Below are 144,179 nucleotides of genomic sequence, written 5' to 3'. Positions count from 1 at the left end.
GTCTTAAAATCTCTTTTTATAATGTTTCGATAAAGGAAAACGTGCCATTAACCCACAATTTGTGAATTCTCACTCATTCGTCATAACTAGTGAGCGGATTTACATTAATTGATTACACTATACAACAAAATCAAGTTTTTTCCAAAATTTCAAGGTCCTACCAATAAATTTTGATAGAGGAGATAAAAAAAAAGATACGTGTATTGGCGTTTTGAAAGTTTACATCTGAATTTCATTTGAGGGGGGGTTAAAATGTCCCAACTCTGGCACATTCTTATTGTTAATCGGCATAAGAAACCATGTGATCCTTAAATTTTTGGTATAAAATGTGTTCAGCAAATTTGTGTAAAATTTTGCGGGAAACATTTTTGTAGAATATGTTAACTCTCTAAATCCTCAAGGCAGGGGTCTTTTTTGTCATTCTTTTAAAAAAAAGAGCAAAAAAACACCACTAAAACAGGGATTTAAGGGGTTAAAATGATCCCCAAAAATATCCGTGAAATTTTACTATAAGTCCCCGAATACACCAAAACTTAAAATTCAACCAGAAAGTCAGAAATAAGACACAACAAAAGAAAATAAATTGGAAATATATGCCAAAATATGCATCAAAAAAATCAAAATATGACCTTATAATTCAAGAAAATATCAACTTATATTTAATAATAATAATAAACTATTAATGTCCAGAAACTCAATAGACTTCATAGTCAGACCAGCAGTTATGAATCTTTAAATTGTACTAACATTTAAATAGTTAAAGTTTTAAAATTATATTCTGAGAAAACGATGGATATGCTAATTAAAATATCATTAGATTAAAAGTTGTTTAACGCCGCAATCTTTAAACTTTTTTGACGCAACATTTTTTGAAATTATAATTTTCAATTACTGATAGGGAAATGACGAAGAGTTACTGCCAGTTTCTCGATGTCGGCAATATTTGATAAAAAATTCTACAAAATACTTTTTGTTGAGTCAATAAATTTTTAATATGAAAAAACTCAAAAATCTAAAATCCTTAATAACTGTTTTATTAATGTGCTGTTTTTCTATAGCGAACGAGTACTATGAGTGGAAATTTAACATGTGTTTTGTTATTGTAACAAAAACAAAATACATGTAAAACGTCCACTCAAAGCACTCGTTCGCTATAGAAAAACAGCACATAATCGTTTAATCGAAAAAGGATCGCGATTTGTGATCACTCATTTTTCTGGCCAAAAATCGATTTTTCAAATGAAAAAACTCAAAAATCTAAAATCCTTAATAACTTTGTAATGAAAAGGTGATCGATCCGTGGACACTCATATCTCTTACCAAATATCGAAGTTTCATATGAAGAACTTCAAAAATATAAAATCATTAGTAACTATGAGAATAAGCGTTTAATCAAAAAAATGGATCGCGATCTGTGATCACTCATATTTTGGACAAAAATCTATTTTTTATGTGAAAATACTGAAATCCTTAATATCTGTGCAAATAAGCGTTTAATCGAAAAAGGAACTCGATCTGTGATCACTCATATTTGTGGCCAAAAATAAATTTTTCATATGAATAAACTCAAAAATCTAAAACCCTTAAAACTTTATAAATAAGCGTTTAATCGAGAAAAGGATATAGATCTGTTATCACTCATATTTCTGACCAAAAAACGATTTTTCATATGAAAACTCAGATAAAATCCTTAGTAACTTTGTGGCTCGATATATAATCACTCATATTTCTCACCAAAAATCAATTTGGTATATGAAAAACTTAAAAATCTAAATTCCTTTAATCCGTTTAATCGACAAAAATGAATATGTTTATTAAAAATTGGGATAAGATGCATATAAATGTATTTAAAAGTAAAATATAACAAAATATGCATTAACAATCAAATATGCTAAAATATATCCTAACAAATCGATGTCATTTTACAGCAAAATGTGTGATTCAGATAGGTAATTATTAGATAGAAGCTAGACGAGTTAAGAAATTGAATACCCTACCATTAACACAACATAAATTATCATATTATTATTTGATTTACGGCCATTCTCACAATGTACGATTAAAAGTTAACGTGAACTTTAACCGCAAGTTAGGCTAATTTGAATTTCACAATGTACGATTAATTCTTAATTGACACTATTTAACAACAAAGTTGCTGTTAAATATAACCGAACAAATTTCGCCGGTTAGCATCTTAATTGTAAGAAATATAATAAAAGAACATGAAAAAACATTTATATTTTTGTAATATTTATAATTTTTAAAAGTGTAAAGCGAAGAAAAGTAAATTTTGCATGGGGTGATCCATATACCACCCGGATATTGCACTTACAAACCAAACAACAAATGTGCACTTTTGCTTGTTGGTTTTCAGTAATTGTTGTTCAGTTTGTTCTGTAAATTTTACAGTTAGGTACCTTAATATTTTTGAGTTTTATACGTTTTTTTTATTATACCACTAAGAAAACACAAACTATTAATTTTTATGCCGTCTTTTAGACAATTTTTTATATTTCAATCTTTCATTACACTATTTTTCGTAAACAAATGTATGCATTATTGCCATACTTTCTACTGAATGCTTTGGTTAAGTAATCAAATGATGGTGAAAAGTAAATCGGTAACCGTTGGTTAAATGGTCCCCGTTAAACAAACCGACAGTTAGTTAATTTTCCGGTTAAAATGAAATAATCGTACATTGTGAAAATGGCCGTTAGCTATATTAAAGATAACTAAATCGTTACCGCTGCATTCTAACCGTTTCGGTTAGGTGGTTGAACTTGAATAATTAAACACAGAGATTGGCAACGCCAACACAATTTAGCAAATCCAACAACCTCTTTTAAACAGTTTTGGTCGTACATTCACAACCAGATGTCGCACATTGGATAACTAATAGGGTATTCAATCGATTAACCGTTAATCGGTTAACCGATTAATTTTGGACTGTTAACTGTTCGAATAATTCGAAATTGCCGATTTTCAAATAAATAAACCGATTAATTGGTGTTGATTAACCGATTAACCGAAATTCCTTTTTTTTCCTTTAAACAATTTTTTTTATTTATTTTTCCGTTTCAATTCTAATATAAATTTCAAATTAAAATTAGATATTTTTGAACATCCAATAAACATGATTAGTGAGTATGTATAACAACTGACATATTTAATTTACATGCATTTGAAACTTTGTATTTACATGTATAGACGAAACTTTTTTTTGAAATGAGTCCTTTATCATAACTAAACGAAACTATTAAATTAATCAAAATCTAAAACAATCCAAAAAGTAATATTCTTTATCATGCTTTTGATTTCTCCAACATACAATCAGCGAGAGAGTTTTTTTCCAAGAAAATTTTTATTAAATCTAAAGAAAAATTCGCTTAAATTATATTCTTTTTATAAACGATTATTTCAGAAAATCTCACTAAAACCCTAAAAAACTCACACATCGCTCATTTGCTGCAACAACGTCATAATGCAAAAAAGTCGTTTCGAGAAAAACGTCTTTGAATATTTTATGACATTTTACTATTTCTTAAATAAATTTTCAACAAATCATGGGATTTCAGAAATATAAATAGTAGATGTTAATATCTTTCTAATCAAAAATGATCTCAAATACCTTATTTGCTGTTTCTTATGTTTTTGTACACAAAATTCGTTGTTGTATTTTCAGCTTAAAATGAAAATAGAAATTATTCGGTTAATCGAATAATTTTAAATTAACCGATTATTAACCGAATAAATCTAAACCTTGATTAATTATTTGCTCGATTAACCGATTAAACCAGAAACCCGATTAATTGAATACCCTAATAACTAATAAAAAGTATGAATATTAAAATGCATTTACAACAAAAAGAAAACAAGTTGTTTTTGAAAAAAAAAAAACAGAGACCGAAAATAACGGGTTCACTTTCATTTCAATGGTAAATTCTCATTCGCAGCCATTTAAAAATAATTTTTTGTGATATATCACTGAGAGAGTGATTTATTCGAGAATATTTTAGGTTTGGGGCTGAGAGAAACAGAAAAGAAACAAACACAAATAATCTGGATGAGTGATTTATAATTTATTTTTTTCGTAAAGCTTGTGACCTTTATTTGCGAACATGAAAAATAAATCGCAAAAATGCATTTGATGCAAATCAACGCTTAAATATATAAAATTTATCAAAAGATTAATAACAATTTAAATAAAAATTCTCATTTCTGTTACTCAGACTTCATACTTATCATATTATTTCCATAATTTGTTAAACATTACTAATATTATGTACGTAAATAAAAGAGAAAGTAACAGTTATTAAGAACAAGAACAAATGAATTGTTTATCTCACACCAAACCATTAAAAAACAACAAAAACGAATAAAGTCATACCAAACCATTTAAATAAAAAGCATTTTATAACTGTTATTTTCAGTGATTTATTTTTATCATAAAAATATAAATCACAATTTGGGTTTTTTTTCGATCTCTGAAAAAAAAAAACACTTTTTATTTTGTATATCCTTCTACATGGTGAAGTCATTCTGTTTGTAATTTCTACATTTTTCATTTGCGACCCTACAAAGTATATATGTATATTCTGAATCGTTATAGATAGCGGAGTCGATATAGCCATTTCTCTCTGACCGTCTGGATGTTGAAATCAACTTTCCGTAGCCCCCAAATCTTACATTCATGATTCATACATCAATATATCCGCTAAAGAGGTTGGGTTGCTATTTACAATCGCCCACAAATGGCTGAGATACTACAATTAAGTTAATTTGGAAAAATATATTTATTTTGTTGTGATTTTTAGAAAAATAAACTAAACAATTATTTTGTTTTGCACTCGGTTCTTATCAGTTTTATACTTTAATACTTTTTCCGTCTATAAATCTGTTATTTTATAAATCTATAGATTGTGTTTTCTTTATAAATTGTTAAACTAGTCCCAGATAGTAGTCAGTAGTGCACAGTAGAGAGCTTATTAAACTTTAAGTCTGTTTTGATACTTAAAATGAATAAAATAATTTGTCGAATTCTTTGCTGCGCTTTTACCAATAAAGCGCAGCAAATTTTTATTTCAACTTCCTTTTATTCGCCAGGCTACTTCTGCTGAAAGACCCAGCTAGTATCCCGAAAATACCAAGCAGATAGCAAAAAAATTCTATGATGACAATCAATTAGAACCAGGCTTTGAAAAAATGTTACTAAATAATCAGTTGACTGATGATCCAAAAGTACACGAATTTTTTTTGTGCAAGGCCAAGGGTGTAAATATTTACAGCGATGACATGGGACTAAATGTAGATCGATTGGTTTATGGTTTTTATAGATCAAATAGCAATTTGGATAGTAAAAAACCATTGGTGCAGGATTGTGTTGACAATTACAAAGATGTAGGCCCAGCAGCTGAAATGTTTTTAAAGTGTTTGTATGTATTCTGAAAAAGGAAAATATGATGAATAAGATTGAGAGTAATCAAAATAAAGCATAATTTATTGTTTAATTTAAAATACAACAATATTCAGCTAAAATATTTAATAAAAAAAACAAGAAAATAATAATTAAGTTTTTAATTTCTCTGTTGAAAAATCGATAATTTATTCCAATCCAAACATAGGTCATAAATATATTTTTTTACTAAAAAATTCAAAACTGTTTTTTGTTTGTATTTATTGTATTTTTCTCAAAATTTTTAAAAACCATTAAATATTACAACGTGTCAAGGGACTAAATGTAGATCGGTGGACCAAAACCAAATTTATTTTTTAAAGCATTTATTACATTACAAATAAAAACAAGTAAGAAAGTATGGTCGGTCAAGCCCGACCATATAATACCCTACACTTAAGTAAAAGAGAAAAAAAAATTTTCTTTTAAAATTTCAATAATTTATATTTTTGAGTAATTTTCGGAATTGGGGTTATATGGGGACCAATTATGGACCGATCACCATAAAATTAGGTCGTGTGATTTATGTCTATATTAAAGTTGACTATGTTGAATTTTGTGTGTTTACCAACATTTTTAAGCGATTTATGCACGTTAAAGTGATTTTCAGAAGCGGGTCTATATGGGAGCTATGACTAATTATGGACCGATCGTAACAAAATTTGGTGACATGAATTTTGTATATATAAAACTCTTTTGGAGCGAAATTTGTGTATATACATATATAAATTAAACATTTATGACCGATAAAGTCCAATTTCGGGAGGACATTTGTATGGGGGCTAGGCTTGGTCCTTGAGCCGAAAAACTAATATGTACCAAATTTCATCAAAATATCTTCAAAATTGCGACCTGTACTCTGCGCACAAGGTTTACATGGACAGCCAGCCAGCCAGCCGACCAGGCGGACGGACGGACATCGTTTAATCGAGTAAGTGATTCTAAGTCGATCGGTATACTTTAAGGTGGGTGTTAGACTAATATTTTTGGGCGTTACAAACATCTGCACAAACGCATAATACCCTCCCCACTATGGTGGTGTAGGGTATAATTAACAAATTTCAGATGTTATTAAAGCTCTAGATTTAACCACAGTTTAAAACAGATTTTATTAAGCAACATAAATTGTAATCGCCGGTTGCCCCGCTTGACGTAAAAAAGTGTAAAATTCATGCACAGTGTAATTGTAGTTAAACAAATATTTATTTAGTTTTGCACTTTGTTTTAGCGTTATTACGCCCGTGATTTCTTATCAGTTATTCAACGTTATAGTTGTTACCTCTATGAATCTGTTGTTTTATAAATCTATAGATTTTGTTTCCTCTATAAATTTTTAAACTACTCCCAGATAATGTTAAAAGTTTAAAGTCGGATTTAAACGTTGATAAGCTCTCTAATTATTTGCTTGTCCTTAACAGTAAATTAAGCTATATTCATAAAATACTCCATTTTACAATATTTCCAATTCAGTGCTGCAGAACCCAGTTGGTATCTGGAAAATATTTATGCGATAGTAAACAAATTTAAGCAGGGAATTCATTATAGTCCGTAGGCTGCCTACGGATTTGGTGATTGAAAGAAAGTGGCAACCGAATTTGTTGCCAATCAAATGATTCGGTTGCACACATGGAATTTTTCGGTTCAATCAACAGAAAAGTTAGTTAGGTTGAAGCAACCAAACTTTTGTAACCACAATTGTAAAATTCGGTCACTAAGGCTGAATTATTCGGTTGGCTACAAATCCGGTTGCAAGTAAGAATCTGTTTTCTCTGTGTAGCTTATATATCTATATGCCAAGCGTTTAAATATCGATTGAAGTATAGTTTTTATACCCAGAATCAAAAAAGGAGGTATTATGATTTTGTCATTTCGTTTGTATCACATCAATGTATTTGTCGTATATTAAGGTGGGTCGATTTAAAAATCGCCCAAGTGACAAAGAAAATCGTATTCTAGGGATCAAAATAAGAAACTTTGCCCAAGGAACCATACCTCTAAAATGAATTCTGATATTCCTTATTTTGACCCAAAGGTCAAGTTTTCAACATTTTTACCCACCATTTTCCAGTTCTTTGATAACAGCGGATCCAAATATTTTACGATTTTCTCAATTTTTCCTTTATTGGACTAACAACAAATGCATGTGTCAAATAGAAAAAGAATTGTTTAAAAATAATCACTAAGTTCAAAGTTATATACATTTGAATCTAAAAAAAATTTTAAAAATCGATTTTCTGCTAATTTTTTGGGAAAAAAGTACCATTTTTCTTTTTAAGTTATCTCAAAAAATTTCTAAGAAGATTTATAAAGAATTTATACTTTTTGAAAAGATTTTACATCAAATATTTTAAATAAAAATAAAATTGATAATTTTTGATACCGAGGGGACCAGGTCCATCCAGAAACGCCTATTTTTTATGTAAAATTCAGCTTTAGGGCAAAAATTCTCAAATCGCATAGCCGATATCAAAATATAGTAACCGATTTTAGATGCCCCAATATCTTCTTAATTATTTTTTAATGGGTTCTGATAACCCCGACCCTGGTATGGATGTTATAGCTAAAACATTAAAAAATCGTATTTTTGGGATTTTTCAAAACATTTTTGGGAATTGCGGGTTACCTGATAAAAAATTTCCAAAAATAGTTTTTACATACATATATTCCCTAGTGTATATATTCTGGGCCCTCATAAACATTTCCATAAATACTCGTTGTTGATAAGGTTTGTTTGGTATTGAAAATTGGCAATGTCAGTCCATGATTTCACCTAGCGCCTTGTAATATTGTGGTCCATATATAACGTAATTTGGCAATCATACAATCCAATCATAATATGATGCTGGTTTGAATAAAAAAGTTATTTTGAGGAAATATATATTTTTCGGCCTAATCCGAAAAATAATACTCCGTCGGACTCCATTATTTTTTAATGATCTATAATATAACTAAAGAATTGAGGCTTCTTAATTAAATGCACAATCACAATTTCTACTTTTAAATACCAATTTAATAGTACGTACTTTCTCACAATCAGGTGCCATCAAGATTGATTTCGAGAGAAATAATTTAATTTGTTCTGAATTTTTATAAAATAAACAAAATGTTTTGTTTTTGCATTTTGCTTTATCATTTATTACGCCTTTGATTTCTTATCAGTTTTTCATCGTTACAGTTTTTTCCATTATAAATGTCTTATTTCATAAATCTATAGATTTTGTTTCCCCTATAAATTGTTAAACTATTTCCAAATAGTGCTCAGTACACAGTAGGGAGCTAATCAAACTTTGAGTTAGATTTGATACTTAAAATGAATCAAATAATTATTTTTCTTCTTTGTTGGGCTTTAACGGTAAATTAAACTAAAAAAAATAATAGAAAACACTTTTATTTAAACTTGTTTCCATATGCCAGGCTACTTCTGCTGAAAGACCCAGCTGGTATCCCGACAATACCGATGAGATATTAAAAAACTGCTATGAAGAAAATCAATTGAAACCCGGCACTGAGAAAGATTTAACAAATACTAAATTGATTAATGATCCAAAAGTTCATGCAGTTTTCCTGTGCAAGGCCAAGGGTATAAACATTTACAGCGAAGACACTGGACTAAATATAGATCGTTTGATTTCTAGTCTTTATATATCAACTAGCGATTTTGATTCTAAAAGATCGTTGGCACAGGATTGTGTTGATAAGTACAAAGAATTAGCCTCAGCTGGAGAAATGATTTTTAATGTGATCAAATGCATTGTGGAAAACGATGATGAGAGGATGAAACATATTACTACTACTCAACATTAAGTGTAGTTTATAGTTTAATTTAAAACAAAACAATACAATACATGTACATACAATTTTAATAAAAAACATAAAAATACAAATTTTATAAAGTTTTTAATCTGTCTTTTCAATCGTTAATTTCAAAGAGAATTTCGAAAAAAGTGGAAATAAATATGTAAGTCGAGTTTAAGTTTTGGATTTGGACCTTACGAGTGGGCCACGAGATATTTGCATTTTAATATTAAAACTAAATTTTTTAGACCTATCCTATTCTGGTTTTTTACTAAGATTTTAAATTTTTTTAAAATTTAGTTTAACAAATTTGAGATATATCCCATTTGACAATCAATGGCTAAATAAAATTAAGAAACTATTTTTGATTGGATATTTATTTAAACTTTCAATTTATTGGAAAACATTGCTAAGAATTTGAAATGAAATTGCTGCAGCCTTTAAATTTTCTTCTCCCAAACCCGATATCTACAAACACAAGAGACTTGCGCAACTAACTTGCATAATGTGAAAGGCGTCTGAATGTCCAGAAAATAATTTTTCTAATATTTTGGGTTTTTTTTCATAAGAAAGCTTAGCCTTGAAGAGATTTTTGATCGTTTAGTAGGATAAGAGTGTAATATCAATGTTTTGTAACTCAAGCATACAATTTTGTAATTGTATTAATCAGAGAATAGGTCTAGCTTAACAATTTATAGAGGGAGAAATTCAATAGATTTATTGAAAAAACTGATTTATAAAGGCGAAATCAACAGATAACGTGACTAAGAGGAAAAACACTGATAAGAATTAACAGACGTCATGAAAATATAATTAAAATTAATTAATTTATTTCGTCGTTGAAGCAACAAAATTGAATGTAAATTTTACAAAATAAACATTTTTCACCAAATGAAAGCTAAATAGATCGTCAATTTATTACAAAACGATTAACATAATATATTTCCTATGGTAAGGATTATGAAAACATTAATACACTTGAATTAATGTTCAGACCTATTCTTAAATAACATGAGAATTCGATATACACAACCATAATTTTAAAATTTATATTAGCAAAATATTAGTTCGCAATTCTACCCATGAAATACAAAAATTAAACAACTGAAAGTAAGTCTTGTTTCAATCATTATTTAACAACAAAACAAACTAAAAAAATTTTATCGCGGGAATTCCCAAAATTTCGGGTAAAACTGGAAAAAAATTTTTTTTTTTTGGAGTCCAGTCAACTGTAATAAAAAAGCTCCCTTAATTATGCAGTACAAATTTAGATATTTTATTTGCAAATAAATAAGAACAGGCAGATGTATGTGGGTTGGAGAAACTTCAAGAACTAACATTAGTAAATGCTACCGGGCGAAGCCGGGGCGGCCAACTAGTATAAAATATATTTCGTCGGTTTAATAAAGAATTTTCAAAGATTTGTTATTAATTTTAATTATTAAAATTTTATTACATTTCCTAAACAAATAACACTTTAGAGGTACATATGTACATAATATGTTAAAACAAAAATTATTAAATAATCGTATTATTTCATTCACATACTCATATAATAATATAATAAAAATAACAGCACTTAATTAAGAGAACTAGCCGTATTTTTTAATATGTTCCTCTTCCTTATCCATAATACAGGTGATCACTTTAAAAATCATTTCTCCATCAAAGGCTATTTCCCTGTTTCTTTCAAAACAATCCTGTACCAAACGCTTTTTACTATTTACTTTGCTTTCTGATTGATAAAAACTATAGGCCAAACGATCTAAATTTAGGCCTGTGTCCTCACTGTAAACATTAGTAGCTTTAGCCATGCACAGCACAAATTCGTGTACTATGGGATTATCAATTGGTCCATTTTTAATTTTCATATCCTGCTGGATGCTGTTTGGTAATTGAGTTTCTTCAATACATTTGTCTTGTATCTCAATGATATTTTCGGGATACCAACTTGGTGTTTTTGCAAAAGCAGTCTGTCGTAAGTAAAGATGTTAAGATTAGGGAAATAAGTAATTTAGTTTAACTTACTGTGAATGTCCAGCAAAGAATTAGACAAATTATTTTCTTCATTGTAAATATCAAGTCTGATTTAATGTTCTTCTATGTACTGATCACTTGTTGGGCCCGTCTAAACAATTTATAGTGGCAGAAAAGCATTAGATTTATTATAAAAAAAGTTGACTTGGTAAACAAAGTGACTAAGTGGAAAAACTATAACAATTAATTACTGATAAGTAATTTCAATCATTATGAAAATACAATTAATATAAATAATTCATTTAGAATGGAAGATCCAACGTGTACAAATAAAATATTTGTTTATTTGCTTACCAAGCTCAAAAAAGTTTATTTTTTAAAAAAATATTTTTGTTTCATGTTTTTCAATATTGAGAAACTCTTTATTAGTTGCCCAAATTTTATATATGAACAATTCCACGAGAATGACAATCACGACTGAAAAAACAAAAAACTTTTTTTCAAGATGATTTGAATAGGAGAAAACACTAAACACTTAACTTATCTAAACCAAAAAAAAAATTAGTTCGGAATAAATGCGGATCAAATGGTTACTAATATTTGCAATCCTATTACAATTTTGATACAAATTTTAGTTTTAGAAACTCAATGAATATGTAATATGTCATAAAATCTTCATTTATTAACAAAACTGAATGAAAATTTCAAGGTTTTTTTAATTTGTAATTCTAAATAACAATGTGTAAAAATGTGTGAAGCGAAAATCCCAAAAATGATATTTTTACAATTTTGCCCAAAGGCTCCACATTTCCTTCGGGGCTGGGAAAATACTTTGGTGATAAATAGGGAAAATATCAAGGTTTTCAAAGCTGTTTTCTGATCTCAGCTTTGGGCTTTTATAACATGTGATAAAAAATAGGTCAATTTCCGAAGGGCGTAAGGCCGCCATATTCGAAAAATAGAACACAATTTTTATCCCAAAATGTTCTCCGTAAAGATACCTTACAGAAAAACATAAAATTGTTATATGTTCTTAAAGAATTTTTTTTTTTACTAAAAAAAGAGTTAAGTCAACCTTTACGCCGAAAACAGCAAAAGTTCTACTATTTTTTGATTTTTTAAATTAAAATATTTTTGGATTCATAATTGCTATTGCTCTGAAATATCATTGTATATCATTGGTAATTTAGTTGTCTAACTAATAAAAAAAATTCGACTCCATTCGGTCCAAAAGTACTCCCTATATTTTTAAACATGCGTACTAAGGTATGTAAATTTTAAAATTTAAATTTTGAAATGTCGAGTGCTTTCCAAAAATATAAAAATCTTTGAAATTGGATGGGAAAGAAAAAAATGGCATGTTTTTAAATATTTTACATGTCGAGGGTATCCTATTTTGGGCCTTTTGTATGGCCCATTTTAATAACTTAAAATCGAATACTCCTTAGCTACGCCCACGTCAAATTTTATTCCGATCGGACCAGCCGTTTAGAAATGCCAGATTTATTTCCAAAAAATTTCATATCTAAATATATTCAAAACATAAACTCGACTGTACCTCTTACATATTTATTTCAACTTTTTATCGAAATTCTCTTTGAAATTAACGATTGAAAATACAGATTAAAAACTTTATAAAATTTGTATTTTTATGTTTTTTATTAAACTTTTTTGTAAAGTATTGTTTTTTTTTTTAATTAAACTATAAACTACATTTAATTTTTTTTCAAAAACAAAATACAGGCAAATCCCGAATCTCACTTTAACGAAAATCCGATTTAACGCACGGTCAAATTCGTAACATTGGCCACCTTATATAACGAACATTTCAAAAATTGTATGCTCGATATAACGAATGATGAGAAAAAACAAACGATCAAATTTTTAACATTGACAACCTTATATAGCGAATATTTCGAAAATTTTATGCTCAATATAACGAACAGAAATTATAAAAAACAAAACTAGTAAAGAATGTAAAAATAAGAAAATAAGTTGTTACAGTACCATTTTCAATGGTTACTTTCTTTAATAATAGCTGCTGTCATTTTATCTATAGTGGTTGTTTTCAGAATATCGAATGAAAGATTTCGTTCTCATTCTAAGCGGAAGAAAGCTGATGAATGAAATTCTTCTACGGTTTCCCATATTTAATTCACGTGAATTATAGCCTGTTTCACAATATCGAATGAAAGATTTCGTTCTCATTCTGAGCGGAAGAAAGCTGAAAAAACTAAAAATTTAAATGAATGAATGAAATATGGAATAACAAAATTCTCAACATGTATTTTGACGAAAATAAAAACAAACATTTTATGGTGACTAAGTTTTTCCTGTAAATTATCTTTACACAAATTAAGTGGAATCTGGAATCTTCAATATTTTTTTTTTTCAAATGTTTGTCCCTGAATTAAATTTTCTAAAGGTTGAATCATTTTCAGAATCGAAATCCCTTACAATGAAAGCTTTATTAATCGTGGATAATGCACCAAGCCATCCGCCAGAAGAACAATTAGTAAAAACTACTAAAGATATACAAATTTGGATATTCATGCCTCCTAATGTCACACCGCTCATCCAACCAAGGGATCAAAACGACATACGTTTAGTTAAATTCCAAAATAGAAAAAGTTGTCCAAAATTAAAAAAAAGAAAAAAAAAACATCTCGATATAACGAATTTTTCAATTTAACGAATGGGCCTGACAACATATCGTTCGTTATACCGGGATTTGCCTGTACAAGTAAAATTTCTACATTTATGTATATCATTTTATTGGCCTGAAAATATTAAAGAAGTTATTTTGGGTTCTTGGTTATTTGTATTTAATTGTTAAAAGCTTATAGAAAATCAAGTATATAGATATACAAAAATAAATACCACCTTAGAGGTATTTACTTACATATGTTACAATAAAAATTATTAAATACTCGTATCATTTCATTCACATACTCTTATAATGTAATAAAAATAACTGCAATTAATTGCGAGAACTGGCCATCTTTTTCATCCTTTCATCTTCCTTAGCAATAATACAGGTAATCACTTTGAAAATCATTTCTCCATCAGAGGCTGCTTCCCTGTTTGTGTCAACACAATCTTGTACCGAAAGCTTTCTACCATTTAATGTGCTTCTTGATCCATAAAAACTATAGGCCAAACGATCTACATTTAGGCCCGTATCATCACTGTAAACATTAGTACCTTTAGCCATGCACAGCAAATATTTGTGTACTATGGGATTATCAATCGGTCCATTTTTCATTTTCATAACCTGCTGGATGCTGTATGGTAATTTAGTATCTTCAATACATTTTTCTCGTATCACATGCATATTTTCAGGATGCCAACTTGGTGTTTTTGCAAAAGCAGTCTGGCAAATGTAAAAATGTTATAAGATTAAGGAAATACGTATTTCAATAATTTAATTTAACTTACTGTGAATGTCAAGCAAAGTATTAGACAAATTATTTTCTTCATTGTAAATATCAGGTCTGATTTAAGGTTCTCTTGTGTACTGATCACTTGTTGGGCCCCGTTTAACAATTTATAGTGGAAGAAAGAAAAGTTGATTAAGTTGATTTGGTAAACAAAGTGACTTAGTGGAAAAACTTTAATGATTAATTACTGATAAGAAATTTCAGGCATTATGAAAATACAATTCCATTCATTTAGAATGGAAAATCCAACGTGTACAAATAAAATAGCGGTATTCACAATGTAGAGTACTTGGCCTAATAAAAAACCAGAAAAGCTATTTATTGACAAACATTTCCATTTCTAATGTATTTAACACCTCAGCTCCATTTATCTTTAATAGTTCCCGAGATACCGAATTATTACTACAATTTAACCTACATTTTTTCGCTTCTTCTTTTGCTTCTAAGTTCTTTACCGCATTGTGATCTGGATCTTTCTGAACTTTATATGACTTCAAGCCAGCATTAGGTTACGAGCTGCTTTTCTGATAGAAGTGTTTGGTGCCCTTCGAAAGAGTTTTTATTTTCGCTGTCCAATTTGACCCAAATAACAGTTGAAAATTACACCCAGAGAAAAAACAACTTAAAATCAATAAAACCCATATTGAATCAATAAGAAACATTAACGAAAGTCTATTAATGTTCACATTTTTTATTTCAATATGGAAGAATATTAATTTAAAGTTGCCATATTTTAACAATTTTAATATGGAAACAATATAGAAATAACATTGAATTAATGTTGAATTCTTATAGAACTATATTGTCGTCATATTAAAACAATGTGGAAAAGTAATTGAAATTATATTTTTATTTTAGAAATAAAATTGAAACAATATTGAATTATGAATGAAACAATTTAAAAATAAGGTTATTCAGCATTAATTTAATATAGAAACATTATGGTTAAACAAATTTTTAATTCATGCAAGTATTTATTCACATTTCAAGAAAATATTCAATATTTATACAAAGTTTTGTCGAAGTATATAAAAACCCTTTTAGCTCTCCATCAGAATGTTCCACTATAAGATGAAATGTTTGAACGGTTAGTCCAAAGGAATAGTATTTTGTAAAAAGTTCTTCAATTTTGTTCTCGTAATCGTTAATGCATAATAAACATACTGCGAAACTTTCCTGTGCATCTGCAATCTTAGCTTTTTTTTAGCATTTTCCGGAAGGGTTTTGAATTTAGTTGAACATGGCAGAACTCATTGAGCAAAGTTGCAATTATAAAATCTTCAGCATCTGAAAAAATAACTACACAGTAAAGTTTATGTCTAGATTTTATTTGAGGGGGAATCAATTTGACCACTTTTCTCATGGTTAATCGTATAAAATTTGTAAAGTCAAGATTTTGAAATTTAAACCTCCCAATAAAAAAAGCCAGACGTAAACTTTAAAATCATCGATACATGTATATTTCTTTTTATTATCTTCTACTAGATTTTTTTATAAAATCCTTGTTATGTCTTTTTTTTGCGTGGTTTTAGCAATTCGGTAAAGTACCTTGCAATAGTCGTTTCGAAGTTCAGTTTCGTTGGAGTTTTGATTTTTTTCCTTAAAATTGTGCCATTTAGAATACAGCATTTGCTCTTTATTTGGATATAACTATTTAAAGTCTTGCTTTATCTAATATAGAAAGCGATTTTAGTAAAATCATAAATTTAAAAAAATTAACTTACCACTAAATTAAATTTCAGCGACATTTTTATCAAAAGCGTCCACAACACACAAAATTTCACAAACTAATAAAGAGAGAATCAACTGATATGGTTTACATATTGGTTTAAAGTGTTGTCATATAGATTTTAAAATGTTTCTTATTAATTCAATGCTTTTCAATTTAAGTTTGAACTTATTTAAAAAATTAATAAAATAAAAACTTAAAATAATATGTTGATTCAATGTATTCCACGAAATAAATAGAAACTACATTAATTCAAAGTATAAAATTATTGATTTAATGTATTTTAATATTATATTGAAAATTATTGAATTAATATGACGCGTTCTTATTTTTAAGTTGCAGTTTTTCCCTGAGTGTAAAAATCTGACATATTTTTAAAAACTAACGTGAAAAAATATTAATTTGTTGTATAAGTTTTGAATGGAGTATAGTGTATAAGTTTTTTCTGACTCAATCTTTATTGCTATATGAAGTTTATTTCTGTTGAATTTTATAGTAGATACCACAATTTTAAAGAGATTTATGTTCGTTAAAGTGATTCCCGGAAGCGGAATTTATATGGGAGATATTACTAGTTCTGTAACGATCATCATAGAATTAATTGACATTACTTCCGTATATATAAAACTTGGGCAACTAATAATGATTGTTGTGGACTCCTAAAAAAACGTTTTTCAATAATGAAAAACATCAAGCTAATAAATAAACAAATATTTTATTTGTACAATTTGGATTTTCCATTCTAAATTATTTATTTTAATTGTATTTTTATAATGCCTGAAATTTCTTATCAGTAATTAATCACTATAGTTTTTACACTTTGTTTACCAAATCAACTCAGTTTTTCCTTGTATACATTTCTTTTATTTATTTTTTTTATAATAAATCTAATGCTTTTCTGCCACTATAAATTGTTAAGCGGGACCCCACAAGTGATCAGTATACAGAAGAACATTAAATCAGACTTGATATTTACAATGATGAAAATAATTTGTCTAATTCTTTGCTGGACATTTACAGTAAGTTAAATTAAATTACTTATTTCCCTAATCTTAACTGCTTTACTTCTGACAGACTGCTTTTGCAAAACCACCAAGTTGGTATCCCGAAAATATCTATGAGATAAGAGACAAATGTGTGGAAGAAACTCAATTACCAAACAGCTTGGATGTGAAAAATGGACCGATTGATAATCCCATAGTACACAAATATGCACTGTGCATGGCTAAAGGTACTAATGTTTACAATGAGGACACGGGCCTAAATATTGATCGTTTGGCCTATAGTTTTTATCGATCAAAAAGCATGTTAAATAGTAAAAAGCTTTTGGTGCAGGATTGTGTTGACAAAAACAAGGAAGCTTCCTCTGATGGAGAAATGATTTCTAAAGTGATAACCTGCATTATTGATAAGGAAAATGAAAAGGATGACTAGTTCTAGTAATTAAGTGCAGTTATTTTTATTATATTATACGAGTATGTCAATGAAATTTATTGTAGTTTTTATATATACATAGTTAGTAGCTTTTATTAACCATATAAGGCCCCTAAGGGCTCGGTTATATAAATGAAGAATTAATAAAAAAAAATAATACGATTATTTATGTGCTTTTTTTTTATAATACACACTTATAATAAATCTTAAAATTATGGTTGTGTATATTGAATTAATAGAAACAAATTTATAATAATTCGGTTAAATCAACTTGTATAAGAATAGTCTGAACCGTACTAAGTACAATTGCAATAATGATCGTTTGTAATAAATACAATAAAATGTTAGTTCAGTTTATTAATTTTTATACCCTACTCCACCATAGTGGGGACGATCGACTTAGAATCACTTTCTGAGTCGATTAAACGATGTCCGTCCGTCTGGTTGGCTGGCTGTCCATGTAAACAGAGTACAGGTCGCAATTTTGAAGATATTTCGATCAAATTTGGTACATATTATTTTTTCGGCCCAAGCACCAAGCCTATTGAAACTGGCTGAAATCGGTCCATTATTTCACCTAGCCCCCATACAAATGTCCTTCCGAAATTAGACTTTATCGGTCATAAATGTTTAATTTATAAATGTGTCTCCATAAATTCCGCTCCAAATAAGTTTTATATATACAAAATTCATGTCACCAAATTTTGTTACGATCGGTCCATAATTAGTCATAGTTCCGATATAGACCCGCTTCCGAAAATCACTTTAACGTGCATAAATCGCTTAAAAATGTTGGTATACTCACAAAATTCAACATAGTAAATACGACCTAATTTCATGGTGATCGGTCCATAATTTGTCATAGCTCCAATATAAGGCCCACTTCCGAAAATCACTCAGAAATATAAATTATTGAAATTTTAAAACAAAAATTTGTATGCTCTTTTACTTAGTGTAGGGTATTATATGGTCGGGCTTGACCGACCATAATTTCTGACTTGTTTATAATTGGAACCGTATTTTAACCAATATTTTCTCTGTACAATATTACATATTTGAGAACAGTAAATGTACGATCAATAGCTTTCCTTTGGTCAAAATTTAAAATTCAATTTTTTGTTGCTTCAACGACGAAATAAATTAGTTTCTTTTAATTGTATTTTCATGACGTCTGTTTATTCTTATCAGTAGTTTTTTCTCTTAGTCACGTTATCTATTGATTTTTTCCCTCTATAAATCTGTTTTTTTTTTCAATAAATCTATTAAACTTCTCCCTCTATAAATTGTTAAGCTAGACCCAATCACTGATCAGTACCCGACAAGAGCTTAGCAAACTTTAAGTTACATTTGATACTTGCAATGAATAAAATAATTTTTCTACTACTTTGCTGGACATTCACAGTAAGTTAAATGCAATTATTAAATTACTTATTCTTTTAACCTTAACATCTTTACTTTTGCCAGACTACTTTTGCCGAAATACCAAGTTGGTATCCCGAAAATATTGAGGAGATAGCAAAAAAATGTGTTGAAGAAACTCAATTACCATACAGCATTCAGCAAGATTTGAAAAGGGCTCCGGTGGATAATCCCAAAGCACATAAATTTATGCTGTGCTTGGTGAAAAGTACTAATGTTTACAGTGAGGAGAATGGCTTAAATGTAGATCGCTTGACCTATAGTTATTATCGATCACAAAGCAAAATCAATAGTAGAAAACCTTTGGTACAAGATTGTGCTGACAAAAACCGGGAAGTAGCATCAGATGCAGAAATGATTTTTAAAGTGATAAACTGCATTTTTGATAAGGAAGATGAAATGAGGAAGATAACAGATAAGAAGTCCTCATAATTAAGTGCAGTTACTTTTTATATTATTTGTGAATAAAATAACACGATTAGTTGATAAATGTAGTTTTAATATAACTCTAAGGTGGTCTTTATATACATATTCGGGTTTTAATAACTTTTTAACAATGACATCCAAACAAAATTAAATTAATTACATATATGTATAAGATAGTACTTGAAATTGTAAAAAGTAAAACAAAAATATAAATTTTAATAAAAATAAATTATTTATTCGAAAGATCAACAATACATGTTATTAACATTTGAAAACAAGTAAGAAAGTATGGTCGGTCAAGCCCGTCCTATGACTAATTATGGACCGATCGTAACAAAATTTTGTATATATAAAACTTATTTGGAGAGCAATATGTGGAGATACATTTATAAATTAAACATTTATGACCGATAAAGTCCAATTTCGAAAGGACATTGAAATAATGGACCGATTTAAGCCAGTTTCAATAGGCTTGGTCCTTGGGCCGATCAAATTTGATCGAAATATCTTCAAAATTGCGACCTGTACTCTGCGCACAATGTTTACATGGACAGCCAGCCAGCCAACAAGACGGACGGACATCATTTAATCGACTCAGAAAGTGATTCAAAGTCGATCGGTATACTTTAAGGTGGGTGCTAGAATAATATTTTTGGACGTTACAAACATCTGCACAAACTCATAAAACCCTCCCCACTATGGTGGTGTAGGGTATAATGATTTTGGTCATATGGCCACCGCGTCTCTTCTTGACGAAGCGCATTCCGTAGTTAACGAATATCACGAACAACGTTAGCCTACAACAAGACGTCAATTGTTGCTACATAAACCATCAATTTATTGCCATCAAAATTTGGCGATAATTTGATTTCGAGAAATCGACCTGTTAATTGGCCTCCAAGGTCGTGCGATTTGGCACCTCTGACAAAAGTAAAGAACTTAAGGTTAAAGAAATAAATAATTTAATTACACAGTCCAACATCATTTTTGGAACAGAATATCGACCCTATAATTCTTAAAGGGCATGTTGATTAGATAATTTTTGTAGAATAAACTTATAGTCCAGCTGGTCTGAATTTTTTTTACCGTGGGTCAAAGTTTTAATTTTTTGATCGAAGGGAGCATTATACTAACTGAAAAAAATATTGTTAGTTAATGTCTGAGAGAATTCTTATTATCAGAGTTATATTGTGGAATTTTATGAGGATCATTTTTGTGGAAGATCTTAACCCTATATCGCCTCTCTCTAGATGTCAATTTGAGCATTTTTTTTCAAGAAAATCAGAAAAGTGCTTTCAATAAGGACATTTAAGGATTAAAATATTCTACGAAAAATTTCAGTGGGGGTCACCAAAGATATGAAAGTTTTATAAAGCTCTTTACGCTTAATTAGCAAAATTACACGCCACTTCGGGACTTACATTTTTTAAAGATTTCATAAAAAATCCATTTATGATCCGCATGAGCTGAAATTTCAGCTCTCCTTAAGGAGATCTACAAAAAACTTGAATACACATATATGTAAGTTATATCTTTTAATTCAAGAGTTATTTAGGTTTATTTATTTATTTTTAATTTTGCTCAATCTATTTTTAGTTTTTTAGATATGTCGTCTATATTTGCAATAAAATTTCGATTACAATAAAAACAACAACAGTAAAAAGCACACACAGTTGGAACATGTAAAAATGACCGTAATTTTTACGTTTTTTTTCCAAAACACATTTTGCATGGAATATATAAAAAACGTAAAATTTTTTCAAAAGGGAACAAGGTTTGTGGAGCTATTGAAGAATAGATATAACTTTTTAGTATAAGTACTTGGTATTGGTGAAAACCTTATGACTTGTAGATTTTCTGTTTAGTGAAATGAACTAATTTTATGAATTTTTCGAACGTCTTTTACTTTAGAAACATTTATATTTCAAAAATGACTGCGAAGATTAAAAACATGTCAAGCCTTACTTAAAGGTAATTTTGTTGCAGAATTTCGTTTTTTTCAGTCTGTTCAATAAACTAAACTGTTGTTTAGTTACGCGAATATATGTTGTGCAACATCTTCCACTTTCGAAATAACGATATATCTCGAAAATACGAGCTAACCTAAAAAACGATTACCACCACTGAATTCAGCATACCCGAATTAGTTTAACACCCTGGGTGCCCCGCTTGACAGTTTTTTCAACTTAAAAAATAAGAATTCAGTAAAGAAAACTAATTTTAAAAATAATAAACTTTTTTTAAGCTGGTTAAGAAAACAAACAAACAAACAAATATTTTATTTGTACACGTTGAATTTTCCAGTCTAAATGAATTATTTTTATTAATTTTATTTTCATAATAACTGAAACATAGAATAAATGCATAGAACGGAAGGACAGAGTAAAAAAATTACTCTCTTTTCACACATACGGGTGATACAAAAGCAAAATACATGCAATACATTTTCATGAATTAGGTTTTTGGCTCTCAGTTACCTATCTACTAGTTGTTGTCTATGGCCTGAAATTTCTTATCAGTAATTAAATGTTATAGTTTTTCCATTAACTCACTTTGTTTACCAATTCAACTAAGTTTTTTTTATAATAAATCTAATGCTTTCCAGCCACTATAAATTGTTAAACGGTACCCAACAAGTGATCAGTATACAGAAGAACCTCAAATCAGACTTGATATTTACAATGATGAAAATAATTTGTCTAATTCTTTGCTGGACATTCACAGTAAGTTAAATTAAATTATTAAATTATGTAATTACTTATTTCTTTAATCTTAACTTATTTACTTCTGCCAGACTGCTTTGGCAAAAACACCTAGTTGGTATCCCGAAAATATCCAAGAGATAAGAGATAAATGTATTGAAGAAACTCAATTACCATATAGCATCCAGCAGGATATGAAGAATGGACCGGTTGATAATCCCATAGTACACAAAGTTTTGCTGTGCATGACTAAAGGTACTAATGTATACAGTGAGGACACAGGCCTAAATGTAGATCGTTTGGCCTATAGTTTTTATGGAGCAAAAAGCAAACTAAACTGTAGAAAGCGTTTGGTACAAGATTGTGTTGACAACAACAAGAAAGTAGCCTCTGATGGAGAAATGATTTTTAAAGTGATCACATGTATTATTGCTAAGGAAGATGAAAGGATGAAAAAGATGGCCAGTTCTCGTAATTAAGTGCAGTTATTTTTATTATATTGTATTATACGAGTTAAAATTGTCACACCAATAAAAAAATAAAAATTGTTCATAATTTAGTTTAATTGCTCAGTAACTACTTTAACCCAGATATGCCGACTGCTTGAGCTTGATCATTTTAAAAGTACTTTTATATTATTGTGGAAGGAAATGAGAAATAAAAAACCGTGCAATTATAGTTTTTTAAATATTTTTTGAAAAAGTGATCGTCTTTTATATAGGACATTGGATTCACAACAACAAAACTAAAGCGCAATAATGAAATATTCATGCATATAACAATCAAGATAATCTTCATAAATATAAATTCCCAAAAAAAATATAGTATTTATTCACTTGTAAATGATCAAAATTTTACTTTCCGTACAAACGTTATATGTCCATAATGACTGACTGACTGAGTTATTTTTTTTGCAAAAAATGTAAATAAAATTTGTTTTGTGGTGTCTTAGCTATATTATTGTCATATATATTAAAACGGTATCACCAAGTTTGAATTAGCTGTTGGCCAAAAACTGATGACACCTTTTTTTGAGGGCCCACTGATTTTCAGAAAATTGGTGACCAAAATCGCCAAACTAATGGTGTTTTCTTTTCTGGCATAAATGCTGCATTTATTCTGCCTTTTACCTTTCTTTGTGTTCATTTCTGAAAAAATTTAGTTTGGTCGTGTTCTTTTCTAATAATGTTACCCTAAAACCCTGAAGATATGCTACATGTTTCACCCTCAATTTTATCAAAGGGTTAGAAATGCACCACTTTTTTTGTAAGCAAAAATTATAGTTTTTTAATATTTAGTAGCTACATAAAAGAAAATTGCATAAATGGTAATGATTTTGTTCTATTGTGATCGTTAAAAATGCAACACATTATGAGGGTATGGGTAACATTTAATAATTGGTACACAATATATAGGCAACATTTTGTGTCAGAAAAGAAAACACCATAAGTATAGGGTTTAACTACCCTTTGGTAGTAGAGTTTATTAAAGAGACGAAATATATTTTATTCACAACTTTGGTGACTCCAACTGAAATTTTCCGTCAACAATTTTCATAGAATATTTAAATCCTTAAATGTCCTCTTTGAAATGGACTTTTTTTGGTTTTCTCGCAAAAAATGTCAAATTGACCCCTAAAGAGAGGAGCTAGAGCGTTAAGATCTTCCACAAAAATTATCCCCATACAATTCCACAATATTACAATAAGAATTCTATCACACATTAACTTACAACTTTTTTTAGTTTGACCCAAGGTAAAAAAAATCAGACCATCTGGACTATAAGTTTATTCTACAAAAATTATCTACTCAACATGGCTTTTCAGAAGTATATGGTCGCTATTCTGTTCCAATCAAAAAGTCTTAATTTGTTGGACAGTGGAATTATTGTGAACTCCTGAAACAAAAAAAATTAATAAAAAAAAATTAAATTTTTGGTGCTTGTTACGAATATATACATATAAACGTTGGATTTTCCATTCTAAATGAATTATTTATTTTCATTGTATTTCTTGAATTAATCGTTGTATTTTTACCAATTAGTCACTTTGTTTAACAATTAAACTCAGATTTTCTCTTTAAAAATTTCTTTAAATTTTTTTATAATAAATTCAGGACTTTTCCGTTTCTATAAATTGTTAAACGGAACACAACAAGCGATCAGTATAGATCAGAAGATCATTAAATCAGACTTGATATTTACAATGAAGGAAATAATTTGTTTAATTATTTGCTGTACATTTACAGTAAGTTAAACTAAATTATTAAATTAATTACATATTTCTTTAATCTTAACTTATTTACTTCTGCCAGACTGCTTTAGCAAAAACACCAAGTTGGTATACCGAAAATGTCCATGAGATAAGAGATAAATGTATTGAAGAAACTCAATTACCATACATCATCCAACAGGATATGAAGAATAAACCGGTTGATAATCCCATAGTACACAAATTTGTGTTGTGCATGGCTAAAGGAGCTAATGTTTACAGTGAGGACACGGGCCTAAATATTGATCGTTTGGCCTATAGTTTTTATCATTCAAATAGCAAACTAAATAGTAACAAGAGTTTGATACAGGATTGTGTTGAGAGAAACAAGGAAGCAGTCACTGATGGAGAAATGATTTTTAAAGTGATAAGCTGTGTTTTTTATAAGGAAAAGGAAATCAGGGACCGAATTACCGCAATGGATATCGACTAAAACTGATTGTAATTTTCTTATTTGAGATTACAGCATTCGAGCAAGAAATTTAGTACATTTTATTATAATTTCGATATCGAAATAATTTCTCGATACGATAGATCACGAATGCATAACCAAGGACCCAAAATAATTATTTTTAACTTTTTCAGGCCAATAAAAGTTGGTATTTTTACTGGAAAAATAAAAATCGCACAATTATTATTATTAGTAAATTAAACCTACATACAAAAGTTGTTCATAATCATTATTTGTTTAATTGTTCTATTATTACTTTAAATATAATAGCAAAAATAAAAATCGTATTAATTTGTTGTTGTAATCAATTTTTAATAATTTAAATTAATAACCAATATTTGAAAATTCTGTATTAAACATTAATATTCAAAAAAGAAAAACATAAAACAAAAATAATTTGGTAAATAATAAACGTATTTGTGTTTCTTAAAAAAATAAACAAACAAATATTTTAATTCTACACGTTGGATTTTCCATTCTAAATTAATTATTTTATTTGATTGCATTTTCATAATGCCTGAAATTTCTTATCAGTAATTAATCGCATTACTTTTCCACTTAGTCACTTTGTTTACCAAATCAACTTAGCTTTTCACTCTATAATTTTTTAAAAATTTTTATTTTATAATAATTCTATAAATTGTTAAACGGGACCCAACAAGTGATCAGTACACAGAAGAACATTCAATCAGACTTGATATTTACAATGAACAAAATAATTTGTCTAATTCTTTGCTGGACATTCGCAGTAAGTTAAATTAATTTATTTAATTACGTATTTCCTTAATCTTATAACATTTTTACATTTGCCAGACTGCTTTTGCAAAAACACCAAGTTGGCATCCTGAAAATATGCATGTGATACGAGAAAAATGTATGGAAGATACTCAATTACCATACAGCATCCAGCAGGATATGAAAATGAAAAATGGACCGATTGATAATCCCATAGTACACAAATTTTTGCTGTGCATGGCTAAAGGTACTAATGTTTACAGTGAGGACACGGGCCTAAATGCAGATCGTTTGGCCTATAGTTTTTATGGATCAAGAAGCACATTAAATGGTAGAAAGCTTTCGGTACAGGATTGTGTTGACAAAAACAGGGAAGTAGCATCAGATGCAAAAATGATTTTTAATGTGATCACCTGTATTATTGCTAAGGAAGATGGAAAGATGAAAAAGATGGCCAGTTCTCATAATTAATTGCAGTTATATGTATTATATTATACGAGCATGTGAATAAAATAATACGATTATTTATGTGCAGTTTTTATAATACAAACAAGTACTTTGAGTGGAAGTTTTACTTGTATTTTCTTTTTGAATAAAACAACTACTAAAAAGTTTAATAAAAAACATAAAAATATGAAATTTTATTAAGTTTTTAATCTGTCTTTTTCAACGGGAATATATAAGATACATTTTTTGGAGAAACTTGAAGAACTAACATTAGTTAACCGAGGCGGTTATCTAGTTATAAATAAAATTAAAAAAAATTTGTTTTTTACTTTTAATTTATTGGAAAATATTGCTAAACTATTTCAAATGAAATATGCAGCAGCCTTTACACGTTATACAGTTTAGCTAAAATTTTCATCATTTGGTTTTTAGATGATGGAGACTTCGGAAGAACCGAAAATCGAAATAGTCCAATATAAGGGCCACCCTAGTGCACATCCAAATGTTTTAAAATTTCAATATTAATCCTTTTTAATGACGTCTGTCCGTCTAAACAAACTAAAAATCGCCAATTTGAATATAAATTAACGAATGAATTATTTAAGCCAAATTTCATACAAATGTCCTTTTGACACGGGAATTTTTTCGGCCATAAATGGCTAAAATATATAGGTATTTACACAAAATCGGCACAATTAAATTTCATGGCAAGTAAATGGACGATCAATTTAACTTTCATTTGGTAGAAATTGTCTATTTTAAAAAATTTCAACTTCAAATTTTAGTTGGTGCAACGACGAAATAAATAAATTTCTTTTAATTATATTTTCATGACGTCTGTTAATTCTTATCAGTTTTCCTCTTTGTCACGTTATCTATTGATTTTTTTTCGTTTATAAATCAGTTTTTTCAAACAAATCTATTGAATTTACAATATAAATTATTAAGCTAGACCCATTCTCTGATCAGAACACAACAAAAGCTTAGCAAACTTTAAGTTACACTTGATACTTACAATGACATTCACAGTAAGTTAAATAAAATTTTAAAATTACTTATTTCTTTAACCTTAACTTTACTTTTGCCAGACTACTATTGGCCAAGTTGTTAGCGCATTTAGATAATTTGAGTTTTTATATAAAAAATCGAATTTTTATCGGAAATATGAGTGATCACAGATCGAGCTCTTTTTCTTGATTAAACGCTTATTGGCCAAGTTATTAGCGAATTTAGATATTTTGAGTTTTTATATAAAAAATCGATTTTTGGTCAGAAATATGAGTGATCACAGATCGAGGTCCTTTTCTTGATTAAACGCTTATTGGACTAGTTATTGGCGAATTTAGATATTTTGAGTTTTTATATAAAAAATCGATTTTTGATCAGAAATATGCGTGATCACAGATCGAGCTCTTTTTATTGATTAAACGCTGATTGGCCAAGTTATTAGCGAATTTAGATATTTTGAGTTTTTGAGTTTTTATATAAAAAATCGATTTTTGGTCAGAAATATGAGTGATCACTGATCGAGGTCCTTTTCTTGATTCAACGCTTATTGGCCAAGTTATTGGCGAATTTAGATATTGAGTTTTTATATAAAAAATCGATTTTTGATCAGAAATATGAGTGATCACATTTCGAGGTCCTTTTCTTGATTAAACGCTTATTGGCCAAGTTATTAGCGAATTTAGATATTTTAAGTTTTTATATAAAAAAAAAAAAAAAATTTGGTCAGCAATATGAGTGATCACAGATCGAGCTCTTTTTCATGATTCAACGCTTATTGGCCAAGTTATTGGCGAATTTAGATATTGAGTTTTTATATAAAAAATCGACTTTTGATCAGAAATATGAGTGATCACAGATCGAGCTCTTTTTATTGATTAAACGCTTATTGGCCAAGTTATTAGCGAATTTAGATATTTTGAGTTTTTAAATAAAAAATCGATTTTTGGTCAGAAATATGAGTGATCACAGATCGAGCTCTTTTTCTTGATTCAACGCTTATTGGCCAAGTTATTAGCGAATTTAGATATTTTGAGTTTTTATATAAAAAATCGATTTTTGGTCAGAAATATGAGTGATCACATTTCGAGGTCCTTTTCTTGATTAAACTCTTATTGGCCAAGTTATTATCGATTTAAGCTATTGTTAGTTTTTATATAAGTAATCGAATTTTGGTCTGAAATATGATTGATCACAGACCTATGTATTTTGCAGATGTATTTAATAAGTGGGCGCATTAGTGGACGTGGACAATTTTTAATTATGTAAAAACTTTAAAAAAATAATTAGTTAAATCGGTTCAGGCATCTGCGGTATTAGCATGGTCAATTTTTCTTTCAGTAAAAATAAAAAAATTGTCAAATCGATGTAGCCGTTTTCCAGTTTTAATTAAATCGAAAAAAGTGGGCGTGGTCAATTTTTCATTCCGTAAAAACCTAAGTTGGGCTATGACGAACATATTAAAAAAAAAATGTGTCTAAATCGGTCCGGCCGTTCTCTACTGATGCAATTACCAACTAACGACATTTGATTTTTATTTATATAGATATTTAAATATTTGATTTTCTATAAGTTTTTAACAATTATATACAAATAATTATATAACAAAAGTTGGTTTTTTGCTTAAAAAATAAAAATTGCACAATAATTATTATCAATAAATTAAACTTAAAGTTTTTCTTAAAACTTATAATGATTAAATCCTTGCAAATAATAAAACATATATAATTGTACTTCTCAAGCTATAAAAATATGATTCGCAAAAAAGTAGTTAGTTTGTTTTGTTGTTAAATAATGATTCAACAACTTTCAGTTGTTTAATTTTTGTAATCCTCGTATGTATAACGAGGACTCATCTTCTTCTTTTCCGCTTCCCTTTTCTCTTCCGTATCCATAATGCAGGCAATCACTTTACAAATCATTTCTCCATCTGAGGCTACATTCTTGTTTTTCTCAACACAATCTAGTACCAAAGACTTGTCACCATTAACTACGTTTTTTGCTCGATAATAACCGTAGGCAAAACGATCTACATTTAGGCCCGTGTCTTCATTGTAAAGATTTAAAGCTTTGACCTTGCAAAGGAGATATGCTTGTATTTCCAGATTATCAGTCTGCCGATCTTTTGTATATACCAGCATTCTGTGTGCTACTTTTGATTCTTCCACACATTTTGCGTCTATCTCTTCAAGATTTTCGGGAAACCAACTTGGTGTTTCGGCAAAAGTAGTCTGGCAGATAGAAAACAATTAAGTTAAATGATAATAGGTACTAATTTATGTTCTTTAACTTACTGTGAATGACCAGCAAAGTATTAGAAAAATTATTTTATTCATTTTAAGTATCAAGTGTTGGACTTAAAGCTCTTATTGTGTACTGTCCACTAGCTGGTTCTAACTTGAGTGATGAAATATATGCTATATGCTTTAGGTATATACACATATTCTGTTCTTAGTTCATTAAGAATACAATAGACGCGTCTGTTCACTAGTTACTGATAATGCAGAATGTGTGCGGTTTACATACACGCACAGAAATACATATTTGAGGTCCAAATGCCAGCTAATATTGATAACAGATATATCGAATGGGAAAACGCCTAATATATAGGCTAGGCACTTCGGCTATTGTCATAACAATCACGTCATTATATTGCTGAACTACGTATAGTAAGAAATACAATTAAGTTCCAAGACCCATTCCGATCTAACGCTTATTGCCAGCAGTTAAGTTGTTAATTACAAAAATTAACAATAGGATTTTTTTATTTTATTTAGAAAATTTTAAATTAATAAATCTCTATGTTAGAGTCAACGGAGACCTATACTATTATATAACAATAGATTCGTATTGACGTGCTTTTTCAGAATCTTTGGTGATATTAAAAAAATTATCTCAACTCCACAGTTAACAGTTATGTCTCCTGTTTTTAAACCTGCATTGCCTTTAAATTTTCTTACCAAATAGTCCAAGTACTGATCTAACCTGCTTTCTCGCCCCAAGGAACGATTTCACCCCTCATACAAATGTCCTTCCGAAATAGGGCTTTATCCATCATAAATGATTAATTTAAGTTTAATTATTGTGAACTCCTAAAAAAGAATTCAATAAAGAAAAACATGAAACAAAAATAATTTTGAAATAAGAAAATTAACAAACTAACTTTTTATGTATATTCCTTTCTAAATTAATTATTTCTGAATGCCTGAAATTTCTTATCAGTAATTATTAATCGTTATAGTTTTTCCACTTAGTCACTTTGTTTACCAAATCAATTCAGTTTTTCCCTCTAAAAATGCTATTCTGTCACTATAAATTGTTAAACGGCATCAAGCAAGTGATCAGTACACAAAAGAACATTCAATCAGACTTGATATTTACAATGAAGAAAATAATTTGTCTAATTCTTTGCTGGGCATTCACAGTAAGTTAAATTAATTTATTTAATTTCGTATTTCCTTAATCTTAACATTTTTACTTTTGCCAGACTGCTTTTGCAAAAACACCTAGTTGGTATCCCGAAAATATCCAAGAGATAAGAGATAAATGTATTGAAGAAACTCAATTACCATACAGCATCCAGCAAGATATGAGAAATGGACCGATTGATAAACCCATAATACGCGAAGTTTTTCTCTGCATGGCTAAAGGTACTGAAGTTTACAGTGAGGACACTGGACTAAATGTAGATCGTTTGACATATAGTTTTTATGGAGAAAAAAGCAAACTAAATTGTAGAAAACGTTTGGTACAAGATTGTGTTGACAATAACAAAGAAGCAGCCTCTGATGGAGAAATGATTTTCAAAGTGATTACCTGTATTATTGCTAAGGAAGATGAAAAGATGAAAAAGATGGCCAGTTCTCTTCATTAAGTGCAGTTATTTTTATTTTATATTTATATATGTATTTGATTTTCTATAATGACTTTGACTTTAAATATGTATATCAAAAGTAAAAATCGTATGTATTAATTTTTTTTTAATTTTATTATATTATTGGGTGTATAAGTTAAAAATTAAGAATTTTTTTAATTGTTTAGCTTTTATTTTGAAACATTTGTACAATAGTTGTGTTCGCGTACTTGATAATTTATAATAATTTGTACAAATTATCACTTCAGTTTGGATATGCTGTTCCAAACTGAAGCATATCTCAGAGAGGGTGTTCTGTAGCGATCGAAACAAATAATAGTCGGACGGGGCATGATCTAGACTATAAAACGTGTGAGGCAAAGCTTCCAAGTCACTTCATTCTTAATACTTTTTAACAGGTAGGGCAACATGTTGTCAAGTTTGCCACCAAGGCGAAACAAAAAAAGTAGATCAGCTGTAAAATAAATTCGCCTTGTTAAAGTCAATAAAAACGATATTGAATCAATAATAAAACGTTAACGAAAATCTAGTAATGTTGCATTTTTTTATATCAATAAGGAACAATATCAATTTAAATTATTGATTTATCGTATTTCAATATGATTTTTATATGGTTTTTCTATTATCATGAACATTATTGAATTAATATGACGCGTCATGATATCCAATGTTACGAGTTCATATTTGAATATAGTTTGACAAGTAAATGGACGAAAAATTTAGCTTTCATTTGGTTTTTGTTGGTGCAACGACGAAATAAATTAATTTCTTTTAATTATATTTTCATGACGTCTGTTGATTCTTATCAGTAGTTTTTCCTTTTTGTCACGTTATCTATTGATTTTTATAAATCAGTTTTTTCAACAAATCTATTGAATTTACAATATAAATTGTTAAGCTAGACCCAGTCTCTGATCAGAACACAACAAGAGCTTAGTAAACTTTAAGTCACACTTGATACTTACAATGAATAAAATAATTTTTCTACTACTTTGCTGGGCTCCGGTTGATAATCCTAAAGCACATGAATTTATGCTGTGCTATTCGAAAAGTATTAATGTTTACAGTGAGGAGAAGGGCCTAAATGTAGATCGTTTGACCTATAGTTATTATTCATCAAAAAGCATTTTAAATATTTTTAGGTAAAATAAATTAAATTGTTTTAAAATTTATTTTTAATTTTTTTTAAATAAATTAATTGAATAAAATTTATGATTTATTATAGGTCCAACTTACTATGGCCTTATATCCCAGTAAAATTTTTTTGTATTTTTGGAAGCTAAAACAGGTCATAAGCGCTATTGATACGCATACTAAGAAGTCTTACCAAGCAAGCAACAAATAAGCGAATACTATCGAAAGCATGTTTGTATTAATGTAAGCTAAAACAAATAAAAAGCTTACTGATATCCCTTATAGAGAAGCAGGTTGTAAGTGAAATATTTAAATAATTAATGGACTTACTCCTGTCGCTTGCAAGAAAGCAGGTTGTATTGCAGAGTAATGCTTCCAAGTGGGAAATCGCCATATAAAAATCATGGCTTCTGTAAGCAGGTTTGTAAGGGGTAATATAGCATATCTCCCTTACAAACCTACTTAAATGTAAGTTCCGATTTTTGCTTTATATCATTAGCAGGGCAACCAAAAATATGCTCTAAAAAAAGTGTTTTATGCGCATAAAATATGCACTTAAAAAATAAAAATATGCTATTAAAATATAAAAAATATGCACTTAAAAATAGTTGGTTAGTGTTTGAGATCAAAATTTCATTAAAAACATATATATGAAGTAAATAAAATATTGAGCTCATAAATTAAAATTGGTTATTATAGGATTAAATTTCGATTTTAGTGAATTTGGCACTACATGAAAACAGTTTGATTCAATTCATTTTATTATATTCAGCAATAAATTACTATGTGTTTACTTAAGTTTTAAAATTTTTAAACTAAATCTTTGTTTTAGATTTCCGAGTTTCTTAGACAATCTTAATCAATTGATTTGTCTCATCTTTTAAACTGCCTAATACTTCAAATTTTTTTTTGGTAATTAGTGGCATAATATTTTACTTTCTCAATCCATGTGTCCCAATGTTTAAAGGATCCCTACTGAGGATGTACCCAATCAATTTCTCGAAATGTTTCTATTCTATATGAAGCTTTAAAAACTTTTTTACCATTGAAATAATGTTTCAAAAACTCTATGAATAGCCTGTGTCATTTTATGGTAAAAATTGCAATGGATTTTGGAGCATTCATCATGTATCTAGATTAATATTTGAATACGGCTTCTAAAATTTAAATAGAATTATAAAATAGCCTTACAATAGTGGAATGACTGCAATTAAAAAAATATAAAAAAACTTTTTATTCAAGTTTTATCATTGGGACTCAAAATTCCCATGTTTCTTCCTTTCTTATCCACGTATATTGTTTTTTAATGATTTCTTAATAACTTTTTTTTACAAGTTATGTAAATACATATATCAATGGGTTTTGAACGCGAAATTTTCGATGGATCTTAATATTCTGAACATTTGTTGAATACTTATTTAATTTCACATTAGTGGTAAACTATTAATGCCCAACCATAACTGTCTCAAGCTGCCTTAAATTCCTTCTTTTAAATGTATCCAAAAATTTGTTATGAAGTTGCCCATAATAACATACAATTTTGGAATTTTCTTTTAATTTTTTACGTATTTTTACTATTTGTTAAATTTTAATATTTGTGTGTGTATATTTTTAATTTAATTGAAATATATGGAAACTAAGCACCCTTAAGTCAACGAAAATTCTATGAAGATAAGTCGATTATGGGTACTCTATTTTTGTATTTCAGTAGCTTAGACCAATTTTCATTGGACCTCAACAAAATAGTAAAATATAGAAATGAAAAATTACAATACAAACAATAAAATTATATCAGGATAAAAATAAAAGAAAATATGCAACAAAAATATGCAGTTATGAGTTAAATATGCAAAAATATGCCATAAAACGCAAAATATGCTAAAATATGCAGAAAAGAGCAAAATATGCAAAAATATGCACTAACAAATCGATGCAAAAATTCTTAAAATTGTCTGAAACGGATATAAAACTAACTCATATGTTTATACGACGCACAGCAAAAAATATGATATTGCATATTTTTGGTTGCCCTGATCATTAGATATCCATATTGTCCATATTAATGACATAGTTGTCGAGGTTGTCCTTGCGCAACTAAATTGCCTAGTGTGAAAGGAATCCTAGCAACCGCACCGGCTCTATATCGAATATATTGATGTATGAATCAAGTATGTAAGTTATTTGGGGGCTATATCTATCGCAAATGAAAAATGTAGAAATTACAAACGGAATGACAAACTTATATATAGCTTTGCCACTCATGGTGAAGCGTATAGTAAATATGTTGAATTAGAACGAGTTGCATTGTTTTGCTCGCATAAAATAAGCATTTTTAAGCTAGTTTGGATATAGTGACTTATATAAGTTAAATATAATTGTAGAAAATAACAACCAAAATAACATATTAATAGGATGCAGTTTTAAGCCTAGAGGCAGGCTCGCAACTGTATCTAAAAATATGATTCTCACAAAAGTAGTTAGTAGTTAAATAAGTAGATTTAACAAATTACTTTGAAAAATACCTTACAGGAAGATTCTTTTCCACCATTTTCAGTGGCTTAAATTTTGTATTTCATGGGTAGAAATTGGGAATGAAATTGATTTGTAATATTTTGCTAAAAAATCAATTTAAGCAAACTTTAGTTGATTTTATTGGGAATAAAATATGAATCCTATAATAAATCTTAAATAATACTTTTTTCGAAAAAAATTGCGAAAAACTACTTTTTTTAAGTTTGAATGCACTCAACTTTTGACTCCGTATAGGTTTTGAAACAATTCTTTCTTATGATTATTAAGAAATTTGTTGTTAATTAAAAAAATATATTTCAAGAAAATCGGGAAAGAATTGGAAAAAATAAAATTTTACTTTTCAAATGCGAATAACTCGTAAACTATAAAAAATAATATGTGGCTAAAGCAATGTTTTTTGTAGATCTCGTCTAGTAGATTCCATACATCATCATTTTTAATTTTTGATATACCCGAGGCTCGACCAACCCCTCCCCTAGTGCTATAAGCCAAATTCAAAACTTAAACATCTATAGCCATTTAAATTTTATTAAAATCGGGCTATTTAATTTCCTCTTTTTTTCTCCCACTGTGCGGCCTTGGAACTTAATTTTATTGCTTACTATACGTAGTTCAGCAACATAATGTCATGTTTGTTATGACAATAGCATATTAGGCGTTCTCCCATTAGATACACTTGTTATCAATATTAGCTCGAATTACATCTGCGTGTTTTAAGCTGGCATTTGAACCTCAACTATAAATATGTATGTATGAATATGTAAACCACACACATATTCCATTATCAGTAATCAAATAGACTAAGAACAGAATATATGTATACATATATACTTAAAACATTACCCAGAGCTGATTTAATCACTCAAGTTAGAACCAGCTAGTGGACAGTACACAATAAGAGCTTTAAGTCACACACTTGATACTTACAATGAATAAATTAATTTTTCTAATACTCTGCTGGACATTCACAGTAAGTTAAATTATATAAATTAGTACCTATTATCGTTTAACCTTAATTGTTTTCCATTTGCCAGACTGCTTTTGCCGAAACACCAAGTTGGTTTCCCGAAAATGTTGTAGAGATAAACAACAAATGTGCTAAAGAAACACAAGTATCATACAGCATGCTGATAAATATAAGAGAACGGCCGAATGATATTCACAAAGTGCAAGCATTTCTCCTGTGCAAGCTCAAAGGTGTAAATGCTTACAATGAAGACACGGGCCTAAATGTAGATCGTTTTGCCTACATTTATTATCGATCAACCAGCATACTAAATAGTAAAATACCATTGGTACAAGATTGTGTTGACAAAAACAAGGAAGCAGCCTCAGGTGGAGAAATGATTTATAATGTGATTATCTGCTTAATAGATCAGGCAGAGGGAAAGTCTACGTAATTTAGTGCAGTTATTTTGTTTACATTAATTGTGACTTAATCATTTTTGTTTTAAAAGTCTACATTATACATATTTGTGTTTCTATTGGTTTTTAACAATGATATCCCAATAACCTCCTACATACATATTGTCACCTGTAATGCAAATGGACGTAACTACAAAAACATTTTGATGGATTATGGTTCTTTTTATCAAACTAATGCCAATTTTTAGACCCAATGACAACTTTATTAAAGAAATTGTTTAAAAAAAATTATTGATTTTATAACTTTTTTTGCTTCTCCTTTAAATAAAAATAAAAGTCCGTTTGTATTTAAGGCGACGATATATATTTACTTGTCTTTTAAAGCAATCAAAAAAAGGCAAATCCCGGTACGAACGATATGTTGTCAGGCCCATTCGTTAAGTTGAAAAATTCGTTATATCGAGATGTTTTTTTTTTTAATTTTGGGCAACCTTTTCAGTATTGGAATTTAACTAAACATATGGCGTTTTGATCCCCAGGTTGATGGGCTGTGTGACATTATGAGGAATGAATATCGTCCAAATTTGTATATCTTTAGTAGTTTTTACTAATTGCTCTTCTGGAGGCTTGTTTGGTGCATTATCCACGATAAAAAAAGCCTTCATTGTAAGGGATTTCGATTCTGAAAATGATTCCACCTGTAAAAAATTTTAAAGATTCCAGATTCCATTTAATTTGTGTGAACATAATTTATAGGAAACACTTAGGCACGATGAAATGTTCCTTTTTATTTTCTTCAAAATGTTGAGAATTTTGTTATTCCATATTTCATTCATATATCTAAATTTTTTTTCTTTTTCTTTCAATGAAATTCTTCTACGGTTTCCCATATTCAATTCACGTGAACTCTTGCCACAATATCGAATGAAAGATTTCTTTCGCATTCTAAGCGAAAGAATGCTGATTTTGGATTCCCTAAATTCATGTTTATGTGAACGAATTAGTTTTCTTTCGCTTAGAATGCGAACGATATCTTCCATTCGATATTGTGAAACAAGCAATTAAAACCACTATAGAAAAAATTACAGCAACTATTGTTAAAGAGAGTAAAAATTGAAAACGGTAATGTAACGACGTTTTTTTTCTTATTTTTACCTTTTTTAATACTTTTGTTTTTTATACTTTCTGTTCTTTATATTGAGCGTACAATTTTCGAAATGTTCGCTATATAAGGATATCAATGTTAAAAATTTGTCGTTTGTTTGATTTTGTTTGTTTTTTCTCACCATTCGTTATATCGAGCATACAATTTTTGAAACATTCGTTATATAAGGTAGTCAATGCTACGAATTTGACCGTGCGTTTAATCGGATTTTCGTTAAAGTGAGATTCATTATACCAAGTTTTGCCTGTATTATATTTATATTTTTTTTTAATCTTAGACATGTAAAGAAATAAGACTTTGTGCCTATGGAGACAGGTCCGAATTCAGTTTAGTTTTAATCTACTGAATTGTGAATCTTTATATGTACGACGGACTACCTTTTGTAAATTATTTGATAGTCCAAAATCATTTAGGAAGTAATTTTTCCATATCGAGGGCCTATATTCAAAACTTTCTATCTTAAAAAAATAGAGGGTTTCAGGAGAGCTAAAAAACTGTTTTTTCGCGTTGTACTTGAGTTATCATATAATTGGTTTTTAAAATTTTTCATTATTGGGGACTTTATGAGAGATACAGGGTTTGTCTTCACAAAATATTCAATGTATGGTAATTTTTTAAATAAATAATTATTTTTTTAAAAAAAAAAATAAAATTATTTTGATACATTTATGCCAGCCAGTTTTTAAGGTGATTTATTAATGATTTCTGGGATATAGACACCGCGCATCCTGGACGTAAATTTTTGGCCACTTTTTCGAGTACTGCTGACCGTATGTCACGAATAACTCGAGCAATTTTGAAATCAAAATTTGGCGATAACTGGATTTCGAGATATTTACCTGTCAATTGGCTTCCAAAGTCATAACAAAAAAATTAACAATAAACAAAACAAGAAGAAATTATTCCAAACAAATATTTGTATAGATAGAGGGTTTTGCATGCGGAAAAAATTAATTGTCTAAGATAGAGAAATAACAAAAATGCAAATAAAACAGCAACAAAAAAATATGTTTGTTATGAAATTCACACCATAGATGAGGGCTGTTTCTGAACATTTTACCATCAAAAAGTCATTTTCATTAAAAAATCAAAGATAGAGGCTTTTGAATATAGTCCCTCGATATGTTACTCTGTTTTAAATGCAAACAAACTTGTTGTCAAGTTCTCGTTATCCGATTGACCTCAAATTGCAGCAGTTAACTTTAGCTACTAATGAACAAAATAACCCATCCAAAGCAAATCTATTTTTGAAGAACATATCTAATTTACAATTCTGTGTTCATCCGTTTTCTCCCCTAAAAGGTTAGAATGTTTATTTTTGTATCTGTATTGGTTTATAATATATTAATATATCGCTTCTTAATGGATATATGCGGAAGTTTCATGACTAAATGAAAACTGTTTTTCTTAGGTGATTCCAAAAATGTCCAACATTTAAAATCAAAATAATCTGAAGTAATTTCTTTCCTATTTCAGCAACTTGTATTACAAACATTGCTATAACTTTAAAGAGAAAACTTATTAACATTTTATTCGTTAATGAAACTATAAAATTAATTAATGAAATACAATTTTTAAATTTATTGTTTAAAATAGAAATTATTATACCAAATAGACCAAAGCACAATTGTACCAACTTTGACATCCCTGACTCATACCAAACCAATCTAAAAATCGTTACCGATTCGAATTGGCTTGGCCAAAGTTGAGAATGCAGAAATATAAAGCTTGGCAACGTCAACTGAATATAGCAAATTCAACAACCTTTTATTCAGTCATTAGTTTATAATTTCACAACTAGATGTCGCCTTATGAAAATGATTTGGAAAAACTTTACGGATTAATTTCTTTTATAACATTGGAACCATAATTGGATTAATAAGGCTTTAAGATGGTCGAACAAAAAAAATTAAAAATTTCACATGGGAAATTTTGTTTGTTTTTAGATTGTTGATTGATGTTGGTGCAACGACGAAATTAATTTATTTGTGGAAATACCATTCTAAATTATTTTTTTTTTAATTATATTTTCAAAACGCCTGTAATTTCTTATCAGTAAGTAATTAATAATTATAGTTTTTCCGTTATCTACTAATTTTTTCACTTTATAAATTTTCCTATAAATTGTTAAACTAGAACCAGCTATTGGTCAGTACTCAATAAGATCTTACAATGAATAAATTAATTTTTCTAATTCTTTGCTGGACATTCACAGTAAGTTAAACTACATAAATTAGTATTATTATATAACCTTAATTGTTTTCCATTTGCCAGACTGCATTTGCCGAAACACCCAGTTGGTATCCCGAAAATGTTGAAGAGATAAACGAAAAATGTGTTGAACAAACACAATTATCATACAACATGCAGCAAGATATAAGAGATCTGCCAATTGATAGTCAAAAAGGATATGCATTTGTCCTGTGCAAGGCCAAAGGTCTAAATGTTTATAATGAAGACACTGGCCTAAATGTAGATCGTTTGACCTATATTTTTTATGAATCAAAAAGCAAACTAAATTGCAGAAAGCGTATGGTACAAGATTGTGTTGACAAAAACAAGGATGCAGCCTCTGATGGGGAAATGATTTTTAAAGTGATTACCTGCATTATTGACAAGGAAGAGGAAAAATGGAAGATGATGATGAGTCTTCATAATTAAATGCAGTTATTCAATAACTGCAACATTCATACATATGTACTATATACTTGTACTTTTGAAGCAATAAATATAAATATAATTAGCTAAAATGTTCTTAATTTCAGTTATAAAATCACCAAAGATTTGAGGCCTCGGTGTCATTTTGATTTACTCTCTGAGGCAATGTTGTAGCCCTTGTCATAAAGAATAAAAATTGTGAACATATTAAATCAAAAAAACTTCATCTTCAAGATCGATATTCGGCCGTGTCGAATCTTAAATACCCTCCACCTAAATATGATGATATAACAACTGAAATAATATAACAATTGTTAATAAGACTATTTTACGCAGATCGAATTCAGCAATTTATAATTGAAATTCCTATTAGAACGTATGAAATTTAACAATTTATATACTTAATAAGTTAATACGTTTGGATCAACATTTTTCCTTTTTAACCTCAAGTGAAGATTCTTCACTGAAGAAACAGGTTATAAAAAAGGGTATACAAATATATTTAGACAAATTTCAAGATATTGGGTTGTGGGACTTATATGAGAGATATGACCTATGAGTCGATTGTCATAAAATGACCTATGAGTCGATTGTCATAAAATTACCTATGAGTCGATTGTCATAAAATATTTTAACGTGATTGTTTTGTATTTATATGGGAGCTGTTGCCAAATATGGACCGATATTCACAAAATTCAGTAGTATGATTTTAAAAATTACTGATCTGTGTACTATTTTGGTTCAATATATGGAACTTATGACCTATTATGGGCCTAAGTACTTGAGTGCTATTTTTGTACAATTTCATATAAACAACGCTATTAACAAGAGTGGACCTTATATGGGAGAAATGAGCTATGAATTATGGACCAATATTTAAAAAATCTTGTAGTACGATTCTTGGATACAAATTACTGATCGATGTAAAATTTTGGTTCAGTACAGATTATTTTGGATATTTGTGAAGGTTAATGTGTTTTCCGGAAGTGTTTCTTATATGGAGGCTATGATATTGTTACGAAATTGTACTTGAATTCAAATATAACGATTTTAACGGCTGATTTAAAAGTAGCATAATGCTTTCAAATAACAGTGCTGTAGAACTGTAACATATCTGTGGGCATTATTAAATAAAAGCTTTCAGTTGATTTGATCGTAAGTTGGCAACGCTGTATTCGATTTCGAATATTCTTTTAAGGAACATTGTAGAAAGTACACCACAGATGGCGTATGTATTAGAAACCTCTAGACAGTTAAAGAGCTTTCGAGATGGTAATGCAGTGTTATAAATAGTGGCAGAGGTTGCAGTCGTGAGTGAGTTGATCAGAGACGCTTTTCGCATAAACATCATCTGAGTGCCTTATAGTGTGTTGTGTTTTTCAAGTAAATTTGTGTACATTATAAATTGTGTCTGTAATTCTGAGAATTTATAAACCTGTATAAAAAACATTGAGTGGCTATTTAATTCTGTTGTTGTTGTACATTCTGAATAAATAAAGAGTTGTTACAATTTTTAAACTACTAAACGGCTTTTATTTGCAATCAAAAGTATCCGGTTTATTTAAAGGAAATAAACCAAACGTTTTGAAAAGGTTAAAACGTAACAATATTATGTGCCTATCATCGTAACATTTGGTACATCGATTTTTGTATATATTGAACAAATTTGTTTCGAATTTCAACCTTATATGGGAGGTATGGTTAAATATGGACCGATATTCACAGTAGTATGATTGCTGGATAGGGGAGCTATGAACAATTATCGGCCAATCTGCCAATATGCTTATTATTTTTGTCGAATTTTAGCATGATAAAGCTATTTATGAGTACTTAACTGATTTTCAGAAGTGGATCTTATATGGGATATTCACAAAAGTAGTATGATTTCTAAATATAAATTAGAGATTTGTTTTTCGGAAGTAGTCCTTATATGGGAGCTACAACCAATTATTGGCCGATCTTCATAGAATTAGGTATGGCGATTTTGGTATATATTGGGACTATTTATTACGAATTTAAACTTAATAGCGATATGCTTATTTAAGTGATGTTCGGAATTGAACTTTATATGAGGGCTATGGTCAAATATGGGCCGATCCACAAAAAATTTGGTGTTGTGATTTTTTAAGCACAAAACTTATTTTTCCTGAGTTTTGTGTGGATAATTCAATTTGGTAGGCATTTACAGACCATAGAACTATATTTCGGGAAGAAATTTGTATGGGGACTAGGAGAAATCATGGACCGATTCCTATAATTTTTACCAGAGTTAGTCCTTTTAATATAAGAATAACATGTGTAAAATTTGATGGTATTATCTGCAATATATTTGCACATATAACAAAAACAATTTTAAAATTATCATGTTGGTTCATAACTCTGGTTCCACTGAACCGATTTTGCTGATTTTCAATACCAAACTGCTTAGGAGAATAATAAACATTTTTCGTACAACATGAGAGTGTTTTACACAGACATACAGACAGACAGACGGACATAGCTCAATCGACTTAGAATTTCATAAGGATCAATAATATATATACTTTGTTGGGTCTCAGATGAATATTTCTCAATGTTACACACGGAATGACAAACTTATATATACCCTTATTCTCCACTTATGGTGGTGGAGGATATAAAAATTAGAAATAAATTTAGATATAAATTTTTTTAAATCTGCCTAAAAGTATGCTTTAGTTAATAATAATATAATAGTTTATTGCCCAAAACACTTAATTCCTTTAGTTTTTTCTTGCTAACTTATATTGACCTACCTAAACGGTGTTAAGAATACATTTTTGTAGTTGATTGTTTTCTTGAATTTTGAACGATTTGCTACCTATGGACCCGAACAAGAGAAAAAAGGTAAACAAATTTAATTTCTTAAAGTTTTTTTCGATTTTGTTCTTGAAGATGAAGTTTTTTTTTTGATTTTATATGGTCACAATTTTTGATTCTTTATGACAAGGGCAACAACTGTGCTTCAGATAGTAAATCAAAATAGCGAACTGTTTGCAAGATATGAGCCTGAGAAAATTATCACTTTTATGCAAAAATGACACCGAGGCCCCAAATCTTTGGGGCCCATAAAAAAGTGCATGACTTTGGGCAAAACTGGGAGACATGGGTATTTTTGTTGGTCTTTTATTACGTAGTGGTGTCCCTATTTTGTTTGTGTTTGCACTGTGTTATTTTATAAAACTGACCTCACACTCAGTTAACTATAAGTAAATACTAAAATAAAATTAATAAAACGGTCGAAAAATTTGATAAAAAGTTGTTAGTTAAGTTTTAACAACTTACCCCCATTAGCGCGATGTCTGGTTAGATGTTAACTTGTAGTTATACTGTCGACACATGACTGACAGGAAGTGAATTTCTTTAATCTTAGGCATGTAAAGAAATAAGACTTTTGTGCCTGTGTAAACCAGCCCCGACTATCAATCGACTGAGTTGTGAATCTTGTATGATCGACGGACCAGCTGTTGTAAATTATTTGATAGTACGAGTCCAAAATCTTTTAGGAAGTAATTTTGCCACATGTTACACTGTTTTAATTGCAAACAAACTAGGTTATTTAGCTACTATTGAAGAAAATAAGACCCAACCTAAGTAAATCAATTTTTTTAAGGGTTGGCCTAATGTACATATCTGTAGATTTGTTTTTTTTAACGTTTGTACACCCGATTTAATCTTATCGTTATCGTCTGGTATTTAATAAACAGACAAAACTATATGTTGAGCTCGACTTTGTTGGAAAAATAGCATCAAAACAACGTCACTGGCATAGGAAGAAAAGTGTGTGGTAGTTGCTTATAATAAGTAATCGGCGATAGTTTTTTTTATTGTAATTTCAGCTAAATTACCTCTGCTGTTTGCAGCTCAAATAAATTCTATGTTTGTATGTATTAGAAAACAAATTAATACTTATTATCAGTAAGTAATGGACAGACATGACTGGTTTCTCTAAAAGTTCAAACACATTTTTGTATATAAATCATTACCCAGAACAGTTTTAAAACACTTCGGTTTAAATCTTTCTTGGTAAAAGACTATCCGTGTTCTCAAGTCGTGTTTTATATTAAAATTAAAAATTAACAAAAATGAAAGTATTTCTTGCAATTTTAGCCTTAGTGGCCTGTGTAAGTAAATTTTTATGAAATTCATAAAGCTCAACACATTTCAATTTAATATATAATAATAATTAAAATCTCTTCTAAAGGTTTCCGCCGAAGAGTGGACTGTTAAAACTGGCGAACAAATCAAAGAGATTGGCGTTGAATGCTTAAAAGAACATCCTCTCTCTACTGAACAAATCGAAAAAATGAGAAATTTCGTATACCCTGATGAGGAAGCCGTGCGCCAATATCTCCTCTGTTCAGCTGTAAAATCAGGTGTCTTCTGTACTCACCAGGGCTATCATGCTGATCGTATTGCTAAACAATTCAAGATGGATCTGGATGAAGAAGAGGTCAAGAAAACTGCTGAAGACTGCATTGCTAAGTTCCCCAAAGGCGATAAGGGAGTCGATGTAGTGGTCTTTGGAACCCATAACTGCTTTATGAACAGCACCACTGGCGAAAAATTAAAGGAATTGATAAAGAAACATCATAAAACTGCCCATAAACATTAATAAAATGTTTTATTTGTGGAGAAAATTAATTACCAAATAAATAAATTGTTAGTTATAATCGAAAATTTTCGTTTTTATGAAATATTTTTGGAGAAAAGAGAGTTCTATAGAAAAAAATCAAAATTAAGATGAAATAAAATTAAATTTGCCAATCTCTATTTTGGTTGGCATGTCACTGCTTCATGTAAAATTCATCATGTTGACTGAGTATGTCATTGCTAATATTTTATCCCAGGATGTTAAGTACATTCATCAAGCGGGAAATAGCTTGCAGAGTAATATTACTTGACCTCGACATTGCTAAAACTTCGGGATATTCAAGCTCTATACCGATCACTTTTGTTAAACAAAATTGACTTTCTGGTTCTTATCTATATCTGGGTTTCATTGAAACTCGGCATACGTTCTTTTCAGAAAATGTATGTAATGAAAATGAGACTTTTTGAATGGAACAGAATAGCGACCCTATAATTCTGAAAGGGTATGTTGAGTAGATAATTTTTGTAGAATAAACTTACAGTCCAGCTGGTCTGAATTTTTTTTACCGTGGGTCAAAGTTTTAATTTTTTGATTGAAGGGTGCATTATGCTAACAGAAGAGCGTTATTTACAACTTTGGTATCTTTGGTGACCTCCACTAAAATTGACCGGCAAACATTTTCGTAGATTATTTGAATCCTTAAATATCCTTTTTTAAAAGCCTTTTTCGATTTTCTCCAAAAAGGGTCAAATTGACCCCTAAAGAGTGGAGATAGAGGGTTAATATCTCCCACAAAAATTATCCCCATAGAATTCCACGATATAACTCTGACAATAAGAATCTCTCAGACATTAACTTATAACATTTTTTTTCAGTTAGTATAATGCTTGCTTCGTTCAAAAAATTAAAACTTAAACCCACTGTAAAAAAATTTCAGACCAGCTGGACTATAAGTTTATTCTACAAAAATGATCTAGTCAACATGCCCTTTCAGAATTATAGGGTCGCTATTCTACTCCAATCAAAAAGTCTCAATTTGCTGGAATTTTTCGTAGATTACGGTTTTGCTATACGCCTGTTGACCAAATAAATTGAAACACCCTAGTATACACTCAGTTCTTGTTTTATGCGGATTCAAATTTATGCGATTTTTAAATTAAATTTTTTTTAGAATTTTAAAAGATTTTGAAATTTTAGATGGTTTTTAAAGCTTTTTTTTAATTCTTCATTTACATAACCGAGCCCTTAAGGGCGCCTTTCGTTTTTACCATTTTTAAATTAAACCAAATATTGCATCACTGATATCATGGTTATAGATTGTTTTTTACAAAATCAAATTTTTAATATGGATTCAGATACGGAAAGAGAATTAAAGATTCATCGCGGACTGACTGATCTGTTTTCGGGATATTAAGAGTTGCATAAGCAACTTAAAAATTGAAAATCGGAAAGTTTAATGACAAATTATTTTGTAAGAAAAGAAGCAATTGAAGCTCCTAAAAATTATATTATACCATATGATTATATCATCTAGTGATGAAAGTGACGTTGAACCAATTCCAAACCGATGCAGACAATTATTCAGAGATTCAGATTAATCATGCATATTTACAGAATTTCCTTAAAAAATGTGTTAGCTCATTTTTTTTTGGATCATTTTCACTTTTTCTGTAATTAAAAATATTTTTGTTTATTTTTTTTTAACGTATTTTGTTTTTATTGTTTAAGTAAATTAAATAAATGTATTTTTGTTGATTTTTTTTATGCGATTTTGTTCTGGTTTTTTAATTAAAATCTGAATTTATGCGGTTTTTCAGAATTTTGGAACGAATCATTAGTTTCTTTTATATGAAGCTAGAGTATCGTTTTATGCGAATTCAATTTATGCGATTTTTTTTGGAACGCATCTATCGCATAAAACGATTACATAATTTCTACATTTTTCATTTGTCATCCCACAAAGTATATACAGTACGGGATCGATTTGCGCAACCCAAAGGAAATCGAGGTTGTTGCGATATTCGAAATGTTGCAATAAGCAACCACTATATACGCTATTATTTATTATTATATTTTTAACAAAAACATGCAATTTAATTAACAAAAAGTAATTAATTCATTTATTAAAAAAAACAAAGTAAAAATAAATGGTGTAAATAAATATAATATTGTTACGTTTTAACCTTTTCAAAACATTGGTTTAATTGCTTTAAATAAACCGGCTACTTTTGATTGCAAATAAAAGCCGTTTAGTAGTTTGAAAATTGTAACAACTCTTTATTTATTTAAAATGTACAACAACAGAGTTAAATAGTCACTCAATGTTTTATTTTATACACGTTTATAAATTCGCCATCTGTGGTGTACTTTCTACAATGTTATTTAACTGAATATTCGAATTCGAATATACGGTCGCAGCAAACAGCGTTGCCAACTTACGATCAATGGTCAACTGAAAGCTTTTATTCAATGTTAATAATGCCCACATATATGTTACAGTTTGCTATTACAGCACTGCTATTTGAAAGCATTCTGCTACTTTTAAATCAGCCGTTATAATCGTTACATTTGAATTCAAGTACAATTTGGTAACAATATGTACTCGAATAAATAAAAAAATATTTTGATAAAAAACAACTGTGAATAAACAGCCAAAACTCTTTATGAGAGCAGTGTCGTCGTGAAAGTATTTTTTAGGTGCGTATGATTTGGCAAATAGTTTTGAATTACGCTTCTGATTAAAAAAACAACCACAATAAATAGAGAAGAGAATAGAATAACTTCTGAATAATATTACATATGAAAAAATAAATAAAGTTGCACTTATCGCATCTGTTTTTTGAAAAAAGTTGCAGTTATAAAGACTGTAATGTTAAAAAATAGGCTGTTGCTCTAAGTCAGTAGCAATAATAGGTAGTTGCACAAATCGAGCCCGTACTGCATATGTATATTCTGGATCGTTATAAGAGTGGGGTCGATATAGCCATGTCCATCTGTCTGTCTGTCTGTATGTTGAAATCAACTTTCCGTAGCCGCCAAATAACATACATGATTCATACATGTAATCATGGATATCTTATGATAGATATTTCAAAGACCTTTGCTACGGCGTATATATGACTACAGTAAGACCCTCAAAATCGGGAAAAAAATTTAACAAGATTTTTTTTTCACTAATAAATTTAAAACAAAAAATTTTACTAATAAAAAAAAATTTAATTTTAAAATTAAAAATTTTTTTTTTTTAAATTTTGTTTACTTAAAAATATTTATGTTTTTTTTAAGTATAATTTGGTGAATGGTATAGAAGATTCGGCTCAGCCGATTAAAGCTCTTGTTTTTTCCTTTTGTAGATCATTCTTAAAAATCGGTATTATCTTAGCAAATAAAATATATACAGGGAAGTAGTATTTTTATTTTTTTTTAATTACAGCTGAACCTTGTTCAAATTTAAAAAAAAGTATCTTTGATGTAATCGATTCATTGCTATCAACGACTAAAATTGATAATTGTTTCTGCTCATTGCTTTCAAGTGCAATTCTCACTGATTAGAAGGTTATTCACAATGAAAACAAAGAAACATATGGAAAAATCACTACCCAAATGTTTTCTCTACTCGTAACATTAAATAATGTACTAAAGCCGGTCATCGTCAAAACATAAACAAACACTTCTTATCAGTATCTCCAGAGATAGACTTAGTTCTATTGCACGGGTTCTGTTAACTGTGGATTTCTGTTTTTATATACATATTTGTATATTTACAATAATTATCTGTTTAATGCAAAACATACATACACCCGGTTTATTTAATCTTGGCGTTATCGGTTTAAAGTTGTGAACGACCGAATATAAGACAAACAATTAAAAAAATAAACAAAAATACGTTAAACTCGATGTAGTGGAAAAAAGTGCAGTGATATGTTTGAAATACTAATTATTTGTTTGTATAAAAATTATTGGTTAACAAATAAATCTAAGCGCTATTTTGTATTTAAGAGTTAAATTATTTATTTACTTAATATTTATAGTTCAGCAACATAATGACAGTTTATAATACCGAATGCATAGCCTCAATATTAGATTAATTTAGTATTCGGTGATACCCTTGTTATCAATATTAGCTCGAATTACCTCTGTTCATCTTTTAAGCTGGCATTTGAACCTCAACTAAATCGTATATTTTTCTATATGTATGTATATACTGTGTATTTCTGTATGTGTATATGTAAACCATACACATATTGCATTATCAGTAGCTAGTGGACAGACGTGTCTATTGTGTTAAATAAATAAACTAAGAACAAAATCTATGTATATAAAACATTACCCAAAGCTGATTTCATCACTCAAGTTAAGATCGTTCTTGAAAAAGGTTGTCTGTCTGCGTTCTCAATCATAATAAATTAATTATTAAACATGAAAGTATTTGTTGCAATTTTAGCTTTAGTGGCCTGTGTAAGTAATTTTTAATAGAAAAAAAAATGGTTGTATAAAAATATTCATTTTACTAAATTCCTCTCATAGGTTTCCGCCGAAGAATGGACTCCTAAGAATAGCGAACAAATCAAAGAGGTTCGCATTGAATGCTTAAAAGAACACCCTCTCTCGACTGAACAAATGAACAAAATGAAGAATTTCGAATTCCCCAATGAGGAATCCGTTCGTAAATATCTCCTCTGCACTGCTGAAAAAATGGACATCTTCTGTTCTCATGAGGGCTATCATGCCGATCGTATCGCTAAACAATTCAAGATGGACATGGAGGAAGAAGAGGTCAAGAAATTGGTCGAAGATTGTATTGCCAAATTCCCCAAGGGCGATAAGCCCAACGATGTGGCCGCTTATGAAGCCCATAATTGTTTTATGAGCAGCGCCATCGGTGACAAGTTAAAGAATTATATTAAGAAACGTCAGGAAGCCGCCCAACAACACGAATAATTAGTTTAATATTGTTAAGAGAAGAAAACAAAAATACAAACCAATAAATACAAGTTTTAGTTAATAATCCAAAAAAGATGTGCGTTAAATTTATCAAAGATTTTTTTAATTACGCTGTAGTTTTCGGATGTCAATAAATATTAATTTATTCTTCTATTGACACTGTTCAACTAGATATTCCATCGTCAATCGTTCTAACGCATAATGAAAGAATATCAGCTGACAAACCAAATTCATAACAGGGTTTGAAAATTTGTTTCGATTTAATTATTATGGGGTTAATTTGTGATAATTTTTTCCCATTAAGAGTGAAAATTAAAAAAAAAATTACAACTGCGGGCATCTGTGATAGTAATTGGAATTCTCTTAAATAATTTCCCAATTTAAATAAGTTGGGATTTATTGATTTGGATAACTGATTTTAAAAAAGCTATATTCGGCTGGGCCGAATTTTATATACCCTTCACCAAAATATACTTTAAAATAAAAATTTTAAATATTTTTAGGTAAACAAAATTTAATTTTTTTTCCAGTTGTTTTTTCGAAATTGTTTTTTACAATTTTTTTTTTTAAATTTTATAATTATTTTTTTAATTTTAAAAATTTTTTTTTTTAGTTTTTAAATTTTTTTATTTTATATTTAGTGAAAAAAAATTATGGTGAAAAAAAAAATTCGGGTTAAAAAATATTTTTCAGATTTTGACCCATTGTAGGTCCAACTTACTATATACGTCGTTGCACAGGTCTTTGAAATATTTGTGGACCGATTTTCTCGATTTTAAATAGCAACCGAGCCGGAAGAATTTCGGAGATATTGATGTGTCATTTGTGTATGTAAGTTATTTGGGGGCTTCAGAAAGTTGATTTCAACACACAGACGGACAGACGGACATGGCTATATCGACTCCGCTATCTATAACGATTCAGAATATATATACTTTGTGGGGTCGCAAATGAAAAATGTAGAAATTACAAACGGAATGACAAACTTATATATACCCTTGTCACTCATGGTGAAGGGTATTAAAATATTGGGGCTGAAAAAATAACCCAATACGACAAAAATATCTGCTTTGTCGTAAGAAATTAGTAGATACAAATATGCCGAAAGTGGAATCCATCACTTAATGAGGAAATTATATGTATAATTGAGGTACCGTGAAATAACTCCCCAAAAAAATTGTTCATACAACTTAGGACTTATTTCATTATGAACCAACTCCTAACGCGTAGGGAGTTATTTCATAATTTTTTGTTGGGATTTATTTCATTTTATTTTGGGAATTAGGAGTTATTTCACTGTATTGGGAGTTATATCATTTTCATTTGCAAAAGCAGAACCCATAAATAACAAAAACTGGCTTCACTCAGAAAAGTTTTTTGCATTGCCGGCCTTCGGTCGGTCGCAAAGATTTTCTCCTCTGGGGTGTATAAAAAACTGGCTTCGCTCAGAAAAGTTTTTGGCATTGCCGGTCATTGGCCGTGCGCAAAGGTTTTCTCCTCTGGTGTGTATCAAAAACCGACTTCGCTCAGAAAAGATTCTTTTTACATCGTTGGCCTTTGTCAGGTTGCAATGATTTCTTAATATGGTGCGAAATGAAAATCGGCTTTCTGAAATATTATAAAACCTTTCTGCAATGAAATAAATCTTTTCTGAGCGAAGCCATATTTTGATACACCCCGAAGGAGAAAACCTTAGCAATGCAAAACTAATTTTTTGAGTGAAGCCAGTTTTTGACACATCCCAGAGGAGTAAAACTTTGCGCTACGCTATAAGCCCTCAATGCAAAAAATGTTTGGTAAGCGAAGAATAATTTCACTTTTGTAGTTCCTTTTTTTAGATTACATAAATAAATTGCTTCGGGTTGGGAATTATTTAATTTCTATTGGGAGTTATTTCGCTTTTTTGGGACTAATATTTTTAAAATTATGAAATCGCCGATTATTGGGAGTAATTTCATATTACCCTTTGGTAGTTATTTAATTTTTCAAGTTTGGGAATTATTTAATTTTTGATGGGAATTATTTCATTGGAAGTTATTTCATTGGGTGTTATTTCATTTGGGAGCTATTTCACGGTACCTATAATTTATCATGTTTGCCAAAAGTAATGACCTTAAAATGATTGATAGTCGAGCGTCTGTCAAGCTAAATTAATAACAATTGGCGTGGTTTTCCGGTTCTTTAAGATATATAAAAGATTGTCCACCAATCTAATAGCTCGTATTCCAACTATGGACTAGATTGTATTTGCTGGGAAATTTAACTCCCAGATCTATAATGACATCAAACGCTGATCTCAGTTTCATGTTATTGAATGAAATTTAGCTCAGTAGTGAGTCTAGCGTGGTTTTTGTCGATCTAATATTGTTATATCCTTGTTAAGCCTTGGATAGAGTTCCTGGTTTAAAAGATGGTCTTATGTAGGTATTGTGTATCATTGGCAAATTATTCAGCAGAAAGGATAAAAAGCTGATTTATCCGAAGTTTTTATTTTATTCCTTATCTTTAAAATTAAAACTAGCTTAAAGATGAAATTTAAATTACAGGACTGAGATTGAAAAATTCTTAACACACGTTTTTCATTAAAACTTTTAACCCAAGTATTATTTGATTTTTTTTTGATCAAGTTACCTTTGTAAAGCAAATTTATTATGTTTAATGTCAATTATATTCATTTGTTGTTAATCATTAATTGATTATTAATTATTTTCAACAAAACCCAACTTGTTCCAACAAAAAGTTGACCACACAAGCAAAGGTCTGCCGTCAAACTGTTGCCAATGTTATTAAACAGTACCGGGAGAACTTGTCCGTTGATAGAAATGTACGAAATGTACGTATGGAAAATTTTTTCGCAGCTTCCGGGTCAATATTTTTATGTTGCTGATGCTCGAGGGAATGTTGAAGAAAAGTGTAGGACCCAAAAGCAGACAAAATTTCCAAAAAAGTTCTTGGTATGACAAGCAATATGCAGTTGCGGCAAAAAAGCCAAACATTTGTTACAAAGGGCTGTTTAAATAACGAAATTTATATCAAGGAATGTTTACAAAATAGGACGCTTTCATTCATAAGAATTATTAATGTGTCCACTTATTTTTGGGCTGATTCCTGTCACTATGGTAAGAAAGGACAAAAAAGAGCCATGCCTTGAGGATTTAGAGGGTTAACATATTCTACAAAAATATTCTCCACAACATTTTACATAACTTTGCGGAACACATTTTATACCTAAAATGTAAGGATCATATGATTTCTTATGAAGATTAACATAAACCCGCCCTCAAATGAAATTCAGATGTAAACTTTCAAAACGCTGATACACGTGTCTTTTTTTTTGGTCGGACCTTGTAATTTTGGAAAAAATTTGATTTTGTTGTATAGTGTTACAAAACGTACGTACACATTCAGTTTAATGGAACTATATATATAATATTTGAAGTATTAACCGACCGAATTCGAAACAAAATTTAGATTTTTAATAGAAAATAAGAAAAACTGAAACACAAAATCTCATGACTTTCTAAAATTAGGATTGTTTTGACTTATAATTTGACATGCAATGGTCCAAATACAAATATAATTTAATCAATTTAGAAATAGACCGGAGCAAAATGTTGCTTTAAACAAAGGAAGCAACACTATAAATATTTTTTTAGTTCAATTTGACATTGCCTATTTAAGCTGGCATTTCGAACTCAAGTAAATAGTAATATTTTTTTTATATATGTACATTTGTCTCCATCTATGTATGTATATATTAATCACACATATATATATTATTATCAGCAACTAATATTTTAGAAAAAATAAACATATATATTGATATTCATACTTATAAAACATTACCCAGACCAGATTCAGTCATTCAAATAAAAATCTTTCTTGGAAAGGGTTGTCGGTACTCTCAAGTTGTAATTAAAATTAAATAAATTTTGTATCAAAAATGAAAGTCTTTGTAGCAATTTTAGCTTTAGTGTCCTGTGTAAGTACAAATTATAAAAATGAGCACACCACATAATATATATAAGATGTACTTTTATTTCCCATAGATTTCCGCCAAAGAATGGACTGTTAAAACTAAACAGCAAATGACAGACATTCGCATTGAATGCTTAAATAAACATCCACTCTCTCCTGAACAATCAGAGAAAATGAATAATTTTGAATTTCCTAATGAGGAAAACGTTCGCAAATATTTCCTCTGCACTGCGGAAAAAATCGGCATCTTCTGTCCGCATCAGGGCTATCATGCGGATCGTATTGCTAAACAGTTCAAAATGGACATGGAGGAGGAAGAGGTCAAGAAAGTGGCCGAAGATTGTATTGCCAAATTCCCCAAGGGCAATAAGCCCAATGATGTGGCCGCTTTCGAAGTACATGGTTGTTTGATGAAGGCAACCATTGGCGAGAAAATAGAAAATTATATTAAGAAACGTCATGAAGCCGCCAAACAACAAGAACAAAGTGCATAAGTTTAAGAATAGAAAAAATAATTTATGATAGAAATAAATTAATATTTAGTAAATAGTATAAGAAAAGTTGAATGATTTTAAAGGTGATTTTAAAATAAACCACAAAGGATTACACACCATGTCTGAAGTATCTTCTCACCGATTAACTTGGTACTATTGAGAATACATTTGACAAGAAAGAATACGTGATGGCATAATTTTTGGATACGGAAAGTGCATTCAACAATATGAATATCCTCCAGCAGCTTAAGGGTTGACCAACGAACTACAAACTGGACAGGGAACATGACCAAGAGCAGGACCTTAAATTAGATTTCAGGTATGGGTAGTTTAGATCCCATACCTGAAAATTTAGATCCGCTATTAGCTAAATATCAGAATAGAAGTTTTCAAATGCAAATATCTCGTAAACAGTAAGTAATAATAAACTTTTTGGCATATTACTCGGTATCGGACATGACCTGGGATTCCTTTCTTTGATTATTTTTTACGAGAGCTCAATACCTTTCCACAGACCGAAGTTCTGGACAGTTGGATTTGCCTCTACTGGTACAAAAATTAGATTCTCAAGGGCCACTCAAGGGCCGTTTTTCCATAGTGACATGATGCCAAATTGGGCCAGAAAGATGAAGGCACTGTGTGCAGTTTTAAGAAAGGTAAAAGCCGATATATTTAATTACGATTGGTTTCTATTACCACTTCTTGTTGAATTTTGTATGTTTTTTTTTTGTCTGGTATTGATCTTGAACATTAACTCGTCCATCAGCCACATAAAAATCTTTATCCGGAAATTGTGAAAAGTCTGCCAGTAGACAAATTTCATCATCCATCACACAACAGGTGTATTTTTATAAAATTTTACCTCAATTTTTTCGCTCGTTCTTTAGCGTTTTAAGTTCTTTACCGCATTGCGATCTGAATTTTAGCTCTGCACACAAAATAATCAGAGCATTTAAATTTACGTGCTGATTTTCTGATAGAAGTGTTCGGTGCTATTCGAAAGAGTTGTTCGTCTTCTTTGCATTACCAATATCTGATAGTCCTTTTTTCTGCCTGATCCAGGTTTCCTTTCAATGTTCAAGTATTTTTATACCCTACACCACCATAGTGGGGAGGGTATTATGCGTTTGTGCAGATGTTTGTAACGCCCAAAAATATTAGTCTAACACCCACCTTAAAGTATGCCGATCGGCTTAGAATCACTTTCTGAGTCGATTAAACGATGTCCGTCCGTCCGTCTGGTCGGCTGGCTGGCTGGTGCGCAGAGTACAGGTCGCAATTTTGAAGATATTTCTATCAAATTTGGTACATATTATTTTTTCTGCCAAGCCTATTGAAACTGGATAAAATCGGTCCATTATTTCACCTAGCCCCCATACAAATGTCCTTCCGAAATTGGATTTTATCGGTCATAAATGTATCTCCACAAATTGCGCTTCAAATAAGTTTTATATATACAGAATTCATGTCACCAAATTTTGTTAGGATCGGTCCATACTTAGTCATAGCTCCCATATAGACCCGCTTCCAAAAATCACTTTAACGTGCATAAGTCGCTTAAAAATGTTGGTATACTCACAAAATTCAACATAGTAAACTTATAAACATAAATCACACAACCTAATTTCATGGTGATCGGTCCATAATTGGTAATAGCCCCCATATAAGGCCCACTTCCGAAAATCACTCAGAAATATAAATTATTGAAATTTTAGAAGAAGAATATTTTTGCTCTTTTAGTTAGTGTAGGGTATTATATGGTCGGGCTTGACCGATATGGTCGGGCTTGACCGACCATATTTTCTTACTTGTTTTAAAATCCTAATTGGATTTTTTTGAAAAGTTTCAATTATTTTTTCACGTACTTTTTTTTTCGGTGAACACTTTTGAATTGTTTTTTATGAAATAAATATTCGATCAGTTCTTTGAATCGGAATGTATGTCACTTAACAAAATTTGAAAGGTCTCTTTTCAAAATATTCAGATTTATCAAATCTAAATCAAAAAAGGGTATTTCACATTCGTTGTAAGGTTTTTAACTTTTTTTTCACAATCTTTATCCACCTTATCTGACTCACATTATAACTCGCTTTTTAAATACAAGCAATATTTAAGGTAAACAAAAATGCTCAAGAGAATCGTACTTTCTTACTCACTGTTCAATTGCTTGTAAATTCATATCAACATTAAAGAGATACCTAAATTTTGTATACATTCCTCTATTTGAATAAGGCCAATAAAAAAATGTTTTATTTTGTTCTGAAATGCAAACGTACCAGTCATAAGCAATCTACACCGCCCGACCGTTCTTATCAAACGAAAAAAAAAACACAGAAACGGTAACAGAATATAAACAACCATCAGATAGATAAAACTCTACGGTGCTGACACATATTAATTAAATCAGCACAGCAATTGAAGTCAAAATAAAAACTAAGAAAATAATAATAAAATATCATAACATAAATAAAAGGAATTAAATGAAGAATACAAGTGCAATATGGCATATCGAAATATATTGAAAATATTGCTCATCTTGTTGGCGATTAGTGTGGACTCAAACCATTGTCAAGAGTCAATGGAATTAACAGTAAATAAGTATCGTAATTAAAGATATTCATTCACGTTTAACACAAAAATCCATTTAAAACTATAGAATTTCAGTTTGAGCGATTCTCTTATACGTCATGCTCGTCTCAGGTGCTTGGAACAATATCCCCAGGCCGATACAGTCAATTACAGTGATACTCACGAGACTCATTGTTTTTTGCAATGTTTTCTCTATAAAATGGGTTTAATGGATTTAAAGACAAGAGGTTTAAATGTGAGTTTGTATTTGAATTTATTAATTACAATTACAAAGGTTTTTGGCTGGCTAAATTATGTACCTTATAAAATAGAGCAAAAAATTCATTGATATTTGGGAAAAAATTGAAGAGGCTTTCGAGGAGGACACCTGTTTGGAAAGATTTGATTTTAGCGAACCGCTTAATGGCAATTGCACTGATTGTTATCGCAAATTAATGGAGTTTCGCAGCAACTGTTTGGAATTATTTGAATATTTTTTTACCACAAACAGCACTTGGAAAACGGAGAATGTAAGTATGGAAATATTTGCAAAAGTGGAAAATAATAATCGCTTCATTAATTTAAAGTCTATAAACAGTAAAGAAATTGGTCAATCTGCTACGGAGTTTTGTGATTTCATTGATGGAGAAAATATTGTGGCTAGAGAAGCGACATCACAGGATGAAGAGGTTTCGTTGCTGTCGCAATACAAAAATAAACTGAAGTGTATCTTTCATAATATTCACTACTTGGATGCGTATGGCAGAGTTGATGTAAGTGTGAGTTATTTAAGATACTTTAAAGAAGAGTATTCTAAAATGAAGTATGAATCCTGTAGAAATTCTAGATCGTTTTCCAAAGGTTTTAGATCTGATTCTAACTTGAATTTTCTTCGATCTTTAAATGTTTTGTCTTAATGTAATTTCCAAATAAATTTTACCACCCTGATAATAGTTTCATCACCAACTTGCACCTACTTGGTGCCACAGTTTCAGCTTGCAAAAAACTATAATACATGTTATTATAGTTTTTTTTGTTGCTATTATAATTAAAATATTTATTCAGTTATATTTAAACAGTTGTTTACTTAAAATTGTTTTAAATATATTCGAAAACAATAAAGAATGGGAGAGTACATCCCAAAGCGGACAGAAAACAGCACATTGCGGAAATTTGCCACAGTTATATATTGCAAGTCTTTATAAAGTCATAGACTTCTTGAATCGAGGCCGTTTACGGTTCAAAAGTATAACGTCTTGTAAATTTAAGAATATTTTAAAATTTCACAAAATTTTACATACATAACAGCATATCGAGGTCCTATATTCAAAACCCTCTATCTTCGATTTTCACGAAAATCACTTTTTGATGGTAAAATATTCAATAAAACAGTTGTGTGAATTTCATAACAACCATATTTTTTTTACAGTTTTATTTGCATTTTTGTTATTTCTCTATCTTATACAATTAATTTTTTCCGAAATTATTAATTTTCAAAATTTTTTTTTGGAATAATTTCTTCTTGCTATTCTATTTTACTTACTAATTTTTGGCTCTCCTGAAAAGTTGTGTTTTTTAAGATAGAGGGTTTTGAATATATCGATATAACTCTCAAACCATAGAGAATTATACATAGAGACGAGACACTCCGATTTGTCAAACAAAAATACAACAAATCATATGTCTGATACAAAAACAGAATACATTAACTAACATGTATTTTGTTGTTGCCAGAGATAGGTTTTTGACAACAGACTTAGGTTTTTTACAATTATGTCTCGTTTCTATATCTCAAACCATACAATGTACAACATTAAATTTCATTATTTTGACAATTGAATATACAATTTTCGTTATTGGTTGAATTTCAAATACAAAAATTATTGAATTGATAATTTTCGTAACTGAAACACAAAAAATAACAAAAATGTGTTTTCAATTACGAAAATTATCTATTCAATAATTTTTGTATTTGAAATTGAACCAATAACGAAAATTGTATATTCAATTGACAAAATAATCAAATTCAAAACTCAAAATTCAATAGAAAATATCAAGAAATTTTGTTTTTGAGCAAATGAATACTTGATTTAATTATGAAATAATTGAAACCAGTTCAATATGTGACAAATATTTTAATTGAATCAGTTTAAGAAATATTTTTTTCTGTGTGCATATCTGTCACATATTCTCACTTAGTAATTGAACGTTAACATTTCGAAAATGTTTAATTTGGTACCAACGAATCGTCATCTGCGGGAATTTGTGTTATACTTCCTAAAAGTCTGTCGATTTTAACTTGCAAGAGATGGTTTGTGCTGTTCAGAAGTGGTGATTTTGACGCGGAAGACAAAAGTCGCCCAGGCCAGCCAAAAATGTTTGAAGAATTTGAGGGATTACTGCTTGACAATTGTTGTAAAACTCAACAGCAATTTCAAAAAGTTTTCGACCAGCAAATTAGGTACGATTTGAAAACGAGATACCTTGAAATACGATTTTGCATGTCCGAAATGATGCTTGGATGCTATAAAAGATAATCTTTGCACCGAATCATTACTTGCGATGAAAAATGGATCCATTACGATAACTGGAAGCGTAAGAGATCATATGTGAAGCCCAGTCAACCAGCTGAATCGACATCAAATATCCACGTCGCTAAGGTAATTCTCTGTATTTGGTGGGAGGAAAAATGTCCTATCTATTATCAGCAGCTAAAACCTGATCAGACTTTCACATGGAGCCTGTACCGAACACAACTGATTCGTTTGAATCGAGCATTGAAAGAAAAACGCCCACACAGAGAAAACGGATTCGTGATAGCAACCGAATTTGTTGGCAATCGAATGTTTCGGTTGCACACATAGAATTTTTCGATTCTATCAAAAGAAAGTAAGTTGATAAAGAAGAATTTCGGTTGAAGTAACCAAACTTTTGTTACCCCTTCCAAAATTTTGTAGCCACTACTGTAAAATTCGGTCACGAAGATAGAATCATTCGATTGGCAACAAATTCGGTTGGTATCACGAATCTGTTTTCTCTGTGCAGAATATGAGGTCAGACATGAAACCGTAATATTCCATCATGACAACGCTCGGCAACATGTTGCAATACCTTATTTGGAATGAAGTGGTTGGGATGTTTTGCCTCACCCGCTTTACAGTCCAGACCGTGTCCCATCCGACTACTATTTATTTCGATCGATGCAGAATGCTCTCTCAGTGATACGCTTCACTTTGAAACAGAGTATCCGATATTGGCTCGGAATCCATATGCTGGCATATGAAAGCTAAATAAAAATAAAAGCTAAAAATTTTAAAAGAAAAATCTCGCATTTTAAAGTCATACACCCAATAGTTTTATATTTGTACACATTTTTAAAGAAGACACTATTTTTGTTTAGGAGTTATGGACCATAATAACATAAGAATTGATCATAACTTCTGATCATAATCTTCCAAGAAATTATATTAATTATATTAACTTAATTTTTAGGAATCCGAAATCAACTTGAGTTACCTAGAGGCGAATGAAGATTTTCCCGAATCTCGAGCCGTAATACACAACTGTTCACATCGTGCGAATACAAAATACCATAAATATGATGCCGGTAACATGGTATTGGAATTGCAAAAGTGTTTGAAGGCCCAAAGTCCGGTCTACGATAAAGTCTACAAATTGAGGGATGAAACTTCAAGACAATATTGACATTTAAATTATCATGATTTATTGAATAAATTAGTATTATTTATTTTAAATTAACAAACATTGTTTAAATTTTAATACATTACAAGTTCATGTCACTAAAATACATGCTGACCGACGAGTGGAGTGAATCCAAGAGAAATTAACAAGAAGTTGAATAAGTGAGCAAGGATTGATTGATTCAATTCCAATTCAAGTTCATATTTTTTAGGATTTCTTTCAAATTTCATTTAGAACTTAAATAAAGCTAATTTGTGTGAGTTTGTTTTCAAATGGAGTAAAAACGGTTTAATAATCTGTTGCAGTAGTGGTTATAGATTTCATGGCCGCTGTTATGTGATCATCCAGGGGTAGGCTCTCATCCATAGAAGGATGACGATATTTTTCCAAAAAGTAACAGGTGCCATTGCCGGCATTGAAAAATTCCTTAGGTAAACAGGCTGGGTCCCGGGGTTGTAAGTTAAAGTCAAAACCGGAATGCTTAATAAGCCACCTAAAATAGAAATTAAACAAATAATTGAAATTTGAAAACATTTTGACATTTATGGAAACTTACTCTCTTGTTGTGGGGCTGACATTAATTTTGCACGCCTCACTGCCCGACTCAAACTTATTGGCAATAGTAACGTTATGACCAAACAAACAGTAACGTGGCATTTTACGGCCCACAACTCCGGCCAAAACAGTGCCAGTATGCAAACCAATGCGCATTTTGATTTGCTCACCATCATGGGTTATTTGCCTGGAACAAGCATCCACCATTTTCAATGCCATCCAAGCCACCTTATGAGCATCATAGATCGAAGCTCGATGTAGACCACTGGCCACACAATAAGCATCGCCTATAGTCTCCACTTTGTACACATCGAACATGTCACAGAACTCATCAAAGTCCTTGTATAAGCTTTCCAGCATACTGATGACCATGAATGGTGTAGCTCGAGAACAAATGCTGGTGAAGCCCACAATGTCACTGAAGAGTATAGTGACATCTGGATAGGTCTTGGCATCAATATTGGCACCCAACCACAAACGCTCAGCAATTTCGGCTGGGAAAATCAAATGCAAAAGACTGACATTCTTTTTACGTTCTTTGGTTACTGCTGCATTGGCCTCTTCTATGGAACTCTTCAATTTATCCATACGTCTGCGCAAACCATCCTGGGCCCTGGCCTGTTCTCCCACTAAAATGACTTCGCGTGTAGCATCATGTAGTGGAATGTCGGAGATGAAAAGACCATTGCAGGTCAAGCCATCTAAACCATCCAAAAATGGTGATCCCATAAACAGTAATGAATTGGATTCAGGACAATGCACCATTTGGCCCTTGATTTCTAGGCCCTGGGAGCAAATAAATAAAAGGTTAAACATTTGATTAGTTCTTAAAAGTCAAACATACTTTAGCTGTAAACTCTTGCACATCAGGTGGACTTTTTAAAGCGATTAAAAACGCTGTATAGGTACGACGAATAATGTCACGAAACTTCATGTTTAAACCCTTGGGACGTTTGAAATCAAAATACGTGGTAGCCAGACAACCATAATCAGCCAAGTAGGGTTTATAAAGTTTGCTGAAGCCACGACCTGAAAACATTTGAAAAAAAGTTCTAATTGTTTCTCTCTTACTCGATGCTTTGTCTACATACCCAATTGCACCAGCTCCAATTCTTCATTCATTATAAAATGCCAAGGAAAAGCTTTGCAAAACGAGCTTGAATTCATAGACAAATCGGCAGCACTGGTTGAATTGCTGCGTTGCATGGGCAGCTCCTCTGAGGGTTTCATGACTTGTGCCTCCCTGGCATGGCCATCCTTAGCTAGAGAAAACAAATAGCGATAGCGACGACAATCTCCCTCTACAGGCTCAATTTTTATATTGACCTGGAGATTAAACAGCATGCGTGTCAAGGCTTTTAAAGAGCCCAACAATAACCAGGCAATTACAGGACGTTCAGAGGTGAAAATTAATTCACCATCACCGGCACATACAAAGCCAGTATCGCTGCAATCCTCTTCCTGGAAAATAAAAACAATTGAATGAGTTTCATAAAACAAATATGATTTAATGTTTAATTACAGACCTCTTGAAATTTCAAAACATCATATACTCCATCCAGAGATCCCAAAAACTCTTGCAGCTCTGTACCCAAGCAACGGAAGGCTCTCTCTATGATGCCCGTACAGCATGAAATTATTAACTCCTCTCCTAGCAGTACTAATATCTCACTAGCACTCGATTCATCCATTTCCAAAAGGATGTCTTGTATATCACCCAGATAGTCATAATTGGGTATATTTTTCAAAGTATTCAAATCAATGCGCCTGAAAATATAATGTACCATTTATAGAGTTTAAAAATTTCAGAAAACATAAACAATAAGCTCAGTATCTGATGAAACTAGGGTTTTTATGGGACAAATTTCCCGGGAATTTTGCCAATTTTTCACTACCCGATTCCCGGGATTTTTAGTCGGGATTCCCGGTAATTAAAAACTGACGAAACTACAAAGAAAAAAAGTGAAAAGTTTTTTTTTTACAGTTTTTCATTTATATCTCGGCAATGATAAACCGCTTATTATTAATTATACCCTTCACCTTCGTGAGAATATATAAGTTTGTTATTCCGTTTGTAATTTCTACATTTTTCATTTCCGACCCTATAAAGTATATATTCTGGATCCTTATAGATAGCGGAGTCGATTAAGACATGTCCGTCTGTCTGTCTGTTGAAATCAATTTTCTGAAGACCCCAGATATCTTCGGGATCCAAATCTACAATAATTCTGTCAGACATGCTTTCGAGAATTTTGCTATTTAAAATCAGCAAAATCGGTCCACAAATGGCTGAGATATGAGGAAAAAACCAAGACAACCTCGATTTTTGACCTATATCTGGATTACTAAGACATTAATATAGACAATATGGATATCTAATGATAGATATTTCAAAGACATTTGCAACGACGTATATAAGACCATAGTAAGTTGGACCTACAATGGGTCAAAATCGGAAAAAAATTTAACGCGAATTTTTTTTTTCACAAAAAAAAATTTAAAAAACAAAAAAAAATTAAAATTTAAAAAAAAAAATTTTAAATTAAAAAAAAAAATTAAAAATTTAAAATAATCGAAAAAAAAAATTTTCCAAAAAATGAAAAAAACAACTGGAAAAAAATTAAATTTTGTTTACCTAAAAATATTTAAAATTTTGAAGTACAATTTGGTGAAGGGTATATAAGATTCGGCACAGCCGAATATAGCACTCTTACTTGTTTTTATTTGGTGTTTTTCGAATGAACATTTAAAAAAGCATATGGAAAACTTCACGATCTAGAAATAAAGGTGAATAATCTTCAATCCCAAGATTGACCGGTGCGAATTATTCCAGAAAACACTAATAGAACAAAGGTCCCTACTTTAGATGGCGGCACATCATTTGATATTTTCAAGTATATAATTGATATTGACCTTGAAAGGAAACACAGCAATATTGCTTGGTAACAATGACTGCTTTATAATGAGTGTGTTTTGCAGATGATGTATTATACAAATTTACCTTTGAATACAATAATTTGGAAATTTTCGAGATCAACATAAATTTTATCTCTTAACTATTCAGTTAAATGTATTGAATTCATTCTTTTTACTAAAAGGCTTAAGAAATTTGTTTTAAATTCATTTTGAAAATTATTAAAAGCTAAAAACATTTTAACTCAATTTGTAGTAGATTTGAATCAACAAAAATTTAATCATTCAAAGTTTGAATAAATCCTGTTATTAATTAACTTCAAAATTAATACAATTTAAATTTTTGAAGCAAGCTAATGAATTAGATATTGGGAATGGATTTATGAAATGAAAGGCTGGATATATAGTGATTATAACACTAAGTTTGTATATGAAATTTTGCTATAATATTCATAGTTTACAGTATTATTATATATTTCGGGAATAGCCGGGTACCCGGGAATGTAGAGAAAAATCTTACCGATTCCCGGGAATCAAAAAAGGTCGTGAAATTAAAAACCCTAGATGTAACTAAAAACAACTTCAAAAGTATCGGCAGTGTAATATATTTAAAAATATTTCCCTTTTATCAAAAACTACTCAAAAAACCAAAACACGACAACATTGTAAAACCACTAAACAAGAGTCGGGAGACAATTATGACTTTTCGAATAAAGTTTCCATTAAAGAATAAACTATTTTTTGACTTTTATCCTTAAAAATCTCGAAAATTGTTCTTTATATTTTCTTAATTTGTTATGGTAGATTTTCTATATCTACTTATTTATTTGACACGGAAGACAAATATCGCCCAGGCCAGACAAGAACTCCGAATTAATATTGTTGTAAAACTCTGAATGAATATTGTTGTAAAACTCACGGAGAGCTTGCAAAATCATTGAGAGCTTTTCAATCAGCAAATCAACGTTTGTGAGCAGCAGGATTCGTTCAAAAGCTGGAAAATTGGATACCATACGAATTGAAGCCGAGAGACCTTGGAAGATGATTTTGCATGTCCGAAATGATGTTTAAACGCTATACACGCAGAGAAAAAATATAATTGGGCATGGTTACTGTAACCATTTAAATAGTGTTACAAGATTTTTAACTATATTATAGTCACAGTAACTATTTACATGATTGTGGTAACCATAATATGGTTAATTTACGATTCACATGATTGTAGCAACCATATACATATATGGTTACAGTAAACAAATATATGTTTGTGGCAACCATATATATGATGAATAATTTTATCATAATATGTTGTTCTCAGATTATGATAAGCCTTAAGCCGAGAGCAACATAATATGATAAGTCCTTCATCATATGAATGGTTGTCACAAACATATATTTGTTTACTGTAACCATATATATGGTTGCTACAATCATGTGAATCGTAAATTAACCATATTATGGTTACCACAATCATGTAAATGGTTACTGTGACCATAATATAGTTAAAAAACTTGTAACAATATTGAAATGGTTACAGTAACCATGCCCAACTATATTTTTTCTCTGCGTGTAAGAGTGAATAATTTTAGACCGAATCATTACTTGCGATGAAAACTTAATCCATTACGATAACCCGTAGTGTAAGAGATCGTATGTGAAGTCCAGCCAACCAGTCGAATCGACATCAAAGCCAAATATCCATGTCGCTAAGGTAATTCCATGTATTTGGTGGGAGCAAATGTCCTATATATTATGAGCACCTGAAATCTGATCAGATTTTCACATGGAGCCTGTACCGACCACAACAGATTCGTTTGAAGCGAGCATTGAAAGAAAGACGCCCAGAATATGACAACGCTCGGTCACATGTTACAATACCTGTTAAAAAGTATTAAGAATGAAGTGATTGGGAAGTTTTGTCTTAACCGCTTTATAGTCCGATTATTATTTGTTTCGACCGATCGCTCAGAACACTCTCTATCCGATATTGGCTTGATTCGTTCTTGGCCTCAAAACATGATCAGTTCTTTTGGCTCGGAATCCATATGTTGCCAGAAAGATGGGAAAATAATCGCCAATACTTTGAATAAATTTATATTGTACAAAACGTTTCAAAATAAAAGCTAAACATTTAAAAGAATATCGAATTTTTAAGACATACACCCAATATGTTCTTTATGTGTTTAAGATATTCGCTTGTCCATTTGAAAAATGGAAAACTAAAGGTTTTTGCAGGTTCTTACGATCAATTAGTTATTCAAGTCATTACATGCAACTAGTATTAAATTAACCCTCTAACCCTCAAGAATGCCTCAAGGCATGTATTACAAAACACCAGTTATCTCAAAAAGTAATTATAATTATACCCTACACCACCATAGTGGGGAGGGTATAATGCGTTTTTGCAGATGTTTGTAACGCCCAAAAATATTAGTCTAACACCCACCTTAAAGTATACCGATCGACTTAGAATCACTTTCTGAGTCGATTAAATTCATGTCACCAAATTTTGTTACGATCGGTCCATAATTAGTCATAGCACCCGCTTCCGAAAATCACTTTAACGTGCATAAATCGCTTAAAAATGTTGGTATACTCACAAAATTCAACATAGTAAACTTTCATATAGACATAAATCACACGACCTAATTTCATGGTGATCGGTCCATAATTGGTCATAGCCCCCATATAAGGCCCACTTCCGAAAATCACTCAAAAATATAAATTATTGAAATTTTAAAAGAAAAATGTTTTTGCTATTTTACTTAGTGTAGGGTATTATGTTTTTTTTTTAATTTAATTTAACTGTGACTTTAGTTACAAATTTGGTAACATTTCCCTCGAAGGACGAAATGTATTCTGACTTTTAGTTTTTGTTCTGTCAGCTGTTTTGTGAGTGATATCATTATTTTAGCACGAGAAATTTTGTGTGTCATTTTTTTTAAATCAAAGTTTTACTAACTTTTAGTCGACCGATCTATTCGAAATATTTTTGTATTAGTTCTTTTTCATTAGTTTTTCAATAAAATCCTATCATAATTTTTGTTTTTTTACACCTAAACCGGCAACAATGCTCTAAGGCAATCTTCACCTTTTTGCACCTGGTTCCTAAACTTAATTTGCAAATTAGTTTCTGATGGCTGTTCTGAGTTTATTGGCTCATAATTACCAAAAAAAAATATTCGACAATGTTTTTTAGCTTTTTAAAGTTTGCGGATTAGAGGGTTAAAGATGTGGAAATAATTCAAGGGCAATCAACCCCCTTTTTAATGCCCATACAAACTTGGAGAACCCAAAGCCTTAAACTTGTTTAAGAAACATTATTTTGTTTAAATCTCATTACAAGTTTAACTTACAATTTTGAAATATTAGGCCAGCTTTGATTGTATTTCGAAATTAAAGATGTAACAGCAGTATTTAAATCCTCATTCTAAAACATAAAAAAAAACATTAGAAACAAACAAACAAATATTTGAAATTCAATTAAGTAGCAATACCGAAGGAGCTGTTAACAGCTGTATAGCCATTTGCAAATGGGTTAATGTTAAAGCATCATCGGGTTGTTCATCATCCTCCAAGGCCCATGTGGCAGAAGGTTCCGCAACCACTGAGGGTTGGCGTAACAATGAATCAGTGCGACGAAAATAAGGACATGCCATTGTAATGGTTGTTGTAACAAGATGCAAATGTCTTCAAGAGTCCTCTTCAAATGCCAGTCAGTCAGTCAAACAGACAACCAGCAGCAGGCAATGAAAAATCTAAAAGGAATGCACAGAAGAAAAAAACTACATAATTGAAGTGCAAGGAAAAAGAATGAAATGCAATGCAATGCAATACATACCAAAAAAAACTAAGAGCAATTGAAAAGTATACTAAGTATTAAATGAATAGTTTGAACTAAAATTCGTGATATAATAGAATAGAATGGAGCAGAGAATGTGGGGCCCACAGAAAAGTTATGGAAAAGGACGTTTTCTAATGAAATATTTTCAATTCCAAGTTCAATGTTAAGAATTTAATCAAATGTTTTATGAATGTGGTATTTATAACTAAATTTAAAACAAGGTTTTTTCCTATTAATAATGTTTGTATTCAAAATTTTTTCTTTCCTTAAATGTACATACAAACAAACACTCGTAAATACACATAGTAAATAAATACTTACATTAACCAAAATGTAGTGCAGTAGGGTCATGTATGTACTATGTATGTAAGTATGTATGTATGTATATTAAGAAAGAAAATTAAGGATACACACACAATAAATAAGCGACTTTTTATTTTTTTGGATTTTGCAGAAAACTGAATTTTATTTTAAGCTATTTAAAGAACTAATAAAGTTAGCTTTTATCTGTTTTATTAAACAATTTTCAAATTGTTTACTTACTTTTTGTTATATCTATATAGATTTTTGTTTATTTGTTTAATTTTTAACTTTCTTTAGTTTAATATTCGTTTAAGACATTTTCTTATATTTTCTTTTTGATTGAAATGTCAACTTATTCACTTGCCAGAAGTACAGGAACTAAAAGGACATTTGTGTCAGTGGGTTTTTTTCCAATTATAATACAGTTGTTAAAAAGCTGTTTTTATTAAGCTTTTTAACTGTAAATAATAGAAAACTGTTAAGCGCAAATGCCATATTGTCAAGTTTATGTTGATGCTTTTGGGGGAGAGAAAGAAGCTTTCTCATTTAAAGCTTTCGATATCATTTGTTATGGCTTTGTTTACTTTCTGAAAGTGAAATCTATCTGCTTAATAAACACCTGTTGAATTGTTTATTTATTTATTTTTTACTAGCTCTCTCTTATCAAAACTCATTGTAGAGAATTCTCTGTTATTTTTTTGGTATGTATAAATTAGCTTTTAAAGAGATAAAACGTGAGCAAATATTTGTAGCTGTCAAAATATTAAACAAACCCACACTTTGATAAAGATTTGATAATAAAATATTTGTTGTTCTAGAATTTCTGGAGTGTTGTGGTGGTGTGGGGGAGACGGACATGAAATGTTTGAAAGCAAAACAAAATACAATTGAGTCTTATTTGTTGTTGATTAAAATTTAAACTGCTCTGTCTCTCTAGCAGATTTGTTATTTTCTAGAGAAACATTTTGTTCAAAACGCCAACTAATTGCCAACACTCAATTCAGTTCAGTTCAGTTGTTTGTAGTCAATTAAGCGAGTCGTTCGTTTGTCTGCTTTAAAGGTGTGATTAAATAATAATAAAAGCATAAAATTTAAAAATTAAACATTATTTGTTAAAATCATAGATTTAATTATGAATTTTTGTTTTTAGTGTTTCTTTTTATTTGCCCAGCACGCATTGCTTTTCAATTCTAAAAGTATCGAAAGAGGCTGACCACAGAAGCTTAAACATGACAGATGTAAAACAATTTGTAAGTCTTTATTTCACCTCTCATCGCCCTCATTAGCTTGTCAAAGTTCAAAGTTTGCCTTTGCATGTTTGCAAATAATTTGATTTGTGTTTTTTTGTTTTCCTATAACAATTTGATTTATTTCATTTCTGCATACAATTTATTTACTTCCTGTTTATCATTAAGTATCATTTTCATTGTTATCACTTCTGTTTTTTTAAACGTTGAAGAATATGGCTGCATACAATTTTGATTTACATGCATTTAGTCCTTGCGCGCCCTTTTGTGCGTTTACCAGTGAAAAGTCCATTTAATGGCTAAATATTCAATTTATCAGTTTTGGCAAGTGTCCTTGACCTTATTGTCTATTTTCTATACATACATAACTTTGTTGCCAAAGCTTTCGAAGGATTTAAGATGAAGAAGCAAAAAGCTTTCATTTCCTATTTATAAATAAATACTTTCTTCTGTTCGAAAGTACCCCCTTTGAGGGATTTAGTAACAAAATGTTTAGTTTTATTTATGGGATTTGTTATCGAAGCAATTGAAAACTTGATATTTTAATCTTATCGACTTTTGGCGATTTAGTTTGTTGATTTTTATTGTTTGTTGCAGTATATTTGTACTTAAAATCGACGTTCAATAATTTAAATAAGCAGCGTTATCGTTTAAGCATTAGTTTCAGTTAGTTTGCATTAAAGATTAAGCAGTTTAAACAAAGTATTTTCAGCCACTGAACTTTGTTATGTTAAAATATATTTTAAACGATTGGGTTTATTTAGGTTAGGTGGCAAGTGTTTTATATATTTAAAAGTTGTTTTTGAATATGGGGGTAAATAAATTCAGATCCCCAAGCACTCTTGTTTTCACTGAAAATATCAGCACTCATGTTGATGTTTCTTATTGTTCTAACTTACAAATATTTACACTGTTATAATTTTTGTGACTGAGAAAATAAAAAAAAAATTGAGACAAACAAATTTTTGTTGGTGAAAAAAAATTCGGTTTAAAACTAGTTTTCCCGATGTAGGTCCGACTTGCTATGACGTTAAATACGTCGTTACAAATATCTATGATAGATATCCATGTTGTCTATATTAGTAATCCAGATATGTCTTGGTAATCCAGATATAGACAAAAAATAGGATAGGAAAATAGGATCTCTTATATCTCAGCCATTTCTCGGTTTTAATTAATACCCTAAATATTTTCATGTACAATTAAATTTTTTTTTTTTAACATTTTTTATTAAATTTTTTTTTTAATTTATTAGTGAAAACAATTTTATGACAAACTAATTTTTGTTGATGAAAAAAAAATTCTTGTTAAAACCATTGTAGAATTAGCAAGGTACAATTATTAGAAAGTATGTTCTCAATTATACATTCCCTATAACGTCAAACAAAAGAAAATTAAAAAATATAAAAAGGAAATGCCAAAAAAAAATAATTCAATTTAAATTTTTATTAAAAAAATTTACTAACAATTGAAGAAAAACTATATTTTTTTAATAAGTGTGTATAATTTCAGTTAAAACGTAACAAATTTAAAAAATATCGCGGTAAGAAATTAAAAAAAGTTAGTGATTAAATACATATTTTGACGTTTAAGGGGTGAACATTGGAAACTCTCTCTAATAATTGTACCTGGTAACTGATTGTACCATGGTTAAAACTAATTTTTAACGTATATAACTTGCTATGACGTTATATACGTCGCACAGTTGTATGAGAATAAAAAAAGAGGGAAATAAATCTGTAACTTCTAAACGCTTAATCCGATTTGAATGAAATTTCACATGCGCAATGAGGAAGTATAGTCGAGTTTAAGTTTTGAATTTGGACCTCATGACCCCACCAGGAGCGAAACCAGGGGTTCCCAAAGTAGGACACCTCGGGTATGTTCAATTTTTAAAATGATCCTATTTCTTCGTCTGTGTTCCGATTTTAAAAAAAATTGCACATATCTCCTCGTCGAGCACTACATAAAACCTCGTCGTAGCTATCAATTATCTCTTATTGCTTAGGAGATATTCGCATTTGAAAATTAAATTTTCAACATTTTTACCCACCCTACTCCAGTTTTTTGGTGACCACGGTTCCAAATATTCCCCGATTTTATCCATTTTTTTTCTTTTATAGGATTAACAATAGATCTATATATCAAATAAAGAAAGAAGTGTTTAAAAATCATGGCTGAGTCCAAAGTTATATTCATTTGAATTTAAAAAAAATTAAAAAAAGGCGATTTTTCGCAATTTTTTTGGGAAAAAAGTACTTTTATTCTTTTTAAGTTATCTAAAAAATTTCTAAGAGGATGTATAATGAATTTGTACTTTTTGAAAAGATAACTTTACGCCAGATATTTTAAATGTAAAAAACATTTATAATTTTTGATACCGACGGGATCAGGTCCATTCAAAAAATGCCTATTTTTTATGTAAAATTCAAATTTAGGGCAAAAATTCTCAAATCGCATACTCGATATCAAAATATAGTAACCTATTTTAGATGGCCCAATAAGTTCTTAATTATCTTGTAAAGGGTTCCGATAACCCCGCTCCTGGTATGGATATTGTGCCAAAAAACGAAAAAATCCCATTTTTGGGATTTTTCAAAAAATTTTTCGGAATTGCGGGATACTTGATAACAAATTTCAAAATTTGTTTTTATTTTTCTATTTTGAATAGAAAAATCTACATAACTGTGAAATTTTATTAAAAAATATTCATAAATACAAATTTTATTTCTCAGCGAGTTGTTTAGTTTTCCCTAATTTATTTGACACGTAAAAAACATAAGGTAGACACGTTATATATCAATGGATAGAGGATTTTGTCTACTTTTCAAAAATGTATTGAGTTTTTGCATAAATACAAATTTTTCAAATTGAAATTAAATTTTTATTTATGAAAATTTTTTAATGAAATTACACAGTTATGTAGATTTTCTATTTAAAATGGAAAAATAAAAACAAATTTTGAAATTTGTTATCAGGTATTCCGCAATTTCCAAAAAAGTCTTGAAAAATCCCAAAAATGGGATTTTTTCGTTTTTTGCCTATAATATCCTTACCAGGGGCGGGGTTATCGGAACCCTTTACAAAATAATTAGGAACATATTGGGCCATCTAAAATCGGTTACTATATTTTGATATCGACTATGCGATTAGAGAATTGTCGCCCTAAATTTGAATTTTACATAAAAAATAGGCGTTTTTTGAATGGACCTGGTCCCCTAGGTATCAAAAATTATAATTTTTTTTTTTAATATTTTGTGTAAAGTTAGCTTTTCAAACAGTACAAATTTATTATACATGCTCTTAGAAATTTTTTAGATAACTTAAAAAGATTAAAAGTACTCCTTTCCTAAAAACAATAGCAAAAAATCCGCTTTTTAAAATTTTTTTAATTCAAATGCATATATAACAAATAATATAGAATTGTTTAAAAATAATGACTGAATCCAAAAGTCATTATTTTTAAACAATTCTATATTTGATATATACATCTGTTGTTAATCCTACAAAAGAAAAATAGAGAAAATCGGAACCGCGGTCATCAAAAAACTGAAGTAGGGTGGGTAAAAATGTTGAAAATTTAATTTTCAAATGCGAATATCTCCTAAGCTATAAGAGATAATTAATAGGTACGTTTTATGTAGTGCTCCGCAAGAAGATTCTATATGTGTAATTTTTTTGAAATCGGAACACAAACGAAGAAATATGATCATTTTTAAAATTGAAGATAATCGAGGTGTCCTACTTTGGGGACTCCTGGCCCAGCTCCTGGTGGGTTCATGAGGTTCAAGTTCAAAATTTTAACTCGACTACACTTCCTCTTTTCGCGTGTGAAATTTCATTCAAATCGGACTAAGGGTTTATAAGTTACAGATTTATTTCCCTTTTTTTTCTCATACCGCTGTGCGACGAGGTAGTAGAGGTATGTAGAGCTCGACGAGAAGATTCCATATACGAAATTTTTTTGAAATCGGAACACAATCGAAGAAATAGAATCATTTTTAAAATTGAACATACCCGAGGTGTCCTACTTTGGGACCCCTGGCTACGCTCCTGGTGGGCCCATGAGGTCCAAATTAAAAACATAAACTCGACTACACTTCCTCTTTTCATTCAAATCGGACTAAGGGTTTAAAAGTAACAGATTTATTTTCCTTTTTTTTTTCTCATACCACTCTGCGTTGTAAGGCCCAAGGATTATCGGTCCATCTAGAATTCAACAGAAACAAGTTTCATATAGACAGAAATCACACTACCCAATTTCAAAGCGATATTTACTGGCGTAAATAAATTATTGAAATACTTTCTTACTTCATTTGAAAAAGTAGCATTTCTATAGCTTTGCAAAGATCTTTAATTTGATTTTCTTTAGTCTGATTATGTTTGTTCAAATATTCAAGAAAGTTAGCTAATTTTACACTCAATTTATATACACAAGTTGCTATTTAACATAAATCACAATAAAATGCATTATTATAAAATACATATCAGATAATAAATATTGGCACAATCGGAAGTTACCTTAATAATGAAAAATTATATTATTATACCTCTGTCATCCATCATCAAACCATTGTATTCCCTCTTGTGAATTAAACTATTCGAATTACAAATTGTTTATCAATCTATCTAAATGTTTATAAAAATCTATTACAGTTTAAAAGTCAGGGCCCGAAACTGCTACCATTTTTTGTATTTGTGATAATATATTTTGCTTTCGTACGAGATCCAGTTGGTGAATTATGGACAACGCTTTTGAAATGCGCGCCTATTGTTTGCTTAATGTTGTACATAGTGTTGAATGGAATTAACTTAACAAAGGAGTAAGTTTTACCTGGCAATAATTATAACAAATAAAAATAGTACTAAATTCACCAAAAATAACACTGTCTAGCTCTAAATATTCCCTATCGATTTTATTGGGTTTGATATTTTCGTGTGGCGGTGATGCTCTGTTAAACATGGATCTCTTTCCACATGGCATGGGTTCTTTTGCCTTGGCACAAATCTGCTACATAATTGCATTTGGTTTCAAGCCCTTGAAGTTGTTAATTGCGGTACCATTGTATCTGGCAGGCGCAGCTTGTAAGTATTACATTTTATTAATAAATTTCTAGATTTTTTTTTAATTTATTTAACAATTTGTTGTTTTAGTTGTGGCCATTGTTTACAAGGATTTGGATGATGTTTTAGTTGTTGGTCTTCCTGTTTATGTTACCCTATTGCTGACTATGTGTTGGCGCTCCTTGGCCAGAGCAGTGGACAGAAAATGTTTCCTTGCCATTTTCTGTGCCGTTGGCAGTGTGTTCTTTGTCATCTCAGATGGTTTGATTGCTGTTGATATGTTCCTAATTAAAGTGCCAAATGCAAGGGTAAGTTTCTAATGTTTTCCTCGTAAGAAATTTAAAAAAAAAGTTTAATTCAATGTTTTTTCTTTAGATCTGGATTATGACCACTTATTATCTGGCTCAGTTTGCTATTGCTTTGAGTACGGCCAATGAGTTGGCAAAAAAGAAATCGCCAAAAAACTTCAAGGGGCGCAACAACAGTGCCCGCCGACATGTGAAATCTAATTAATTAATTAAAGACTGAATCTATCTACATACATATGAACTTCCTTATATAAACCACTCACAAAAGTTAAATGTTTTATCCACCAGTTGTAACCAAAGTACTTCCATTTGTTGAACTAATATCCCACTTTATTAAAATGTAACTAACTCTTGTTAACTATTTGTAGCTGAAGAAAATATCGTTTCTTGATTAAATGCATTTATTGAGCATTCATGTTACTTAGAATTAACACACATTTAATGTCAAATTTATAGTTAATTAAATGAAAATAGAATTTATGAAAAATATTTAAAATAAAAAGCTTTTTGTTTTATTTTATTAAGAGTAAATTCATTTATTTACAGTTCTGCAATGTAAAGATTATTTAGTTAATCTACTTGCCGCTGTATGTAAAATGGCGCTTATGCTAGTTATTCTGTGGCTGTTAACGTGAATGTAATGTTATTTCTATAACTGTTTTAACAGTTATACTTTTTAGCATTGCCGTGTTGCATGTACTGTATAAACTGTTATGTACAGAACATACAACGGTTATCAATTTAAAAAAATACATCAAAGATAACACTCTTCTACAAAATGACACTTTTTGTCAGAACTTGAAAAACGACCTAATGGGGTTATAGGCCTTGATGTGGACATACTAAAACCGATTTCAAATATTCCGAACCGCCCTCAAAATTTTGAGGGTGCTGTTTTAGGCTAGGTCGTAGTAATTTAGTAACTCTAACTCACACATTTTTAGGCCGATTTTAAAAATTTAAACAATTATAGATAGACAAAGAATTAAGCTTTTCTTTTATGTATGCATAAAATGTATACATATTCCAAACAATTGTTTAAGTTTTTATAAAAAGTTTATTTTTTTTTAAATTTTCAAATTCAACAATAGTTATTTTAATTTTTTTCTATGAAAAGCAAATCTTTAAAATTTTGTTTTCCGATTTTGACCCATTATAGGTCCAATTTATATATGTCGTTGCAAAGGTCTTTGAAATATCTATCATTAGATATCCATATTGTTTATATTAATGACTTAGTAATCCAGATATAGGCCAAAAATAGGTCAAAAATCGAGGTTGTCCGAGCTATTGATGTATGATTCGTTTATATAAGTTATTTGGGGGCTTCGGAAAGTTGATTTCAACAGACGGAAAAACAGACAGACGGACTTGGCTTAATCGACTGTGCTATCTATAAGGATCCAGAATATACATATATACTTCATAGGGTCGAAATTATTGTGGAAATTACAAACGGAATGACAAACTTATACATACATATGTATACACTCAGGTCTCGTTTTATGCGATAGATGCGTTCCAAAAAAAAATCGCATAATTTGAAGTCGCATAAAACGATACTTCTAGCTTCATATAAAAACTAATGATTCGTTCCAAAAATCTGAAAAACCGCATAAATTCAAATTTTAATTAAAAATCCAAAGCAAAATCGCATAAAAAAATCATAAAAAATATATTTATTTCATTTACTTAAACAAACAAAAACCCTTTAAAAAAATAAACAAAAATATAATATTAATTCATTGATAACAGAAAAAACTAAAAATGATCAAAAAAATAAGCTAAAACATTTTTTAAGAAGATTCTGTAATCTGAATGAATAATTGTCGGCATAGTTTAGGAATTGGTTCAACGTCACTTTCATCACTAGATATAATCATATCATCATATTGTAAATATCATTTTCAGCACTAGAATTTAAAAAAAAACATCTAAAATTTTAAAATCGTTTAAAATTCCAACAAAAAAATCGTTGATTTAAATACCGCATAAATTTGAATCCGCATAAAACGAGACCTGAGTGTATACCAACCTTTTTTTTTATTTTTAAGGTTTTTTAATTTAATAGTGGCATTTCATCGGCAGCTTTAATAGGCATAAAATCAATAAATTCTTTGTTTAATTAAAAAACTTAAGAATTTCGATTATATTAAACTGTAAAACATTAGCTTCGAAAGAGAAATTTTTTAAATTTGAACCACTAGATATTATTCTTATTATTTTCTCTAAATTTTGGTCAATAGGCGTATAGCAACGGCCGAACCGATTTAGACAAATTTTTTTGCTCATAGCCAAACTTATTTTTTTACGGAATGAAAAATGACCACGCCAACCTTTTCGATTTATCTAAAATCGGAAAACGGCTACATCGATTTGGCTAATTTTTTGTTTAAATGATCATAGTTATCCAATTTAAGTTTTTACTGAAAGAAAAGTTGACCACGCAAATTTCTTTTTCGAAAAAGTTTTTACATAAATAAAAATTGTCCACGTCCACTAATACGCCCACTTATTAAATACATCTACAAAATACATCGGTCAGTGATCAATAATATTTCAGACCAAAATTCGATTACTTATATAAAAACTCACAATAGCTTAAATCGATAATAACTTGGCCAATAAGCGTTTAATCAAGAAAAGGAGCTCGATCTGTGATCATTCATATTTCTGACCAAAAATCGAGTTTTTATATAAAAAGTCAAAATATCTAAACTCGCTAATAACTTGGCCAATAAGCGTTTAATCAAGAAAAGGAGCTCGATCTGTGATCACTTATATTTCTGACCAAAATTTGATTTCTTATATAAAAAGTCAAAATATCTAAATTCGCTAATAACTTGGCCAATAATCGTTTAATCAAGAAAAGCAGCTAGATCTGTGATCACTCATATTTCTTAACAAAAATCGATTTTTTATATAAAAACTCAAAATATATAAATTCGCTAATAACTTGGCCAATAAGCGTTTAATCAAGAAAAGGAGCTCGATCTGTGATCACTTATGTTTCTGACAAAAAAAATCGATTTTTTATATAAAAACTCAAAATATGTACATTGATTTATATGTATTCTGTTGTTGCAAGACTTAGGTTTTTGACAACAAACTTAGGTTCTTTGTCTCTCAGTAGCGCTCATATGTATATTATATTCTATGTCCTATATGAATAAAAATTATCATTCAATAATACGTATTTTTTCATTTTACTATTTTTATCCTTTTCAAACCGCTTTTCACAAATTCACAAATCGAACACAAGCATTTTTTTAACTTGGACAGGACAACGTCTGTCGGGTCAGCTAATCTAATAATAATTTTAGACCCATAGTTTCTTTAGATAATTTGCTTAGAATTTTGTGTAGATTCCTATTGTGCTATACGCCTGTCACGTTTTTTCTCACCCAAACAAATTGACTCACCCTAATGAATATCCTTAAATGTTATAATGTTATAGGTTGTAGGCACCTTAGTAAATACACAACATTTCATTCTTTCATTCTTAATGACCGAATTTTTTTACTGTGGCTTCATTTGTGTGAAAAAATTTCGGTAATTTCAACGGCAATGCTTCTTTGCCAACTGAATATCTGTTGCTAGAACCAACAAAATCTATGGATAGTACAATTAAATTAGCAAAAAATTTGGCAATCTCAACGAATCTGAATATTGTAGCTTTAAAAACAAAATATATAAAGAAATTCCCGACAAAAATTTACCGAAAATGTCCAAAAAATTATTCCCAGGAATTCCACTGAACCCTACAACAGGCTTAGATTATTTGTCTCTCAATAATGCTTCTGCACGCAGAGAAAAAATATAGTTGGGCATGGTTACTGTAACCATATCAATATTGTTACAAGTTTTTTAACTATATTATAGTCCCAGTAACCATTTACATGATTGTGGTAACCATAATATGGTTAATTGGGCATGGTTACTGTAACCATTTAAATAGTGTTACAAAATTTTTAACAATATTATAGTCACAGTAACTATTTACATGATTGTGGTAACCATAATATGGTTAATTTACGATTCACATGATTGTATCAACCATATATATGGTTACAGTAAACAAATATATGTTTGTGACAACTATTCATATAATGAAGGACTTATGTTGCTCTCGGCTTAAGGCTTATCATAATCTGAGAACATCATATTATGATAAAATTATTCATCATAAATATGGTTGCCACAAACATATATTTGTTTACTGTAACCATATATATGGTTGATACAATCATGTGAATCGTAAATTAACCATATTATGGTTACCACAATCATGTAAATAGTTACTGTGACTATAATATTGTTAAAAATTTTGTAACACTATTTAAATGGTTACAGTAACCATGCCCAATTATATTTTTTTTCTGCGTGTATGCATCTAGGGTTAAATGAAATACAAAACCTATTTGTAATTGGATATTGTTTTTATTATTTAATATTTTGGAAAATACTTTGATCCAATACTCGAAACTTCAAATAAAATGAACAACCTGTAAAATATTTGAGTATAATGTTGGTGGAATCAATGTTAATATCAACGTAACTCAAAATAATCTATGTTTGGGAAAGTCTCCCCTACAAAGTATATTTTAATAGTATTTTAAGGGCGCTTTTATTTCTGAGACAGAGTTTTGCGATGATTTCAAAACGTACATTAAATAAAATTTTTATTAAATGTGTTATTCAAATTTTTTCAGTGAGTTTTTGCATTTGTGCACAATCTGTTGAACTAAAGTGCTTCTAAAACGTGCTCTTTTAACAAGTCGTTTCACTATAACGATACAATTTTATTTCTTATGTAATTTGCCCTTTTGTTTCGGCTTGATTTTTCTGCCCTGTGAACGTCTTTTTATGATTAAAATCACTATAATCTTGAGGCCAGCATAAACAACTTCAGCCAAACTTAGGACGGAGGCACCCAACGATAGACCCAATATGCCACCAAACTGAGCTATAAGATCAAATACGGTATAATCCAAGCGAGCTTCATATTTCGTTATCACTCCCTGGCCAATATAAATGTCACCTTGTATTAGAGGATAGCTCTCGTTAGGACTGGAATAACATAAATTCTCTTAACTGTAATTATGTAATATCACAAATACTGACTTGGGCACAATGTTGGAATTTAAACTGATGAGGAAAACCAAAGAATAACAATTGTCCACACAATCACAGAGAACGCCTCGGCGGGAATCCATTATATATTCATCTTGAAAAGGACTTTTAATGTAACTAAATATGTCTAAAAAATAGGTGAAATCATGAAACAAATTTCGATTATTATATTTTAAATATTTTATAAAACCCACCTCTATTTTCGTATATACACTGAAAATCCGACACTGTACATTCCCTTTTATCTAAAATATAATTTTGTTATAAATTCTAACCGAATAATTATTATATTCACTCACTTATTTTCGGAAAGAACCAGGTCAAAGTGCAATTGCAGATTTTTATCAAGTTCTTTTGTTGACATTTAACATAACAATTTAATTTATTAAATGGTAGACGCTCGATACGATCATAACGTTTGGATTTTTCATCCTAAAAAGAGTAGCACATGTACAATATTGGAAATTACGTTCAATTTAATTTAATTTACTCACCGCAAATAGACACCTTCTTCTACGAGGACTCAAGCGCCTTGTATTCGTAGAGGTTTCGGTAATTGTGGGTGTTATGGCCAAATAACTTTTGGTGTTTGGTAAAAAGAAATGTGTGAGTGACTCACTCCATTCGTCGGACTCTTTAATCATTACCTTAATTTGTATTTATGGTCTACATTAAAATGATTCATTTGAGTTAATATGTATTCCACTTACATCGATTCCAAATGCCGCTATGCCTGGTTGTTGTCTTTGATAGGTTTTATTGTAACGAAGTGTAAATTGAAGACCAGAACCTTCTCCTGCCTTGCGAATTTTCCAAGGATAGAAAGCGTCGGTAATCTGGAAATAAATAAATAAATAAACAAACGTAAATAATTGTATTTGGACATTGATAATGATGATGTTTTGAAAACATAATAATGTGAATAATATAATTGGGGGATTCAAACGGTCTGCTATAGGTCGTATTGTCATAATGTCGTAAAATATTTTTTTAGTTTGTAGGAGACAGTTTGAATCCCCCAAATATATTTTGAGACCGTGTTTCATTTCAGTCCCAGTTGTGAAAGAACTGTGATTGTTTTCCGATGACTGTGGATCAAAAATTACTCATCCCAAATAGTTTTTCAGTGGTCCAGAGGCTTAATTGTTTTTACGTGTCTGTTCAGATGGAAATGAGAGTACATGTAGAGGAATCCGGGTCTAAAGTCGTGCTAGTCACTGTTAGGTCTACTTTTTCTATCCAAATGGTGTGAATATTCGGAAATCAAAATAAAGAAGACTTTTTTGTAAATTTATAGAACATTTGGAAAGTTTCGGTTGTTTCCGATCTACTAGTTTGTTTCCAGTTTCGAAATTTTATGTTTACTGCTAAAAATAGTTCAAAAAGATAAAATGGAAAATCGAAAAATAATTGTCTGTTTCAATTGAAACCGAAGACGAAACTCTGCATTCAACTATAAATGAAAAACAATACCTTTTTCTTTGTCGACTCCTCCGACACCATTGAATTGAATACCATACAAATTCCCTTCTCAGTGCGCTCGGCCACAAAAATCTTACAGCAATCATAAGTCGTCTCATCAAAGACACACTCCACAAACAATTCATCACAACGAAATGCCATAAAATTTGCCAAATCGTCAAGCGATATCTCGTCTATGATTCGTGGTATCGTATGGTTTTTCAGCAATGCCAAACGATCTAGTCTCGACAGATTCATGTCATCCATTGACAGCAATACATCATAGAAAACAGCTCTCAACTGCTTATCGGGATAGGGAGGTAGAAACTTTTCCTCGGCCGCTTTGTAACGCAGCCAATTGACATGATCCCAGGGACATAAGGCCACAGCAGGGAAATTAATCCTATATATGGGCATTTGTGATGTCTCCACCACAGTTTTAATTTGCTGTTTATTGTGGCGACTCGCCAATGACATGTACATGATAATGCAAGTGATAACGGCCGCAATTACCACCAACACCCAAAACAAGCGCACTTTAAAAGGAACATCCGACTCCCAAATGTAACTCACACCATGTATACTGTTGGTAAAGTATCTAATATGTTGCATCATGCGATCAAATATCCCTACTTGCTGTTGTTGCTGTTCCCTTGGCGTGGTGGGCTGAAAGGTTATCAAACCTTTGGGGTGGCGAAAGTTTGTGTTTTTATAGCGCACCAATTCCTTATCGTAAATCATTTTGTTGTCTGCTGCCAACGATTTGTGTGCTACTGGCCCAAGGGATTTTTGTCTTCTGGCTAAAACTATAAAACTAAATCAAATGTGCTGATGAAATACAGACATTTTATGGTTGCAAATTGAATATTTTTTTTCCTCTGGGTTCAAAACATATAGAAATATACATAGAGCGGGAACACTGCTGTCAAAGACCTAACTCCGTTGTCAAAATCCTAAGTGGGGAGAATGTATTAGTAAAAAACTATGTGAAAACAAGAACAACACTTGTGTTGATGTGTAATTTTTTGGATTAATTTGTTTGTTTGATTTTTTTCTAGTTTCCGCTCTATGTGTATTTCTCTAAGGTTCAAACAGTATTAGTGTAGTTTGATAAAAGGGTTACAATGAGGGCAAACATTAAACTTCAATTAACAGTTAATATAGTAATTTGTATTAATTTAGGAGTGAACTCAGGTTGACAGAAGTTCAAAGTGAAATTACTACTTTATTTACTCAATTATAACAATAATTATTGTTGGAGTTGGGTTTTTTTGTATAACTTTTATCTTTATCCCCTCAAATTTAATTTTGGCATTTTTTATTGTACCTTTAACCTCTTCGGTCCTGGCGCCTAAATAAATAAGTTTTTTTATTTCATTTGGCTACGAATTTCCAGCTGACTGCACCTACAATATCTCAGAATCCTTTCTTCCTTTATGTCCCTGAACAAATTTTTTATTCTATTGTTTCTTCCAGAAGCATAAAAAAATATTTTTTAAGTTTTCCGGCGCTTGGTTTTTCCTTGGGACAGATGAGGCTAAGAAATTTTGGTTTTACTATCCACTCTTAGGTCCTTTTTTCTAGGACTTATTTTATAGTTTTTAAATAAGTTTTTTCACTTGTTCCAGAAGAACCAGAAGTCTTTGAGAGGCCCATCACTGGAATTTACAAGAGAATACTATGCAAAAGGTTTCAATAAATATTAAGATAAGTACTGGTAGGACAAGCTAATCGTTTAAGTTTGTTTATACAAATTCTTATATTTTTGAAGTTCATTCTTTAGTCAAACTTAACCAGTTGCCCAGGCATGTTTTTTGCATAAAATCTCCACCTACCTCTTAGCTGTCGTTCTACATACATATCTTTAATATGATTTTCCATGTAGGAATCCCTCGAGCATACATGTTTGAAATAAAGTTATTTGACAGCAACATGCAACATTACAGCTCACATGCATTGGACTTAAATAGTAGCTGGGTGTAGAAATACTTAAATATTTGCAATGCGCCCTCTATCTCTTTCTACTTTTACAACTTTTTCTTCGGTTGATTTAATATGTATGTAGAGGGCAAATAATGTTGGCATTTCAACGCATTCACACTAGCCAGAGTCCATTGCACTGAAGTCAAGTGAATGTTACATCAAATAGCTTTTTACAGCAATGACAAATAATGCCGGCCTCTTTCGTGTTTGAAAATCAGACTTTATTAAGCTTTACTGACTGCATAATTTAGTAGAAATATATAAGCGTCAGCAGAAATGCAAAAACACTAACAAAAAGAGCGCAAGATTTTTAAGTATTATTAATGGAGTCCCTGCAAAAACTTATTGCTAGTTACCCAGCGGGTAAAAGATAGATTAAAAAGCCTTCCTAAAGGTCTTATTTTGAAGTCTCAAGGACACACAGCCGGATTGCAAAATCATTTAAATTTATCGTGGCATGTCATAATGGACCAAGGCCTTGCATACTCGCTTCTATTATAGCGGTGATAGAAGGCCTACTTAAGAAGCATTTTAGAAGGTCTACTTAAGAAGCATTTTAGAAGGTCTTTGGTTGAAAGTCTGTAAGGAGACCCGACGCGTAACTCCTCTTGTAATATCTACATAAGAACTTCTATTAAAAGGCCTGGGGCCGAATTACCTCATTCGATATCGAGTAAAGTTTATCATAATTTTCTTATTTGAGATTATGGCATTCGAAATCGAGCAATAAATTTAGTACATTTTATTACAATTTCGATATCGAAATCATTTTTCGATACGATAGTTCATTCGATCACGAATGCTGTCATTTGGCCCCTGAACATGAAAATCTATTAAAAGGTATGTCGAAGAAAGTCTTGAAAGGAGATAATTCTGAATAAATTCTTCATAAATCTAAAAGAATGGACTTTAAACAATCGCGTTTGTAGTTTTAATTATGAGAAATTACTTCACGCGAACTTCAAAACATCAAATGTTATAAAAGACTAAATATTTTAGAAGAATTTTGTTTTTACAATATTTAATTTGAGGGTTCTGCAATATCAAGTCCAATAAATTGTGCTACTCCTGTTGGGTGGGTCCATAAATCCACTGGATGTAGTGGCTGACTGGGCAGTTGAAAAAGTGGAGTGTGTCACTAGGGTGGTTTTATAAAATCGATTTCCGATTTTTATAGATGCTCACGTCTGGAATTGTTCCTTTTAGTGTAAAAATACGACTGTCAAAGTTTTAGCTCAATCGGACTTTGCCTTCCCGTGCCGAAAGTGCCTACTACTACTACTTTTTCTCATTTTGACCTCACTTATTTTCTCAACTATTCTGGCATCTTTTGAACTTTACGCCATTTTGCAACATCTGACATTTACTAGTTAATTTTTCGTTACTAATCATGTATTACAGCAGAAAGTAAAAATCTGGGAATCCCAGATGGTCGCTTGTAATGGTACTTACAGAGAAATATTAATTTAAAGTTTGTTGTTGCAATATTGGTAAGCAAAGGAGATGATGAACAACTTCTGCGAATCTCCGCTTTAAAGATTAGCACAGGTATCAGAAAGGTAGAAGCTGTTAGCGATAGCCTTTTCAGGACTCCTGTCTGACATGCCTCGGGGGACACTCCAACTGTGTGATGTTGCAGTTTGGATGACTCCTCCGGTGACATCCCAGAAGGAACTGTTGCGTCAGCATGACGTTATGTTCCCTGGCCGGTAGAACTTTAGTTTCCTTGTTAAGGTGGTGTTCGTAGGTAATTTGGAGGCAGCCTGTGACGGTCCATAAGGCTGCAATTTGACAGCTTTGCATATTTCTCCACTAAGTGCCACTTAATCGCAGGATTTTTTTTGCTGGTTCACACATGCCAAGTTTACTTGAGCAAGTCTTGAGTTTATAGAAGAGAGATGAAGAAAACGGAAAAATCTTTCCAATCTCCATTCTCCTTTCTCATCTACAAACTCAAGACTTCACAAGTAAACTTGACGTGGGTGAACCAGCACTAAGAATGCCACAAAGTGAAGACCAAGCATTTTTTTCCTGCTGGATAGGTCTCACAGAAGTCGATATCACTAAAAACATAATGTCATAGCATATGAAAATTACTACACAGAGAAAACAGATTTGTGATAGCAACCGAATTTGTTGCAAATCGAATGATTCGGTTGCACACATCGAATTTTTCGGTTCTATCAACAGAAAGTCAGCTGATAAAGAAGAATTTCGGTTGAGGTAACCAAACTTTTTTTACCCCTTCCAAAATTTCGTAAACAAAAACAAATTCGGTTGCTATCACGAATCTGTTTTCTCTGTGTACAAAATAAGCGAATATATAACAAATTGTAAATAAGTTATTATACGTCTACTTCTTAATAATGCAAACGGTTTAAAATTCACATTTTAATGACGTGTATTTGTATAGGAGTTGGACCGCTCTGAACAGAAATGCCCTTTTTAGTGATTCAGTTAGGAGGTTGTACGAGTATTATGACTACCAAACAATAAAATCAAAGACACATTTGGTCGATTCACAAAGTATCCTATTATGTCATATAGTCATAATGTTCTAATATTTCACGGCTCGGCTTAACCGACTCTGAGGCGTTCGGTGCAGGTTTCTGCTGGTTTGTTAGGTTAGGAAGAGTAGTATTATTTTAGGAAATTTTTTGCTTGAAAGGCAAGAACATCATCTTTGTGAATTTGACAATTGTTTTAGTATATCGTGAATAAAATAAGAAAATGTCTGTTATTTTTGTAATTGTTTGTAGGTGTAGTGTAACCTTTTAACTGAATTACTAAAAAATAGCCTTTAGTTAATTTTAGTTCAGTGCGGCACAACTCTAATTTTTATCCAAACAATCCTTTTAGTTTTCAGTAATACTGTGAAAATTTTAATTAAGTCTTTTTTAATTTCTGGTGACGATAAGCACTAACACTCTACAACCTTCAGGTAGAAAATGTTTTAAATATAAAAGATTTCAATCGGCATAATCTTTTGTTAACATCTTTTATTATTTTCTTGTTTAAAAATCATAAACCTAAACGAATTAAATTGTCACGTTCAATTGTGAATCGTACAGAATTAAACATAGGGGTACTTACTGATTCAGTTTTAGGCAGGTATTTCTTGCTAAGTGTATTGGATGTGTAAAAAAGTAATTTTATTATATTAAGTATTTTATATTTGAGTTTGATTGATCCCTATTATGAGCAGATTTTGATGAAAATCTGGATCGTTAAGACAGAGAAATCGATATAGCCATGTCCGCCTGTATATTGAAATCAACTTTCAGTGGCCCCCAAATAACTTACATACATGATTCAGAAATCAATATATCGGGAATTCTTCCGGCTCGGTTGCTATCTATAAATATAAAAATGGTCCATGTATGTAATGGCATCACGTGAGAACGGCTGGAGTGATTTAGCTGATTTTTTGTAATCGATTCCAAATTTTCAGGAGATGGTTTGTAAAGAAAAAAATTAAAAAATTCCGGGTAAAACTCAGAATTTTTTTTTGAGTCCAGTCAACTGTAATAAAAAGGCCCCTTAAAGTATGCAGTACAAATTTAGAAATTGTATTTGCAAATAAATAAGAACAGGCAGGAATATGTGGGTTGGGGAAACTTGAAGAACTAACATTAGTAGATAGCTGCCGGGCGAAGCCGGGGCGGTCAACTAGTTTAATATAAAAACCGGGACAACCTCGATTTTTGGCCTATTTTTTATCTACATATATCTGGATTACTAAGTCATTAATATGGATATATAATTGCAACGATGTATGTAAGGCTATAGTATGGTGGATCTACAATGGGTCAAAATATTTTTAACCCGATTTTTTTTTTTTTTAAATTTTTATAAAAAAATAATTTCAAAAAAAAAAACACTTTTTTAAAAAAAAATTTTGTTTACCTAAAAAAATTTATTTCAAAGTATAATTTGGTGAAGGCATATAAGGTTCGGCACAGTCGAGAGAGCTACTCTTACTTGATTTTTTTTAATTGTGGTCAAAATTAGTTTTTATGTCATTGGCTTAATTTTTTTGCAACAACTAAAAATATATTAAAATTCCCCCAAAAAATCACACGTTTGAAAATAATTATAAACACAACAATTTTGTTTTTTTATAAAATATAGGCTGTATTTATGAAAACGTCATTTACGATAAAAAAGTTTTGTTATTTCTAAAATATTTACGCATGTAAGTAATATCACTAGGCTTGAGCTGTGCCAACACTTTGTTGCACCAACTGTAAATTGTTCTTAATAAAGCAAGTGGCACCACGATAAGCCCATTCACAGGCATTCGAACCCTGTTCGTTCTTATCGACACAAGACTCAATTTTGGCATGGAGAACATCATCGTGATTGGCTTCGGCTTGACTGCCCAGCAACTGTTGGTGAATGTTCTCGACATTGAAACCCGAGGTTGTATCGAACAAACCGAATTTGGAGAAGACACACTTCATGTAGCACTGGGTGATGGCATCATTGGGATATTGCCATTGCTTGTAGTGCTCCACTTGAGCCTCAGGAATCTCAAGTTCCGACACACATTCATTGCGATATTGCAAGAGATTCTCACGGGTCTTGACCACATATTCAGCGGAGGTCTAAAGGAAATAAAATATTTCTGTTAATAATTTAAATTTTTGATTAGTTTTTTAATTTTATAACTTACCAAGGCAATGAATAAACAAATGGTTGCGTATACTTTCATTTTGATTGTAATGATTTTTAGTGTCACTGATTGTATTGCTCAAATGGAACTGATGTGTTGATGTTTGTGAGTGCGACTATTTATACTAAAATTTGTTTGTACATCAAACAAACACAACTACAAATTCAATACCTTATTTCGTTCTGTTAGTAGGGCTACCTGCTGATCTTAGTATTATAAAATGCGTCCTTTTTTTATCTCCTTTTATTCAAATAAAAGATAAAAGAACCTATTTACATTACACTCAGCTAAATTATATTAAAGGCGGTATTATTTTAAATGTCTTCGGAGATTTTCAATTTATTAAAAAGGTTTTAGTTTTGTGTTTAGGCTTTGTATGCAATCGGAGATACTTAGACGCAAATGGACTTGAATAGGCCACATACTCCTAAGACCAATATATGACATCGCAAGATGCCCTGGAAATGGAATCCCCAAGGCCATCGACGACCTTCGCCCACGAAACACTTGGCAGCGGACAACACTCAAAGAATGTCAAAAAAACAAATAAATCTTAGAACCAAATCATAGCACTTGTAGCTGATCTTGTAAACTGGAGATGATTTGTTGTTCTACTATATGAACTTTCTATTAATTAAAGAACTCCTCGTTTAGATACTAAGAACGAATCAAGCCAATATCGGTTACTCTTTTTCAAAGTGAAGCATATTCCAGAGAGATCGTTCTGCATCGATCGAAACAAATAGTAGTCCGAAGAGGCACGATCTGGACTAGAAAGCAGGTGAGGCCGACTTTTGTCATGAAGGAATATTCCCACCAAATATTGAAAATTACCTTAGCGTTATAGATATTTGACTTTGGTGTCGATTCGGTTAGTTGGCCGGGCTTTACGTACGATCTCTTACGCTTCGGGTTATTGTATGCAAACAATATTTTCTTTTCAAGCATCATTTTGGTCATGCTTCAATTCGTATGTTACCCAATTTCCCTGCTTTGGATGAATCCTGCTTCTCGCAAACGTTTTGAAATTGCTGCTTCAGTAGCTCCCAATGATTTTGCAAGCTCTTGTTGGGTTTTACAACAATCTTCATGGAGTACTGCCTCCAATTCTTAAACATTTTTCGGCTTGCCTGTGCGATTTTTGTCTTCCGTGTTAAAATCAGTACTTCTGAACCGCTTAAACCATCTCCATTTTCTACAAGTGAAGTAAACAGGAAATTATTTACCAACCTATTCTTTTTAAAGTTCCTAACCAGACAGAGATGGTCTATTTCGACACCTTGTATTCACAAATTAATTTTTTTAAAGCCTATGTCATCAACACTAAATCTTCTAAAGCATTGTGATTTATTCCCATTTAGTTTTAAGTAATTCGCTATTGTGTGACATGTGTTCTGGCAAAATATTTGGTTCATTTTATTCAGAATAAAGTGAATCTATTAAATTAAATTTATTTAGAATGTTTAGATGACTTGAAACTGAGGTTCAAGTTATCTAAGCATCCTATTTTTACAGTATTAAAAATATAAGTGCTGCTATCCATGCCCCTAACAAATTCTCTGGCAGTATATCGTTCATTAAACTGAAATCAATCTTTCTTTTCTCTTCATTTCTACTTAATAAATATTAATTTTGTTGTTTTATTTCGTTGCTGGTAATTTTCCACTTACAACAGCAGCAGGTACAAAATAAAATTTAAACTAAGTACAAATTCATTGAATACTAGGAAACCACTTTAACAAAATCAATGCACAATAGTTGGTGTTGGTGGATTCAATTCTTTTGTATTGAAGAGTTCTTTTTTGTTTTGTTGCCTTTCTTTACATTTAAATTGTTGAATTTACATCCTTTTTCTGGGTATCGTTATCGTTGTTGTTCTCATGTTGTTGCACATGTGTTTGCAGACGTTTTCTTTGTTTTCGTATTTTCCAGCAAACAATGAAATCATGCAACAACTCGATAATGCCAACCAACGAAAGACCCAAAAACAGACCAGCAATGCCACCATATGAAACTGGAAATTTAAAACATATTTACAACAGATTTTGTTCGATTTTAATTTAAGTTTTTCATTAAAAATTTCTCAGATTTAAAATATATTTTGACTCTTTGACTCACCTATCAAGTCCAGTAGATTGAAACACAGTGTGGAGCGATAGGAGAATAAAGTGTCATGCTGATATTGGACCTGTAGGTCAATATAATTTTTACCATGTGTTTCGCCTGTGTTGTCCGTGTTTACCATGGTCCTGTATTGTATGTAGTTACAGTTTGGATAACATTTGCAATCCAGTGTGTTAAACTCAACCTCATCAATGTTTTCGCCCAATACATTGCCCGTAGTTAGGAGAGCACCTTGGAAATTAAATAAAATTTATGTAATTTCATTTAGAGAAAAAAATGTTTCCAAAAAATGGTCATAAAAATTAAAGTTGAGCTTTGGTTACTTAATTTGAAGAATAATGAATGAATGTTGGGTTTAATCAATTGATCTGAGTTACATAAAAACTGATTAAATAGACCTGTTAAAGCCAAGTCATTATATTTAGTTTTGAATTAATAATACCCGTAGAAGGAATGAAACGTATTCGTACACGCAGAGAAATAATATAGTTGGGCATGGTTACTGTAACCATTTCAATATTGTTACAAGTTCTTTAACAATATTATAGACACAGTAACTATTTAAATGATTGTGGTAACCATAATATGATTAATTTACGATTCACATGATTGTATCAACCATATATATGGTTACAGTAAACAAATATATGTTTGTGACAACCATTCATATGATGAAGGACTTATCATATTATGGTGCTCTCGGCTTAAGCTTATCATAATCTGAGAACAACATATTATGATAAAATTATTCGTCATAAATATGGTTGCCACAAACATATATTTGTTTACTGTAACCATATACATATATGGTTGATATAATCATGTGAATCGTAAATTAACCATATTATGGTTACCACAATCATGTAAATGGTTACTGTGACTATAATATTGTTAAAAATCTTGTAACACTATTTAAATGGTTACAAACCATGCCGAATTATATTTTTTCTCTGCGTGTAATAGCGAACACACGAAAGTTTCTACTTACTTCGATGTTTGTAGATACATTTCAAATGTGAAACACCACACATCGGCAAAGATCCCGTCCTAGTAGAACTTCTCGCTGCCATCGGAAAAATATATGTGCAGTTGCAATTCCTTTCAATATACAATAAACGACAATTACGCATGCAATTGGTGCGACTTTTACCCAAAAGTTTCAATTCATTCTATAAGTATACAATACAATTAATCCAAATTTTAATTTTATTCCAAAGTTTTCTTACCGTAAAATAACAATGCCTGAGTTCTGGTCTCACCGAACGTATGTCATAGTCGGCCGTGAAACGTAAGGGATATACAGTGATCACTATACTTTCGCCATTTAAGTAGATTATATCCGAGGTACCAATTTCGTTGGGATCGTGGACCATAGTCTGGAAATAATACAACAAAACTTATGAACATATCTGTTTTTAAGCGAAGTAATATTCAATCTCTTGATCCGATTTTTATATATTAGTTGCCATTTCGTTTGTAATTTTAACAATATTAATTGTCGTCCCTTTATATAATATGTATTCTGGATTCTTCATGGAATATCGGCCCACAAATGGCTGAGATTTAAGCAAAAATTTAAATCGATTTTTAACATACTATTGACTCGTTTTTATACCCTTCACCTTCGTGAGAAGGATATATATGAGTTCGTCATTCCGTTTGTAATTTCTACATTTTTAATTTCCGACCCTATAAAGTATATATATTCTGGATCCTTATAGATAGCGGAGTCGATTAAGCCATGTCCGTCTGTCTGTCCGTCTGTTGAAATCAATTTTCTGAAGACCCCAGATATCTTCGGGATCCAAATTCTGTCAGACATGCTTTCGAGAAGTTTGCTATTTAAAATCAGCAAAATCGGTCCACAAATGGCTGAGATATGAGGAAAAAACCAGGACAACCTCGATTTTTGACCTACAGTGGTGGCCACCAATTTAAGACAAATACTTGAATTTTTTTCATCAACTGAATTTTAAGTGCGATAGAGCCAAAATAAAAAGACCTCTAAGGGTATGAAATTTATTATTAATGTTTCTAGTTTCTGAAAAATGTTTGGAAAAATCGGTAAAAAAATTTTTGGTCAAGTTGTGGTAAAATTTTATGTGTTCGTGGTGAATATGTATGAATTGACACAGTCGAATAAAACACACTTGTGTGTTAAAACAGTCCTCATGCATACATATTTGTGGAAATATTTGAAAAAATAACTGACAATCACGTGGAATTTAGCAAACAATTTTTGTCTTAAATTCCTGGCCACCACTGTATATCTAGATTACTAAGACATTATATAGACAATATGGATATCTAATGATAGATATTTCAAAGACATTTACAACGACGTATATAAGACCATAGTAAGTTGGATCTACAATGGGTCAAAATCGGAAAAATATTTTTTAACCTGAATTTTTTTTTTCACAAAAAAAAAATGGAAAAAGCAAAAAAAAAATTTTAAAAATTTTAAAATAACAATTCAAAAAAAAAATTTTCCAAAAAATGAAAAAAACAACTGGAAAAATAAAAAAAAATGTTTATATAAAAATTTTTATTTTGAAGTATAATTTAGTGAAGGGTATAAAGATTCTATAAGATAAGATAGTAAGTTGGACATACAATAGGTCAAAATCGGAAAAAAATATTTTTTAACCCCAATTTTTTTCATCAACAATTTTTTTTTGTCATAAATTCTTTTTCCAAAAGAATTAATTAAAAAAATTTAAAAAAAAAATTTTGAAAAAACTTTTTTTAAAAAAAATTAAAAAACAATTTGAAAAAAAAAATTTAAAATCAAAAAATTTTTGATTTTGTTTAAATAAAAATATTTAAAAAAAAAATATTTTTAAGTATAATTTGGTGAAGGGTATATATAGCTCTCTTACTTGTTTTTATCTATATCTGGATTAAAAAGTCATTAACATAGACAATATAGAAATCTTATGACATATATACACATCTTATTTCAAAGACCTTTCCAACGCATAGTGGGGCAGAATCGAAATTTTTTGGAAATAAATCTGGAATTTCTAAACGGCTGGTCAGATCAGAATAAGTTATTAAAATGGGCCCTTCAAATGCTCCAGGGGCGTCGCCATGGGGCTCAAAGTAGGGTACCTTTGACATGTAAAATGTTTAAACACGTGCCATTTTTTTCTTTCCCATCTGATTTCAATGATATCTATATTTTTGGAAAGCGTTCGTTAGTTAGACAGCTAAATTACCAATAATATACAAAAGATTTCAGAGCAATATCAATTATGAATCCAAAAATAAACGATTTTCAATTAAAAAATTCAAAAAATAATAAATTTTTGCTGTTTTTGAGCGAAAAGGTGATTTAACTTTTTTTTATTAAAAATAAAATTTCTTTAAGAACATATAACAATTTGATGTTTTTCTGTAAGATATCTTTACGGAGAACATTTTGGTATACAAAATATGTTCTATTTTTCTAATATGACGTCCTTACGCACTTCGGAAATTGACCTATTTTTTTTATCAAAATTTCAACTTTGGGACACATCTTAAAGCTGGGATCAGAAAACGGAAAGCAGTTTTGGAAACCTTAATATGTTTGCTATTTATCCCCAAAGCATTTTCCCAGCCCCGAAGGAAATGTGGATCTTATGGGCAAAATTGTAAAAAATACCACTTTTGGAATTTTCGCTCCAATTTTTAGGAATTGCGGGATTCCCTTTGATCTTTTGACAAGTTTTTTTACACTTTGTTATTTAGAATGACAAATTTTAAAACGTTGAAAATTTCATTTAGTTTTGTTAATAAATAACGATTCTATTACATATTACATATTTATTGAATTTCTAAAACTAAAATTTGTATCAAAATTTTAATAGGATTGCAAATATTAGGACCAATTTGATCCACATTTATTCCGAACTAATTTTTATGTTAAGATATGTGAATAAAAAATTAGATTCAAAACTATGCCACTTTTAAAACTCACTCTTTCAAAAATATTGCACATTTTCAAATTCTCCTTGGCTATGCCCACGTAAAATTTCATTCCGATCGCACTATTCGTTTAGAAATGTCAGATTTAATTCCAAAAAATTTCGATTCTGCCCCACAGTGCGACGTGTGTAAATAATGCCATAGAAATTCGGGGAGTAGGTAAAAAGTGGAAAAAATCAGAATATTTTTTTTTACAAAAAAAAAATTATTTTCAATCTGTATCTTAAAGTATCAAAAACAAAAATATTAAATGTGGTTGATACAAAATGTATTTTTGCATATTACATCATCAACTAACTTACCGCGACTCTTTCATAAAAATTTCCAATAGCACTACGTTTCAGCAAAACTCGTAGGCCCGTCTGTAAACCAGAATCAGACACCACCCAAGGCCAGGATGGAATTGGATCCTTTTTTGGGAGAAAAAAAAAACACACACACAGAAGAAAGTACAAAGTTCAATTAGATTTTCTTTACTTTTGAGGTTCTCATTTGTGAACTTCAATTACCTCAACATGTATTGAATTGAAAGCGTAACACACGCCCTTGTATGTTTCAATTTTACGAAATATATTGCAACAGGAGACCTTCTTCCTACGCCAAGTGCATTCGTCAAATATGTCCTCACATTCGAATGTTAGAAAAAACAACAAACTGTTCAAATCGAATAAAGAAAATGGATGAGTTGTTTGCTCTGCAGCCAAAAGCTCCAAAAACGATTGATTTTTAAAACTTCTGTTGCCATGGTGACGATGGGTTTGTCCAGGATAATGATTTGCATTGTGTTTCGTATCAGCACCATCAACAACATCATTATCATTACCGTAATCCACCAGGGGTGACCACAACACATCGTTGAAAGCATTCAGTAACAAGTGGAACTCTTGCATGTCTGTTTTGCTTCGTAGAAATGGTTTATCAAATGACCGGTACTTGTTCTGCAGACGCAATAGATTTATACCTCTCACCGGACAAATGGTAACGGCTGGGAAGGGTATTTCTGACACATGAACATCAGTGCGCTCTATTACGGTCTGTACCCAACTATTGAAATAACGACGTGAGGATAAAAGACACACGTAAATGGTGCAAATAGTGGCGAAAACTACTATAAGGACACGCAGAAATCTGCCATTAAAAAAGTATAAATGAAATCGACATTAATGGTGTTTGTTCATTCGTTCGTTCGTTTGTCATTGTGCTGGTGTTACACATAATTGCACAACACAAAGTATTTGATTGTTGCAGGGACTTACTTGGCCTTTTCAGAATTATTGTCGGCCATATAATAGTTCACACCTTTGTCCTTGCATCGTTTACAATGGGGTGTTAAGATGTCTCCTTGCTGTGGTGGACACATTTCTGGACAGGTTGTTGCTGATGCTGATGTTGATGATGCAGTTGTTGTATTCTCAAATTTGTCATGAGCTTTAATGTTGTTGTAAGTTTGTTCAAATGCCATTTGCTTTAATGTTCTTGATCTTTTCACTTATTTGTGAAAAATTAGCTTGTAGTATTTTCTTATGGTAATTTTCGGCTGCTTTCCTGTTGAACTCCAATTGTCAAATAGTTAGATGTGTCATGTATTTAGGGTCTTTATATTGGTTAAATTACATGATCCCAAATCGATTGTATGCCGCTAATTTAATGCCCTACTTTACCAGTGGGTGTTATAATTAGTTTGTTTATTGATATGTGTGAGAGTCATAGCAAACCCCCCGATTTCCGTTATTTGCAGTGAATGGCTCTGATATGATAAGAAAACTTGATCTTTGACAATATTTCGGATTTATTTTTGGTAAAAATATTACTTTTTCAGTAAATATATTAAACAATTTGATACATCTCTATTTATTGAAATCACTGGACTTTTGTGTAGCAATCTTAATATTCGTTTTAATGTTTCTAGTACAACTAATTATTTTATCAAATTGATAAAATGGTTATCACCAAAATCAGCAATCGTTTGAACTACAACAGTAGTCCATTAATTAAACCAATAGAGGTTGTGTTCCGCTAGTATTAATTTGAGCAGGAAATTGTTGAAGGGTGTAATAGATATATTAAAAGAAGGTACATGCTACTGAATTTTATATGTATACAGTGAGTCTCAAAAGTGAGTATATACCAAAAAATATTTAATTTTTTTTAAGATAAAGAAAATCCTAACATTTATACATCTATTAAAATGTTAATGTTTCGGTTTGTTGGAGATTAAGTTGAATAATAGATTCGGTTGTGAAAAAAAAAGATTTAAGTCGGACTATAATGATTTTCATGATCCTAAAAAAATCAAAAAATTCACGGGTGTTTGCTCACTTTTGAGGCTGTGTGTATGTATAAATTATACTGCAGTAAACATCAGCTACCTTAAAGGGAAGACAACCGACACAGAACTAGAACCAGATCTAATATTAACACTTTTTAGGAAAGGGACCAGTTTCTCTAACATGACATCGGCCTGGTAAACTGACACCTTATAGAATCTACCAGAACTATCCGACACGAAATTGCCACGAACTTGGATAAAAAATAATTGGCGATTTTTTCTAAAATTTGTATAAAACTTAACACTACAGAATCCATAGATAATCGTGTGTCAACCTCGGCATTTGATGAACTTTTTGCAATTGTACAAATAAATTGATATGTCCTCTTTTCAGGGTAATAGTGAATTTAAATATAAAGTCCTATTTTCTAAATGTTTTATTTTTTTATGTAGAAGACTGTCAGTTACAATCAACGTTGCCTACCGATTCAAAACGGTTAAGAGATAATGGTAACACTAATTTGGATTATTTCAGTAACGATATTTTATATGGTAATAGGGTTCACGGTAGCTTAGCGGTAACGGTATCCTCAAACTAAAACTTATACATATTTTGTATTAAGGACTTAGATCGAAAAAACGTTAACACGTTAGTTAGCTTTGTTAAGCATGTCAGTTATTATGTTTATTTGTTGTTAATCTGATTAAAATGTGTGACGAGAAAAAAGTGCATACTAAAATTATTAAATATTTTCCACATGATGTCAATAAATAGAAAGCATTTTCAAAAGATCTCCGGTAGAAAGGCAGTCCGGCTAGCTCAGTACTCGAACTATTTGGTACGAACAGTTAAAGCCAATGCAGTTTTAAAAACATACAAGGTTAAACAAGTTTCTGAAATAGAAATGTGTACGCAATTGTCGTTCTAATGACACATAAAAAACAGAAATTGGTCAAAAAATGTTAAAGTTATTAAAAAATCGCCAGGCCATTAACGTGTCTCAGGCAACTAGAACAAGAAAGGTAGGAAAAAAATTAACATATTTTGATAAATATTAAAATAAAAGCTCATTTTTACTTAAAATATGTCCATATTTATTTGTATATGAGTTTTAGTCTTCATAGGATACCGTTAACCTATTCTTAGGTATGAACAAAAAAATAAAAATTTTTTAACGGCTGTTTCAAAACTCCATTTTCAAATTTTTAAAAATTTTGTTAAACAAATTTCAGAATTTTTTGATCATCTCATTGGGATTTATTAAGAATATAATACGGAATAAAAGTGTGAAAAAATTATGAAAATATCTCTTATAGTTTTTCCGTACCTGCGATTTAAATTTTGAAATTTTCGAGAAAAACCAATTATTTGGCAATTTTTAGGCGAATGAGCTCTCTTTCCTTACTCTTATTATTTTTGTAAATACTAGGCTTTGTGTTATATTTTTGTTAAATTTCATCAAAATCGGCCCAAAAATATAGAGAAATTCCAAATATTGAAAAATTTGACCTTTGACCTTCACGATTTAAGGGTTAACGTTTTCCGATTTTAGTAAAAGTTTCAGAGTATATTTAGAATTACCTGGACTATAATATTCTGGATAAGTTTTGCTTAAAATTTATATGAATAAGGAAATAGAGCTCATTCGCCTAAAAATTGCCAAATAATTGGTTTTTCTCCAAAATTTCAAAATTTAAATCGCAGGTACGGAAAAACTATAAGAGATATTTTCATAATTTTTTCACATTTTTATTCCCTATTATATTCTTAATAAATCCCAATAAGATGCTCAAAAAATTCTGAAATTTGTTTAACAAAATTTTTAAAAATTTGAAAATGGAGTTTTGAAACTGCCGTTAACAAAATTTTATATTTTTGTTCATACCTAAGAAGACAAAAACTAATATACAAGTAAATATTGGCATATTTTAAGTAAAAATTAGCTTTTATTTTAATATTTATCAAAATATGTTAATTTTGTTCCTACCTTTCTTGTTCTAGTTGCCTGAGACACGTTAATGGCCTGGCGATTTTTTAATAACTTTAACATTTTTTGACCAATTTCTGTGTCATTAGAACGACAATTGCGTACACATTTCTATTCTTTTGAATTAAATTGGAAAAGTAATTTTTTAATGGCAAAATTTTTACGAAAACTGACAAAAATGCATTTTTTTCCCCTTGTAAATGCATCTCAAAACTTCAGAGGGCTTGCGGCAAGTCTTATCCCCAACCGATTTACCTAAAATTTTTTCAGGATGATTTTTTACTAATGTTCACCAAACTGGAGGGTGAGAATGGCCAAAATCCAACTTTTGTTTATTAAGGGCCACCCTAGTGGAGAGATATTGGGCTCTTGTTAAAAGCACAAAAACATTTCCAAAAGTGTGATAGATTTTAAACGAAGATGGACTACCTGTTCGAACAAGTGAAAGTTCAATAAAAACTATAATGGAAGGTATTCCAGAAACGGTTCATGAATTCATCACTATTGATTAAAACTATAAAAATAATATTTTTTGTAAATTGTAATAATAATTTCAATCGAATAAAAAAAATCAAAACTGTAAGTTTAGTGGTTTTAATGTTAAGATTTTTTCGATCTGTGTCCTTAAGTGTCATTTTATTTCACACACTTCAAAACCAGAAATTTGAAATATTGTATTTTTGGATATTAAAATTATAGATAAACACACATAGATCGAAAACACTCCTGTAAAATACTCAATTGCCAGTAACGTAACGAGGTGAGAATTTATTATTAAAATTAAATAAAACTATATGAAAACAAAAAAAACACTCGTATGTGAGATTATTTTGAGTAATTTTTTGTTTTAGTTTTTCTCTAGTTTCCGCTCTATATGTATTTCTCTATAATTATCACTTTGATATAAACACTGCTTAATGGAGTTTTTTCTTTTTAAATTTAATTTATTTTCAATTGAAATTTTTACTTTTCAAAGTTACTATGCATATAGTTTTCAATTGCATCAAATGCAAAGAACCATTACGAGTATAATATACATATTATGTAATGTATGTATACTGACATTTTCTATTTAAAAAGAATTTTACACAACATTTTATAAAGTTTTCTTTTACACAGAATTCTACATAATTTACCAGTCTTCATGTTTGTTATAATGGGTAGGAGCAGAAGTATTACCTTAGTTTAAGGAGAAATGTGTAGAATAAATAATAAAAAAGATTCTAATTAGATTTGTTATACATTCATACATGAAAATTGTTTAAGTAATCCCAATAAGAATTAAATTATTCCAATTTAAAATTATGCTGAAATTTTATCGAATAAATGTAGCATATTTTTAGGTGTGTCATTATTTTTAAAAATACTGGGATTTATAAGTTAAACATATTAAAATCTTAATATTAATTTCGATTACAGCTACAGTACAGGGTGGTCCAAAAAAATTATTAATTGCTTTTGGTATTCTTTTTCAATTCTTTTCATTCATGTGGCTACCGCGACTGAATTTCCACGAATGGCTCGGACGATATTAGCATTAAAGGTATGGATAGTTTCTGGATAAGTCGCATAGCATCGGCCTTTAACGGCACCCCACAAGAAATCGCACCTCCAAGGCGGCCAATTGACATCGCAAAATTAGTTCGTCAAAGATCGATTGTTTGATGAGCTGTGTGATATGGTGAGCTGTTTTAACCCAAAGATTATCCAAGTTCATATCTTCAATTTCATGGATCTGCTAGCTTTCGATCACATTAGTCACATTCTCAGCGGTACCCTCATATGACGATTCATTTTGGTCCGCAGTGTGACAGGCAAACAATATTTCGAATAGTAAAAATCTGTCAGTGTCAAAATAGCATATGATTTAAAACAAGTAAGAGATCTATATTCAGCTATGCCGTATCTTATATAACCTTCAGCATTTTTTTAAAATTAAAAAAAAAGATGTTTGTAACGCCCAAAAATATTAGTCTAACAACCACCTTAAAGTATACCGATCGACTTAGAATCACTTACTGAGTCGATTAAACGATGTTCGTCCGTCCGTCCGTCTGGTCGGCTGGCTGGCTGTCCATGTAAACCTTGTGCGTAGAGTACAGGTCGCAATTTTGAAGATATTTCGATGAAATTTGGTACATATAATTTTTTCGGCTCAAGGACCAAGCCTATTGTAACTGGCTGGAATCAATCCATTATTTCACCTAGCCCCCATACAAATGTTCCCCCAAAATTGGACTTTATCGGTAATAAATGTTTAATTTATATATGTATCTCCACAAATTCCGCTCCAAATAAGTTTTATATACACAAAATTCATGTCACCAAATTTTGTTACGATCGGTCTACAATTAGTCATAGCTCCCATATAGACCCGCTTCCGAAAATCACTTTAACGTGCATAAATCGCTTAAAAATGTTGGTATACACACAAAATTCAACATAGTTAACTTTAATATAGACATAAATCACACGACCTAATTTCATGGTGATCGGTCCATAATTGGTCATAGCACCCATATAAGGCCCACTTCCGAAAATCACTCACGAATATAAATTATTGAAATTTTAAATGAAAAATGTTTTTGCTCTTTTACTTAGTGTAGGGTATTATATGGTCGGGCTTGACCGACCATACTTCCTTTCTTGTTTTTTATAATTTTGACCCTTTTTAGGTCCGAGTTGCTATAAAGTTGCGTTGGCGTTGCAAAGGTCTTTGAAATATCAATCAGTAGATATCCATGTTGTCTATATTTATGACTTAGTAATCTAGATCAAAAATCGAGGTTGTCCTGGTTTGTGGGACGATTTTCTCGATTCTAAATAGCAACCAAAACGGGTAAGTTATATGGGGGCTTCAACATACAGATGGACATACGACCATGGCTATATCTTCTCCGCGATCCGTAACGATCCTGAATATATATACTTTGTGGGGTCTCAAATGAAAAATGTAGAAATTACAAACAGAATGACAGACTTATATACTGTATTTGGATCACCCTACTTAATTAAGATTTTACATTTCCGAATATCAATTTCAGGAGAAATTAACGTAAAATTAAATTTTTCCAATATTTTTTATGTATTTTTATTATTATATTAACATACAATTTAAGCTATCTAATTTTTTTGTTTAAATTAACTTACCATATAACCTTTTACTATACTCAATTTCTACAGAAAAACCATTTCACTTCTTCAACTTTATACAAATTTTCTTTATATTTTTTTTCCTTTATTTCACTTAACATTTACATTTTAATCTATCAAAGTTTTTATTTCTCTTTTCATATTCTTTTTCATATGGCTTATTAATGAAATCTTGTTCATTTAGTATCATAAGAGCAATTTCTAAGCATTTAATTTAAATATTCAAAGTGTTACCAACGATTATCCTTGTGCTGGGGTTGTTTTGGTAGGAAAGCTGTTTTAACTGCATTACCATCCTCATACTCCTCCTTGAAGGAATTTTTAAAGCCAATTGTCCATTTTTGCCTTAAAGTTTGAAGATTTTGTTTTAAAACCGTAAAATAATTGTTGTCGTACAAATATAAGCCGAAGCCAAAGGTGGCATAGTACAAAAGTTCAACTGCACTTACAAGAGATGCACCCAAACATAAACCGAAAATACCACCAAAATTGGCTGGAATAAAGATAGAAAGTGTGTGAAATTAAGTATGTAATACCTTCAATGAATTTCAAACTAAAACAACAAGTGCTGGAAAATGTAAATGTAAGCTTTTGGCAAAATGTGTGAGCATTAAGGTGGCACTAATTTTAAAAGTATTTTTTTCTGGTCTACATCTGAGAAATTATATCAGATTTGAAGACTTGGAAGACATTTAGCTATTATGATGACAACTATGATAGTAGATTTACTATGATTTTTTTATGAGTTGCATTCAAAACTTCAAATAAGTATCTCTGCCACCTTAAGTAGCTTGTTACAACAAGTGAGTATTTGTTTCTGTTTTTTTGGTTTTATTTCAAGTCACTTGAAAATGTTTTACCTATTAAATCGATACTTGTAAACTCCATACTTGTTCGATACTGTATAAGAACCTCAGATTGATAATGAACATCTACTTTGTAAACTTTCACACTGGTATCGTTAGTACTAGAAAATAGAAAAGAACAAGATGAAATGTTCAAAAGATTTTGTTAAGTAAAGTAAAAAAAAATACATACATACATACATACATACTTCAGTGCAACATGACTATGATGAATGAATAAATATTTGGCGTTAACCCTTTCCGTCCCAAGCGGATTTCAGTGAACTTTTCGATCATATTACAAAATAAAAAATAAATAACAAATAATATTGAGACATTTAAAACAGTAAGAAAAAACCGCGCAAAATATATAAATGTCTCTACAAATTACGTTAAATTTACCTACACATTTGTGTAGGCGGGGACGGAAAGGGTTAAAGTGTTTTTCGTCTCTCTCCGGATTGTTACTCCTAGCCAACTAATCATAGCTTGCCGATTGGCAGCTGATCAGCTTATCATGCCAGAAAAAAACACAATCGTATGCCGAAGAAATAGACACAGATCTTTGAAGAATCTAGACGGAAACAAAACTAAATCACACTATGATTCTAAAATGTTTACCATTGACTAAATCTTAATATCTCAATCGTTATCTCTATTAATTCATCATAATCTTGATGCACTGTATTTCTCTGTAACATTTACAACTGTTGCTTGTGTACTCACATTTCATCGCTTAAAGGTAACGTCGTTAAGGATGTAAAATATTCCACCGAGTTGCAAGGTATCAAGCATGAACATGTCATTCCTGGTTTAGCTGCACTAAAATAAGCATCCTCTTCCTTGCGTTTATCGTAACTGAAAATATCTAAAGTGGATTTTTGTTGTTATTGTTGGTTTTGTCAAATCAAAATCAATAAATTCCTAAATTGATGATGATGATGATGATTTTCTACTGCTCTCGCTTACCATTATTCTTGGCCAGACAGCGGAAATGGGAGGGACGACATTGTTCAACTAGGAGTAAAAATTGCAAAAATAAATTAAATAAAACACCACCACTACTCCAGAAGAAGAATTTGTTGTACCTGTATCATCGGAAAATAGAAAAAATAGCGACAAAGTGCAGTTGCAGTATTTTCGTACATGTTCTTCGTGGCATCTATTCAGACAGTTGTTCAACATCCATTTACTTGACATGTTTGTTTTGTATTCCAGCAAAAAGCTTTCGTCTTCAAAGTAACAATTTCTTTTGCTGGGCTCCAATGAATGTAAATCCTCATCACTGTCGGTAATTTCGGGTCGAACTATGAAATATGTTTCCGTTTCAGGGGTAATAGTGTAACCGGGATTTGAAAGTTGGTCAGGTCTTTTGATGAGAACCTGTGTTATTTGGGTTTATATAGTTTTATACTTAGAACTTTAATTATAACCATGTATTTACCGTTATTGTGTCTCCAGCTTTTGAGGTGGGTCTTTTTAGTTTTGAATTTATTCTAAGTCGAAAATTGAGTCCAGTATTTTGTCCAGCTCTTGAGGTGTGATAAGGATAAAACTGTTTGCCTAAGTTTTTCTGTAAGAGAGGTAGTAAATTTAATATTGTACATATAGAAAAGAGATTCGTGATAGCAACCGAATTTGTTGCCAATCGAATCATTCGGTTGCACACATAGAATTTTTCGGTTCTATCAACAGAAAGTCAGTTGATAAAGAAGAACTTCAGTTGAAGCAACAAAACATTAGTTACCCTTTCCAAAATTTTTTAGCCACAACTGTAAAATTCGGTCACTAAGGTAGAATCATTCGATTGGCAACAAATTCGATTGCTAACACGAATCTGTTTTCTGTGTGTAGAAATATTTAAAAGCAATAAATATGTTATACAGAACAAACTGATTAGTGGTAGCAACCGTTTTTGTTGCCAATTGAATGAATCAATTGTTTAAAAAGTTTTTTTTTGATTCGAGCTACATAAAGTCAGTTCGCAACGACAAATTGCGATAGAAACAACAAAATATATATCACCACATCGAAAATTTTGCATTCGATTGGCAACAAATTCACAACGAAACAGTTTTCTCTGTGTACAAATTACATTTGATATATGAGGAAAATCAAAAATTTTTGGGAATCGTTAAAACTAAATTCAGATCATTGACAGATAGAAAAAAACCTGTGGATCAGAAATCTAGCTTTTGCGAGCAATGAGATAAAATAATTAACGGCAACAGTTTTAGCACATGAGATAAAAATTTGAAAAATAAATTTCAATCGAATTCTCGAAAATATTTGATTTTCCTCATATAATTATTACATTTTGAGCAGACACTTAATAAAATTAATAAAATGCTTGCGATTAGTAATAATTCATCATAAAATACCTGAATTACAGCCGATTCCGTTGACAGTTCGGAATTGAAAACCAAACATTCACCATATTCGGTGCGCTCCAATACGAACCGAGAACAACACTGAAATTTCATTTTCCTCCAGTAGCAAGTGTCATTAACCATAATGTCCTCGCAACGTAAGGCCATAAATCTGGCCAACTTTGAAACATCAATGCTGTCTAATGCTTCCAAATTAATGTCTTGCATTTCTTTAAATGTATCAAAGCGGCCAAAGCGTAGAGTCTCCATGCGCTCCACGAAATTCGTAAACACCTCCAATACCGTCTTGTCTGCTGATGGTGGCAAGAACTCAGCTTTGGCCTGCTCAAATTTCTCCCAATTGATGCGATTGTGTGTACAAACGGCGACAGCCGGAAACGGTATTTGAAATACCGGATATTGTGAATTTTCCACTACCGTCTGCAGTTTCTTGGCAGAGTAGCGTTCGGCAAGTATTAAATAGGCAATACATGCCAGCGTCACACATGTGATAACTAAAGCAGTCCATATAAGTCTTGGTGGGCGAAAGGATATTGAAAATAAATATAATTGGGCCATTAATCTCAATCAGCACACTCACCTCTCTATGCCACGTAGAGTGGGATCATAAATGTAGCGCACCCCATGTATGGTTGATTTTTCACAATACTTTTGCCAATATGCCTTCAACAGATCCTTAAATTTTTTATTTTCTTCCTCCGGTTTTTCATTTTGTGCTGCTGCTGCTGGTGGCTTTTTCAATAGGGAACTATTTTTATGTGATACATTGGCTTTGAAATCCGTGTGCCAAATCATTTCAACTATAAATTTCCCAAGGAACTAAATGTTGAAAATATTGGAAAAGTTTTTGTGGCAGCTACAATACCAACTACATACATACACTTACATGTCTATGCTTTTGTGGTTTTTGTGCAGCAGTGTCTTAATTTCAAAATAATTGCAGTTTAGTTTTTGTTAAAAAGAAATAAAACTAACTACAAAAATTATACTCATTTCTGTTTAATTTCCTAAAGTTTTCGTCATGGTTGACGGATGAGGTTAAATTAAAAAACAAAGTTAAAAAAAGGAATTATTTACTGGGGTTGAGGTAGTTTGGTGTGTATGTGATATTTGGTTTGCTATATGAATGAAAAAGCAATAAATTCATTTCAGTTTTGTTAACTGCTTAAACCAACCAAAGATGTAGTCATTATAGAAAAGTGATTTTAGTAACTTATTGTGAAAAGTTAAATAAATAGCAGTTTTTGTTTTACTTGCATTGAAACGTTCTAAATTAGGGTTGCTTGGGTTAGTTTAGAAGAATTTCTAGAAGTTTCCTCTATGAAGACTAAATAGTCTTCTTGCTACAATCTCACATATTTTTAATCAAATTTAGCACTCACTACTAAGTAATTCAGAAAGTAATGACTTGTCCTTATGAAAATGCCAAAAATATAAGTTGGGGATTCTTAGATTCATCATTGAGTTTGATTGCCAACATTTTTAATTTTCACATTGTTTAATTCAGTTCTTATTCGACAGTCAAGAAATTTTGTATTTAGATAGCACTTAATGTCAATAGGCATCTGTCAGTTGTCTCCTGTGAAAATTTGAACAAACTGCGGCATTTAGTTTGTGTTTGACAGCCATTAATAATAGACTACTACCTCGTGACTCGAGAAGAAATTTGAAAAAAGTGAATTTCATGCTCATTAAGCATTATTTTTTGCGGAAAAAAAACCATCGCTCAAATAAAAGCTAAACTTGACAAAAAGTATGGGAATGGAAATTCCCTGCACCATCAATTTTAGTGGTAAATAAGAGAGCTATAGTAGGCTATGCCGAATCTTATATACCCTTCATCAAATTATACTTTAAAATTATTTTTTTTTAATTGTTTTGCTATTTTTTTTAATTTTTTTTTTAAATTTAAAAAAAAAAAATTTTTTTTGAAACAACAATTTGTTTTATGAAAAAAAATTCGGGTTAAAAAATATTTTTACCGATTTTGACCCATTGTAGGTCCAACTTACTATAGCCTTATATACATCGTTGCAATGTACTTTGAAATATCTATCATTAGTTATCCATATTGTCTATATTAATGACTTAGTAATCCAGATATAGACTAAAAATAGAGGTTGTCCCGGTTTTTGCCCTAAATCTCAGCCATTTGTGGGCCGATTTTGTCGATTTTAAATAGCAACCGAGCCGGAAGAATTCTCGATATATTGATGTATGAATCATGTATGTAAGTTATGCCGAATTTTCTGGACGACCAGTTGAGGTCTCTACACCGATCGTAGATTGGCTCAGTTGTATCAATTTTGAATGATCACTAGGGCGTGGGAAAGCTTTCTGCAAGATGGTTGCCGCATTTGCTTTAAATCGGGTGCACAAAGCGGTATTCACATGTGCAGTTTCTATGGCAAAAATTCATGAATTAGGCTATGAAATGCTTCCACTTCCTTCATATTCTCCGGATTTAGCGCCGAGTGACTAACGAGTGAGCCAAAAAAATACTTATACTTTTCTCGGTATTTAAAAATTCATCCATTTTTCCTGGAATTTTCCCATTAAAGATTTTATAGTTGCTTCCGTTACATTTTTGGACGAGGTGGTCCACTTACGCTTAAAATCGGACATGACCTGGTATACCTTTCCTATGCTCTTAAATTATTTCTAGTCTAATACCTTTCTACAGACCGAAGTTATAGAAAGTTGGGTACAAAATTTAAATATTTTTTCCAAAGTGGCATGATGCCAAATCGGGCCAGAAATATGAAGACACTCTGTGCTGTTTTTTTTCTTGTTTCGAAATCTGAAGAAATGTCTCATCGGAAAGAGATTTAACTGCAACGATGAAATCATATCACAAAAAATACATATTTTAATGAGCTCGACAAATCTTATTTTTTTTGGAAGGGATACAAAATTGGGGAAACGTTGGACAAAGAGCATAGAGCACAAAGGAGACTATGTTGAAAATTAAAATAATTTTTTAACAAAAAAACCTGTGTTTCATTCAAAATTTGAGTTATAAAAGAATAATAGTTTCTTATCATTCGAATATGATTTGGTGATTTTTTTTAATCTGTAGGCCCCAACTACGAGCCCATGTGAACTACACACAGCCTCAAAAGTGAGTAAACGGCAGTAAATTCTTTGATTTGTTTAAGAACATGAAAATCATTATAGTCCGACTTAAATCTTTTTATGTAGAACCGATTCTATTATTCAGTCCAATCTCCAATAAACCGAATCATTTAAATTTTGATTGATTTTAGGATTTTCATTGTCTTAAAAAAAATCAAATAATTTGTGCTGTTTACTAATTTTTATATGACATTTCATTTAGATATCTCCAATAGTTCACGAACTACCGTATTATTTCCAAAATAAAACATTTCTAAACCACTAAATTTCAGCGAAACTAATTTTAAATTGCAAAACTGTTTCAATTTTATTTTTACTGCTTTATTTTTTGTAAATTTTAAAACCATTATTTTTTAACAATTCATTGAATCTATTAATATTTATAAAATTCTCTTGGTTCTATGGCAGTAATTTTCACCATTCTAGGTTTTACCGGACGTGTATGTGAATTCGCAGAATTGTGGCGATACTTTTGCTCAAATTGTTTGTGCAGACGTATATACAAACCAAGTGTAAAGTAGTAGGCCAACTCGACGGCACTCAATAGAGAAGCACCCAAAAACAAGCCAATTATGCCACCAAAATTAGCTGGAAATTAAAATAAAGTTGTAAAATAAAACATGGAAAAGTTAAATTAACAAAATGTAGGTACATACATACGAACAAAAATTACAAAATGAAGACATACAAAACTACATACCCAGTAATTCAACAAAGGTATAACGCATGGCAGTGCGATACTTTAAAATGTAAGCTGCCTGAAAATGTATATCCAAACGAACCATTTTAATGGGATCTTTCGATTCAACTCTAAAAGAAATCATAAAAAAATAAAACATTGCAAATTAATTAATTAAAAAACACATTAGTTTGTTTTTAAAACTTACCCTTCCAAAGGGAAACTACTGTAGAAGGCATGATATAGCAATTGTTTGCAACTATTCAAACAGTTACATGTCATGCTATCATTGCCAACATCATCAATGTATTTGCTCTCAAACAGATGACTTTCTCTACTAAATATATCTAATAAATTTTATTGTCATCATTAGTATCATCATCAGCATCAGCATCGTTATGAAATTCATTGCAAATGTGAAAGAAAACAAGCGAAAATGTCAATTTTCAAGTTGTTACAAGTTCTTAACTTTACTCACTTGCATGTTCATAGATACATTTAAAATCCGATGGTTTACAACTGGTGAAGTTATCTGAAGGAACATACATTCGTTCGTTCGTCAACACAGACATGCATCATAGGAAAAACAGCAGTAGTAATTGAAAGGACAGAAAATAGGAAGAAGAAACAGAAATATAAATGAAAAAATAAAATGGAGAGAAATTGCATTAACATTGAAATGACATTTTGAGAATAAGTGTATTTGTGTGTCTCTACGAGTTGAAGAAATTGACACATTCTCGTGTTGGTAATACACACTTGAAGGTGGCTCAATTGATCACTCACATGTCCCTCCTAATTATTGAGAAACAATTTACTGGCTTTTTTCTGGCTTCTTTGTCGAAAATGCTTATTATCTTTATAGACGAAAATACGAGGAGTAGAAACAACATTTCAAATGACGATTCCGTGATTTCGGGAATTTGTTTAAAGACACAAATCAATCATAAGCAACCGCTACTAGGATGCTCTAACCCGAAAAAGAGATCTACCAAGTAGGAAATCGCGAATAAAAATCACGTCTTTCTAACGGCGATATTAATAAGAATGAACAAGTAATAGATTTATATTCGGCTGTGCTGCATCTTGTATACCCACCATCAATATATGACAATAAATTATTTTTCGGTTATAAGGTAATATAGGGGTAGGGTAAATTATAGACTAAGTTGTTAGAACTAGTATATTACCGGCTTAAAAAACGTGTTATTTATGTAGCATGACAAATCTTAACTTAACAAATCATTTGATTAGCAAATAACATTTGTACATAATTTTAAAACTATTTAATCTTCCTATTTCATCTTCTTCCTATTTAATTTAATTTTTCTAGGTCCATTATTATAAAAAATTCAAAAAATGCCATTAAAATAAAGAAAAAGTACCACAAACTCCCACTTGTGTATTCCCAAACGCTCAGGTTCATATACATTTTATTTGATGTTTTTATATTCATCGGTGAAGAGAATACAAAAATACCATTCGAATAAAGAAAATGTAGCAACAGTTTCTACCTCGAATTCTCAATCGCTTATAATATAATAAAGAAAAGGTACCATAAAGTACCATGAATTCTCACTCACTTCTTAATCTCATATGCTTAATTTCACGAAACTAGCTCCATTCAAAAAGTACCATTCGAATAAAGAAAAAGTACCATAATGTGCCCGCATTGAATTCTCACTTACTTAGAACTATATATGCTTAATTTTATGTTTCTAGGTCCATTATTAAAGACAATTTAAAAAGTACCATTGAAAGGAAAAAGTATCACTAAATACCCATTCAGGATCATATGTGTCTACTTCCATGATTCCAGGTTCATTATAATAAATGTATTCAAAAAGTACCATTAGAATAAAAAAGTACCATAAAATATCCCCCTTGGATTCTTATTAACTCTGGACCATATAAATATGTTTAATTTCATATTTCTAGGTCCATTATTTAAAAAACAGTACCATTTGAAGACGAAAAAGTATCTATAGTTCAGTTCTAACATATTGGTACCTAAATATTATCCCCTATTCGTAACTTTAACTTCACACAGATACATACCAGGTAACTTTAATGTCGATAAGTTATTAAAAAAGTACAATTAGGAGAAAAGTACCAATTCCTCCTTGAAGACGCCTCAAGTATGAAATTTACAAATACTCCTTTTTGCCAAATTTTGTTTGTGCTACAGACGATTAAAATCTATGTTAATGTGCTGAAGAAAAATATGTTCTAAAAAAGTACCAAACTGTTTACCCGGATTTGGCCCAATATACACATTGGCACTCGAGTTCCAAATAACACTCTGTTAGTTAATTTTTGTATGAATCCTGGAACCAATGTTAAAAAATTATCAAAATTAGCTTAATAATTTCAAATCAAATATATTTTCCCGATTTTATACACTTTTTGGTACCTTTTTTATTCCCTTTTATATTCAAATAAATTTCTTTATCATGGTGGGAGCTAATAATAAAATATTCTTATGTCTATGTCAATTTATAGAAAAACATATTTTATAAAAAAAAGTACCAAAAATCAACACAATTTTTTATCCGTTAAGGGCTCGAATTTCCAAAAAGTACCAAAACCATATTTGTTATTGTTTGATAAGTAATGAATACGATTTAAAACATAGAGAAAACACATAGAGCGGAAACTCTCCTGTCAAAGACCTAACTCAGTTGTCAAAAACCTAAGTGGTGAGAATGTATTAGTAAAAAAACTATGTAAAAACAAAAACAACACTCGTATCTGTAACTTTTTTGAGTAATTTTTTTGTTTGAGTTTTTTCGAGTTTCCGCTCTGTTCTCTATGATTTAAAATTTGTTTCTATGTTTATTGGTTTAAAAGATACAGATGGTGGCAAAAAAGTACCAAAATAGGTTCAAACTTCAAAAAAATACCTGTCAGCTTTTTTTTAAGTAGAGTAACATGCGATTTTGAGTTTTTTGTTACCCAATAAATGTTCGAATTTTCAAAAATTTCTTCTTAGTGGATCCTTTTGGGGAGGGAGGAACCCACAGTTAAAATGTCATGATTCTTTTTTTGGGCTGTGCGATAATGAACCAGTCAGTCAATCATTAAGTAACGTTAATGTTTTATATTATTTATATTAACACAATTATGAATGTTCAAGTAATTTTTTGAGGGACCTTGTATGTAAACTAGGAAGGAATGTAGCCCGATTTTCGCCGTACGTTACAATATAATTTCAGATTACTTGGAACTGTTGGATTTGTCAACATATTTCGGGTCACAAGGACATCCAGGGAATGTTAGTGAAAATAAGCTAGAGGATAGGATATATTTTCAATTTACCCACCTTCTTTTCCATACAAATTCATACACTTACATAGTTTTTAATAAATCCACACAGAGATACATACGTACATTCATCCATTCTTATGTTGCATTTACCCGTATGTATGAACGAACATATTTATAACTTTTACGCTTTAATGCTGTATATAATAGATTCCATTTACTTACCAGATTTGTGTTCAGGAAAAAGTATACTCAGATTACATTTACAGTATTTAAGCACATACTCCTGGTGACATCTGGTGCGACAATTCCCACGCCAATACACTAGACCGGGTATTTTTTTATATAAAAAATGTGTATTCTCTTCCTATGACCAAAAGCAAATAGAATGATAGTGATACATATGTATGTGTAAATGTCATGTAATATTGCTTTTTTAGTTAAATAATGCAATAATAAAACTTACATCGAATAAACATCCTCTGGCAACAGGTGTTATATGTCTGATGCGATTATCGGTTTCCGTTAGCTGGGCCGTTAAGGCCAATTTGGTGAATGTATTGTAGTTTATGAATTTCACATCTGCATGCCATTGTTCAGGGTGTTTAATCATGACCTTCAAAGGAAAACAAATGCGAAAAATTGTAGATATTATTATTAGAGTGGAAATAACAAGTTTCTAGGCATAGAAATTCATACAAAATTCAAAGTGGCTCAAATATTTTTAACACGCTTTAGTTTGTCTTTTATCGAGGTTCAAATTGTAAGTAAGAATGGTGTAAAATCGCTCAATTGTATATGACTTTGTAAGCGCTTATCCAATTTTTTAAATATTGGTCTCATAGTAATGCTTATGTACCCTAGTTACATTATATTTTCCTAAAAATCTCCAGCTAATAAATATTTAGTAAACAAAATTCTAATATTTCGAAGAATAATCAAAAAAATTTTCCAAAGGAAGAAGGATAATAAATTGAAACACTATATACATACTTTCGCAAGGATATTTTAAAATTCATTTCCGAAGATTGTGTTCATTAATATTTTAATAATGGAACATAATGTAAAGATAAATATGTCTATAATATAAATTGATACTGTAAAATGTTTCTTAAAAATATCATATAATTTTCAATGTTTATAAGTATTTTTACTTATAGATATTTTCTATCAGAATATCCTCCGGCTTAACTGTCATTTCACACAAACGAAATTGTTATGGAGCCAGTATTAATCATCTTAAAATTAGAAGAAAACATTCAATTTTGTATGGCCATATAGACCAAATATGTACTATTGTATTCAGAATTTTTTTTTTTATCGAAATTTTTCGTTTCTTTCCAGCACACTATGGTTTCAAATTCAGTTTTTATGGCATAAATTAAAATAATCATGTCAGAGCTTTTAATTTCAGCACATTTAATGTCCATGGCATATAAATAAATTTAAACAAAAAATAGTCAATTGGACCACGCCCACACTCTACGCCCACTAAATGGGAAGGTATCCAAACTGAACTCTTTTTTTTATATGTAAAAGAAAATTATATATATTTGTTTTTTTTTTTGATTTTTTTTGTTAATATTCAGATTTTTATTGATTTTTTTAAAGAACTTACTCTATTAGTACATCATATTTGCGCCCGTTAGTTGTCCAATCCGAAAGCATTTCGGTACGGGTAATCAAAAATTGTGCTAAAATAAAATGACAATTGTGGGTGTTTGCTGAAAAATGCTGGCGAGTTATGAATATACACTCAAAATACACACTTTGGCGAACACTTCCACATTTAAACTTCCATGCAAGTTCATGCCCAAACACAACTTTTGGTTCACGGAACTTATAGGTAAGACTATAAAACTACACAATCACAATATCAAGAATTACGACAAGGACCCAACAAAAATAAAATTCAAAAATATGCCATAAAACTACTTAACTTGGGCTACATTTGCCATTTTTGAAATACTTTATAACTTTATTTTTTAAGGTTTGCTCGTTATACAATTGTAATGCTGTTTTAACACTTATTTAAGAATACGTGTTTAAAGTTTCAACTTTGAAAGCCTAGCAGACCAGCAGTGTTGTCAACTGTTTTTTTTAAATATATTTCCTTGATTGCTTGGAGTATTGTCTTTAGGAAAATAAATTAATTTTTAACAATTTTTAAAAAAAAAATTTTGAATTTTTTCCAAAAAAAATCGATTTGGGACTTAAATTTTGATCATTACACAGTGCAATATGAAAACAAAATAACCATATACGGACACCACTACGTGATAAAAGTCTAAAAAAATAAAGACCCTTGTCTCCCAGTTTTGCCCAAAGTCATGCACTTTTTATGAGCCCCCAAAGATTTAGGGCCGCTGTGTCATTTTTGCAAAAAAGTGATAATTTTTTCAGGCTCATATCTTGCAAACAGTTCGGAATTTTGATTTATTCTCTTAGGCAAAATTGTGGCCCTTGTTATAGATAACAAAAATTGTGAACATATAAAATCAAAAAAACTTCATCTTTAACATCAAAATCGCAAAAAACTTAAACAATTCGAAAAAAATTTAGAAATAAATTTTTTTAAGGTGCCTAAAAGTTTGCTTTGGTTTATAATAATTTAATAGTTTTTTCTTGCTTAACTTATATTCACCTACCTAAACAGAGTTAAGAATCATTCTTAGGATTCATTCTTTTTGTAGTTGATTGTTTTCTTGAAATTTGAACTGTTTGCTACCTGAACAGGGGAAAAATGGTAAAAAAATATAACTTTTTCAAGTTTTTGCGATTTCGATCTTGAAGATGAAGTCTTTTGATTTTATACGTTCACAATTTTTGTTCTTTATAACAAGGGCTACAACTTTGCCTCAGAGATTAAATCAAAATCCCGAACTGTTTTCAAGATATGACCCTGAGAAAATTATCACTTTATTGAAAAAATTACAACGGGGCCTCAAATATTTGGGGGTCCATGAAAAAAGTCCATAACTTTGGGCAAACTGGGAGACACGGCTTTATTTTTCTTAGTCTTAGGTTATATATCCAAGACTTAAAAAAATTACACACAGTGTTATTGAACCTACTTACATAAATTCCATTAACCATACGAGTTCCTGGCTTCATTTTGTTTTCATTCAGTAAAACTTCCACATCTAAGCCAGTGCCCTCTCCAGAATATGAATTGTGATACGGATAAAATTGATTGTTTTTCTGCAAATGAATTTCAAAGAAAAAAATAACTAAGAACATCTATAAAGCTGCAATTTTACTACATACCGCTTTCTCCTTAGTCGTTTCGCTAACGGCCGAATTGAAGACATAACAGAAACCCAACTCTGTTCGCTCCAGCGTAAATAGTTCACAACAATTGTAGGCTTTGAGACGCCACATGCAAATGGTGCTGAAAACCTGAGTGCAGGGAAATGTCAAATATTGCATTACTTCCAAAACATTGACGCCATCGATGAGTGATAGATTAACATTAGCAGATGGTTTAAATAATGGCGAGAAACGTTTTAGGTAATAAAACTTAACGTCGGCCAAACTTTCGAAAAAGCTATAAAACGTGTGCAGTGTCTCATTGTCTACATTTGGAGGCAGAAAACGTTTAGCTGCTTGATTTTGTAAACGAGTCCAATCGATGCGATTCCTTAGGCAGATGCCCACGGAGGGAAATGGTACCACAAACACTGGATGTACGGAATCGGCTACTGTGGTTTGTACACGCTGTGTATAGTACAACTCGGCCAAATCGAAATAAACAATGGTACAGCACACACTAGTGGCCACTATGATGAGAAACCAGATGGCCCTGCAAACAGGAAACGGAAATGTTAATGAACAACTTTCATTAATTTAAAGAGAGCTGGATAATGAAATATTTACTTTTCATAGTATCTTAATTTATTGTCGGTGAAATAGTGAAAACAATGTATTGAAGAAATATTACAATATTCCTTAAAGTATGGCTTCAATAAGTTCCACCAGGAATTCTGCTGTGCTGCTGCTGTTTGGTGTGGTGGCGGCGGAGGTGGTGCTGTGTTATATATTGGTTTACCAGTTGTGGTCTTAAATGTTTGTAGATAAGAGTTTTTTGGTTTAAAATATTGAAATTCCTTTGTATTGTAAACCATAATTCTGTCCTGTTGTTGTCTAACACAATTATAAATGCCTTCAAAAGTTTAATTGTCGCCGTCTTATATAAAGGTTTCTTGCCTCATTGTGCCTGCTCATCCTTTAGATTGAGTTGTTTTGTGTTGGGTTGTTGTTTTTGTCCTTTTTCATAATAATTTCCCTTTTGTTGTTGGTTTAAATCTGTGCCTTCAGTGTGTGTGTTTTTAACTAAGTTAATATTTGTTAATTTGCCTTATGTTGCTTGCGCCATTGAGGGGCATCAATCATTCGTGGCTGCTTTTGTTGTTTTTGTAACGACACCAAGTTAATTAAGGGCCGTTTTTCCTCTTTTTGTTTTTAAATAAAACTGGAGCTTTGAGATTGTGTGTCTTTGTGTGTGTGTTTGTCTTGGGGTATGTCCTGAAGGCTACCATTTAAACCATTTTAAAACGAAGACCTCTTTATTTGTGTTTGAATTTCTTTATGTCTGCGTTTCAGGGCTGTGCGTGAGTCTATATTTATTTTATTAAGTGTAAGTTTGATTGTTTATTTACTTACTTACGTAGGACATTAAACAAATTGTGTAAACACTTAATACTTTATTTATTTCTTTTTTTTAAATTTTTGTTAGTTTATTTATTCCTTTATTATTATTATTATTCTTTAGCACAATCTAGAAGTGATTAAACTTTACTGGTTTGTTTTGCTTCAACTTTTAAACTGAAGAAATTTAGCTAATAAATATTATCATAGGAAATGTGTCTGTTCCTCCAGTGTACACAAATGAAAGTGAAAATATAAATCTATTTGTATATGAATTATTGTGATTATCTGTAATAAAAACAATAAATAATATTTTTAATTTGAATTCTGCATTTGTTAACAATATTTGTGCAAAATTGGTTTTACATAAAATCTACAATAAAAGAATAAGTTCTTCCATAAATTGACATTAAAATAAGTAAGAAAGTATGGTCGGTCAAGCCAGACAATATAATACCCTACACCAATTAAATGAGCAAAAAGATTTTTCTTTTAAAATATCAATAATTTATATTCGTGAGTGATTTTCGAAATGGGCCTTATATGGGAGCTATGACCAATTATGGACCGATCACAATGAAATTAGGTCGTGTGATTTTGGTGTATATACCGAAATTTTTAAGAGATTTATGCACGTTAAAGTGATTTTCGGAAGCGGGTCTATATGGGAGCTATGACTAATTATGGACCGATCGTAACAAAATTTGGTGATATGAATTTTGTATATATAAAACTTATTTGGAGCGAAATTTGTGTAGATAAATATAGAAATTAAACATTTATGGCCGATAAAGTCCAATTTCGAGAGGACATTTGTATGGGGGCTAGGTGAAATAATGGAGGGATTTCAGCCAGTTTCAATAGGCTTCGTCCTTGGGCCAAAAAACTTATATGTACCAAATTTTATCCAAATATATTCAAAATTGCGACCTGTACTCTGTACTCTGCGCACAAGGAAAGTGATTCTAAGTCGATCGGTATACTTTAAGGTGGATGTTAGACCAATAATTTTGGGCGTTACACACATCTGCTCAAACGCATTATACCCTCCCCACTATGGTGGTTTAGGGTATAAATATGTAATTAAAACACTATTTTTATACCCAACATCAAACAAGATGGAGGGTATATTGATCATGTCAAGTGAACCAACTTTTGAAATCGATGTCTTCCGGGAGAGAGAGAGAGTTATTGACCGATCTTATTGAAAAATTGTGCCTGAATTACTATCACATTTAACTAACTAAAAGGTTCTAATTTAATCGCGATCGGAAGACATCGATTTCAAAACTTGGTTCACTTTACATGAAATCACCAGTCCTCATTAGATTCTAAGATGATCTAGCTATGTCCGTCTGTCTGTTGAAAAAGAAATTTTTCTATGAAAAAGGTTTTTTTCTTTTAAAAACGCTTTTTTCTATTAAAAAGAATGTATTCTCTATGAAAAATATCTTTTTCTAAAGGTTTAAAAAGGAACTTTTGCTATGAAAAAGAACTTCTTTATTTATGAAAAGGATATTTTTCTATGAAAAAAATCTTCTTTCTGTATGAAAAGGACCCTTTTCTATGAAAAGTACTTCTTTCTCTATGGAAAAGACCTTTTTCTATGAAAAATAACTTTTTTCTCTATGATAGGGACATTTCTATAGAACTTCTTTCTCTATGAAAGAGAACTTCTTTCTCTATGAAAAATAACTTCTTTCTCTATGAATAAGAACTTATTTCTCTATGAAAAAATTTTTCTACGAAAAACAACTTCTTTCTCTATGAAAAGGACTTTATATTTAAGATCAAAATCGCAAAAAACTTTAAAAAATTCGAAATCAATTTTTTTAGCTGCCTAAACGTATGCTCTAGTTTATAATAATTTAATAGTTTATGGCCCAAAACACTTAACTCCTTTAGTTTTTTTCTTCCTAACTTATATGTTCTAGAAAGTTGTTTATTGAGCTCTTAGGTACATTTTTGTAGTTGATTGTTTCCTTGAATTTTGAACGGTTTTCAACCTATTAACCTTAACAGGGGAAAAATAATGGTAAAAAATCGATTTTTTTAAGTTTTTTTTGGCGATTTTGATCTTGAAGATGAAGTTTTTTTGATTTTAAATGTTCACAATTTTTGTTCTTTATGACAAGGGATAAAACTTTGCCTCAGAGAGTAAATCAAAATTCCGCATTGTTTGCATGATATGATGTTGAGAAAATTATCACTTTTTTGCAAAAATGACACCGAGGTCCTTTATCCGTATATGGTTATTTTTTTTTGTTTCACTGTGTTATTACTGCAAGGGTGTTTTAGATGTAACGATAATCGAGCTGAAAGGTTATTTAAGGGGTAACGATGGCTTATAGGCAATGTTAGCCGACTTTAGTTAGAAATTAAAATGCTACTGTGTAAATAGTAAAGTGTCAGCATACAAATCCTTACATTCTAAATCATTACTTGGTAATGCAATCATTTTACAGGGTTCTTTTTCCTTTACATTTGTTTGTTATTATACAAACTAGCATAACCCGGTGCACTTCGCTACCCCTACCCTAGTAAAATTAAAAAATATGAATGGATTTCTGATAAAACCTAACTATGTACAATGCACAGTAGGTAATTTGACCTACTTTTTAGGCCATAATTAATTTCAGCCAAAGTTTTGGATGGATATGGCTGAAATTTGGAATTTAAGAGCTTTTCATGAGCACGTACAGCTGTATTATTTGATTTTTGTAATAATGATGAATATTTTTAGGATTGCCACCGTATAAAAAAAGTAAAAAAACTGAATATCTCGAAAACTAACTGATACATTTTTTTTTGAAATTCGGCACGATTCGGCCATTCAGACAAAATATTGCTTGAAAAAGTCGTTAATTTTCCGTGAGCATTGTGCCACCTAATGATACATTTTTACAAAAAGTTTGTACCTTTTGCTTTAACAAAGCTAAATCTTGTTTTGAAACATTATTTAAATAAATTTCACTGATAATAAAATTGTATAGATTTTTTTCTTATTATCTTTTTCACATTAGAAAGTTCGCTATATTTTAAGCTGAGGCTGTCTGAAAGAAAATGATATAAATCAAAAACCGAAAAAAACCGATACGAAAAATAACAAAAAATAAAGTTAAATTAACACTTTTCATCCATGAAAAAATCTGCAGTCCACGGCCAACATTATCAAAAGTTTAGCAAAGTCAATATTTATGGAAAAAGTCATTAATTTGAGGTTATGTTAGAATTACACGTTTTGTTAACAAAAGCAATAACGTCCACCAAAATATTTTTTTTAATAACTTACTATCCCCTCTCTTAACCGTATTATGCACGATTTCCTTCTATTCAAAATTACACTTTTTTAATTTAACATTCCTTTATAAGGAAAGTAAAAGTACAGCCGACCATGCTTAGCTAAACTTCGAACAGGGATTAGGAATAAATTCGTTTTTAGCTAACCTAAGTAGATTGGTAATAAATTGATTGATACAGAGTTTAAATACTTTTAGTATTATAGTTCTCCAGATATTCAAAATTAATTATTTAATTTTTGCCACGACCACTAATGCAATCCTGACCATTTTCAGCCAATCTATGTAAAATGGTAAGAGAGCTATGCGAACTAAGTTTGAAGAACCTTGCAATTATTACTTTGTATGCGAGGTGACTCAACTCCTTTTCCGACCCCTCCCATTTTGGTTCCCCAGATATTCGAAATCAATATTTACTCGCCCTCTAATCTAATTCCATCTATATTCAGCTAAATTCCTCACAGTAATAAGAAATTAATTCGTAAAAAGTTTAAACACTTTTACAATTATAGTTCTCCAGATATTGGAAATTAAATATTTACTTTGTACTGGGTGTGCCACGCCTACTATTCCATTCCCGAAACTATGCAAAATTATAAATGAGCCATTTAGAAAAAATTTGAAAAATCTTGCAATTATAGTTCACAAAATATTTAGAAATAAGAATTTACTTTGTATGGGAGGTGGCTCACCATTTGTTCCGAAGCGTCCCATTTTTGATTAAACTTCATACAGCGATAAGAAATTGATTCGTATGAAGTTTGAAAACCGTCACAATTATAGTTCTGCACATATTATAAAATAACTATTTACTTATGTACAATTACATATTTACCCCCATATGCATAAACAGTTTATACATTTGTCAAAGGTTTATAAAAACAATTTTGAATGGAAATTTTGTTTTATAAACCTTTGATAAATTTAAAAATTGTTTATGCATATGGGAGTTAGAAAATAAAAAAAAACACCTTCAAAATATATTTTTTTAAGTGACTTTAAATTACTATAGTCTTCTTCTTTGTTTTCTATAACAACTCTCACTTAAAACAGAGCGAAATCAATACTGTTTAATTGTTTCTCTTATTTATTTACAACAACAAATTGGACAAACACGCATTGCTTTGTTTACTTTTTAGCTTAAGGTTCACATGTACATGTCTTTGCATATGTGTTAGTAACATCTTTAAACGCTTATAACTCCTAAAAACTGAACAGATTTCAATAAAATATATATTCTGCACATCTGTGAATAAATCCCTTTAAAATGGTATATTTCTTGCCCAAATTGAATGTATAATGTGAGCGTAAAAGGGGTCTAAAGAAATCGACTTGCCTATTAATATTATGATAACTAATTTTGCAAAAGTCATAAGATTAAAGAAAATCAAATTATTTACATATCTACTAACAATTATTAATTTAAATAAATTCTTTTATTTACTTCCAAATTATTTATATCAAACTTAAATTGACTTTTCAATAAATAAATAAACATAAATACAAGTAAATACAGATTAAGGACAATTCAAGCAATAAATAAAATAGAAATAAACAACAAGCCAATAGTCAAGTTAAAAATAAATAAATGAATTAGAATAATCCACATTAAAGCAAATTTTATCAACAGATTTTTGATTTCAATTTATTATAGAAAATAAAAATAAAAAACACATTCAAATTGAAAGTGGCTTTTATCTTTAATCTCATAGTGACACAATTCTAAGTAGTTTTAGTAGACAAATCATAACGACTTTGTTGACATTTAGTTAACAACAGCAATAAGTGTTACAATTTAATACAAGTCTTAAAAAGTCATTGACTTGGCTAGCAAAATAGGACAAATAAACAATCAAATCCAATAATGTGTCCAAAAAGAGCAAATTAATACATACATTTTCGATGAAAAGAAATATACAAAGACATGATAGAAAAAAGCAAATATTTTGGTCATTAAACAATAACATAAATCGTAAATGGACTTAAATACATAAATATTTTATTGGATTTGTATTATTGAGGAGAAGTGAAATGACCAGAGAACTTTTAATTATGCTTTTTCCCTTTCAAAGGTCAGCAAAAAAGAAAACATTAAATTAACTATCATCATGTTATTTATTTGTTTTTATGTTATTTGGCCAAGTCCATAAATCTTCCATCCCCTACCTATTGACATTTGGGGTCGTCACATGTATCCGTGGCTGTAACATTAGAAATATTAACGGGATAAAATGACAACCGACAAACATTTGTCAAATAGACAATATTAATGTTGTCATCACCATGGCACAATCACAATCCTCATAGTCATCGTCATCAACATCATTATCATCCTCATCATTGTGTTAATTGTCATTATCTCTATCAGCATTTTCGTTTCAAGGTGATTGACATAAATGAGACAGTATTGGCATTTTGTTACAAATTAACTAAATAAATTACTTAAATTATATTAATGTTATTGATACAATCGTATACGACCATTGGGGTTTGCTGGTTTGGGTCATTACTTTTTAGATGAAACTTTATTTAATTGAGTGGGAATTTTTTTTTTTGGTAATTTTGATGTTCTGATTTTCTATGTTTCAGCTCATTTGATTTGTTACCTTGTGGAAAATTTCCATGTAATCAAGGCAATGTAAGGTTTGCAGTATGCAAATAAATTAATGATTTACATACATATCATTGATTTTTGTTAAAATTTTACTTAATCTGCTGGCAATGAATTAAGTTTAAATACTTTTCCTAAGTCAAATGATTTGCAACAAAATTACATCGATTTTCTATTTTTTTTTATTCATTCATCAAAATATTTGTCACCGACCCACATTAGTATACATATTCTGGGTCCTCATAAGATTCTAGACGATCTAGTTATGTCCGTCCGTGTGTCTGTCTGTTGAAAACATGATAGGACCCAAACGAAACGAGCTAGCTGTCTGAAATTGTCCACAATTTCCCTCTGTTGATTGATTTATTTGATATTGAAAATGGCCAATATCGTTCCATGCTTTCACCTAACCCCCATACTGTTAGCACAAATTAGTTCTAGGTACTCTGAAATTATACTATAAAGTATGGGAAAATTGGCCAACATTCGTCCCTTATCACGATACAAGGTCCCCCTCAGAAAATGACTTGAACATTCATAATTGTCTTATAATAACATTGTGCTACACAGAAAAAATTATATTTCAATTCAAACATTTATTCCATATTGAACTAGTTTCAATTATTTCATAATTAAATCAAGTATTCATTTGCTCAAAAACAAAATTTCTTGATATTTTCTATTGAATTTTGAGTTTTGAATTTGATTATTTTGACAATTGAATATACAATTTTCGTTATTGGTTGAATTTCAAATACAAAAATTATTGAATTGATAATTTTCGTAACTGAGACACAAAAAATAACAAAAATGTGTTTTCAATTACGAAAATTATCTATTCAATAATTTTTGTATTTGAAATTCAACCAATAACGAAAATTGTATATTCAATTGTCAAAATAATCAAATTCAAAATTCAATAGAAAATATCAAGAAATTTTGTTTTTGATCAAATGAATACTTGATTTAATTATGAAATAATTGAAACCAGTTTAATATGTGACAAATATTTGAATTGAAACGGTTTAAGAAATAGTTTTTTCTGAGTAATTCGATTTTATTCACAAAAGATTAAACAAAAATTTTAACAAAATACATTACTCGCAGTATTGAAGTCGGCAATACAGTGCAAGAGTCGGCAATACAGTGCACAAAAATATATTACAAAACGGCAATGTTTTTTGTTGTTGTATAAGATATAATACATATTACAGTGAGGCCTCGATTATCCGTGATTCGATTAACCGGCAACATCAATTAACCGGGAAAGAAAATTTAAATATTTTTGGATCGATTTAATTTATTTGCATCGATTAACCGTAATTACCTCTATTATCCGGGATTATAAGCATACTTTTTTTCGATTATCTTTGAACAATCAATTTGAACAATGTGAATAAAACGAAAAAATGGAATTCCCTCTATTGCATACGATGATTCGGAAGCATATACAAAAGTAGATTTGGCTGTTTATGAATGGTTCCGGAAGGAAAGATTTAAAGGAACTCCAATTTCTGGATTAACAGCGAAGAAAATGCTAAAATATTTCACTCAAAATTAAATAAAAAAGCAACATTGTATTCACAAACTTAATGCAGCAGGAGAAAAATATGCATCTGCTTATATAGCTGCTACAATTTTCGTGGAAAAATTAAATGAATTCATATCAATGAAAAAACTCACCAATGAGATAATGTAGATTAAGCAGACATTTTTTGAAATTGTTTACCTGAGAGTAGTTTGCCTTAATGATGAAAACGTTATTGTGAAAGTTTGTGCACCAAATTGGACGATATTGATCCAACTGATGGATCATGGTGCAATATAGAGCCGTAAATGTCATTATCGAAAAACTATATGTATTCAAAAACTACTTAAAATTGGTACTAAATTAACCGGGAAAATTGATTATCCAGAATGCTCCCGGTGCCGACCATTACGGATAATCGAGGTATCACTGTATATATGAACGTGTAGGTAATTCTGTCTTTTTTTAAAAAAAATATATAAAATTTTTAAGAAGACTTTTTGCAAAAACATGGCAAAAAATGTTAAAATGGTATTAGGGGATATTTGTTTTTTCTTTTGTGTATAAAATCAAAAGTTGTTAACTGATTTTAATCATTTGGGGTTTTGGAACTTTGTAGGAAAAATTCCAATTGATGCCGTTTTAAAAAACAAAAATTTCAAAATTTTTATAAAAAATTTTTTTTTTTTTTGACAAAAAAAATTAATTTCTAGTCGTTTTAGACTATTAAAGAAAGTTTTGTGTTACTTAAAGATAATTTTATTGGGCTTCGGAATAACGGTATATCTGGAAAACAAGAGCTAACCTAAAAAAACGTTTAGCACCACTGGATTTATCGTACCCGAATAAGGTTAACCCGCCGGGTGCCCCACTTGACAGAAAAAAATATCATGATGAAATTGTTCATAAACTATTTTTATAAGAACATTTTTTCATTTGTGATGATCGGTCTATAATTTACCCCTAACCCAATCGAACGCCTATTATATAAAACCGTATCAAGATTCGGCATAGCCGAATATAACACTCTTACTTTTAGCACCTTATTTAGAACATAGAGGCGAAATTTTTTATTTCATTATTTAAGATATTTATAGACGCCAATACTGGGTATTAATACTTTTCAAATTTAAAATGTTATTGAAATGATTCGGTATTTCAAGAAATCGTTTCGAAAAAACATTTATTGTTTACACGATAGTATTACAAATATTTTATTTCCTTGTTGATTGATATTTTTCTGCAAACTTTATTTTTATTTTATATTTTCTTGACATTTTTGTTTGCTTTATTTGTTTTTATAAATACATCCCGATACTATGAAAATAAAATGTTTTTGAATTGTTTTAAACAAATTTTCAATATTATTAGAAAATCTAATACAAATTTTGTTTAGATGATGAAATTGATTTATGATACTTGAGTTTTTGACAAATATTAATACTCAGTATTGTCGTCTATAAATACCTTTAGTAATTTTTCTGTCTTATTTCATGATTTGATGGTTCACTTTAATGCTAAAAAGCTTAATAAGCATTTTAGAAGCACTTAGCAATAAAAGAAAATTTTATCAAAAACTTTAAATGTTCGAAAGAAAAATATAAAACATAAAACGGCATTAACAAAATGTAATGCTCATCATCACTTTATTATTTTTTTAAGTTTTCTTGAATCAGCGTTTTACTTTATTTTTTCTTTCAATTCAATTTTTTTTACCCTGCAATTACAGGCTGTGAATACAAAAAATAGAGAGAAATTGAATTTGATTGTTGTGTTATTGTTTGTCCTGTGGCAATCACAATTTGCATTTTTTTTGTTCAGTTCTTTGTGCCACATATTCAGTCGCCCTCAGAGAGTGAGCAAGAGAACAGCAGGAAGAGTGTGGGAAGGACTCAAGTTGTTACAATAAAAATTTGTTTCTTGTGAAATAGGAAAAAAGCAAGAAAAAAAATTCAATTAAATGCAAACGCAATAATGATTTGCGTAGAATTAAATGATTTTCCTTTAAGCTAAAATCATTTTTAATGTATTCATTGTGATTTTTCTCTCTATAGATTTGCATTTATTTAATATGCAAATTAGTGTTATCGTTTCTTTGCATCGATTATGCAATTTATTGATTATTTTAAATGTAAATGCTGTGGATTATTAACGGTTAGTTGGAAATCATTTACTATGTGTTAAGAGTCATTACCAGGGAAATCGGATTCATGCAAATATGTATATGATTTTTCCTGTTCCTCCCAGCCGTTCATTATTATTTATCAGTTTCATAACATTTTAAGAAATTTTGCATTTATTGTTAGTGCCTATTTTTTTTTGCATATTTTATCCTTAAGAGCATATTTTTGCATTTATTTGTTTTTACAGCATATTTAAGTAATACGATTACTTTAACTTTTTAGAGCATTTTTGTCATTTTAGTAATTTTATATTTATTTACTTAAGATTAGCTTTTTTAAGTTTTCTATATTGTTTTGGCCTAAATACTGTTTCTCATTGTGTCTTAATAAACAATCTTTTGTAATTTGAATCTCCGATCGGCCAACAACATATCGTGAATTTGATAATTAGGAGCTTGTACGTCCAAAACGAAATTCAGTAAACCATTTTTTTACCATTGGAATTAATCGTGAAGGTCAAATTTTTCTATATTTTGAATTTCTCTTGGAAAGATTTCGAAATGTTCGAAATGTTGTATATTTTTGGGCCGATTTTGATGAAATTTAACAAAAATATAACACAAAGCCTAGTATTTTCAAAAAACAGCAGAAAAATTAAAATTAACTTTATATAGCACTTGGGGTTAAAATTACCCCAAACTTCTAAAACCATAAAAAAATTATGATTTTAAAAGTTTGGGGTCATTTTAACCCCAAGTGCCATTAAGCGTTAATTTCCATTCTTGTGCTGTTATTATAAACCCTATAGTTTATGTTATATTTTTCTAAAGTTTCATCAAAATCGGCCCAAAAGTATATAATATTTGGCTATCTCCCCATGATAAATTCCAATTATTGAAAAATTTGACCTTTGACCTTCACGATTTAAGGGTTAACGTTTTCCGATTTTAGTAAAAGTTTCAGAGCATATTTAGAATTATCTGTACTACTAAGTTTTGCTTAAAATTCATAAGAGTAAGTAAATAGAGCTCATTCGCCAAAAAATTGCCAAATAATTGGTTTTTCTCGAAAATTTCAAAATTTAAATCGCAGGTACGGAAAAACTATAAGAGATATTTTCATAATTTTTTCACATTTTTATTCCCTATTATATTCTTAATAAATCCCAATGAGATGATTAAAAAAATTCTGAAATTTGTTTAACAAAATTTTTAAAAATTTGAAAATGGAGTTTTGAAACTGCCGTTAAAATTTTTTTATTTTTTTGGTCATATCTGCGAATAGGTTAACGGTACCTACGAAGACAAAAACTCATATACAAGTAAATATGGATATATTTTAAGTAAAAATTAGCTTTTATTTTAATATTTATCAAAATATGTTAATTTTGTTCCTACATTTCTGGTTCTAGTTGCCTGAGACACGTTAATGGCCTGGCGAATTTTTAATAACTTTAATATTTTTTGACCAATTTCTGTTTTTTATGTCTCATTAGAACGACAATTGCGTACAAATTTCAATTCTTTTAAAATAAATTGGAAAAGTAATTTTTTAATGGCAAAATTTTTACAAAAACTGAAAAAAAGATTTTTTTTCCCATTGTAAATGCATCTCAAAACTTCAAAGGGCTTGCTTAACCCCAACCTATTTACCTACAAATTTTTTTCCTAATGTTCACCAAACTGGGGGTTGAGAATGGCCAAAATCCAACTTTCGTTTAGTAAGGACCACCCTAGTTCCCATAGTTAAACACAAACTAATTCCGCGGCCTTAACAATTACATTTATAGAATTAGTTTTTTAGTGCATATTTTTCGGTTTCAACAGCTAATTTTATGCTCATAAAACCCTTTTTAGAGCAAATTTCCGGCTTCCCTGGTCATTATAATATATTTCATGAGGAACTTTTTCTAACAATTTTGAATTTAGATTAATATTGCTTAACTTAATCAGCGAATTCATAACTATTTGTGAGAAACGATTACTCGCTTTACTGTTGCAATTGAAAAAATTCGCCGCTTGCAGGCATTTTGATTACAACTAAATCATTCGTTAAACATTAATATTACAGCTGCAATTTAATTTCAATTATTTTTGCAAACATCAGTGCAGTGATGTAGTTTTTAATTAAATAATAAAATCAAGTTTGTATTAAACTCTCACTCACATCAATGGGATCCTTAAAGTAAATCGATTTTTTATTAAATTGTTTTTTTTTTATATTTTAAACATCATTATTGACTTCACCGCAATAGTGGCGGTTTGACTTTTTTTAAATTTTTTTTTGTCAAATAAGCATCAACTTGTTGCAAGTGGCACTTAAGCACCATCGATATTATCGATTTCAATGACTTTTTCAATTACATTTAAAAAAAAAATAAATAGAAGTAAACTTTCAATAATAATAAAAAAATTTCATTAAAAATATTTTCACATGACAATACGATGATAACACTTGTGGCAGACAATAACACAACACCAACAACAAAACATATAAACCTTAAATATTGTCCTTAAAATAAAATATAATCCTCATATATACAGACATTCTTATGTATGTATGGATGGATATGGTTGTGAATATGGTGTGCGTTTTTATGTAAATTTATTTTATTTAGTTACAACAACTGACAACAAAAATCTCATATTGATTTTATTTTTCCTTGTGTGGTGTCTTTCAATTTTAGAATTTCGATTTCTTTTCAAAGCAGCCACAGCAGCAACAAGGACGTCAATGTGTTGCTTGCTTCAACGCCACACAACACATTCATTTATAGCACCAACAACATCATTACACCAAATAAAGTGTCAGCAGTTTTCTACCCACCGCCAATCGAGCAACCAGCCACCAACAATGATTTTGCCAAATTCTCAGCCAGACAACCGACCCAAATCTTATTGATTTCAAATATTGTATATGGATGTATGCTGGTATAGATGACTTTGGAGAAGTTTCTACCAAAAGGTGAAGCTAAAAAACGAACTGTAATAATGTGTAATAAAAAAAACCTAAACTTTAAACATCCGCAGTTTTTTGTCCTTGGTTGCTGTAATAAATTATTGTTGTAAATAAAGTGTAGGATTTAGTGTTTGCTTGGTATGGGCGGCTAAATTTTTAAAAAGGCCTTAAAATTTGTTAAAATTTTGTTTAGTAACTTTAATCATTTTAAATAGCAACAAAATGTTTGATATTTTTCCAGCAGCTTATTTAATATTATTATTTTTAAAGTCGAACTGAATATTTGGATTCGGATTAGGCCAAAAATGGGTCTAACATAAGCAACAATGGCTTTATTGCTCGCAGAGAAAAAACATAGTTGTGAAAAAATATATTATGGTCGCTATAATTATGTATATGATCGACTTAATAGGCAATTTTATACAGAATATAGGTTTGCTAAGGAGTTTGATTATGTCACACACCTTGGTATTCACCCAGATCAGGCGCGGATCCAGAGGTGGTGAAATAGGAAATTCCCCCCCAAAACCGAAAAGTTTCCATAGAAAAAAAGGAATAAAAAGAAAAATGTAGAACAAATTTTAATTTAACAAACCCCCCTCCCGCCAAATGGTTGACCTGGATCCGCGCCTGATCCAGATAGACTGCTTACTTTAGCAGTCACATCAGAAACCAACCAATTCGGACGTATGGAATTCAATTATTGGGAATGGCTAGCAACACCAATATTGATCTTGTACAGAGGGCCCAATCTAATGTTCTTAGGACCATGACGAGAGCTCCATGTGTCATTGGTAAAGTTGAAATTGGAAGAGTTGAAGAAAGTCCGTGAAAAATATTTTGTTAAACTGCTAAACCATCCCGCTTGCAAGACTACAAGAAGGCTCTCTCATTAGAGAGCAACTAGTTTTAATTTTAGTATAACTTTCTTCGGTTTTAACTTCAGAGACTAAAACGGCTAATAATGTCAGTGTGGGGAGAAAATGTTTCTTTGCAATAATTGAAAATGGATGCCTTCACGTCTATCACAGAAATCCGTTACCCAATATAATCAATATGAGTTTGTCTAATGTTGTTATTTTTCTTATTTTTGTGTGCTTCCTGGTAAACTGAAGACAGTGATTTCATTTTAAATAAAACTCACACAATAAGCACATAATGAACGCTTTAATGTTGATAAATATTTTCACTGATTTCCTATTGATTTACAAATACAAACATATCAAAAAAATACACATACAAAAGTCAACGGTCTCTACAGCAACATTAAATAAAATAAAACATTAGAATTGCACAATTTATATTAAGCCCAACTAATTTTTCAAATTTGTATCTTTCATTTTGAAACATTTGTAAAATATAAATCTATTCAAAATATTAGCCATTGTTAGCTATGAGCTTTTCTCATCTTTCTGTCAACATATCTATTTCGAGCCAGAAAAACTTTTCATTTTTGAGGCCAAATTGAAGCGTATCCCAGAGAGAGCGTTCTGCATCGTTCGAAAGAAATAGTAGTCGGACGGGGCAAGATCTGTTCTATAAGGCGGGTGACGCAAAACTTCCAAAACACTTAATTCTAAATAGTTTTTAACAGGTGCCGCATAATGTGGCCGAGCGATGTCATGTTGGAATATTACGGTTTCATGTCTGGCCGTATATTCTGGGCGTTTTTCAGCAAAAGCTCGCTTCAAATGAATCAGTTGCGTAAACAGTTCCAACAAATACAGAGAATTACCTTAGTGCCATGGATATTTGGCTTTGGTGTCGATTAGGCTTGTTGGCCGGGCTTCACATACGACTTCTTACGCTTCGGGTTATCGTAATGGATCCATTTTTCATCGCAAGTAATGCTTCGGTGGAAAAATCGTCTCTCTGCTTAAATTCCTGGGAATCGTTGCTTGAGTAACTCCCAATGATTTTGCAAGCTCTTGTTTAGTTTTGCAACAATCTTCGTGGATTAATGCCTCCAATTCTTGGTCTTCAAACTTGTTTGGCTGGGGTGGATGATCTTTGTTTTCCGTGTCAAAATCACCACTTCTAAACCGCACATTGAAACCGGTGAGCAATCGGTGTGCTTCAGCTGCACTTTTTTATAACGATTCGATCGAAAAAATTCGACATTTTCGAAGCAAAAAAAAACAATGTTGTTTATACTATAACCAAATAAGCATTTTCGCTGGAATTCAAGTGTAAAGCAAGTTTAATTCCAGTCATACATTCACATTTTAAGGGTTGAAATACACTTGTATTACGCTTTAATTCAATAGCATTCTCCAGTGAAAAGGAAACTTGAATTCAAGTCGAACATTCCAGTGTTTATACAGTTGAGTTCAAGTCTTGAATTAAAATGCAATTCAAGTAGGAATAATACTTGAATTCATGCTTTCAAATACAGCTTAATCCTTTAATTATTGTTTAATTCAAGTCGAAAAAATAATCGGATTCAAGCTTTGATTTATTTATTTTTCTATTAATTAATCTCAAATTTTTTTGGATTCTATTTATTTTGCAAAAAAAAAACATGTTTTATATATTATTAAAATACAAATCAATTAAAATATTTTCAATGAAATATTTCAAAAATAAAGTTTGACTTGAAAAATAATTGAAAAACGGACTGGAATTCAAATTGAATTCAAATTTAATTTCCAACACTTGAAATTAAATTTTTGAGTGCTTATTGGGTAATGTTCAATAACTTAGTGCGAATAAATCCCATTTTCTTCGATTATTCCTAATATATTTGCCTCGAAACATTATATCAGTTTGAGTTGTACAAATCTACCAAGTTTTTATCACCCAGTCTAATGTTCGAGTGAGTGAGGGAGGTAGGAAGTATCTAAATGTCTAGGTAAATGTATATTGATATCATGAAAAGAAACAAGAAGCATTTTTTTTCAACAAATTTTAGCGCTTTAACACTGTAAATAATTTTTGGTTTTTTCTCTTCTTAATACATTTAAGTTTTCCCTTTTCAGAAATACGAATTGTATTTGTATGAGTGACTGGGAGTACATGAGTGTGTGTCTGTTATTGTATTTAATTTATGCAAAATTAGCAAATATTCGTAGAAAATCTAAAGGATTTATACGCAAGTTTTCGTTATTCCTTCTTTTCCATTGTAATGTTGTATTTGTGAGTTTTGGAAAAATCCTTAAAGTATTGTAGCCTGTATAAGCCGGAGTGAGGATGGAGGCTGATGTAGTGATATAGTAGATTAATTTTGCATATTTATATCAAATTAGACCTTAAACTGGGTTATAAAAGAAAAAGAAATCTTTATTAAGAAGTTTGCTTTTTTTGTAAAGAAAATGACCTTGTAAGTTTTGTTGGAATGAGAGTGTTTAAATTTGTTTGTCTTTTCTAATTATATTAGATAAATTAAATTCTCTATTTAAGAACAACATTTTATTGTAAATTAAACAAAAAGAAACGAAAAGAAAATGCAAAATTTAATCATTATAATTATAATGTTCAATGAATCGTTAAAAGAAATGAGTGCCACAAACAAAACAATAAATAAATGACACTTTATTTACAAACTGTTACAAATTTGAAATTAAGTTGCGCGCCATAATACAAGAAAAAAATTGAATTTATTTAAATCATTTAATTTCATCATGTGTTTACAAATAACAGTCATCCGCCCATTTCCGGTTGACGACAAATAAAAACTTGTTGTTTATGATATATTCGACAGTGACGAATCTTAAATAACCTTCAAACTCAATCACAAAAACAGCGAATCGAATATGATAGGGTGTATCCAGATGTGAAATTCAGTATAAGGATATGCAAATAAAATACTACTCCTTTTTCATAAATCCTATTATTTATAAAGCAAATGCACTGATCATATTTTCACAATGCCTAAAAGTATACCACTTTATTATGCATATACTTTCTGCATACTTTGAAACCATATAACGGTAATAAACAAGAAGATAACCAATTCTTGGAATATTCTTGAATATGTTTTTTTTTTGTTTATATAAACAGAGATTTTGATAAATATGAATTCAAAATATTGATCATTATTGTATTAAAAATATTTTAGAAAACTCGTGTTTGGGTTGTTTGGTTAAACCGGTTAACGGGTTAAGAGGTGACGCTAGTTTGGATTATTTATTACAAATAAGTTCATAAATGTGTCAATTATTACATTTTAACGAAAGTACATTTCAAATAATTCAATTGCGGAAAACGGCAATGTCAACGATTATATGTGATATGAAAATATTGTCAGAAAGTACAACAAAAGTTACTGTCTGTCTATACTTGACAAATATTTATCATAGCAACTAATGACGTTTGTTTCCTAGACAAAGTTGTCTAAGCAAAAGCACTAACAATTTTGTGATAACGAAGCAATAATACTAAGCAAAACTACTAATACTAATAGATGGAGACTATCATGATAAAAATGTATCAGGTATAGACAGGGGGTTAGAAACATTTGTTATTTTCTTACCAAAAATTAAAAATATATCTTAACCTTTATATCAAGAGCAGAACTGCTTTACGCACGTCAACAGCTACATACCTTAGATATTAGCATTAAAATGCTAATATCTAACTCGTTTGTTAGAATTTCTGTAAAAAATAAAAAAAATTTTGTTAGAAATAGACAAAAGGTTAAACAAATTTTATGATAACCAGTTTTACCCTTACATTTACCCCCATTTACACGAAACCTGGTTATGCGTTAACTAATAGTTATACTGTTACTGGGGGTTAGTCATTGTTTTTTGAAATAAGTGTTTGTGTAGGTATGACAAAAAATGCTTTTTATTGAGTTTTTTCGAAGATACAAATTTTTCAAATTACCATAATTTTTTTGTTTATTAATCGTTTTTAATGAAATTTTACAGTTATATAGACTTTTCTATTAGATATAGAAAAATAAAAACAGATTTTGAAATTTATAATCAGGAATCCCGTAATTGCCAAAAAAGTTTTAAAAAATCCCAAAAATGAGATTTTTTAGTTTTTTTGCTAAAAATATCCACACCAGGAGCTAGGTTATCGGAACCCTTTACAAAATAATTAAGAACATATTTGGCCATCTAAAATCGCTTACCTTATTTTGATATCGGCTATGCGATTTGAGAATGTTTGCCCTAAATTTGAATTTAACATAATAAATAGGTGTTATTTGAATGGACCTGGTCCCCTCCGTATCATGAATTTTTAAATTTATTTTCATTCAAAATATTTAGTGTAAAGTTAGCTTTTCAAAAAGTATAAATTCTTAATACATCATCTTTGAAATTTTTTAGATAAATTAAAAATAAAAAAAGTACTTTTTTCCCAAAACCTAGAGAAAAATTTTTATTTTTTTTAATTCAAATACATATAACTTTGGAGTCAGTCACGATTTTTAAATAACTTTTTTTTGTTAGTCCAATACATTTTTTGTTAGTCCAATAAAAGAAAAATGGAGAAAATCGGGATATATTTGGACCCGCTGTTATCAAAAATGTGCAGTAGGGTGGGTAAAAACATTGAAAAAATACTATACTTTTCAATTTTATCATTATATTTGTATGCGTTTTACTATGGATACCCAGGTATGTAAATGGGCTTTATCTTCTAAACGGGTGATCATATCCTAACCAAACTTGGGACAGTTTTGGCTAGGATATCAATAAATTTCAAGTCGATCCGATTATCCAATTCAGAGCTACAGCATTTTAAAAATGCAAAACATACCCAGGTATGTTGCCGTTGAAATAAAGGTTAATATTAAAAATCGGAATATAAAAAAAATATTCGAAACCGGTTGGGTTTTCAAACAGAAAAACATGGGTTAATCCTTTTCCTGTTTCGGTTTATGAATACTCTAAATACGAAATAAAGCCCTTCCGATCTATTCACTATTCAAATATATGGTAATGGAAAGCACATACTCTGAGGTCTCAAAGTGTATCTCGGCATTGTTTCGACTAAATATTACCAAAAGCAAATTGATGTTAACTAAGATCATATAATTAATTCTTAATCTTAACCATTCATTTAATGAAGACATTGCGAATTATTTAATATTCTTAATTCCTTAGTAGTTCAAGCATATTGAATTCATTCCTTTGAGATTTCATTCTTTATAGAATTTATTGCGAACCTATATTTCACATGAAATATGTTCCCTTTTCCCATTTTTCGTTCATTAACTTAATTCATGTGAAAAAATTTCCCATTTTGTGAAATTTTTAGATGGAATTTTGTAAACAATAAACAGCTGTTACGAGCAAAATTAACTATTGTGAATGAAAAGTTCATGGGAATATCACTATAGAAATTTTCGTGGAAAATGGATATTTCATGAGAACATAAATTTCACATGTTTTTGGCGATAGGGGTGAATATCGTATTGAATCATTCAAGTTCTCTTTAATACAAATCCATTACAAAATAGCTTTCAAAATTAAAATTTGTCTTCAATAAAAATCCACTACAAAAATGTTTTCAACTATTTTTTTTAATTCAATTTGTAAGTGATGGAAAAAAGCAAAATAATAAAAACAAATTGAATAAAGAAAAAATTGTAATTTAATTTAGATGTATGTATTTGAATTAATACAAATTTGATCATTAAAATTTAGAATGAATAGTATTATGAATTAATTCAACAATGAATGAAGCCTTTGAATAAATCTAAAAAAAAATAGTTTTATCGAGAATGATTTTATGGAATGAATTGTTGACATTTATAATTCTGAATTAAGAATTTAGTAAATTGAGCAAAAATTTAATTAATTCGATGCTCTGACTAAGACCACAAGGTTTGAAAAATGTCGATTTTCGATCGAGTAGTGGTAGGAATAGGACAATATAATTGACGTTGAATAGAAAATTGAATCAAATAGAAAATTGGATTTTGAAAATATCAAGCTGAGTCCTTGGAGTTACGCGTTCTACTTTAGTCCTCCATAATAAGGGTATTTTGTAAATACAGTAACAAAACACAAATTAATCACTCTACCAAAGATTCGCTGACAGGTACACAGAAAAAATTATATTTCAATTCAAACATTTATCACATATTGAACTGGTTTCAATTATTTCATAATTGAATCAAGTATTAATGTGCTCAAAAACAAAATGTTCTGATATTTTCTATTGAATTTTGAATTTGATAATTTTGAAAATTGAATATAGAATGTTCGTTATTGGTTGAACTTTAAATACAAAAATTATTAAATAGATAATTTTCGTAATTGAAAACACATTTTTGTTATTTTTTGTTTTTTCAATTACGAAAATTATCTATTCAATAATTATTGTATTTAAAGTTCAACCAATAACGAAAATTGTTTATTCAATTGTCAAAATTATCAAATTCAAAACTCAAAATTCAATAGAAAATATCAGAAAATTTAGTTTTTGAGCACATGAATACTTGATTCAATTATGAAATAATTGAAACCAGTTCAATATGTGATAAATGTTTGAATTGAAATATAATTTTTTCTGTGTATTAATTACCCTAATAGCCTTATTGGTAGTATTGGACAACTGAATATTTCAATTGACAGTCCTATCAAAAATAACGCCAAGGCATGTCAGTCACATCATCTGGTAAAAGGAAGAAGAATAGCTTATTCGGCACCAATTGATGATTAGATTTCGAGCATGCTGAATTCTTTATATCATTAACACTTTCCTAGTTTGTCGAAGATTGTATAAGATTGTCAGCGTAACTATATCTACGGATTCATAAGTTATTAAGTTTTTCCAGTAGTTCATCGATGACCACAATTCATAGGAGATGCGATAATATTGCGCTTTGCGGATACTAAATCGATTTAGAATTTCATAAATCACTTTAATAGATTAATAATTACATGTGTCATACATCGAACGACAAATATGTATTCATCACGATTGGTAGTGTGAAAGAATCAATATCTTTCCTGTAATGAGTCAGTCTCAAGCTTAGCACATAACATAAACCCAATGAAACCAAGCTATAATATTATATATGAACATTTTGTGGGTAAAAAATTAAGTTTTGTCAAAAAACATTTTCATTATTATATAACTACAGTGGTGTAAGCAAAATTAGCACAGGAAATAATGCTTTTTTGTTAAATGCTTGATGTTTTCAGCATAGTTATCCATATTAAAAACTGTCAATCAAGTGCATTGACACTTAGTTTTCTCATAAATGATTGTGGGTAAAAATTTGCTATTTATTTAACCCCATCTGTTCTAAACAAAATCCACATAAAAACATTCAACTCACTGTTCCAGTACTTGAAACGGTTGTTTTATGGCACATAAAATACAAAGTTAATGAGAAAAAGAATTTAACAATCTACCCACTCCACTACCGCTTGCTCTGTGAAACAAAAGCAACTAAAATAAAATCCAAAAAGAAATAAAAAAAATAAAAAAATATGTAGTAATTTTAACTTAAATGGTCATAAAATACAACAACATACTGAAGAGGCAACAAAATGGGTGGGAAAAAAAGTAGAACTAACAAGCAAAACAATTGGATTTTGGTTTGAAAAAAAAGAGAAAAACTTAAGGAAATGTCTGCAATTAATCAAATCAACAAAACACTTAAAAGACAAACAAACAAACAGACACAGCAGGATTAAGAAGACACACATAGCAAACAACACTTTGAGTATTTCGCTGGTAATTTGAAATTTCCCTTTTTTGGTGGATTTAATGTTTGAAGGATTTTAATTGACTTTCAAGTGTGAGATCATTTTGCATAGAGGAAAACGTCATGAAAATTACGTGGTTACAAACAAACGACAATGGCTGGAAGGAAGAGGTGAAGAAAACATCAAAAATACAATTAAAAACACAAAATTTAAATAATTCGTTTATTTTGGTTAAAGCCTTTAAAATCCGCTCTTCGAGTATATATGTATGTAGGTATAGTAAACCAATTACAATAGTTAATTCTTTGTCTCTTTGTTTTAAAAGAAACAAAAAATAAATCACTATTAAAATAAAACTAAGCAATTAATATGCAAACTGAGTAAAAATAAAGAGACATTTTTGTAAATTTCCCTAACCAACAATTGTGCGACAGAGTAATAATGAACATGACAGTGTCCTTGTACTTGCTTTGCTGTTCTCATACATATCGGCATGTGGTTTTTGATGTTTGCAACTATTTTGAAGCAACAATATTTATTTTGGCAAAACACAAAGACATATTTTCTCAATCGCTTGCTGACTGACATTCTGTTTTGTGCTGATGACTCCTTTCAGCCTTCAAAAATTCCTTTAAATTCGAATTAAAATTGAGATGTATCTCTTAGATAGACATGTCATATTGTCACAGTTGTAGCCACACACACATACTCACACACACTCCAAGTTAAGCAACCTTACAGGCGACAGGCCTTGTATTTTTAATAGAAGAGCAAATCATTTGACAGTTGTCACGTTTTTCAACTGTCATAAAGTCAAGATTGACTTGGTTTCAGTATTTTTTTTTTGTTGGTTGGATGTTTTATATTTCCTTTAAAAACAACAGAAAAGACGAATGCGTAAAATATTTTTGTATATATTTTTATACCCTTCAGCATAAGTGGCAAGGGTATACATATATAAGTTTGTCATTCCATTTGTAAATTCTACATTTTTCATTTGCGATCCCACAAAGTATATATGTATATTCTGGATTGTATATATTCTGGATCGTTATAGATAGCGAAGTCGATATAGCCATGTCCGTCTGTATGCTGAAATCAACTTTCCGTAGCCCCCATATATGTAACTTACAAATATGATTGATAACACAATATATCGGAAATTTTCCCGGCTCTATTAAAAATTGATAGAATCGGCCCAATATAAAGATATAAACCGGGACAACCTCGGTTTTTGGCCTATTTTTTATCTATATCTGGATTGCTAAGTCATTAATATAGACAATATGGTTATGGAATGATAGATATTTCAAAGTCCATTGCGACGTTGTATATAAGGCTATAGTAATTTTGACCTACAATATGTCAAAATCGGGAAAAATATTTTTTACTTAAAAATATTTCAAATTTGTATTTTAAAGTACAATTTGGTGAAGGGTGTAAAAGATTCAGCACAGCCGAATATAGCTCTGTTACTTGTTCTTATTAATGTTGATTAAGGAGGGCGTGCAAAATAAATAGTGCATACTTTTAGGCTATTTTTTATGATTTTATGCCAGGCAAAGAAGGATTATGTGCGAAAAACAAACGAATTATTACCCAGCGGGAAAAAATTATAGGACTTCAGTTTGTAGGCCTTATAAAAGGCATATTTACTCATTCTAAAAGATCCGATACTCATTCCATACTGCCTGCTCTTAGGAGGTGTTCAAGAAACCCTATGAATCTCATTCTAATAACATGTGAGTAAATGAAATTTGTCTACATCAAAAACTTAAATACTCTGCATCTCTTTGATTAACTCTTTTTCCAAATTTACAAAAATAAATAGCTTGTTGGCTACCAGCAGCCCACCATAAGTAGGCCTTCTCTCAGCCCTCTAACAGCAGCGAGTATGCAAGGCTTTGGCTCGCAATGACACGCCGTGTAAAATTTAAATGATTTTGCCATGCGGCTAGAAGTCCTTGTGTCTGCAAAATGAGGCCTCTTTACTGCATATTTTCCCGCTGGGTAGTAATGTCTTTCGAGTCAATTAAATGTATTTAACAGCATTTCTAGAAAATTTGTTTAGAACAGATATCAATTTGCCCTCACTTGATTTTGATTCGCGAATATGTTTTTGTATTCTATTAATTCTTTCTCGTTTAAAATTCCAAAATCTATGGTTTCCTTAATAAATGTTTCGATATTCAGCCTAATATCGACCAACTACTTATATTTGGCCGATATTTGGCGTAATCCGAAACCGAATATACTTTTCATTTTGCAATGGCTTTTCCCCCAAATTATTGTGTAAAAAAACCATATTTGGGAGTTGTTATTACTAATCTTGAAGATTCCAAACTGTTCAACTGTACTAATGGGTCAAAATTGTCCAAAGACAATTTTTAGTGCTTTAAAATTAGAAGTTGCCTTTTTTTGCCAATTATTCAAATAAATATACAGAATGTAATAAATTCATTTGTAAGAAATATCGCGAGACTCGTATTAAATCATATGAGTGTTAAAAACAAAATTAGAAAGTCATTTGCGTTTAATTTTTGAAGTATTAAAATAAGCCCTTAATTTTAAACTATGTAAAAATAGGATATAATTATAGTGTGCACCATTTATATCACGCACACTCCTTATATACGTCTCTGTTTATATTTTGAAAACCTTGCATATGTGTAAAAGTTTTCACAACTTTTCCTCTTGAATACTTGAATATGTTGCGAGTATATTTTTTTGATTTGTCTTTAAGATTTTGAAACATATTCTTTTTTTTTTGTCAACCTTTATTTTGTTGTTTCTTTACGAGTTATTTTTTCTGTTTTCGGCATGTGTCTCTGCTGAGATTAAGTTTTATGAACTCGAATTTTCATTGCTCAATGCAATGCTAGACATTTGCCGGAATTTAATTGTCAAATTACAAGTTCAGAGATTTTTTAAAGCTAACAAATGGAAATTACTTATATACAAAGAAAAACATAAAATTCAGAATAATTTTAATAATTAAAACGATGTAAGGTACAAAACTTTTTTCATAAAAGTGTTTTGAAAATGTTCTTAAATATATTTCCTTAGCATAAAGCACCACTAGTATTTTATTGATCATTTTTTTAGAACTATCGCTTCAAGTTGACAGTATAAAATCAGCTGATTATTAATTCGCCGTGGTTTAATGTAACTCATATATCAAACTTTATTTACATGTAATTATAATTTAATGCATTTTTAATTAATGAAAAGAAAATTTACAAAAACTCATCTAAAATATAATTTTATATGTATATTTCATTAGAATATTATTGACAATTCTTGTACATTTGAACAACAACAAAATGCATTTAGTGTTTGCATTGTTGGATTTATTAATTCGCCGTGAATCGTTTGTTTTCTTTATTGCAATTTCTTCTTCTTTATTAGTTAGTTTCTAGTTACAAGTGACATGACACGTTTTATTAATTCTGGTGGCATTTTATTTGTTTTAAATATATTAATTATTGTTAAAAACTTATAATGTTATAAAATTTGTTAAATATACAATATTTGCGATCTAGTTTTTGTGTAGTTGCTGCGAAGTGGGCAGCAAAAGCAAAGTTTACTTTAATGGTTTTTTTGTTTGCTCTCCTTGCCAGCTTGACCATGTGGTTGTTGTTTTTACTGAGAATGGAAAATATTAAAAACCAAGTGAAAATGATGAGTATAATGAAAAAGAAAGAAAAGAAAAGGAATACAAAATTAAAATAAAGAAATTTATAAAAAAAAATAAAAGTTAATTTAAAAGTCAGTGTTATTATATATGGACCTGTTTATTTATTTAAAGTGTTTATTAGTGTAAAAAATATTGAATATACTCAATAACTAAAATGTAATTTAAATGGTGAGTGTTATTTTATTTATTTATATTAACTTTTGCATTTGTTTTGATAAATATAATAAAAAAATAAATAATTTAGATTTAAATTAGACTTGAATATACATAAATATAATAAAATTGCTATCCAAATACATATAATAGCAGAATTGAAACATTTAAATTAATTGTAGAAATACATAATTAAATAAATTATTAAGCCATTTTAACAAAGAAATATTTTTTTTTAAACAAATATAAAAAATTAATAATAAAAAATAATTTTTGAAACAAGTTTTTGTTAAAATGCTCTACAGAAAATAAACATTAAATTAAACTATATATTTCTTTATTGTATTTATACAATAAAACATCTTGCTTCGATATTTTCCTGATGCTGAGCATGTCGCGACAAGCTTTTATTATCATATAAATTGTATAATGTAGCTAATAGTTTAAATTATTGGGTGTATAACTTAAAAATGCGCGTTTTTGCAAAATTTTAAGCTTTTATTTTGAAACATTTCTTCAATATAAATTTATTCAAAGTGTTGACCATTGTTAGCTATGATATTTATCCATCTTTCTGGCAAAATTTGGATTCCGCGCCATAAGAACTTCGCATCTTTTGAGTCCATGAACGAATCATTGCAATTTCGGATACTCTGTTCTGAAGTAAAGCGTATCCCAGAGAGAGCTTTCTACTTCGATCGAAAGAAATGGTAGTCGGAAGGGGCATGGTCTGGACTATTAGACTGAGGCAAAACTTCCCAAACACTTCTTTCTAAATAGCTTTTTTAACAGGTATTGCAACATGTCACAGAAAATTGTTGTGATGGAATATTACGGTTTCATGTTTGGGCCCATATTCTGGGCGTTTTTCGGCCAATGCTCGCTTCAAACGAATCAGTTGCGTTCGGTACAGGTTCCATTATAAAAGATATGTTATGTTTGCATTAACGAAAATTCGTTTTAGTTTTCAAAATAAGCCATAAATTTCGTATGCTACACTTAGTTGAAAAATATTTCAGAATAAGGTTTCTGAATAAGTTGAAGATATTGACATTTCACAAATTATGAAGAAATTCAAATGTTTGACATTTAAAATCAAGTTTGATTTTAAACACACTTAAATTACGATTTTTGAGCACACTTAAATTATTTATCCGCTTGATATTGACTTAATTAAGATCCACAATAAACTCAGGGATTGTTGCTCAAGCTACCAGCAATTATACACACCATCGCCATCTTCTAGTAACTTCCAGAAATACTTGTATATTCTATAACTTCTTCACAGTTGATGTTGTCATACCTATAAACAATTTTAATAACAGCTTGTTATGAACATCGCTTTTAAGTATAGAAGTTTTTACTGATGTAAATGTTTATAAACATGATAAATCTTGCAAGTTAAATTCAAAGTAATAATGTAATTTCGTAACAATATATCATGGCGCCTTTTAAATTTAAATAGGATGTCAAAGTAATAAACAAGTAAAATCATAATACTGACAATTTTTTTGTAAATTACATATTAAATTTAAAGATTCCCACATTATGGAAATCAAAGTAGGATACCGTTTTGGCTAAGTTAACCTAATCAGCCTTTTTAATACCCTTTCAGCTTGACTACCGTAATAATCGGAAATGCTTTTATCCTACAAATGATTCTAAACTTAGTTTTCTTTGAACATTTAATTTTAAGCTGTCTTTATTATTTTTCATTATTTTTCTACAAGGATCCTTTCATTGTGAGCCACATGAATCTCATGATTTTTTATTTATTTATTTTGTAATTCCTGAAGGTTTGGCATCATCTTTTCTGATTACAACCAGTATCTATCTTTTGGCCCATGTATTTTTTATTCTGGCCAATACTTTACAACACGAAACACATTCGATGCATCATTGTCTAAGTTGAATTAAGACAATTAAATAAAGTAAAAAAATAAAGATAAAAATACAACAAAAAAAAAGTAAAAATAATGATAAATAAAAATCTTTGCTTCTTTGATTCATTTATCTTCAACAATTCTCTAATTACATATTTCTCTTACTTAAATAGAAAATGGAAAATCTAGAATAAATTTATTACTTGCACGTAAGTGTCTGTAGGTGTGTGCATGTATAAGGCTTCGTATATGAAAATGTATGAGAAAATATGTGAAAGTAAAATCTTACAATTTAAACTGTAAATGAACAGATTTACAAGAGATAAATGTTTATACATTCGTTTAAATACATACATATTTATTTGAAATTGCATACAGTTACACACATACTACATACATAAATTTAATATTATTTTTATATACATGTAGCTACATACATACATACCTTATATACATGTATGTATTTTAAAGGAGTACAGTTTTACATTAACAAGTTCAAATTCTTATACATATACATTAGGGTGGAACCGTTTGTGTGGAGGAAAAATAAGCGGTCGATATTCCCAACTTAAAGTAATGTTTAGTTTGTTTGAGAAGACCATTTCTCAAAATGTTTGTCATGAGGTCAGTATTTTGTGAGAAAATAAACTGCATGAGAATTATATAAAACGAGGAAAAACACAATTTATGTGAGTAACTCTGGATTGCTTAGAGACACTTAAGTGACAATTGGTTTCACGCTAGATTACCTGGGATGTATAAAGTAACTAATTGACTTTTCGCAGCACTATATTTTGTGTCTTGAACATATACTAGCTAAAATCAGATCGGGAATAAAATATGTTTCCAAAATTGCAAATAAAATTCGAACTTGATTGAATTTCGAAAAACGGAAAAACCCGGAAACATAACTCATAGTATGAAAAGGGGTTAGTTAACCTAGCATTGCATTTTCTTAATATTTGAATATATTTGGTCCACTCTAATGCACACATGCATACGCAGTTAATGATTAAGTCAGCAGTATAAATATTTAAGTATTATCAAAAT

The 144,179-nt window shown here is 30.3% G+C and overlaps 12 protein-coding genes and 1 long non-coding RNA gene across 13 annotated transcripts; 7 read left to right on the top strand and 6 right to left on the bottom strand.

Moving 5' to 3' along the window:
• The first annotated feature begins 17,284 nt into the window (after positions 1-17,284).
• On the top strand, positions 17,285-17,992 carry LOC135960619 (uncharacterized). Its single transcript, XR_010576586.1, has 2 exons — positions 17,285-17,412; positions 17,468-17,992. It is a non-coding gene; the product is annotated as an uncharacterized LOC135960619 (long non-coding RNA).
• Positions 17,993-35,695: 17,703 nt separating this feature from the next.
• On the top strand, positions 35,696-36,333 carry LOC135960610 (uncharacterized). Its single transcript, XM_065511944.1, has 2 exons — positions 35,696-35,791; positions 35,856-36,333. The coding sequence occupies exons 1-2, from the start codon at positions 35,750-35,752 to the stop codon at positions 36,219-36,221; spliced, it is 408 nt and encodes a 135-aa protein (XP_065368016.1). The 5' UTR covers positions 35,696-35,749; the 3' UTR covers positions 36,222-36,333.
• A 7,699-nt stretch (positions 36,334-44,032) lies between these two features.
• LOC135960602 (uncharacterized) lies at positions 44,033-44,707 on the top strand. The gene is made up of 2 exons (XM_065511932.1): positions 44,033-44,151; positions 44,232-44,707. Exons 1-2 carry the CDS (start codon positions 44,113-44,115, stop codon positions 44,640-44,642), a joined length of 450 nt encoding a protein of 149 aa, XP_065368004.1. The 5' UTR covers positions 44,033-44,112; the 3' UTR covers positions 44,643-44,707.
• A 4,243-nt stretch (positions 44,708-48,950) lies between these two features.
• LOC135948706 (uncharacterized) lies at positions 48,951-49,638 on the top strand. The gene is made up of 2 exons (XM_065498117.1): positions 48,951-49,079; positions 49,149-49,638. Exons 1-2 carry the CDS (start codon positions 49,041-49,043, stop codon positions 49,560-49,562), a joined length of 453 nt encoding a protein of 150 aa, XP_065354189.1. The 5' UTR covers positions 48,951-49,040; the 3' UTR covers positions 49,563-49,638.
• Positions 49,639-53,437: 3,799 nt separating this feature from the next.
• Positions 53,438-54,103, top strand: LOC135960585 (uncharacterized). The gene is made up of 2 exons (XM_065511907.1): positions 53,438-53,547; positions 53,615-54,103. The coding sequence occupies exons 1-2, from the start codon at positions 53,509-53,511 to the stop codon at positions 54,035-54,037; spliced, it is 462 nt and encodes a 153-aa protein (XP_065367979.1). The 5' UTR covers positions 53,438-53,508; the 3' UTR covers positions 54,038-54,103.
• A 2,366-nt stretch (positions 54,104-56,469) lies between these two features.
• On the top strand, positions 56,470-60,368 carry LOC135960575 (uncharacterized). Its single transcript, XM_065511895.1, has 5 exons — positions 56,470-56,627; positions 56,694-56,861; positions 56,938-57,135; positions 57,193-57,378; positions 60,098-60,368. The coding sequence occupies exons 1-5, from the start codon at positions 56,538-56,540 to the stop codon at positions 60,308-60,310; spliced, it is 855 nt and encodes a 284-aa protein (XP_065367967.1). The 5' UTR covers positions 56,470-56,537; the 3' UTR covers positions 60,311-60,368.
• A 224-nt stretch (positions 60,369-60,592) lies between these two features.
• On the bottom strand, positions 60,593-67,496 carry Gycalpha99B (guanylate cyclase 1 soluble subunit alpha 2). Its single transcript, XM_065511885.1, has 7 exons — positions 67,273-67,496; positions 67,132-67,205; positions 62,389-62,629; positions 61,954-62,323; positions 61,707-61,891; positions 60,864-61,648; positions 60,593-60,800 (listed from the first exon to the last, which is right to left on the bottom strand). Exons 1-7 carry the CDS (start codon positions 67,432-67,434, stop codon positions 60,596-60,598), a joined length of 2,022 nt encoding a protein of 673 aa, XP_065367957.1. The 5' UTR covers positions 67,435-67,496; the 3' UTR covers positions 60,593-60,595.
• Positions 67,497-68,927: 1,431 nt separating this feature from the next.
• LOC135960555 (lysoplasmalogenase TMEM86A) lies at positions 68,928-75,028 on the top strand. The gene is made up of 6 exons (XM_065511873.1): positions 68,928-68,982; positions 69,073-69,172; positions 73,826-73,992; positions 74,064-74,254; positions 74,324-74,541; positions 74,609-75,028. The coding sequence occupies exons 2-6, from the start codon at positions 69,152-69,154 to the stop codon at positions 74,744-74,746; spliced, it is 735 nt and encodes a 244-aa protein (XP_065367945.1). The 5' UTR covers positions 68,928-68,982; positions 69,073-69,151; the 3' UTR covers positions 74,747-75,028.
• Positions 75,029-79,343: 4,315 nt separating this feature from the next.
• On the bottom strand, positions 79,344-81,876 carry ppk19 (pickpocket 19). Its single transcript, XM_065504210.1, has 7 exons — positions 81,148-81,876; positions 80,385-80,510; positions 80,169-80,321; positions 79,974-80,106; positions 79,869-79,919; positions 79,666-79,801; positions 79,344-79,611 (listed from the first exon to the last, which is right to left on the bottom strand). Exons 1-7 carry the CDS (start codon positions 81,874-81,876, stop codon positions 79,344-79,346), a joined length of 1,596 nt encoding a protein of 531 aa, XP_065360282.1.
• A 5,350-nt stretch (positions 81,877-87,226) lies between these two features.
• On the bottom strand, positions 87,227-87,869 carry Obp99a (Odorant-binding protein 99a). Its single transcript, XM_065511863.1, has 2 exons — positions 87,794-87,869; positions 87,227-87,725 (listed from the first exon to the last, which is right to left on the bottom strand). The coding sequence occupies exons 1-2, from the start codon at positions 87,830-87,832 to the stop codon at positions 87,327-87,329; spliced, it is 438 nt and encodes a 145-aa protein (XP_065367935.1). The 5' UTR covers positions 87,833-87,869; the 3' UTR covers positions 87,227-87,326.
• Positions 87,870-89,619: 1,750 nt separating this feature from the next.
• Positions 89,620-95,351, bottom strand: ppk30 (pickpocket 30). Its single transcript, XM_065504199.1, has 7 exons — positions 95,146-95,351; positions 94,399-95,017; positions 94,192-94,299; positions 91,144-91,293; positions 90,906-91,086; positions 89,912-90,148; positions 89,620-89,807 (listed from the first exon to the last, which is right to left on the bottom strand). Exons 1-7 carry the CDS (start codon positions 95,349-95,351, stop codon positions 89,620-89,622), a joined length of 1,689 nt encoding a protein of 562 aa, XP_065360271.1.
• Positions 95,352-101,529: 6,178 nt separating this feature from the next.
• LOC135954115 (pickpocket protein 19-like) lies at positions 101,530-105,329 on the bottom strand. Its single transcript, XM_065504188.1, has 8 exons — positions 105,115-105,329; positions 104,526-105,048; positions 103,589-103,717; positions 103,233-103,527; positions 103,114-103,161; positions 102,871-103,012; positions 102,160-102,266; positions 101,530-101,792 (listed from the first exon to the last, which is right to left on the bottom strand). The coding sequence occupies exons 1-8, from the start codon at positions 105,327-105,329 to the stop codon at positions 101,530-101,532; spliced, it is 1,722 nt and encodes a 573-aa protein (XP_065360260.1).
• An 8,954-nt stretch (positions 105,330-114,283) lies between these two features.
• Positions 114,284-115,736, bottom strand: LOC135954104 (pickpocket protein 19-like). Its single transcript, XM_065504176.1, has 4 exons — positions 115,489-115,736; positions 114,880-115,414; positions 114,691-114,813; positions 114,284-114,340 (listed from the first exon to the last, which is right to left on the bottom strand). Exons 1-4 carry the CDS (start codon positions 115,734-115,736, stop codon positions 114,284-114,286), a joined length of 963 nt encoding a protein of 320 aa, XP_065360248.1.
• Between the last annotated feature and the right edge of the window lie 28,443 nt (positions 115,737-144,179).

Source organism: Calliphora vicina, chromosome 1 (assembly GCF_958450345.1).
Source record: "Calliphora vicina chromosome 1, idCalVici1.1, whole genome shotgun sequence".
Classification (NCBI taxonomy): domain Eukaryota; kingdom Metazoa; phylum Arthropoda; class Insecta; order Diptera; family Calliphoridae; genus Calliphora; species Calliphora vicina.
Note: the sequence above shows the minus strand (reverse complement) of the source record. Positions and strands in the feature narration are given on the sequence as shown.

Bases quoted from the DNA above. Each gene is read 5' to 3' on its own strand.
- LOC135960610 (XM_065511944.1), top strand. From the start codon at position 35,750: ATGAATAAATTAATTTTTCTAATACTCTGCTGGACATTCACA. The intron at 35,792-35,855 runs GTAAGTTAAATT...TCCATTTGCCAG, and splicing joins TACTCTGCTGGACATTCACA to ACTGCTTTTGCCGAAACACC.
- LOC135960602 (XM_065511932.1), top strand. From the start codon at position 44,113: ATGAAAGTATTTCTTGCAATTTTAGCCTTAGTGGCCTGT. The intron at 44,152-44,231 runs GTAAGTAAATTT...TCTCTTCTAAAG, and splicing joins TTTTAGCCTTAGTGGCCTGT to GTTTCCGCCGAAGAGTGGAC.
- LOC135948706 (XM_065498117.1), top strand. From the start codon at position 49,041: ATGAAAGTATTTGTTGCAATTTTAGCTTTAGTGGCCTGT. The intron at 49,080-49,148 runs GTAAGTAATTTT...TTCCTCTCATAG, and splicing joins TTTTAGCTTTAGTGGCCTGT to GTTTCCGCCGAAGAATGGAC.
- LOC135960585 (XM_065511907.1), top strand. From the start codon at position 53,509: ATGAAAGTCTTTGTAGCAATTTTAGCTTTAGTGTCCTGT. The intron at 53,548-53,614 runs GTAAGTACAAAT...TATTTCCCATAG, and splicing joins TTTTAGCTTTAGTGTCCTGT to ATTTCCGCCAAAGAATGGAC.
- LOC135960575 (XM_065511895.1), top strand. From the start codon at position 56,538: ATGGCATATCGAAATATATTGAAAATATTGCTCATCTTGTTGGCGATT. The intron at 56,628-56,693 runs GTAAATAAGTAT...TTAAAACTATAG, and splicing joins AAGAGTCAATGGAATTAACA to AATTTCAGTTTGAGCGATTC. The intron at 57,136-57,192 runs GTAAGTATGGAA...ATTAATTTAAAG, and splicing joins GCACTTGGAAAACGGAGAAT to TCTATAAACAGTAAAGAAAT.
- Gycalpha99B (XM_065511885.1), bottom strand. From the start codon at position 67,434: ATGGCATGTCCTTATTTTCGTCGCACTGATTCATTGTTACGCCAACCC. The intron at 62,630-67,131 runs GTAAGTTAAACT...TTATATTTTCAG, and splicing joins TGGCCTAATATTTCAAAATT to GCGCATTGATTTGAATACTT. The intron at 61,649-61,706 runs GTATGTTTGACT...ATTTGCTCCCAG, and splicing joins TGCAAGAGTTTACAGCTAAA to GGCCTAGAAATCAAGGGCCA.
- LOC135960555 (XM_065511873.1), top strand. From the start codon at position 69,152: ATGACAGATGTAAAACAATTT. The intron at 69,173-73,825 runs GTAAGTCTTTAT...AATCTATTACAG, and splicing joins TGACAGATGTAAAACAATTT to TTTAAAAGTCAGGGCCCGAA. The intron at 74,255-74,323 runs GTAAGTATTACA...TTGTTGTTTTAG, and splicing joins GTATCTGGCAGGCGCAGCTT to TTGTGGCCATTGTTTACAAG.
- ppk19 (XM_065504210.1), bottom strand. From the start codon at position 81,876: ATGATTTACGATAAGGAATTGGTGCGCTATAAAAACACAAACTTTCGC. The intron at 79,920-79,973 runs GTGAGTGAATAT...ATTATATTTTAG, and splicing joins CTGGTTCTTTCCGAAAATAA to ATAAAAGGGAATGTACAGTG. The intron at 79,802-79,868 runs GTGGGTTTTATA...CCTATTTTTTAG, and splicing joins GTGTATATACGAAAATAGAG to ACATATTTAGTTACATTAAA.
- Obp99a (XM_065511863.1), bottom strand. From the start codon at position 87,832: ATGAAAGTATACGCAACCATTTGTTTATTCATTGCCTTG. The intron at 87,726-87,793 runs GTAAGTTATAAA...TATTTCCTTTAG, and splicing joins TTTGTTTATTCATTGCCTTG to ACCTCCGCTGAATATGTGGT.
- ppk30 (XM_065504199.1), bottom strand. From the start codon at position 95,351: ATGGCATTTGAACAAACTTACAACAACATTAAAGCTCATGACAAATTT. The intron at 91,294-94,191 runs GTAAGTTAGTTG...TATTATTTCCAG, and splicing joins ATTTTTATGAAAGAGTCGCG to ACTATGGTCCACGATCCCAA. The intron at 90,149-90,905 runs GTAAGTAGAAAC...TTAATTTCCAAG, and splicing joins ATGTATCTACAAACATCGAA to GTGCTCTCCTAACTACGGGC.
- LOC135954115 (XM_065504188.1), bottom strand. From the start codon at position 105,329: ATGATTTGGCACACGGATTTCAAAGCCAATGTATCACATAAAAATAGT. The intron at 103,718-104,525 runs GTATTTTATGAT...CCTCTCTTACAG, and splicing joins CGGAATCGGCTGTAATTCAG to AAAAACTTAGGCAAACAGTT. The intron at 103,528-103,588 runs GTAAATACATGG...CAAATAACACAG, and splicing joins AAGCTGGAGACACAATAACG to GTTCTCATCAAAAGACCTGA.
- LOC135954104 (XM_065504176.1), bottom strand. From the start codon at position 115,736: ATGGTTTACAATACAAAGGAATTTCAATATTTTAAACCAAAAAACTCT. The intron at 114,814-114,879 runs GTATGTAGTAAA...ATTCATTTGCAG, and splicing joins AAACGACTAAGGAGAAAGCG to AAAAACAATCAATTTTATCC. The intron at 114,341-114,690 runs GTAAGTAGGTTC...TCCCCTGTTCAG, and splicing joins GTATGGTTAATGGAATTTAT to GTAGCAAACAGTTCAAATTT.